General features: G+C 37.3%; 11 protein-coding genes, 1 long non-coding RNA gene and 1 pseudogene across 13 annotated transcripts in view; 4 read left to right on the top strand and 9 right to left on the bottom strand.

The window, feature by feature from the left end:
* LOC129755391 (antigen 5 like allergen Cul n 1-like) overlaps positions 1-391 on the bottom strand; it is a 1,321-nt gene extending 930 nt beyond the window's left edge. Inside the window, exons 1-2 of the mRNA XM_055751846.1 lie at positions 359-391; positions 33-291 (exon numbers count right to left, since the gene is read on the bottom strand). Of these exons, the coding sequence (XP_055607821.1) occupies positions 33-44 (12 nt within the window). The 5' untranslated portion in view covers positions 45-291; positions 359-391. The remainder of the gene's footprint in view (positions 1-32; positions 292-358) is intronic.
* Positions 392-3,951: 3,560 nt separating this feature from the next.
* On the top strand, positions 3,952-5,754 carry LOC129753084 (antigen 5 like allergen Cul n 1-like). Its single transcript, XM_055748886.1, has 5 exons — positions 3,952-3,989; positions 4,055-4,314; positions 4,378-4,527; positions 5,097-5,212; positions 5,476-5,754. The coding sequence occupies exons 1-5, from the start codon at positions 3,971-3,973 to the stop codon at positions 5,702-5,704; spliced, it is 774 nt and encodes a 257-aa protein (XP_055604861.1). The 5' UTR covers positions 3,952-3,970; the 3' UTR covers positions 5,705-5,754.
* A 45,468-nt stretch (positions 5,755-51,222) lies between these two features.
* On the bottom strand, positions 51,223-52,423 carry LOC129755390 (antigen 5 like allergen Cul n 1-like). Its single transcript, XM_055751845.1, has 4 exons — positions 52,329-52,423; positions 52,001-52,260; positions 51,693-51,934; positions 51,223-51,612 (listed from the first exon to the last, which is right to left on the bottom strand). Exons 1-4 carry the CDS (start codon positions 52,345-52,347, stop codon positions 51,369-51,371), a joined length of 765 nt encoding a protein of 254 aa, XP_055607820.1. The 5' UTR covers positions 52,348-52,423; the 3' UTR covers positions 51,223-51,368.
* A 2-nt stretch (positions 52,424-52,425) lies between these two features.
* On the top strand, positions 52,426-55,466 carry LOC129753083 (60S ribosomal protein L7a-like; annotated as a pseudogene).
* Positions 55,467-63,721: 8,255 nt separating this feature from the next.
* On the bottom strand, positions 63,722-64,818 carry LOC129750754 (antigen 5 like allergen Cul n 1-like). Its single transcript, XM_055745780.1, has 4 exons — positions 64,778-64,818; positions 64,458-64,717; positions 64,155-64,396; positions 63,722-64,086 (listed from the first exon to the last, which is right to left on the bottom strand). The coding sequence occupies exons 1-4, from the start codon at positions 64,794-64,796 to the stop codon at positions 63,843-63,845; spliced, it is 765 nt and encodes a 254-aa protein (XP_055601755.1). The 5' UTR covers positions 64,797-64,818; the 3' UTR covers positions 63,722-63,842.
* A 7,180-nt stretch (positions 64,819-71,998) lies between these two features.
* On the bottom strand, positions 71,999-82,332 carry LOC129753082 (antigen 5 like allergen Cul n 1-like). Its single transcript, XM_055748884.1, has 4 exons — positions 82,221-82,332; positions 72,616-72,875; positions 72,314-72,555; positions 71,999-72,245 (listed from the first exon to the last, which is right to left on the bottom strand). Exons 1-4 carry the CDS (start codon positions 82,330-82,332, stop codon positions 71,999-72,001), a joined length of 861 nt encoding a protein of 286 aa, XP_055604859.1.
* A 5,176-nt stretch (positions 82,333-87,508) lies between these two features.
* Positions 87,509-88,562, bottom strand: LOC129757610 (antigen 5 like allergen Cul n 1-like). The gene is made up of 4 exons (XM_055754884.1): positions 88,507-88,562; positions 88,182-88,441; positions 87,879-88,120; positions 87,509-87,807 (listed from the first exon to the last, which is right to left on the bottom strand). Exons 1-4 carry the CDS (start codon positions 88,523-88,525, stop codon positions 87,564-87,566), a joined length of 765 nt encoding a protein of 254 aa, XP_055610859.1. The 5' UTR covers positions 88,526-88,562; the 3' UTR covers positions 87,509-87,563.
* A 7,757-nt stretch (positions 88,563-96,319) lies between these two features.
* On the bottom strand, positions 96,320-97,440 carry LOC129757380 (venom allergen 3-like). Its single transcript, XM_055754584.1, has 4 exons — positions 97,323-97,440; positions 97,006-97,265; positions 96,707-96,948; positions 96,320-96,636 (listed from the first exon to the last, which is right to left on the bottom strand). Exons 1-4 carry the CDS (start codon positions 97,405-97,407, stop codon positions 96,390-96,392), a joined length of 834 nt encoding a protein of 277 aa, XP_055610559.1. The 5' UTR covers positions 97,408-97,440; the 3' UTR covers positions 96,320-96,389.
* Positions 97,441-102,225: 4,785 nt separating this feature from the next.
* On the bottom strand, positions 102,226-103,245 carry LOC129757180 (antigen 5 like allergen Cul n 1-like). The gene is made up of 4 exons (XM_055754313.1): positions 103,185-103,245; positions 102,878-103,128; positions 102,581-102,819; positions 102,226-102,510 (listed from the first exon to the last, which is right to left on the bottom strand). The coding sequence occupies exons 1-4, from the start codon at positions 103,201-103,203 to the stop codon at positions 102,261-102,263; spliced, it is 759 nt and encodes a 252-aa protein (XP_055610288.1). The 5' UTR covers positions 103,204-103,245; the 3' UTR covers positions 102,226-102,260.
* Positions 103,246-116,074: 12,829 nt separating this feature from the next.
* LOC129757863 (antigen 5 like allergen Cul n 1-like) lies at positions 116,075-117,116 on the bottom strand. The gene is made up of 4 exons (XM_055755216.1): positions 117,072-117,116; positions 116,746-117,005; positions 116,441-116,682; positions 116,075-116,380 (listed from the first exon to the last, which is right to left on the bottom strand). The coding sequence occupies exons 1-4, from the start codon at positions 117,088-117,090 to the stop codon at positions 116,122-116,124; spliced, it is 780 nt and encodes a 259-aa protein (XP_055611191.1). The 5' UTR covers positions 117,091-117,116; the 3' UTR covers positions 116,075-116,121.
* A 522-nt stretch (positions 117,117-117,638) lies between these two features.
* On the top strand, positions 117,639-122,059 carry LOC129753081 (tabinhibitin 3-like). The gene is made up of 5 exons (XM_055748883.1): positions 117,639-117,657; positions 117,720-117,976; positions 119,347-119,588; positions 119,652-119,906; positions 121,414-122,059. Exons 1-5 carry the CDS (start codon positions 117,639-117,641, stop codon positions 122,057-122,059), a joined length of 1,419 nt encoding a protein of 472 aa, XP_055604858.1.
* A 6,191-nt stretch (positions 122,060-128,250) lies between these two features.
* LOC129757865 (uncharacterized) lies at positions 128,251-129,434 on the top strand. 2 transcript variants are annotated; one of them, XR_008739835.1, is made up of 3 exons: positions 128,251-128,417; positions 128,663-128,740; positions 128,803-129,434. It is a non-coding gene; the product is annotated as an uncharacterized LOC129757865 (long non-coding RNA). The 2 variants fall into 2 exon arrangements; XR_008739834.1 differs by having other exon boundaries at positions 128,251-128,531.
* Positions 129,435-130,520: 1,086 nt separating this feature from the next.
* LOC129757864 (antigen 5 like allergen Cul n 1-like) lies at positions 130,521-131,639 on the bottom strand. The gene is made up of 4 exons (XM_055755217.1): positions 131,517-131,639; positions 131,191-131,450; positions 130,887-131,128; positions 130,521-130,827 (listed from the first exon to the last, which is right to left on the bottom strand). Exons 1-4 carry the CDS (start codon positions 131,533-131,535, stop codon positions 130,584-130,586), a joined length of 765 nt encoding a protein of 254 aa, XP_055611192.1. The 5' UTR covers positions 131,536-131,639; the 3' UTR covers positions 130,521-130,583.
* Between the last annotated feature and the right edge of the window lie 11,726 nt (positions 131,640-143,365).

The raw sequence follows: 143,365 nt of genomic DNA, 5'->3' as shown, positions 1-143,365 counted from the left end.
TGCAACCTTTAAGCTTTTACGTGTGTTTCTACCATAGTTCTCATTCTAGAAGCCTTGGGGAACAATATTCCAGCACCATTTTTCTCCGTTCCCAAAGCAATTTATTTCGATAGGTGTTGTGAAGGTTCAGAATCAGCGTTTGCTCGGTAGCATTCAGTATTACTAACTGTCCAGTTGGATTCCCGAAAGTCGTAGAGGCATTGCAGGCTACGTGCTTGCCCTCAGGACAATTTTCAATAGCACAATAGTCGGTAGCTTGCAGCGAAGTTTGAATTAACGCTAATAACGTTACTGAAATTTCAAAAAAAAAGTGAGCTTACATTCTTAGATGATGATATATTGATGAGTGGTTACTCACCTCCATACAACAGCTTCATGTTGGGTATGGATGCTTATTTCAATTTCAGTAACGAATGCTGGATTCCTCCATTTATACGAATGATATCTATTAAACATTGCTGTTTAATCAGGTGAAAATTAAACAATAAAATAATTGATGACTAAGTCATCGAAGGCTTGTAAATTTGAAGAGTCATTATGTCATTTCATTGATGTTAGGAGATGTAATCAAGTGATCATTTAAAACGGACTTTTCTTCAAAACAGGTGGAAAAGCATTATGGTTGAGCCCAGCTATCAAATCTTGAAATCTTTCATATGTTTGAGAACCACTTATGATAAAATATCTCAAAGGTCGTCTGCCTCAAAAATGCTTCGTAACCAAAAAGCAAAACAAAGATTCAATTGCAAATATATGTGACAGTGCAATGGCACGAGAGCTATCGCCGAGTGGAAGTTCTGGAGAGCCAAGTACTCAAAGTGCTAAAAAGTTGGTGACCCTAAGGTTCAATTACCTTGACGATGTAATGGAGTTTGCCACAAGTCATTCGAATGTCGTGATGTCGACAGACATAAAAAAAAACAAGTTAAGTGCTTCATATGCATGGGTGCAAGTGCAAATAATAATGTTAAGGGGCCGAAGCCGTCATCGTAGTCTTCGTCTACCGACGGAGAGTATCCGATTTATAATCTTCGCCGGCATTCATCTGTAGCGTTATTTAGGTCCAGGTTATGTTCTGTGATCCAAGATAAACAGTGTTTCACTATATTTTAGCGTGATTTTGATACAACCCTGGTCATTCCAGGGTTCTGTCAAAATCGGTGTGCGTTTTAATTAATGACGAAACCTATTGCAAGTTTGATTACAAAACGCTTCCGGGTGACCAGTATAGAGTATTTCCTGAGACAGATTGTGGAAGAGTAACTTTTTGTTTTTGTTTTGAAAAATGTAAGCACCAACTGGTCACCTTTTTGATCTTTGATGATAAGCACAGTTCAATGCTTTCTTTTAAAAATTTCTTTAATTAAAATCATTAACCTTCATGTCTAAGCTTGTTATGAATTTACAATTAGTTTAATAAAAAATAGTTTATATTCCCCTCACCAAGGCCATTGCCAATTTTTTTTCGTTACTATCTGGTCATTAAACATGCGTAATGTTGTTTTTATGTTTACCCTAAAACGATATGCCGAGAAAATGTAAACATGAGAAATCAGCTGCCTTATTACACTGTTAAGCCGAGTCCACACTACACTTTAATTCTCCGTGACTCAGATTTGAAGGAAAACAATTCAAAATGCGCCAAAACTGGGGAAACTCAAATTTGATTAGAGCGGCATAACTCAGAAATGAATTGTAGGGGTTTTCGCGAATTCTGAGTTGTTTTTGTTCATAAAAGTTTTAAGCTCGTCTGAACGATCTGAATCATAACAACTCAGAATTTTATCAAATTTTGATACGCTTTCGAAAGGAACTATGTATTTTTTTTAAGAAATATACTGTAATTTCGAATAAAAGTAAATCAAAACAAATGTCTGAAAATAAGTTTATTTAACATCGTTTTGTTTCACCGAAGTGGTGAGTGGAAATAATTTTTTTCGGTACTGTTATCACGACTGTACCGCTGAACCGTGTATCCTGACTTACCTTTCGGTAGTACCGATCCTGACTGTTCTTCCGATGGTTGCCGATTAGATTCCCTGATCACCGCCTTCTTCTCGACCACACCAACTTCTGTTGCCGCCACTCTCGTCGTAGGCGCCTCGGTCCATACTATTTCTGGGAAAATGTTTGTCACGACTTCAGCTTCCTCCACCTCGACTGCCTGCCCCGAGAGGCAAGAGAACCGAGTTGCCACTGCCACTTTTCTCCCTCTAGGTGAAATTTGTGTCCGGCCAAGAACGCAACGTAAACGTTTTGCCTTTCCTTCCATGGTTCATCAAAGCTGAAGTTTGAAGCTGAAGTGAAGCTGAAGTAGAGAAAAAGATTAATTGGTTAGTTTTATTTCTTTTTTCATTAGCATTCACACAATTATTATCTGAATAAATATAAATACTGTAAATTATCTATTACAGCATCTATAAAGTAATCAAAATTTGTTTTCACCATTTTATTTCATCACTTAATTGCACTTCGACCGTCGCATCCAAACAAACATTTTGTTTTTCGAATCTCTCTGAGTTGTTTTCATCTATTTTGCACGAAAAAGTGTGCGACTTTGCTAAGTCCCAGGATTTGGAACCCGCTAGATGAAAACAACTCAGAATTTTGAAGGATTTGAATTCAGTTGTTTTTATCTTCATACATGGTGCGATCCCTGAACCGAAATTATTCAGTCTCTGAATAATCTAAAATTACCGTGTAGGCAACATGAACTGCGATATTTGTTGTGAGACGAACTTTGTTGTCTGTTGTTGTTTGTTGGAAATCTGAGACGGTCTCAGTGTCTCCCGAAGAAAATGGGAGACGCTGAGACCGTCTCGAGACGAACCGTCTCCTAGTGTGGACTAGGCTTTAGACTCCGTTTCAGCTTCTTCTGCTTCTTATATATATTTAGACCCTATCTAACTATGGCAAGATGGACAGTGCTGAGAGGCGATTCCATTTTTTGGCGAGATTCCGAACTGAGGCAGTCTTATTACTGGCGTGAGCACGCATGATTTTCCAGTCCAAAGTTTTGTCCACTGGACCCGATTTCCGTAAATAAATTAATAAATAAAATATTGGGGATAGTACATAATTTGTGTACGATTTTTTTTTTGCGCATTTCCAGGCAATTGCTTCTCATTTTAACGAAAATTATGAAAACTGGAGTTCACTCTTCACAGTGTTTTTTTATGTTTAACTTTGAACAACATCACACTACGGAAATCAGCTGTTTTAGCGTCATCTGGAATGACCAGGGTTGTATCAAAATCACGCTAAAATATAGTGAAACACTGGACCTAAATAACGCTACGGATGAATGCCGGCGAAGATTATAAACATAGGAAACGGTGTTAATCGGATATTCTCCGTTAGTAGACGAAGACTATTATTTGCACTTGCACCAATGCATATGAAGCACTTAACTTGTTTTTTTTTTTATGTCTGACGACATCACGACATTCGAATGACTTGTGGCAAAGTCCATTACATCGTCAAGGTAATTGAACCTTAGGGTCACCAACTTTTTAGCACTTTGAGTATTTGGCTCCCCAGAATTTCCACTCGGCGATAGCGCTCGTGCCATTGCACTGTCACATATATTTGCAATTGAATCTTTGTTTTGCTTTTTGGTTACGAAGCATTTTTGAGGCAGACGACCTTGGCGATATTTTATGGTTCTGTTTATTATCAGTGGTTCTCAATATGAAACATTTCTAGATTCAAAAGCTGGGCTCAACCATAATGCTGTACCACCTGTTTTGAAGAAAAGTCCGATAAAAATGATCACTTGATTACATCTCCAAACATCAATAAAATGATAATGTAACCTTTCAAACTTACTAGCCTTCGGCTCTGTCATCAATTATCTCATTGTTTAACTTTCACCTGATTAAACAGCAATGTTTCGTTGAGATCATTCGTATAAATGGAAGAAACCAGCATTCGTTACTGAAATTGAAATAAGCACCCATACCCAACCAACATGAAGCTGTTATATGCAGGTTAGTAATCACTCGTCAAAATATAATTTAAGAATGTAAGCTGATTTTTTGTTTTGAATTTTCAGTAACGTTATTAGCGTTTGTTCAAACTTCGCTTCAAGCTACCGATTATTGTGCTATTGAACATTGTCCTAAGGGCAATCACGTAGGCTGCAATGCCTCTACGACTTTTGGGAATCCAACTGGACAGCTAGTAATACTGAAAGCTGCCGAGCAAACGCTGATTCTGAACCTTCACAACACCTATCGAAATAAAATTGCTTTGGGAACGGAGAAAAATGGTGCTGGAATATTGTTCCCCAAGGCTTCCAGAATGAGAACCATGGTAGAAACACACGCTGAAGCTTAAAGGTTGTAGTGACTATAAATTGTTAAACTTTCATTCTAGCGGTGGGACGATGAGCTGGCATATTTAGCTGGATTAAATGCTAGACGTTGTGAAATGCAACACGATCAATGTCGTAATACCGTAAATTTTACTTACCCAGGCCAAAATCTGGCAACTTCTTTGACCACCCAGCAAACATTTATGAAGGTATAACGCAGGAACAACAGAATTATTCAAACAAATATACCAGATGAAAAGATTGTATTAAACTTACCAAAATAGCATATAGCTACAAAAGTGGAGGCGATATATCTACAATGACAAGATTCCAACGATTCAATTTTCCCACAAAAAGCAATATAAAAGAAAAAAAAAAATTCCCGACCGAGACTTGAACTCCAGTCCTCCGAGTTCGCTGCCCGATATCCTACCACGATGCCAACTCATCAGTTGGTATGATACACGCTATAGCTCTATAGGTGAGATTTTCTTTTTACGAACCGGTCAAAGGAAGAGACAGGAGAGAGTGTCAATTGAAGAACCGCCCATTTATCGTAAATCAGTTCACTCAAATCGTTAATGTCGAATTAGCATTTTCTCAACTTTTTGGAGACATATTTACGAATTGACTAAACTGCTATCCGATTCAACTATTTTTGAGCAAAGCATGTCGTAAATGAATGATGGAAATTCACTCAATACCAACTTGTTTACGACGGTTATCGAAAATGTGTTACTAATCGATTTGGATTATCATTTCTATTACGATTTCATGTTAGCTGGGCACTGCAACCAGCTTCAATGTGACAGCAAAAATCGTATCAATGATCAACGCTTGGTATAAGGCATCGTTGAACGCCAATCCCAAGGACCTAGAATCTACGTCGGCACCAAAGTAAGTCCTTTGAAATTATTTGTTCAAAACTTTGTACTCATAAATTTATTTGGTATTTGTTATTAATAAGATTGTTTAACGGATGTTATAGCCAGATTCCAAAATGTAGCAAAAACAACAACAACAACCGTTAGACATCTCCCTTGAGAAATGCCAAACAAAATGATCGAAACTTAAGCCGAAAGTTGTTTGCTTGAAGTCCAAGACCGAAAAATAGCAAAACATATATATAACATATGCATATTTTACTTTATTTATTCCAGATTTTCTACCATACAATTCACTCAAATTGTAAGAGATACATCGAATGCCATTGGTTGCGCTACATCTACGTGGAAAGATAATGGCATGACTTATTTTTATTTGGTGTGCAATTATGCAGTAGGCAATTTGGTGGGAGAACAAGTCTATTCAACGGGATCAACCGCATCAGGATGCACAACTTCAAATAATTCTTTCCATACAGGCCTATGTAGTACGCTCGAGCCTTAACTAAATAGTTATATCAACCAAAATACATGGAACTTTAATAAATTGAATTATAATATCTTAGGTTTGTTTCAATGCATTGTTTGAATTGGTTTTTAAAATTTTAAAAATTACGATGAATAAAAAAGTACATATGTACATATGAATATTTTTTCATTTCTTCTCGTACGGATAAATTCTTTGGGAGGTCTCAGATATACTTCGAAATGTCAGTAAAGCTTCGCTTATTGCAATCTTTTTTAGCTATTTATTTTTTCGACAAAAAATCGAAAATCTTCCAGCCTTTTGATAAATTTTTAAAAAATTGAAAGATTAACAGAAGAATAATTTTTTTTTAAACTCAACCTCAAAAAACAACTTAAGTTTTTGCAAAATAACAGCCAGGACCCCGTTAGCGAAAGCGAAGCGAAGAGTGCCCTATGTGCGAGGTTTACTCTCTGCAGGGCAATCAAGGCGAGAAAAAAGGCACGTTTCAGGCAACTCTGCAAGTACGCCAACGACAACATTTGGGGAGAAGCTTACAGGATTGTCAAGGCCAAGACGCGGAATTTCATTTGTTGGATTTACACGGGGATTTTGCTGGGGTGTGTCGCAGGAAACGTGTCCGAACAAACTGCTTGAAATCGCCAACGAGCCACAGCACGAGAAAGCCACATGGCCGAGGGTTCCATATGACTTTTTTATTATTTGGTAACCACAGGTAGTAAATCCCGGTTTACGGATTGTATTCCAAGGCACGGCGAGCCACCGCGTCCCCCCCAGTTTGCTACTCTGGGTCCATGGGTACAATGGGAAAACTCATGATATACTCCGTGTATACCCCCTACTCCCTAAACTCCACCTGGGGCCGCAGACTTGGTTCCCACCTCGAACTGTTTAGTACACTATGCTTCAATAGTGGGAGATTTATTCGCGCTAATGCGCTCCAAGGCAATACTCATTAACGAGACCACTTTCAGCAAAACCTCTCATCCTTACGATTCGACGCCTGAACTCTCCTCTAACGACTTGAGAACCGACATCTCCTCGCAATGACTCGAGATTCCCACACAAACCTCTCCTCTTCGCGACTTTAGGCCTGATCTTTCCTCTAACAACTCGAGATCCGACCCCTCCTTGCATCAACTCGAGGTTTACCTCTCCTCTGCACGATTCAAGGCCCGCTCTCTCCTCTAACGACTTGAATTCTGATCTCTCCTCGTAATGATTCGAGGTGACCACTTGTATCCCTCCTCTTGTTGATAAGGGGCCAGATCCCTCCTCTTACGGCTCGAGACCCGACCCCTTGTCATAAAGACTCGAAGTTGACCACACAAACCTCTCCGCTTGAAGGGTTTGAGGCCTGACCTCTCCTCAAACGACTCGAGGCCCGACGTAAAGTCTTATCCCCGCAGTTTCCCCCTTAGGAAGCGGCACTACTCGGATATCCCCTGACATTGGGGTATCCTACACACGTTCGCGGCGCACCGCTGACCTCCGCTACTCAGAAGATGATGCTTTATCTTTGTAGCTTCGATCAAGGGATCGAACTCACACTACTCGGATGCTCCCCGTCGATGGAGTCATCCTACACCGTTCGCGGACTGCCGTTGATTCCAGCTCCTCTGCAAGGCAGTCATGATCCGGGTGAACCCATCGCTGACCGCATGTCAAGTGTTGGAATCCGCACACATCCTCTGTACAACGTTATCTGCTGTCGTTTCGGGCCCACAGCCGGCAAATATGGAAGTACGTACCGCCGCAAACCGTCTGTCCGAGGTGCGGAACACCACATGCTCGGGTGTTTCCTCTTCGTCACCACAATCTGGGCAATATGGCGAAGCCACATGTCCAAACTGGTAGTGGTACTTCATGAAGCATCCATGACCAGTCAGGAATTGCGTCATATAGAAGTCCATTTCACCGTGCCTTCTTCCGATCCAGCTCCTGATGTGCGGGATCTTTGTTGTCGTAGCAATAGACATCCTCCTCATGCAAAACCGAGATGGGCATGACACCCTCGACTACACAGGCGGCTTCGGACGACATGGTCCGGTACCCGCTGATAACCCGTAGGTTCATCAGCCACTGAACGCTGCTAAGTCGCTGCAGGTTACAGTTTCTTCTCAGGGCCTACCTCCAGGTACGGAGCAGCGGTACCGCAAGATCGATGTGGTCACACTTGCCAGGATCCTTCTTTTGCTACTTCGGATGGCCGAGGAATTCGGCATCATCCGTTTGAGTTCGGCCGTGGCCATTGCCGCTCTTTTGCACATGTAATCGACATGGCTCGTAAAGCTGAGCCTGTCATCTATCATCACCCCTAGGTACTTGATTGCGCGTTTGGACACGATATTGCACGGTCCAACGGCAATGGTACTTGTTTGGGGTGAGATCAGGTTGGTGATTAGCACCATCTCGGTTTTGTAGTGGGCTATACGCAGGCACTTGGAGTGCATCCAGTTTACCACTGCTTGGATAGCTACCGTGGCCAGTAGCTCTACCTCCGCTGTTGAGGAGCCTCTCGTCAAGAGGACTACATCATCCGCAAATCCTACAAGTTCAGCTCCCGATGGGAGGCTCGTTCGTAGGAGTTCGTCGTAAGTGATGTTCCACAGAACCGGGCCGAGTATTGACCCCTGTGGAACACCCGCCGAAACCTCTTGTGTTCGCAAACCCTCGCCGGTCATATACTGTAGTTGGCGATTGTGGAAGTAACTTTCCACAAGCCTATACAAATATGCCAGGATCCTCATTTGGATGAGCGTCGACGCAATCGCTGTCCAACTGACAGTGTTGAAGGCGTTCTTCAAATCCAGAGTGGTTAGCCTGGCTCTGTCTGCTACCTCGATGACCGAGCGGATGGCATCTACAGTGCTGCGACCTCGACGGAAACCGAACTGTTTCTTCGAGAGTCCACCCTCGCTTTCAGTGTATCTCTGAAGTCGGTTCTGAATCACTTTCTTCAGGACTTTACCCGCTGTATCCAGTAGACAGATCGGCCAATACGCCGATGGGTCTCCTGAACGATTACCCGGGTTTGGCAGAAGGACGAGTTTTTGGACGAGGGTCACGTACGACTGAGATACGCGTGAAGAGGAGCAGATTTCGCTGGAGGAGCTGCGGGACATTGCTAGCTTCGGGTCCGGATGGCATCCCTAACGTAGCAGTGAAGACCGCGCTCATGAAATATCCTGGAATGTTTCGGTCATCACTGCAACAGTATGTGGATGAGAGGTTCTTGCCAGACGTGTGGAAGCGGCAGCGATTGGTGCCCCTGTCAAAACCATGTGAGGCACCAGGTAACCCATCAGCTTATTGCCCGATATGTCTTCTGGATACTACTGATTTTAAAAATTGAAGTTTATACGCAGTAATCCACTTTCCCGAATACCGCAAGTTATTTTACTTTGAAGTTATAGATATTTAATTATTTTTTTATTTTTCCTCGCTCTATTAAAATGGAAGTCCAAAGAAATTTTATACCAAAATGAATTATAGATATTTTTTAAGCATAAGTAAAAACGCTTTGCAGTCTTCAAAAAAGAAGTAAAAAATAATAAAATGATAACAATGTTTGATTCATCATTAAACTGATTTTCTTTAAACGTCAGATCAGTAAAACTTTGATACGATAGACAAAATCCGACAAAAACTTTGAGTCCAGGGCGCCAAAATCTTCTAAAACAAGCTAGAAAACATTGCTAAAAGATTTGAATCCAATAGAATGTGAAATTAATAAGTTCAAGATTGGAGTGACGTCGAGCAAGCACTGAATTTCTATTTGAGTTTTTAACGGATATGTATAAATTTTATGTGGAAACAAAAAAATCAGGCAAAATCAGGCTTATTTCTAAAAATCAGGGATAAACGAGGCTTAACAGGTTATCAGGCAGGACCTTAAAAAATCAGGCAAATCCTGATCATCAGGCTCATTGGCATCTCTGGGCAAACAGCCCGTAATGTTGTTTAAATGAAGGCGTTATAAAATAAATATATGCAATTACAAACCTACACATCGAGTCAAAGTGCCACGACTAAACAATCGTTAAGTCTAGAAATTTCAAATTACCAAACGCAAAATGTGAAAACAGTTTTATGGTACCGGGCGAAATGCGGCCAGAAGAAATCCCGAATCGTCTCATTAGGCGCACTTTAGCTTCTTTCTTTCTTCTCTGTCAATCCGAGAAGATTGGCAAAACTAAAAGCCGGAGATATAAGGGTGGAACGACTTTGGTTAGCAAGAAGATCTTACCCAGAAGCGAGGCCACATTTTCCAATACGACCGCAAAAACCGGAAAGGTGTGTCTTTGGCTGTTGTTGTTCCGTCTGCGGTGGAAAATTGCCTCTAAGCCAACTCGTTACCAGTTGAAAGGGAGATATTTTCAGATCCTACCCAACAATACGGCACGAGAATTTAACGAGCCCGCGCTTTATGGGCGCATTGTTCCAGGCGAGTTTCGGAATCACTTAGCCATCATCCGGCAAAGGAAGAAGAGGCTTCCAAGCTCCAATCCCCCTTTATGAAAAAGAAACCACAATCGTTGAAAAATGGTGGAGCAAATGTACATGCCTATGTTGATTCCCAGCGTTATTGCTCGGAACGGCCGTTTCCGGTGTATGGGGGAGTGCTCAAAGATACATGTCGTTCACGCGCGAATTAGCCACTCACATTGTTTGGGAACCTTCGTTACCATGGCGCAGAATATATATGATTCCGGCGGAATCGGTAATGCGCCTCTGGGGGTACTTATTTTTCAGGTTCGCCGACGTGGATGGATATTGCATTCGATATTGAGATGTTTAATGTGGGTCACGAACGATGTGTTGGCTGGATTTTGAAAAAGTGGAAACATATTCTGTTATGCTCAGAATAAACAAAAGAACCTTAATTCAAATTTTCAAATTTTCTCTTCAAGACTGGTAGGCATATTTACGAGTTCATGGAATCAAATTCCAATACAATGAGACCTCAGATAGGTATAAGCAGATCCCGGCAACGTTATACAATCCGTGTGGAGCACATCTCTCAGATTAAAGCTTTTTTTGTCAGTTTTAAGCTTTTTTTCCTCAGATTTAGGCTTTCATCTCCTATGCTCTCAAGGCAAAAAAAAAACTTAAATCTGAGCAATAAAAGCTTAAAAACGAGATTCACCAGCACTTATTTAAAAGATGTTGGTCACACGATACATAGACAAATCCTGTATCGTTGCCGGGATCTGACATTCCCAAACCGTTCTATTCATAAAAACTTGTTATCAAATGAAACGTGAAATGATTTATCGAACGAAAACAGAATATACAGTACAGTTCTTCTTTCCAATAGAAGTGGTCATAAAACATGTGTGGATGTCTGTCTGAGCGATATTGCAAATCCCTTTATCCCTCACTCTTGCCAGTTCTTTCGATAGTTTGCTGACACACTCGACCCAACAGAGATCATCAAACTTTTATTGGAATATTCCAAGTTCGATTTATTTTTCAATTTCAAGAAAGAATTATAGGTCGGACCATATTCTACGCTCCCCCCATTTTTTTTCGGAGCGGAGAATCGGGTCAGAAAATTTTACCCACGAAAAATTGTTGAAATTTTTATAGTGAGTTCTCAAACATCATACTATCATGTATTGAATTTTTGTAAAGTTGTATCGGTTGGGTCAAACATTATGCGCGGTACAGTATTTCAGGCTCCGGTTGAACTTTCAACTGCAATGACAATATTTCTATCTAAACCTTACTCTTCAATCTGCTTAGTTGTGAATTGATTGAGATATCGAAAATATCCTGGCAAACGGTATACAATGTGCAACTCGAGACCCCATGCACACAACCTTCGGGTAATGGTCATATCACCTCTTGTCTCACCACTCCGACTTTCTACGAAGGCTCACAGAAATCACAGAAAAATCTATAATTTCACAGAATTTTGAGCAAATTTTCAACACAGATTCTGTGCCATAGAACACAGAATAATGAAAATATTACCAAATTCAACAGATTTTTTTAATTTTGCAAATATTTTCAAAATTTGATTTTAATGGCAACATAAATTTTGGATTTTTTTTTGCTTTGAGAAAAAATTATAAGATTTGTAATGTTCATTGATTTTTATCAAGGAAAAGACCCAATTTTTCAAGAATTTCAATGAAATTTATGCTATTTCCATCTTAGAAAACCATCACAAATTTTTTGAGTAAAATCTCGGAAATTCCAAATTTTTTTTTCGCAAAAACAGAGATTTTTTTGGCATCTTTGCTCTCTACCTCCTGCTGGTGTTAACTGTGGTGCCAGCATCCTTAGCGGAAATCGGGTACCCAACCCCGAAGGATGCTTTGGTCGCATGCAGACTGAGACAGGGGGCTCCGTACGTGTCTGTGCTCTATGTCAGAGGCGGCGTGATGAGTGCAACAACAACGTGGTGTTCGCGACCCAAAACAGCAACATCACGTCGGTCCTCCTGCGAGATAGTGGGGTTAGCTGCGGGCCTTCCGAGCCCGTGACTCACAAAAAAAAACAGCAACGAAGGAGAATGAACAAGAAATTTTGGATGGAAATCAGCAAACACCCACGCGACGGAAAGAGACTAGCGATTGAAATCTCAGAACATGAAACTGCCGATCTCTAAATTTCATGGGCAGTACCCATGTGCTCTCCAACGAATCGAAGAGACGCAAATTCGACATCGTAGCTTTTATAGTGATGGGGAAGATGATAAAGCGCGTTATCGCGTGGTGGCCGATCAACCCACGAATGTGCCGGTTGAGAATCAAGGGCCGATTCTTCAACATCAGCATTATCGACATGCACAGCCCTCACCTCGAAAGTACCGGTGACGACCAAGACGAGTTCTACGCGCAGCTTGAACGTGAATACGACCGCTGTTTAAAACTCGGCCTAAGACTCAGAATGGAAGGAGGGGGTAATATGCCCTATCTACAAGAAGAGGACAAATTGGACTGTAAGAACTATCATCTGTCATCAATGCGATCACTGTCCTCAATGCCGCCTATAAAATATTGTCCCGAATCCTACTCCGCCGCTTTACGCCACAATAAAACTGATTCGTGGAAAGTCATCAGGCCAGCTTCATGGAGGGACACTACGGCAAATCCTTCAAAAAATGCCGTCAATACCAAGTCATACGTACCATCAATTCATCGACTTCAAATCCGCATACGAAATGATCGACCGTGACAAGCTATGGGAAATCAGGGACAAGAATGGCTTTTGCGGGAAGCTAACCAGACTGATCAAGGCAACGGTGGATGGAACGCAGTGCTGTGTGCAGATTTCGGGTGAATTGTCGAGTTCATTCGAATCGCGCAGGATGCTTCAACAAAGCGATGGTCTATTCTGCATGATGTTCAACTTGGCAATAGAAGGTGTTGTTCGACAAGAGGTGGGCGAAATGCGGGGCACGAGTTTAAACTAAATAATGCCAACTTATCTGTTTTGCCGAGACAACATTGATATGGTCGGCAGATCATCCGCGGCGGTGAAGGAGATCTATCGCAAACTGAAACGCGAAGCAGGAAGGATAGGTTTAAAGAATAATACGTCCAAGACGAAGTATATGGTGACCTGTGGATCCGAGACCGACCGAGCCTGCTTTTCTAGTAATAACAAGGTCCCGATCGACGGCGACGAACTGGAGATAGTCGAAAACTCTGTCTATTTCGACACACTGGTGACCGGCCGTGAGATCCGGTGGCGAATTATCAGTGGAAGTCGTTGCCTATAATGGACTCCACAAGCAACTGCGGTCGAGAAGACTTAGCCCCCGCACAAAGTGTAACCTGTACACAACGCTCATTAGACCGGTTGTCCTCTACTGGCACGAGATGTGGATATTGCTCGAGGAGTATTCGTGCAACGAGTGTTAGGAACCATCTTTGGCGGCTTGTAGGAGAACGGAGTGTGGAGGCGAAGGATAAACCACGAGCTCGCGCAACTCTACGGCGAACCCAGCATCCAGAAGGTTGTGAAGGCTGGACGGATATGCTGGGCACAAAACTGATGTTCGCTGCTGTGGCATCCTGAATATTGACTAATAATAAAGATGAAAGTAAGTGAAGTACAATATGAGTGAAGCTATGGTTTGAATTGAACCATCATGAGACTTTTGGAAGATAAGCGTGCAACCCGATCAACAAGTTGGTATTCAATTGAACATTGCCTGAACCAGTCGAGGATTTTACATTGGTGATCCTTGCCAGGATTTTGGCAATCGGTTGAAAATTGATTCTGTATTTAGATTTACAGTGACAAAGTGGAGTGATGGAGCTTGCCAGGTGTTCAGCTTGTTATTCAGGGGCGGCGGCTGCTGTGAATGAGCGGGAGATGCTGTGGGTGATTGAGAAAAGGAAAAGAATTAAAATATGTAGAGAAAATCATTCGTTTAAGATTTGCTTGTTGTTTGGTAAGTGGGGGCAGCCTTCGTTTGCAATACCGCTGTCCCGTGGTATCATTTATAGCGTTACAGGTGAGTAATGAAAGTTCAATTTTAATCATGGCTGATAATTTGCCCCATCATCGATAGTCAATTATTCATTGACCATCCGCACTGCGCATAAACCGTTGGCATTGAATACACGGTAAGAAAATAAAACCTTAATTCGTTTCTTTTAATGCATTATAACATCTAACTGGGTAACGTATTACCCATGCATATTTCATTGCAATGATTGCGAATGACACTCATCGAATAATGATATTTGTTTTATTTGGCAGATAATAAAAAAAAAGGAAAAACAAAAAATAAATAAAACTAGAAAAAAAAATACATAGAAAAAAAAATAAAAATAAAATCAAATAAAAATAAAATAAAATTAAAATAAAAATAAAAATAAAATAAAAATAAAATAAAATAAAAATAAAATAAAAATAAAATAAAAATAAAATAAAAATAAAATAAAAATAACATAAAAATAAAATAAAAATAAAATAAAAATAAAATAAAAATAAAATAAAAATAAAATAAAAATAAAATAAAAATAAAATAAAAATAAAATAAAAATAAAATAAAAATAAAATAAAAATAAAATAAAAACAAAATAAAAATAAAATAAAAATAAAATAAAAATAACATAAAAATAAAATACAATAAAAATAAAATAAAAATAAAAATAAAATAAAAATAAAATAAAATAAAAATAAAAATAAAATAAAAATAATAAAAATAAAATAAAAATACTATAAAAATAAAATAAAATAAAATAAAAGTAAAATAAAAATAAAATAAAATAAAAATAAAATAAAATAAAATAAATTAAAATAAAATAAAAGAAAATAAAATTAAAATGAAATAAAATAAAAATAAAACACCAATAAAATAAAATAAAATAAAAATTAAATAAAAAAAAAATTTAAAAAAAAAAATAAAATAAAAGTTAAATTAAACTAAATTAAAAGAGAAATGAAAATAAAACAAAAATTAAATTGAAATAAATTAAAATGGAATTGCAATGGAAATGAGTAAGTAATATAGTAAAATAAATTGGAAATTAAGTAAAATATAATAAATCAAAATAAAGTTAAAATCAAGAATGACATTAAAGTAATAAAAAAAAATGTTACATGAAAATTAAAACAAATTTTTAACAAAAAAAAAGGTTGAAGATAAAATTAAAAAAAAAAATCTTGCTGTATTTTTTCATATTTAACAGGTTGACATAATGCAGTGATGTTTAGAACGGAAAAGACTGCTCATCACAAAAAAAGACATCAACACTTAAACTAAAAATTGAATATCTATTTAAAAAAACAAACAGCATATAAGCCGAGTTCAGCTCATGGCAATGCCGAAGATTAAAAAAAAATAATAATAAAGAAAAAAAAAGTTGGGTTTAGCCCATGACACACGCACATTAGCCGAGTTTTAGCTCATGGCAGTGCCGGAATGGAAATAATAGTCGGGTTTAGCCCATGACCTACGCACTTTAGCCGAGTATCAGCTCATGGCAGTGCCGGAATGGAAATATAAGTCGGGTTTAGCCCATGAATTACGCACATTAGCCGAGTTTCAGCTCATGGCAGTGCCGGAATGGAAATAATAGTCGGGTTTAGCCCATGACATACGCACTTTAGCCGAGTATCAGCTCATGGCAGTGCCGAAATGGAATTATTAGTTGTGTTTAGCTCATGACATACGCACTTTAGCCGAGTATCAGCTCATGGCAGTGCCGGATTGGAAATATTAGTTGTGTTTAGCCCATGGCATACGCACTTTAGCCGAGTTTCAGCTCATGGCGGTGCTGTTTAAAAAAAATCCATATCATTCAAATGAAGTCCATGACAAAAAGAAAGGAATTAATGTTTAAACACATTTTGTAATTATTAAACTAAAATTAATTGAATTTCAAGAGTTTATATTAAAAATGGTTAATATTTAGTTGAAAATTGAATTATAAGTGGTCTGGTCGAATGCCGACCAAGTAATTTAAAAGTAAATTTATTCAAATTCTTAACATTTGACAACAGTTCATTTCCCGATAATTATCTACACGAAAACATAAACGAGCATACTAGTCAACTCTCAACACTGAACAAAAAAATTGCGAAAAAAAAATTCTGCTCGAAAAATGTTGTATCTTATAAACATAAAAAGGATTAAAGAAAAGGTTAATGGGTATATATTTTGTAAAATTTTGCCTACATGAAAAATAAAAAAAAATCAAAATCAAGCAATCTATAAGATCGTCACACCACTAATCCAATTCTTTTTCTCTTCTAAGAAAGGGGAGAAAATGGGATCGTACTGTTGATTATGGATTAATTGTCGGCCAAAGAATCAAGACCATTTTGCGAAAGTAAATAACGGAAGAACGTCATCTGAAAACATTTCGTTGGAGTTTGTAATTAATTTTATAAATACGAGAATAATGAAATAATGAGATTATAATGAATTTGTTGAAAGGGAAATCATAGCTCATACCTACAGTTTTGCAAATATTCAGCAAGCGTTTAGAAAAAAAAAATTAAAATGAAATATTTTTGTAGTATATCACAAATACATAACCTGTATTGGGTGTTTTGGAATCTTGATTATGCAAGGGGAGGATGTGGCATCCTGAATATTGACTAATAATAAAGATGAAAGTAAGTGAAGTACAATATGAGTGAAGCTATGGTTTGAATTGAACCATCATGAGACTTTTGGAAGATAAGCGTGCAACCCGATCAACAAGTTGGTATTCAATTGAACATTGCCTGAACCAGTCGAGGATTTTACAGCTGCCAACCTGGTAGAAACGAGACGAGCTGAGGCGCAACGAGCGAGGTGGTTAGACTAAGTGGAGCGTGATCTGGCAATCTCGTGATGCTCTCAACGGGTACTTTAAGTTCATTTAAAGCTCGTATAATTGTGTTTGAACTTTCAACTCGTTTTGCTTCTCCACAGTTGCAAGCTATTCTGCCAACGCATTTGAAGTTAAATACATTTTTTGCATGTCTTCCTCTTGACTCGCTTGACTGTTCCTTTGAGTTAGCTTCGGTTAGATTTTTTTGTAAATAAAAAATAACCATTTTTCAAAGCTACATAACCCTGTTGTTTCTCAACGGAAATTATAAAGCAGCACATCAAAATGCATTGAAATTTTATCAGCTTTCCAAATAGAATAATTGAAAAAATTAAATAATGACCTTCAACATGAAAAGTTGTAAAAAATCTTTAAATGGCGTCTTAGAGTACCGTCTGCACCACCGAACATTTTGCAAAAATACCATTGTATAGCTCGATTCATGATGCAACTTTCATCTGAAGACACCAAAGTGGGTCATTAACACCTTGAAGAGTTATGAAAGAAATAATGACAATAAATCTCTTTTTTTTGCATCGAAAACAAACAATGGTGGAACAACTGCACTCACATATGGAGATAGCAAGCACTTCTAATAACATGAAAACAAAAGAACTTACCAAAGCAGGTAAAAAACGCTACTTTTTCGTGCTTTGTAGAGTGTTTGCAGCAAAACTGACTTTAAATTTTAATCAAAATTCTGAGTATCGTATTGTTTATGTGATATAACTAATAATGGGAATGTTGCTTTTACAACCTGGTCATCTATATATATAAAACAGGGAGAGAGACAGCCCATACAGAAATGTGCGAACACGCAAAACTCTTCACTGGATCATCCGATTTGCATGCAATTTTTTTTGTTGTGTTCGTCTTCACGCGAAGAATAACACAACGGAGAGATAATTTCGAAAATGTTTTTGTGGAATTTGAAAATTAATTTTTAGTTTTTATTCGTATCAAATAAAAGTCATGGCACCCGATTTCATTTTTTTTTCATTAGAATCACCCAGAGTAGGAAGGCGCCAAAAGCAATCAAGGCTTACTGATGTGCATCCATCTCTCTATAGGAAGTTTTGGCGCCAATTTTCATTGCAAGTGTACTTTTCACGTGGCACCAGTAAAATGGATACTTGGATGTAATTGTTCACCTTCCGTATGGGGTGAAAAAAAAGAACGCAATAAGCCGGCATGGAGTATACTTATTTTCGAAAATTGTCATTTTTTCTTCAACATCAAGGCAACTTTAACATGTTTTAAGCTAATTTACCCAAAGCTAGCCGGATTGCCCGGTTTTACCCGGACTTGACCGGGTAATTGATAAAACAAAATTTAAAGGGCCCGGTCAAGTCGTCCAGCCCGGTTGTCCGGATTTTGATAAAAAAAAAAACCCGAATTTTACGTATTTAGTCATTTCATTTGCCAAATAAAAAAATCTCTTATTAAGTTAATTTTTTTTTAAATTTTGCGTACTAAAACGAAATTTGTTGAGCAATTTTTAACATAATAATCATGCACGGTTTCTGGATGCTTTAAATACGATTCAAAATTGTCGGATTCTTCTAAGGCATCTTCCAAAATTTCTGATGCGTTTAGAAGAAAAAAATTTAGTAAAGTGCTTTTCGTTTTATTTTTATTTTTTGAGTAGTTTCTGAATTTAGCCCAAATTTGCCTGGTATTGCCCGGATTTTTGATTGACAATTTTGAAATCGAATGCCCGGATATTGTTAGGTTTTAAGATAGAATAAATTTGCCTGACCAGGATACGCGCGGGAAAAATTTTGATCTCTTTTATTTACTCCGTTATTTTGTTTTGTTTATTTTCCGGTAAAATGAAAGACTGTCATATTATTCAAGAAAAATAATATTCTACGTATGACTGTGGAAGTTTTGACACATCCAAAACAACTGAACAGATAACAATGAAATATTCCATTACAGAATCTTCTGTTCATATGTATGGTATGACATCAAGAGAACGTATATTTTTTAATTAATAGAATAAGACGACCATAAATTGATTTACTTGGTTTTTGTAAACGTCAAGAATGTAATGAGTTAGTTCGAGAATAGAATGATTTTAACTTTTTAATTCTATGTGAATTTCATCAGAATACCAAGGAAATGTTAGATACTATCCACTTCTTCCTTTCATACTAAGGTGCTAAAAAACTAAACAAAATTAAGGATATAAATAGGGTTGACTTTGTAAAAATAAAATTCATAATTTGATCTAACACTCAGTATCAGAAATCAAGAACAGATAATTGGTTCAATAACATCTTCAAATACAAGAAGCTTGAAAATTAAAATTTTAGTCTCGACGAAAATATGATTCAAGATCCAAAACAGAGATAATGAAATCTGAATTAGATTTGCAATGACTTTTTTGAATTTCATTTCTGATTTTGAATTCAAGATTTCAAAGTAAAAAAAGATTTCATAACCGTTTGATTTGAAATTGCTGTGAATAAAAATTCCATGTACATACACATATATTGAATGTTCTAATTTTCTTTGTTCAGTGCTTAAGCATCCATTTCTCGATAAATATGATAAAGTTAAAGTCGATATAAAAAAGATGATTTCAAAAATTAAGAGCAGATTATCTAATATTGAGAACATATCAAATGCATGAAAGATAACGAAAAACAGAATGGTATATGAAAATTTGTTGATATTTATATATTTGCAGCATAAAAAAAAAATCGCGAAATTTCATACCATGAAAAGTGTTGTGCCATTTCTACAAGTTTGGTACCTATACGATAAAGAAAATATCAAACATGGTTTTGGCGAAAAAGGAAAGACAGTTGATCAAAACTGCTTAAAATGACGACACATTTCAACAAAACACTTTTTGGCACTTATCTTAGGGTTAATAGAAATTGAACATATCGGTATCAAGGATCCTCTGTAAATGAAAAAAAAATGTAAAACGGAAGAAAATAGATTTTTAACTTTATGCCAGAAGATATTCGCTTTCCAGTTTTGTTGGAAGTCAATCTTCTTCGAAAATTTTTGCCCCTGGAGGTAGGCACAACCATAATATGACAAAAGTATTACGAAAATAGTCAAAAAACTGCGTCGATTCACTCCGTTTGAAGGTAACAATCCAGTTTCATGAGCGTAAATAATTATTTACCTATTTTCTGCTTATTTACATGTTCATTATTTTTGCGAAATTCAAAGGCTTAACGAAGTTTGCCGGGTCAGCTAGTATACTATATAACTTAATTTTTTAATCAAAGATCATTGTGAAGCATAATCAATGCCAATAGTAGAAGGTTCAGTCCCTGTGTTTGGGATCACAAAAATGTGATTAAAAATGAAATATAGACGTGCTTTACATAGTTTTTACATCGGGAGCTAAGCACTGGACACCAAAATCCTTTCCCATTGATCAAAAAAGTATGAGAAAGTGGCACAAATGTTGTAGAAATAACCAAAGACCTGGTGCAAAACTGGGTAAAAACGAATACGTTATTAGATTTTTGGATATAACATGAAGTCAGTTAAGCTGCAACAATCTACCGCCCCTTCTTTCATAACAGTCCCATATACAAAAATAAGCAAGTGAGACAATCAGCTTTTTCTGTTTTGGAATATATTTTTAAATTGTGTTCACCACTTTCAGCATAAACGAAAATCGTTTCTAGGTTTTCATAATAAATCGTTAGACCTGCAATTTTCCAAATTGGGTTATTGGTAAGGTCGAGAGCACCATTTTTATTCATTATGGGACTGTTAATCGACCATATTTGAAACCTTTTTCGAATCTACTAGCATAACAGTCCCATACAAAATATATTTTTCTCACCAAGCTACTTTCTAAGACTTAAATTTGATCATTTTTGAACTTCTAAATGCAATTGTCAGAAAAAAAAACATACTTTGGCAAAAAAATATCATGAACTCCACATTGTAAGTTGAATCTTTTTATGATTTTTGATTGCATCCGATAGTTTTTCGCTCAGGAAGTCATTCCTAAGAAAGTCAGACCTGCCTTCGAAAACTAGTGTGCATCATTCGACATCAAGTGAGTTAAAAAAATGTTTAAATGATTCAAAGCAATAAACCAAAGACTATTTCGCCGAAAGAAGCATTGCAAAGTAACTAAATCCGTGGTATTTCACATATGGGACTGTTATTCAGTTATATTTCATATAGGACAGCCACGAATTGGTTTTTTTTCGAAATTTCTAGAACAAAACCTCTTTTTTCAGTCTTTTATATTGAAGCCTTATGTTGACCTATAATGACGAAAATTCATATGGGACTGTTATGCGAGTAGGGGCAGTCTGAAAAGGACGAAAAAATAGTGTTTATACCTGCTTTGATAAGTTCTTTTGTTTTCATGTTATTAGAAGTGCTTGCTATCTCCATATGTGAGTGCAGTTGTTCGACCATTGTTTGTTTTCGATGCAAAAAAAGAGATTTATTGTCATTATTTCTTTCATAACTCTTCAAGGAGTTGATGGCCCACTTTGGTGTCTTCAGATGAAAGTTGCATCATGAATCGAGCTATACAATGGTATTTTTGCAAAATGTTCGGTGGTGCAGACGGTACTTTTAGACGCCATTTAAAGTTTATTTACAACTTTTCATGTTGAAGGTCATTATTTAATTTTTTGCAACTATTCTATTTGGAAAGCTGATAAAATTTCAATGCATTTTGATGTGCTATTTTATAATTTCCGTTGAGAAACAACAGAGTTATGTACCTTTGAAAAATGGTTATTTTTTATTTACAAAAAAAATCTAACCGAAGCTAACTCAAAAAAAAATGTTAGAAATCTGAAAAAATACATGTGTTTTTAAGTCGCAAAAATGAACCAAATTTTCAATTTTGGGGAAAATCTGAAGACTCCCGGCGCAAACCCGTCAGATAATAAAAAAAAAAATTCCAACAGTTTTTTTTAACTTTGTTTGAAAATGTCTTTCCAACTCTTTTGAGTTTCCATCCACTCCAAGGTGTCCGCTGAACTCGCCTAACAATGTGTTTATATTTCTCCAAATTGCCCTCACAAATCGTTCGAAGAATATTTTTTTGATTTCTTTGAAGCTGTCTTCAACCCACTTAAGTTTTCTTTCTCACCAATCTGTCCTGTGACCCATTTTTTGATGATTATTCCGCATTTGTTCAAGCAGTCCTCTCAACTCGATTTTTGCAATTTCAAACTGTCCACTCAACTCTCTTAAAATGCACACATGCATGGTTAAGTGATCCTCTCAACTCGCTCTTGCTCAAGCTGTCTCGAAAGAGCTTGTCATGAGCTCACAGGAGAAATACAAAAATCCCTGCAATACACAGGAGAAAACAGTTTCGACGCTACAGGTTAATTTGACAGATGTTTTCCTGAGATTGTCCTGTAATTTCAGCTGTTGAAAATACAGGACAAAATCGTCCCGACCACAGGAGAAAAGATTAAGTGTGTACGTAAATACCCGCACATTGGCCTTAACCCCGGCCATAAGAATCTGCACAACCTATGAATTAATCGTTTTTTGCATGTTAACCTATACATTCTTCAGTTCCTCGACTGTCTTCACTACCTTAGGTCGTTTAAGAAAGTGCTGCTTCATAATCACCCAACAGCACTGGAGTGTTGGGAAGGTTGAACATTTTCGGCATGAAATTGACCGCATACCACTTCAGCACGTCCTTGGAGTAGTGGCATGAGGTCAAATCCGGCCAGAAGATTGTTGGGACGTTGTGGGCCTTCAGGAGAGGAATCAGCCGCTTCTGGAGGCACTCTTTCATGTTCACCTATTGTGTCCTGGCCCAGGACTCCTGGGTCATGAAAGGTGCACTCCACTTCCTGCACGTGCAGATGGCTTGCCAAACCAGGGCTTTATTCGCAAATTTGGACATCTTCTGAGTGCGGACATGCTCCGAAACGCTGAACTTATCCTTGGCCGTGAAAAACAGGTTGCCGGGGATCTGGAATACTTTTCCTTCACTTCTGGGCTTCCAATCGGTGGTCAACCGTTTCTCGAATCGCTTAATCACTCGCGACACCGTGGAACTCGCGATTTCCAACGTTTTAGCGATAGAATGATGCGAGAGATCCTTGTTCTCGTGATGAATGCACAAGATTTTATCAAGCACGAATCGTTCTTTTGACTCCATTTCCGCGAGTTTCGATCACAGGACTTTAAAACTTGCAAGAAGTAAACAATGCACTATGGCAATTTCATCGTAGATACCCTTTATCATTAAAGTTCTGCGAAAAACAGACAACAGTTTTTTTTTTTGAGTGCGGCCCACCGAAAATAATTGAAATTTAGAATCGCATGTAGTGGTTTGAATGTGTTGTGGATCAGATTCAGAAACATTTTTTAAGTCAATTTCCACCTCATGTCAATGAAACAAATGCTAAAATATCTGATGATTTGCTATTTTAATTTTGTCATTGATAGTATTCACACTTGATTATTTTTAAGTCCCAAGCCCCAAGGAAATGAACAGTTTTTTTTATGCTCATGCTGACAGGAAAGGATTAAGTGGTATGCAAATCAGAAATCATAATTGACCGAGACTGGGAAAGTTCTGTGGAGCCTTGTTGGAAAACCCTGTCCAAGGTTGAAGGAAATTACAAAGAAAAACAAACCTTTCTGTCCCGCAAACCAAACCCATCCACCTACACACTTTCCAGTCGGTTATGTGGGACCCATGTGAGCCGGAAAGTCTAAGATGGTGATGACGGAGATAACAGATGATGATAAGTTCTTCATTTTTTTTTTGCCTCCACCCGCCCGCAGCCATTCCTTGAGCATGTGTGTGTGCTATGAGAAAGCTTTGCAACAACGCTCCTCTTCGTGCGCTTCTTCTTTCCATTCTTTGCATATTATTTTGTTGTCGGTGAGCTATTTCAACATGTGCCAAGTCTACGCCTGAAGGAAGATAAATACAAACTTTTTTCTTATTCTTCCCCCAGCAGCTGGCAGCTGTTTGCATGCCAACTTGTTATACGGATGTTGCTGCCAAAGTTTTTTTTCTCCAGTAGTAAGTTGTGTAATCCTCTGTGAAAATACGTGTAAATGTTGTTTTGCATGTTGCTGAGATGAAAAGTGGTTTTTGAGATTGGTTTTGTTTGTCACCGTATCTATAAAGTATCTATGAAAAACAAGCCGATGACAGTTGTCTCCCTGAACGGGAACAGCAACATTTGAACGTTCCAAATCAAATTTATTCAGCCATGTAATATTTAAACAGGTTCAAGAAAATGTTTTTTTTTAATTATTACAACCAAGTTATTTATTAAGATTTGTTTTCTCTACATGATGGAAATTTGACTTCAAACCAAAACAAGCGGGTTGCTGCCCTTTGGTGCACTAATACTTTTCACTCTTTATTGTTTTTCCCTATTTCTTATTTTTCAGTCTTTCTCCTTTATCCTTTTTCCTCTTCCTCAAGACCCCGAAATAGGTGGGGATTAGGTAACGTTCTAAGTAACCCCGTAGGATTTCTAGGTATGTATTGTTCAAAGCACCCATAACCCAAAAGAAACTGCGTCAGGTAGAAGTTGACCTCTCCATACTTCCGATTTACCCAGACTAAAAGTCACTGCATATTTGTCCAACCTGCGTTGTTCGATGCGTCCCTTTGCTCCTGCCACTTGAGCACTTGAAGCTGCTCGTTGAGCTTTACGCACTCCTACGACAGCTCTTGCTACGTAACACTCATCACCCTCACCGTAATTTGGATCTGTTGAGCTCTACCTCTATGGCATCCAGGCCGCTTCTCCGTATCGTATATAAGACATTGCTACGCTCGCAAGAAGGCGTCTTTTGCTACTCTTTGGACCATGGCAGTTTGGCATAATCCAGCCAATGAGTCGATGACATTAAATGCTCAGCTGCTGTTTCCGAAATGTTGTGTGTCCTCCAAAAGGGGGGCACGGCTCTTTTACTGATCACGAGCAGAACCTCGATTTTATGGTAGACTATCTGAAGATTGACTCCTTCCATCCAGACGCCAACCCTTTCTACAGACACCGTTGCAAGGTCTTCTACCTCCTCGATTGATTCGCCAGTGATCATGAGCACGACATCGTCTGCAAATCCGACTACTTGTGCGGCTGCTGGTAGTTTCAGCATTAACATCTTATTTAATATACAAGGCCTTCCAAAGCACAGGCCCGAGAACGAAACCCTGTGGAACACCCGCTGTTAGGTCAGTTAAGTCAAGGCTCAATTTTAAAAGAAGCTTCCTTTCAACCTTCAGAGGGTATTGGGAACACGTATCGTGTGGAGTGCTTTGGCATTAGTTAATTAGTTTCCCAGTTGGCATTCTTTAAGTCGATCGTTGAAATGGCGCAGTGACGAATACCTGTTCGTTTTTTAAGGGCGCGCTAAGCGTACTCTGTCACCATTCGGATGGTTTACACCATAGACCTTCCTTTCCGAAAACTAAACGGTCTGTCTGGCGGTCCACTTTTACCTCCTGTGTAGATAGTAAGTCTGGTAAATATAATCCTTTTCAATCTTTTACCAAGGCTATCCAGCAGACAAATGGGTCTGTAATATGCTGGATATTCACAGTTTTCCACAGGCTCGGGAAAGACCCTTTGCCGAGACACTTCTGCAGCACCATTCTGAAAGTATTCGGAATGGACAACAGCTTCTGCGACAGATGGCGGTAGAAGAGAAGCTAGACATAGCGTTAGTAGCAGACCCCAATTATAGAGCCCTGAATGGCACAAATTGGGTTACCGATAGTGCCAATCTGGCCGCAATAGGGGTGACAGGAAAGTTTCCCATACAAGAAGTTGTCACATCGAATGAGGAAGGCTTCGTGAGAGCCAAAGTCGATGGGATCTTATTCTGTAGCTGATACGCTCCACCAAGGTGGACCTTGGAGAAGTTTAGCACTACGATGGATAGGATAGTCGAGTTACTCACAGGCCGAAGCCACGTTATTATCGCGGGGGATTTCAATGCGTGGGCCCAGGAATGGAATAGTTCGCTTATTTATTTATTTTATTTATTTACATAGTATTCCGTCTCACGACAACATAATTCCTAAAATTCACTCGGTCCATGGCAACCGTTCTCCAATTTCTCGGGCACCCCACGTTCGCCAGATCACGCTCCACTTGGTCTAACCACCACGCTCGTTGCGCCCCCGCGTGTCTTGTTCCTACCGGATTCGTAGCGTACACCTGTTTTGCAGGACAGTCGTCCGGCATTCTCGCAACATGTCCCACCCAGCGTATCCGGCCAGCCTTCACCACCTTCTGGATACTGGGTTCGCCGTAGAGTCACGCGAGCTCGTGGTCCATCCTTCGCCTCCACACTCCGTTCTCCTGTACGCCGCCAAAGATGGTTCTTAACACTCGTCGCTCGAATACTCCGAGTGTACGCAGGTCCTCCTCGAGCAATATCCATGTCTCGTGCGCGTAGAGAACAACCGGTCTAATAAGCGTCATATACAGGTTACACTTCGTGCGAGGGCTAAGTCTTCTCGACCGCAGTTGCTTGTGGAGTCCATAGTAGGCACGACTTCCGCTGATAATTCGCCTCCGGATCTCACGGCTGGCGTCAAAGTCTTCGACTATCTCCAGCTCGTCGCCGTCGATCGTGACCTTGTTATTATTGGTCAAGCGGGTTCGGTCGGTCTCGGATCCGCAGGCCAGCATGTACTTCGTCTTGGGCGTATTAATCATCAACCCAATCCTTCCTGCTTCGCGTTTCAGTTTGCGATAGATCTCCTTCACCGCCGCAGATGATCTGCCGACTATATCAATGTTATCGGCAAAGCAGATAAGTTGACTGGATCTAGATATTATAGAGGATTATAGATATCACATTTTTAAGTCCCAGATGAACTAGTAATTGGAGGGTGAGCGAATACTACACTCATAGCGACCACTTTGCGATCCGTTATCGTGTGGGTAAAAGTGCAAAGTCAGTCAGAGGAGAGGTAACGACAGGCGAACGACGCTGGAGGACAAAACAATTTGACCGGAATGTCTTTGTCGAGGTTTTGAAGTAGGAGCAAAGCCTGTCTGTCTTGTCGGCGGAAAATCTGATGAAAGTACTCACACGTGCTTGTGACGCAGCAATGACGAGGAGAGCTAATCGTAGAAACTCACATGCACCAGTTTATTGGTGGACTGAGGAAATCGCGAATTCGCGCTAGGTGAAACATGCAGGGAGCACGAGCTCAAATGGAAAGAGACAAGCGTAGGCCGCTTTTCAAAATTGCGAAAAGAAACCTTTGCAATTAAAGAGAGTAAAAAGGCATGTTTAAGGCAACTTTGTCTTGATGCCAATGACCGACCATGGGGTGATGCCTACAGGATAGTCATAGCAAAAAACAAAAGCGGTAGCACACCACCTGAAATGTGCCCCAACAAACTGAGGGAAATAACGAGAGAGTCATCATAATATCAATAGCTGGCCGCAAGTCCCGTACGACTGGGATATGAGCGAGGTGGAGTTAATATCGTTGACAACAACGCCAAATCTCTTCAACTGAAAAAGGCTCCGGGTTCAGATGGTATCCCGAACATTGCAGTTAAGGCCGCGATTATGGAATTTCCCGAGATGTTCCGATCGTCACTGCAAATTTGTTTAGAGGAAAGGATGTTTCCAGATATTTGAAAACGGCTGCTGCCCAAACCAGGAAAGCCATTGGGGAACCCATCGACATACAGGCCAATATGCCTACTGGAGACGGTTGGAAAGATTCTGGAAAAGGTGATCTTGAATCGTATCCAGCGGTACACCGAGGGCGAAGGCGGATTGACCAACAATCAATTCGGCTTTCGGAAAGGGCGATGCACAGTCGACGCCATTCGAACTGTCATCGAAACGGCTGATAAAGCCAGACTCAAGAAGAGAAGAGGGGACCGTTTTTGTGCAGTAGTAACATTGGACGTGCGCAACGCCTTCAATAGTGTCATCTGGGCAGCGATTGCTTCTTTGCTTATAAAAATGAGGATACCGAAATATCTCTGCAAACAAGGCCGTGCGAACGGGGGGGGTTTTAGGGGTTTAACCCCCCCCCCCCATGGAGATTTTTGTCAAGTAAAATTTTAGCCGTAGTTTCGAAAAATTACCTTAAAAGGTGTTCAAAAATAAGTGATAACAAGCAAGTCAGAAATTTGGCTCGCCTCCGGCGGAATTTACTCTTAAATCTCAAGCCCAGACATTTCATTTTACGACACTATATGACGTTCACGAATTGAAACTTATTTTTAATCGTAAATTTTGATTTGCAATTCAATAAGCCTTTTGTATTGAAACTCTAAACTTGACTTATAAAAATCCTACCTCGTCTTTAGTGTAGAAGTGTAACTAAACTAACACAGAGCCATTTTAAATTTAAATCTAATTAATCGAATACTTATTTTATACATCGACAATTTGGATACCATGAAACAGGAATTTCAATTTTCAAAAAAAATCATAAATCTTATACCCTTTACCATATTACTAAAATTTTGGATTTAAATAAAACCATTTTTGTCATTAAAAATGTTATGCTGATATGAAATATTTTTCAAGAAACCAATTTCAGTCTAAATTTAATATTGTTCTTGTTTCTCTCAGTATCACATTCGAAAATTTTTTGATATTTACACATGGCCAAAAAATTTCATTTTTCCGAGGTGCAATGAATCTCACCTGATTTTGACTGAAAAGAGTGCCCTGAATCTAAATATGCAATTTTTCTATCAGCTAATCTTTTCAAAACAAGTTAAAACTATTTAAGGAAGCTTTGCTTTTTTTTGACAATCTTGAAAACAAAAATACAACATTTAAAAAAAAAAGTTTTAAATCAATTATCAACTTTTATGAAGTCTTTAAGTCACTTTGAGTTTTGCGAAAAAATAAAATAAATGTTTTTTATTTGTTTACATTCTCTCATTGAACGAATTTAAAAGAAGTTTTAAACTAAATGGAGTTGAGGATATTTTTTAAAGCATAAATCTAATAACCGTTTTGCAAGTTCCAACAAATTTGTGAATGAAATCGACTTTTTTTTAACTTTCTGCCAGTCAGGTCAAAAATACTTGCAATGATTTATTTCCTAATTTAAAAAAAACTGTAGAATTTTACTTTTTTAGAACATGTATCATCTTCATCATATAAATATCATTCTATATTTAAATGAATGAAATCAGAATCAGATTTTGTCTTAAATGTATGTTTGAAAGTTAATCAGTTATCAATGATTGATTTCACTAAAAACTGACATATTTTAAAACTCCATAGAATCAAAACTAAATGTAAATGTTCAAATTTGACTAAAGATCAGAGTTCAGGACGATAGAATCTACCTAATCAATCATTAAAACACAAGCACTAAAATGCTGTTGCCTTGAGTTTTCAATTAAATTCTAAAAGTAATAATAGCTAGACGTGTTTATTGAAAAAAAATCCTTCATTAATGTTTAAAAACTTATTTTGTTTGAATTTTCAATTGAGTTAACCGAATTTTCTAGTACAGTCTATTAAATTTTGAAATAAATTTACCGAATGTTTAAGACAAGCTATTTAAGTTTTAAGAAATATTTTTGATAAGTTTGGCTATGTTTTTTTATTCTAAAAACATAAATCTTTAAATTTTTTCCTAATCAAAAATTCACATTTCAAATCGCGATTAATTTTTTTTTCAAATTCAAAACACTACAGAGGATTTTTTGAATGGACGCTCCAGTTAAAAATGATGAAAAAAAAACAGTAAATTAATAATAATAGTAAATAACAATTATTATCAATTTCCTAACAATTTGTCATGGTTAATGTTTAACCTGATCAGACATTTATTATAGAATTCAGATTTTTTCAGAATCTGTGTTTTGGAAAAATGGAGTTCAAATTTAAAAACTAGACTGCTTAAAAATTATGTTGAAGCAAATTCCTAGTTCAGATCATTTTCAAAAAGTTATCAATGACTGACCGGAATAATCATTGATTTGAAACTTTCATTGTGATTTGTTTGGGAAATTTTGATTTTTTAATCAGTAAAATGTCTAATTTTTTGAGTGATATATCATCATCATGAGTAAGAAAATGGTGTTAGAAATGCATTTCCATGTTAATTGTGTTTTTTTTTGGTATTGTTAATATTTTTAGCTAAATTTGAATTTTGAAAACCCCCCCCATTGACGGGTCCTTCGCACGGGCCTGTCTGCAAATTACTGGAAAGCTATTTCCAGAACTGCAAGCTACTGTACATGACGAGTGAAGGATTTCAGGAAATGGATGTTACAGCTGGAGTACCGCAAGGGTCGATACTGGGCCCGGTTCTGTGGAATATCATGTATGATGAGGTACTGACATTGAGCCTGCCAAAGGGAGTAAAGTTGGTTGGTTTCGCGGACGACGTCGTGCTACTAGCGACGGGTAACTCAACAGAAATCGTCCAGCTAAGAACTTCAGAGGCTGTAGAAGCGATAGAGAGCTGGATGCACTTCAAAAGTTTGCAGTTGGCTCACCACAAAACGATGATTTCACCGCAAACAGGCAGGATTACAGTTGGATCATGTACTATCGAATAAAAGCGTGAGCTTAAATATTTGGATGTGATGATCGACGACCGGCTCAGCTTTAAAAACCACGTTGAGTATGTGTGCAAGAAGGCAGCAACAGCAACGGCCGCACTCACGAGGATAATGGCGAACAACTCGGGGATCCGAAGTAGTCAGCGAAGGATAATTTCGAGTGTAGTTTCGTCAATCCTTCAGTATGGAGGGGCGGCCTGGAAATCTGGTCTTAACATCCAGTGTAACCAGCAGAAGCTGAACAGTATACAGAGGCGAATGAATTTGCGGGTCATCAGTGCAACCGCACCGTTTCGTCGGAGGCTGCTTGCGTTGTAGCGGGAGTCATGCCCATCTCGGTTTTGTTGGTGGAGGACTCATATTGCTACGAAAATAGAGGCACGCAAAACGTGAGAACACGAGCCAGAGATAGCTCCATGGCCAACTGGCAGCAGCAAGCTTGGCGGAGTGGATTTCTACATGACGCAATTCCTGACTGGTCATCGATGCTTCATGAAGTATCACCACAGGTTCGGACATGTGGCCTCGCCGGTCTGCCTAACATGCGGTGACGTAGACGAGACACGTGAACACGTGGTATTCCATTGTCCAAGATTTGAAGAGGAACGTGCCAACATATTCGCCGCCTGCGGGCCAGAAACGAAAGCGGACAACATGTTGCAGAAGATGTGTGATGACATCAACACATGGCAGGCAGTCAGTGATGGGCTCTCCCGGATAATGACTGCTTTGCAAAGGAGTTGGAGACTGACGCAAATTGCGATTGACGTAGGATAACTTTACTAAGCTTAAAGATTCCGAAGCTATCAAATGAACTACGCAAAACAATCAGCGTGGCCGATGGGAGCACAACGTGAAGATAATCTTGGGCGGTCAGGATGATATTTAATTTAAATATGAACTTCTTGGCGGGTGTTGCATAAGTAGCGCGTATGCGTGAATGAGACACCCCCTGCCGAAGTATTGCCTTAGGGCACATACCGGTTTGCGAAATTGTCTGTGGCCTCAGGTGGAGTTAAGGGCTTATTTATATACGGATGAGTATATAACGAGTCGTTCCATTGATTCCACGTAGACACGGCACTCAACGTGCATTGGGACCAATTCGTAAAATTTTTTCTTCGAATTTTCCACCTGGGTAACCAAAAAAAAAAATTAATGAATTCAGTGAATTGGTTTCGTTCAACGTTCCGCAATGAATTCATTCAACAGCCCACTGATAAAACGTATTCCGGGCAATGTTCCGAAAATCAATCAAAATAAACACTCAGGATGCGTTTCCTGTTGGATACATTCTGATTGTATAATGGGATAGCGCCTCTCGCAACTGCTTCGCCCGACTGGTATGCAATCTCGATCAGCGCTCTACTCAGCAATGCCAACCGAGTCCCATCATTCAGAATCATCGGGTTTGCAAACATCGCATATCGGAGATGAGTGAGATACCAACTGATCCATTCTGAATGTCACTCACTCAGTATCCGCCTGGCTGATTAGAAATTGAAAAGACGGTGGAAGTGACCATCTTTCCATCACAAACACAACTACAGTTTGATTTTATTCTTACTGTAGTAAAAAAAGCTGTAAAATCAAATAAATTTACTAATTGGCTATGTTTAAAATCAAACAACATTTGCTAATGATCGGTTACATGTATCACTCGCTCACTGCCTGTACCATTCACTCCTGATCCAAGCCCAACATAATTCGCCGTATGCATCGCTCAATGGTGAGATTCCAATTTGATGATAGTGCTGCACTGTTTTGACAACAAACATCGTGCGAGGTGATCTGTATTTTAGCGATTAATAGAACGATCGATGATCGGATAAGTCCAGTAGCAATCAATAACAAAACCCGATCGCTGTACGTTCAGTTGCGAAGTGCAATCAGGAACATTCATTGAAAATGAGTGATTTTCGGAACACTGATTCCGGGTTGCCAAAGTAACTCAATAACTAAATATAATGAATAATTGCTCGCGAAATATGAAAGTAAATAGTTTTAAACATTTTTCTTGATATACTGTTTTCACCTATATCTACCACATGGGGCTCTTGTTTGCTTTCGGCACTAAATTTCAACTTTTTTCAATGTCTTGCCAACTGTAAGAACAATTGAACTTTTTGGCGGCATCCCATTGGCTCAGTGAATCCTTGTTGTTGAAGGCGTTGAAGGCACGGGCAAGAGAACGAAGTCCGTTTTGCGTCCATAATTTTCGATGGTCTGCCACTACCTTGCTTGCAATTAGCTGTTGGAAGCCGCCACATTTTCACTTTTAAAATGATGTACTGAGCACTCGCGAAACACTTCTTGTTTCCACGGCATTTCGAGCAGAACTGGGCAAACAAACAACTTGAGAGCCTACTTGGTTGAATAATTCTATTGAATTGAAGCAATCGAAAGATTCACTTTAATTTAACTACGTTGCCGTGGTTGAATGAACGAGAATCTTTAGATTGCTTTGATTATTTTTTGTTGAAAACCGCAGGTTTCAGTGGTGGAATAGAGTTATTTTTATACTTGTTTCGTCTGTGAGGTCAGTAGAATACAACTTTATTAATTAGCGATAGCTAATTGTCACTTTCCACTTCTTATATTCCCTAACTGGGAAAGTACTCATTTCTTAATGAGTACTTTGATATTCTTATCCAGAATATCTGGCAACACTGTTGTGTTACCACGAACCCAATTTGAGTAGTATCGCTTGACCGTGTGATGATGTAAACATTTGTACCGCGTTTATCATCATCACCTGTCATCATCAATCATCACCGCTATTGTTTCAATTGCGAATTGACTCAAAGCATGCGGAACCAAAACAAACTGTTTTGGTTTCGCCGACGGAGCGGCACCGAAAACCGTAAGTATCAACACCTCCCCTCAATTCGCAGATTGAGAATGCTGAACAGCTTCGCGTGCCTCGCCCTTGGTAACACCTTCGTGAACGCATCAGCTGGCTGATCCTCAGTGGAGATGTGTCGCAAAGATAGCTGACCGCTTCTTATGATGTCTCTGATGAAAGCATACTTCACATCCAGATGCTTCATCCGCTGATGAGTCCGCGCCTCTTCCAGAAGATGCAAGGGATGTTGTCCTCCATTAACGTGAAAGGAGTGCTTACCACACCCAATTCACCAAGAAAGTTTGTTAACCACAAACCTTCCTTGACCGCATGGCAAAGGGCTCCTATCTCAGCTTCGGTCGATGACAGACTGACCGTCTGCTGACGTTTCGTTGACCACGAAATAAGATTTCCGAAGATCATGTAAGCGTAGCCTGATACAGATCTTCGATCATCGGAGTCGTTGGCAAAATCTGCATCAGCATATCCGATGAGTGGTTCCGATTTCGCGTTTCTGCGGAATACCAACGCCGTATCGGTCGTACCTCGAAGGTATCGCAAAATACGCTTCAGGCCTTGCCAGTGCCTATCCGCGGGGCTGGCCTGGTACTTGCTCAGTGCGCTAACTACAGCACAGATATCTGGTCTCGAAGATGTCGCCAGATATTGTAGACAACCGATCAATTCTTTGAACGGTTGTTCGGTGATAACCTCACCATCGTTCAGCTTCGTCCAGCGAACGTTTGTGTCAAGAAACCTGTGACCTAGGGTAAGCCAACCTTCTCTCATGACGCTCACTTCTCCAAGGCTGCTATCCATTTTTCTCTCGCTCTCATCCAGGGCTGCATGATAGTTGCTTAGTACGCTAACCGCAGCACTAATTTTCAGCCTCGAAAACTGTAACCAACCGATCAAATCGTTGAACGGCTGTCTAGTGATAACCTCACTTCTTTTAGCCCGAATCTCGTTCTGTTTCATGGCTGCGGTGGTCTTCCGGAAAAAGCAATCCCTTCTTCTGTTCGCTGACTGCGTCTCTGGGCCGATTCGGGATTGACGGAATCTTGATCATCCTCGTCATCTTCGCCGTTGCTACCGTTGAAGTCGCTCTCGTTTCGCACCCTACGCTGACGGGCACCAGAATCGCGAATCTTGCATTGATTCTGGTGGCTGATAACCTCAGCGTGCGATCGTACAACATATCTTGAGTGTTGTGTTCTGGTAACCCCAGAAAAGCATCCTCTTGTGGCTCCGAGAACAAGCCAGACTCCGATCGGCAGCACTCGTCCTGAATGCCGCAAAAATCAAGAAGTGGTTGAAATCGCTGACAACTAACCGTCGCCTGAACCACCTCCTTCGCAGCACCCGGAACAGCTTCCAAACATCGAAGACAAGCTCGCACATGCTAACCACAGCGCAGCAAAAAAGCACGAGAACGATTTTCTCGACTTGCAGCTTCATAGATTCTCGTCCAGATGCGTCAACTCTTTGATCTTTCCTGGAAACCGGTGGGCAATTATCAGTAACATGAGTCCAATCTGGCTCTGGTAAGTTGCTGAAGTTGCTTGCAACTAACCGTCGCCAAAAATACCTTCTCCAAAGCAGCAGAAAAATCGTACTGCAGGCTTGGATCAGCTTTCGCGCACTGACTACAGCGAAGCTCCTCATCACAAGAGTAACCCTCTCGGCAAGCAGCTTTTTCCAATCTCCATTCTTGGCTAATACTCCATCTGGAGCATTCGGACCTGACCAATCCTGAGTACAGATCCCGAGAGTCCTCCTCCCGGCCGTCGAAAATGAAGTTACGCTGCTTATCGCAGCGCGGCTTGTGTCGGCATCGAGAGTAACCCTCTCGGAACCCGACTTCCCAGCTTCGAACTCCAGTGACACATTCTGGCTGACCTGGAGCATCTCGTGGCCTCTGAACAGACGATTCTCTGCGCTAGTGGTCCTCTGCGCATGGGTCAGCGCATAACTGCTGACCACAGCGCACAACCACAGCACGAGAGTAACCCTCTCGGCTATCAGCATCACCCCATATATCCGGGGTGGACCTCTTGACCATTGCGCTGCCCGGTTGTGGATCCAGGAGCTGCTCCCGGCCGTCGGACGTGAGCTCAAGCCTGCTAACCGCAGCGTGGCTCGTGACGGCATCGAGAGTAACCCTCTCGGTCCACGAACCTCTCCGGACTTGACCTCTGGTTGAAACACCGTGCTGGCCTGGGACATCTCGCTGGCTCGTGTCTGCGCTGGCGGACTTCCGACAGCTTGCTGGCCCTCTGCGATGGTCCTCTGGCTCCTGGCCGGCTCCTCGACCCCGGCTGGTCCTTCTGCGCTGGCTGCTGAAGCACTTTCTAACCGCAAGTCTGAAAAACTTGAGAGTATCCCTCTCACTAACTCGTTTTTCCATATTCCAGACGTATCTGGGCCCATAACCTGTTGAAAACCGCAGGTTTCAGTGGTGGAATAGAGTTATGTTTTGGTTTCGCCGACGGAGCGGCACCGAAAACCGTAAGTATCAACATTTTTTTTCCTTTTAAAACAATCCTTTGCGAGTTAGCTTGATCTGAATTGAAATTTTTAATTGATTATATGCACTTTTGTGATGTTCGTTCACATTTCATATTCATGAAATGGTGGGCATGTCTCAAAAAGGCTATTTGAGGAAAATTTTGTAACTTTCATGCTCGCATCCGAGAAAATTCGGTACCAATTCCTTTTGGAAACTTTGTTGAGCGAAATTCCAACTTTGGAGACACGCGTTTAAGTAGATATGGGACTTTTGATTGCTTGGGTTAGTTTGAATAGTAATTATAAATAGAGATTTTTTTCAATTGTTCCAACTATTCCATTTCACGAAAGTGATCAAACGACTTTAATTTGATAGAATTAGGATCGTCAAAATCAATACTGAAGCTTTTTACATTAAAGATGAAAATGCTACCCTGTGTCACTTAAAAACAAATATGTAAACTTTTAACAAAAATCTGAAATAAATATATATTTTCAAGTAAAAAAAAAGCGCGCGTGTTTCATTTGTTCGTTGGGCGTTGTCCCGTGCGGTCGATATAAGCGATGGTTTATGTTGTTTTGCAGAGGTTTTCTTTCTTCCATTTTCCTATCTTACTGTGTAAACGGTACAGTTTAAACATCGAATTTGATCAGAAGTCAAACTCGAATGCCAAAATAAGATAAAACAATTTGACAAGATATGACAAGATGGCTTGGCATGACAGTATGACAATTCGAAGAACGGACATAACGAAATCTCAATGGTGGCCTACATTAATTTAAATGACACAAAAAGCAATCCTCTTTTTTATTCCACGTTCACGGTAGTGTCCTATACAACCTCTTCAACTTTTTCCTTAACCAAACCATTTCATTACACCTATTTACAATGCATTGAAAGACCTTGTAAACATATATATTTATATGGTGGTATTATGACTTAAACCTCGTGAATAAATCTTAAATAAAACACTTATTGAAATTCAAGTGGAAGAAGAATAATTTAATGAACCATTAATAAACGAATCAAAATATATTCCAAACGGTCCTTTATGTTTACAGTCGATGCCCTTCGGGGTGCAAATTTGGCACGAAAACTTTTCCGGAAAATTAATCACCCTACGTTCGTTATCGGGACGGAACAAACGGGAGCATCATCATGATGGCCTCCGGTCATTGCTGGATGGCAAATTGAACTCCATCAAAATTATTGGGGACTAAATTCGTGATTAATGACTTTGATAAATGGCCTCACGAAGACAACGAACTGTATCTCTTGCTAATAGCAGTTTAATTTTGATTATGTATTTTTTTTATTCATCGTGAAAATCGTGATGATTTTGTTGGATTGTTCTATCAAATTAATTTAAATTAAAAATGAAAACGTGTGTTCGCAAATTAGTGGAACACAAACATCTGAATAACTTATTCGTTTAACAACGTTTAATAAATATGTTAACTGTACAAATAAAGTTATTGTATAAACCCAATGTTTTTTTTCTTTTTCAGGTGAGAAATCTGCTTTAATACCTAGCTTAAGTAAGTAGATTATGTTGTTTATAAAATATTTTTCGCGTATGCCCTTAACATGATCAGTATTTGGAATTCTGATTCCAAAATCCGAATCATCAATTTTGATTCTGAATTCTTATCCTCATATTTTATATTGAAGATTGATATGAAATTTTAATTCCTTGGTATGACTGAGGGATCTTATTAATCTGAACCATCTCCATGCATCAAACACTGCAGCGAACGTTCATATTCTAACATTCTGAGTTAAACTGGATTCGAAGAAATGTATTAATGATCTTCTCGGAATATTTTCCTAACGTTACTGATTCTAAATATAGTATTCTAAGAAATGATGAAACATTTTATCGTTTTTGATGTCAATCTAGGCGCTAAAATTTGCTCGGAATATGCCTGTTTCAACAAACCATCAGCAGCTTTTCTATTCCTTCAAACAAACCTTCTTCAAAGTTTTTCCTCATATGTGCAACAAACATCTCATCTGTCAGCCATCAGCAGCTCGGCGGCAGAAAAGCTGGACGACCCATAAAATTCGCAAAGCTCACATGTCGGTCCCGGTGCCTCATCAGAAGTTTCGCCTTGCCTTAATGGGAGCCAACATGGGTGGCCAAATACATACCTACTTCTTAAGCCCTCACCCACCTCCAAAACCACGTGTCATCCCTCCTACTCCCCCAAATAAAACGCGCACATGAGCACGTGGGTCGTTTATTCATGCATAAAATTACCATTTCCATTATGAGCCCCGCAAAAACCGAAAGCGCCAAACAAATTATACCCGCTACTACTTCAAATTCAAACTGTTGCAAACTCTGAGCAAGACATTTCTGCTTCACCCCTGTTCAAAACCCTCCCGGTAGGTGGAGTTGGTGGTAATCTGCGAAGGATGGCGTGAATTAAAATTCGCGAGAAATATCACAACTCAGTTAATCAGGGAAATGTAACACGATGAAACGCCTAATGCGTTTTTAACTTATGCTGAAGTTGACAACAGGAGGCTTCTTAATTTTATTTTTCGTCGTTTGGGGAATATTTCATTAAAAGTTTAAATTTTTTGAATTTGAATATTTTTATTGCTTTCAACAAACATAAAAAGAATTATCAAAGGCTGAAAACATCGGTCAATATCTCAAACACTGCAAGCTTCTCGATGTCCCTTTGGCTTTTAGGGCTATATTTTTGATATCTTATTAATGAGGTTTAAAAGTTGTGAAAATAATTTCTTGATGATTTATTAGAATGAGATAGATTAAAATTATAGTAGCCATAAGCAATATCTTTTTTTTCAATCCTCGATTTTCTATTAAAACAAAAACATAAGTCACAATATTCGCACTCTTTAACAAAGTAGTTAAAAAGATTAAATTTTATGTTAAACTTTGAAACGTCCTTTAGAAATTCTTCTATTAAATTTTTCATAAATAAAAAGCAATTTCTGTATGTTTGTTTGTTTGTTTGTTTGTTTGTTTGTTTGTTTGTTTGTTTGTTTGTTTGTTTGTTTGTTTGTCCTCTATAGACTCAGCCGTCTTAAAGGCTAGAGAGCTGAAATTTGGCATGGATGCTCATTAGGACCAGGAAGGATGAAAAATGTTTTTAGATTTTCGGATGACCCCTTCTGAAGGGGGTCGTCTATAGAACACAAATATTGTTTTCGCGATATTGACGTTACTTTTAGTCGGATTGTGTTGAAAATTTGCCCAGGAGTGTTTTAAAAGACGAGCAATCGATTTCAGGTGTCAAATTCGATTGGGGTGAAAATTTGCACAAAGGAGTTATAAGGGACCAACAACTGATTTCACTTATCCAAACTAAAATCAGGGGTCGGCCAAAGGGGTCGTCCATATAAACTATTCACTGTTGATGCGATATTGTCGTTATTATACATAGGATTCAGACGAAAATTTGTACACGAGAGTTTTGAGAGATAAGCAATGGATTTCAGGTATTAAATTCAGTTTAAGGGGCCGGCACAGGGGGTCGTCCATATCAACTTTTCAATATTTTTGCGATATTGTCGTTATTATACATCGGATTGGGATGAAAATTTGCACACGGTAGTTTTCAGGGATGGGCAATCGATTTCAGATGTCAAATGTTTTGCCAGGGGTCGACGAAAGGGGTCGTCCATATTAGTTAATTTTTTACTGTTTTTAGCAATATTGGAGTTGTTATGCACTGGATTGGTTTGAAATTTGCAAACGGGAGTATTGAAATTGTATAAGAGGCCACCGAAAGGGTTTTAACTTTTTGGCAATAATTGCGATGTTATACAACGATCGAATCGAAATTAATACACGGAGTTTTTTTTTTTCCAAGGTTCATTAAATCTTGATTTCAAATTTAGTAGCAGATGACAGAAAAAATGATCGTCCAATATTTTTGCAATTATTACTTAACAATGAATTCAGAAGTGCAGCTGTAAAATGCTTGGCAATTGACTCTCACACAAACTGTTCATGTCATATACCAAGTTGAATGCGAAACGGAGTTCGTATGGGATCAGCTAGTTTTTCATAAATTGTGGGGTTTCATTTTTATTGTATTTCATCGCTAAAACAGAAATATCTTGCCAAAATCTGATTTCTCGATTGATGGGATGGGGGACAGTGAACCAATTTAAAATCAGTTTTGGATTTGCATGAAGGTTTTTTAGTTCAACAGTTATAAATGAATGATTAAATCAAACCTGATTTTATTTAAAACTTCATAAAATCAATACTAGAGGTGATCGTTGTCGTTTTCACCATTTTCATGTTTCAGTAATTTTTTCGGCTAATAATTACAGAAAACCCAGATCAACATCATTTCTACATTTTTGAAGATATTCTTATAGAGCATTTGTCTGTTGTTGAATCGACAAATAAAATTTCAAAAATTTCAGCTTTTAAAACTGTAGTAAATATTTAGATCCTCAGATTTTGTTCCTCTGTTTTTAAACAATATCCAACAAACTTACGGTCCCAAAAACGTTGGTTCTTCAATTAAGAGAAGCAATCGCTTTAAAATGATCGTTGCAAATGGAGTTTAAAATTTAAATACAAATATGATTTTATATTATATTCTAAAACTATAAATGCATCATCTTCCTGAAGACGACATCGTTATCATCGGGGACTTCAACCTACCAGGACTTAAGGGGATTCCCTCGCAAGGAAATTTTTTGTTTCCTGATCCAACCAGATCTTCGTTTCCGGTGCCTTCCAACACGATTCTCAACTCTCTAAGCACGGCAACTCTCCGCCAGATCAACAGGACAGAGAATGAAAATGGCCGCATGTTCAATCTCTGCTTCATCAACGACGGGCCCCAATTGGCTACGATTCAATACGCTCCTACGCCCTTGGTCAAGGTAGTTCCTCATCACCCTGCTCTGCTGCTTTCACTTGATATTCCTGAAGCTGTTGCCCACATCGAAAAACCTGGTAAATTCTATCTTGACTTTTAGAACGCCGATTTTGTCGCTGTTTCACAAATGCTCGAAGCTATCGACTGGGAATCTGAACTGGAATCTTCAGATCCGAACGCTGCAGCTATAAAATTTTCCCATATCATCAATTACATCATCGATCGTCACGTACCGAAACGCTCATCAGTTTCTAACCTACGAGCTCCTTGGGTAATGAAAGAACTGCGACAAATGAAGACGCTAAAGAATAGAGCTCTCCATTATTACACTAGGCACAAAACTCTTCGCGCTAAAAATGAGTATTGCAAACTAAACTCAGTTTACAAAAAACTATGCTCACGTTGCTACCAGAGCTACTTAATTCGGATACAGCGAGGTTTCAAAAGAAAACCCAAATCATGTTGGCAGTACATCAAGGACCAGCGGAAAGAATCCGGCCTACCTCTCTCCATGTTTCTGGATGAAAATTTAGCGACCTCGGAACCTGAAATTTGTAATCTCTTCGCTGACAAATTCCGTAGTATATTTGACTCAAACTCAATATCATTGGACCAAGTTACCAGTGCGGCTTGTAACGTCCCTCATTTGAACCCATGGCTTAATCAAATTGTTGTAGACGATGATACTATTTTGAAAGCGACCGCTAAGCTGAAACACAGCCTTTCCGCAGGACCATATGGCATACCTGCTACCTTCTTGAAGCGATATATATCACATATGCTGATTCCTTTGAAAATAATCTTCCAAGTTTCACTCGATGAGTCTACGTTCCCATCCATATGGAAAGAGGCCTACATGTTTCCGGTGCACAAAAAAGGGGACAGACGAAATGTGAACAACTATCGTGGCATTTCTGCATTATGTGCGATAGCCATATTGTTCGAGCTGGTTGTTTTGGAACCCATTTTTACGTATTGCAAGCCTTATTTTTCAAATGAACAACATGGATTCATGCCTAAGCGCTCTACGACTACAAACCTGTTGACATTCACGTCTACTATGCAAGACAGTTTCGCCATGGGATCTCAAACCGACGTCATGTACACTGACCTGTCAGCTGCTTTCGACAAGTTGAACCATGACATAGCCATCGCCAAACTCGATCGTATTGGTATCTGCGGGTCTTTACTGGAATGGTTCCGCAGCTACCTGGTTGGACGAAAACTCATTGTTCGAATAGGTGAATTATTTTCCAGTAAATTCTCTGCAAATCCTGAATGCCTTAAGGAAGTCATCTAGGACCAATAATATTCCTGATATACTTCAACGACGTGCTGTTGCTCCTTGATGGTCTAAAACTAGCGTATGCTGATGACCTGAAACTGTATCGCCGCATCAACGGTCCCGAGGATGTAAACTTCTTACAGAGCCTGTTGAGATTGCCAATGGTTTTAAGAAAACAGTATTGTTTCTGGATTTTTGAATCGCTGTATTTAAAGTTGGATTAAAAATCTCCTGAAAAGATTTGTCGAAATGAGATATCGAAAAACAATGTGGAGATTTTTGTGACTTACATTTAGTTTACATCTTCATATTTTCTTGAGGCAATTCTCATCAATAATAGCGGGAATAAATATTTAAGCTGTATAATAACAATATTATTAGGTAAGTCTTAATTTCAGGCGCTAATTGCATTTTATGGAAACCTTACCGGCTCAAGACTCACTCTGGAGTTAACCTCAACTAGACCGGTACAACTTCTTATCCTAATCTTACCGTAACTATTCCGGATCAACTTTAATTAGAAGTTACAATTTCAGAAAACACGAGAACCATTAATCAAAAAGCATGTGAACTCTTGAAATAACGATAGAAGAATTGCCTAATCACTCTCAGATCTGTCTAAGCTGACATCTGTCATACGATCATCGATCGTCGATTTGCCTGATCATTCTCGATCAACCGAGGGGTTCGACTTGGCGCTGCTAACAGAGCCAGTTCAACCTCTTCGCCTCTTGGTGTGATGTCAATTGCCTTCCCCTGAATCGTAGTAAATGCGCAGTAATTTCGTTTTCTCGCGAGCGGATCCCGTTATCTCCCATTTATCATCTTGAAAACGAGGCTATCGTTCGCGTCGAACAAGTAAAAGATCTTGGCGTGATTCTTGACGCACGGTTGGATTTCAAGATTCACACAAACTACATCGTCGACAAAGCCTCTAGATGTCTAGGTCTTCTTTTCCGCATGACAAAAGACTTCAAGGATGTCTACTGCTTGAAGAATCTTCATTCTTCATTGTAGCTTGGTTCGATCGACCCTTGAATATGCCTCGGCTGTTTGGTGCCCATATTATCAAAACGGCTCAGAGCGTATTGAGGCCATCCAACGGCATTTTTTGCGATACGCTCTCCGACAACTCAACTGGCACGACCCGTTCCGACTTCCCAGCTACGAGAGCCGCTGTTGTCTAATCGACATCGACACGCTGCAAGTCCGCCGGACCGCCACACGAGCTTCGGTCGTTGCTGATTTGCTCTCATCGAGAATAGACTGGCCCGCATTGTTAGAGGAACTTCGACTCAACGTACGACCACGAGTTTTGAAGAATCGTGATCTTCAGAGATTTGTCCCTCTCCGGCTGAACAACTATGGGGCCAACACAGCTCTATTAGATGTTATAAAAACATTTAACCGCTACTCAGAGTACTTCGACTTTGACGTTTCGCGTGATGTATTCCGAAGAAAAATTGTTTTATGTCTAACCAAAGGACTGAAGCAACTGTCAAATCACATACAAACGGACCGTACCGACTTTTTGGAACCAGAACGTCAGTTCCCCTTTGATTTAAATGGCATTTTGGTACCAAAACGTCAGTGCGGTACTGAAATGTCAGTTCGGAAATTTCCTTCTCTTTCAGCCCCTTGTGTCTAACGTAGATTACCGCTTTATGTACATTGTCTTTAATTTTAGTTTTTCATTTGTATCAACATGTGATCTTGTGAATGTGAAATTTTTACTCTTTTTTTTTAAGTTTTGTGAGTTTTTAAATTATGCCAAAATATACGGATTCTCCATGTTTCAGGTGGTACACCAGTTAAACTGTCGGATGGATAAGATAAAAGTAGAAAGTTGTTGTAAGTTCGATTCTTATCGACGGCAATTTTTCTCTTTAAAAAACAATCAAGCTAGGCTATGCCAAAATGTACGGATTCTCCAACCCTTCTCTTTTCTTAGTGGGAACGGCTCACAAACTAGCACAAACTAACATTGGTAGAACCTATCTATTGCGCTCACGCGGGCTTCAAGTGAAAATCATCGTCATGTTCTCTCTGCAACCAGCGGAGCATCCAGATGGCTGAAAATCAGATGGAAAATAAGTAATATTGACCAATGAGAAAACTGGAAAATATTGTCGCTATCAACGATTTGAAGGTTTATAAGAGCAAAATCATGCGCTCTCTTACGTCCTTCCAATAAGTACGAATAAGGTGTTGGATAACGCCCAATTGGTGTAGTTTTCATTGCTTTGGAAAGAAATGAAATTTATGTATGTATGCTGCCTATGTAGTCGCTTTTTTTAAATCCTGCCTTCAAACGGCCTTTATTTATTTTTGTATTATTAATTTTATATCTAATCTAGGGGAATTTTTATCTAAAGAAAATTAATCTGGAATAATGTTAAGTTTGAAAACTAACTGTCAATAGCCATTTTAGATTTAAAACACATGGGCCAAGGATTCCAAGGTTCCGTTTAAGAGTGCTAATTTATTTTCTTTTTTCATTAGGTACAAATGTATAGCATGTATAGCATCAAAAGGCAACAATATTTCTCCAATTATTTTACCGCTTATGTAAATCATCGCCTTTTGAAAATGATTCAAATAGAAAATTGATAAGCTTTGGATTGAAGGGTTTCTTTTTTTTTTTTTTTTGATTACCTAAATCTAATTTTTAAACATCATGATACATTTTTAATTGCAATTGCAACTCTTAATCTCATATTTTTGTTAATAAAAGATAATCAAACTCTCTAGACAACTTCATTGAAGATCTATTTGAGAATTACATTTTACATTTAACCGGTCTAAATCTTCCACATTTTTTATATTAAGATCCTCCAAATGATAAAATACAGCTGTTGCAAAACAGAAATCTAACTCAAAATATTATGGATTTATGAAGCCCCGATGGAATGTTAATTTCATTGTGACTGTTATAAATTATGTGTTCATTCAGAATTTTCAGTATCAAGAAGAGATAGTTGCTATTACATGCTAACGCTGTTTTAATACCAAGAAGTAAGTGATTTGACGACAGACGATCAAATTCAGTCCTAAAATTCAAAATACTTACTCAAAATAATAATTTAAACTATCCCGTTATCATCCGACTATTTTTTCGGCAACGAGGCAAAAGCACTGATAATTTTAATTAAGAGTTTTAAACCAGTTTCAGGTTACACAAAAACGTTGATTATTACAATTGCAATTATAGAATAGTATCAACTACACATCGTTTTTAGAGGGTGATAAGGTCAATATTTGGTCAAGGGAAAACGCGTGTAACTCGGTGAAATCGTTTATTTAAAAAATCAATCTAAATTTCTTTTTCAAGTTTAATCAGTATAAAATTCAGGAAAAATATTCAGTTAGGCTTTCGGTTTTCCAAATCCGAATTGCCTGGCCTTACGCTTAACCCCTGCCATCAGATTTTGTACAGCCACCTTATCCACCTCCTTCGCCGCAGAAAGCCAGTTTGCCTTGAACTGCTGCTCGCCCTTAGCAGTTTTTTTTTTGGTCTTCTTTAGGTTCCGCTTGACAATAGCCCAGTATTCCTCAATTGGGCGGAGCTCTGGCGTATTGGAAAGGTTCTTGTCCTTGGGAACCACCTGCACGTTGTTGGCGGCGTACCACTCCATGGCCTTTTTACCGTAATGGCAAAGAGCCAAATCCGGCCAAAACAGTACGGAACAACCGTGTTTCTTCAGGAAAGGCAGCAGACGTTTATTCAAACACTCTTTCACGTAAATTTCTTGGTTGACTGTCCCGGAGGTTATGAAAATGCTGCTTTTCAAGCCACAGGTACAGATGGCTTTCCAAACCAGATATTTCTTCGCGAACTTTGACAGTTTCATGTGCTTGAAAATATCTGCTACCTTTCCCCTTCTTTTTGCCGTATAAAACTCCTATCCCGGAAGCTGCTTGTAGTCGGCTTTGACGTAGGTTTCATCGTCCATTACCACGCAGTCAAACTTCGTCAACTCTCTTTGTCGTCTCAGCGGCTTCCGGTTTTCGATTTCCCCCCGATCCAGACTTCCTGGCTGTCGAAAAACGGTCCCCAAACACTTTATTTACTTTAATTGGTGCCAGGTTTGCGTGCGAGTAGCTCGGATTTTTGCGATGCGCGAGCAAAATTTTGATACGCTGCTCTTCTTTCTTGGACGGCATTTTGACAACTGAAGAGTGAATTACAAAATCAAAATAGGGGCAACATTCTATACACACACCTTCAAAATGAGGGGTGTTCAGGTTTTTTAAATGCAAAATTGAAAAAAAAATACGTCAAGTTGATATTGACCAAATTTTGACCGTATCACCCTTTATATGAATCCGTTACACAAGTTGGTCAAAATCCTCTATAAATAAACAAAGCAGAATAGAAAATAGTAGGCGCTTTGATATGTAGTTATAGTAAGCGTAATATTGTACAGTGAGGTCATAATTATTTGAACTTCATTACGAATCTAAATAGAAAATATAAATATACTAGCTGACCCAGCGAGCTTTGGTATACCTTGCAAAATTAACTGAAATTTGTAGAAAAAATATAAATAGATTTTTGTTAACGGCATCAATTTGAATTTAATTTCAACATAAAAGTCATCACTTTTTAATGAAGGATGAAAATGGAATTTCAAATTTTTATTTTTAAATTCATTGAATTTTTAATTTTTTTTATCCAGATATAATCTTCTATTAAATTCAATTATTAACAACATTTCATCTGAGGACCTGTATAACTATAAGCTGTCCCAGAAATTTTAAGCACACCTAATGTAACGGTCATTTTGAATCGAATATTTTGTTTTCTAATTCTACTGGCTGCGTCCTTTTGTATACACATTTCTGTACGTGATAACATAAAAAAAAACATTTAGTTTGGGGTTACATTTCAAAATGCGAGGTCTTACTCCGGAGAAGAGAAAAAGTACAACAAACTCCAACAAATTTTCGCATTTTTTATATGGGTCATACTGAACACTGAATTATATTTATTCAAGTTCTCAAGTTGTGCAGAAAAAGTTGTATGGGAGTCCTTCTCTTTTCTAGAGTGTCAATTTCTTGACCATTTTTACGTTCCCGGTAATGGATAAATCTGAACATCCTCTTCCTGGGAGGACTGTAAAAAATATATATGTATGGAACTTGATTTTCTGCTTTCCATAAATAGGTAATCTACTGTACGAAAGGTCAAGGACAAGAAAAAGTCGCCATTGGGCCAAAGAGTCTACCTTGGGTGAAAAAAGGTTACGAATGGAACAAGCTGTTGATTAGTTTAAAAAGCTTATGTACAGCATATGTGACATTTTATCTACATTATCAGCAGCAGGTTTAGGTCTTTTTTTGGGTTCGGGAATTTTCGGGATTTTTCAATCGTTTCCCGGGATTCAAAAATACTCGAAAATTTTCGATTCCCGGAAGTTTCCGAGAATGGACACTCTACTCTTTTCCTATCTCCACTCAGGAACGATTGAGTGATATAGAATATCAAAAGAAACCTTTTTAGTACTCAAAAACTTCTTCATGCCAAATTTGGTTCCATTTGCTAGAATACATCTAGTGTTATGCGATATAAAAATTGTATGAGAGCCCCACTCCACTCTTCTTATCTTCCCAATTGAAGAAGGGAGGGCTCTAAAAACTCATAGAAATATTGCTTGTATTCACATAACCTCCCATGCCAAGTTTGTATCCGTTTGATTGATTTGTTCTTCTGTTCAACAAAAAATGTATGGAAGCCCCCTTTCTAATTGCTCTATTGGTCTCAAATAATCTAAAAAAAACATTTCTCGTATCCAAATACCCTCTCATGTAAAATTTGGTTCCATTTGCTCTATTAGTTTTCCAGTTAACCCTCATCCGTCCCTGAAATTTTTACCCGTAACAGTCCCTGGAGTGTCAATTTGATACTCCTGACTCAAACCAATATGGCTCTCTAGTTTCTCAACCGATTTTCATAAAGTTAATAGTTATAAAAACCTCGTAATGTAACTCAAAAGACACTTCAGTTTTTCGTTATTCAAAGTCTAAGAAAAAAAAGTCCGAAAAAAATATGCTTCGGAAAAAAGACTGTAGATCAGCTATGGAATGCTCAAAAAAAATTCACTTAGTGTCCAAAAAAGCTGAAGTTAGAAGCTAGGCGCTGCATATAAGAATATGTTTTTTTTTAAAGGTGTAAAATCCGTACTTTCAATCAATGAACCGTCAACATTGTTTAAGTCACACCAGATAAATTTTTGAAAAATTGATTGGAAAGTTGACATAATTTGGCACATTTTTATGTTGTTAAAATACGTAACGCAGAATTTTTGACGAATTTTTAAAATTAGCTATTTTTAGAACTTTTTGTAAACTTGCAAATTCTCAGATTTTCCTGCACTTAAATTCAACTTTGCACTGGATCTTCAGTACATTTTCACAAGATTTCAGCAATACATTTATATTCACCAGAAGCCAATTTCATACCAATTCTAGTGGAGTTTACATTACATGAACGCTGCGATATTTTTCAAACATATGAAATATAAAAAAGGGGAAAAATTGTCTAAATATTCGTAAGTTAAGTCTGAATATAAAAAATGCCAAAACGGTTCAATGATTGAAAAGTACAGTTTTCACGCCATTTTTTTACATTTTTGTGATCATGATTTAAAAAAATTAAAAAAAAAATATATCCTTATATACAACGTACATATATACTTCTAACTTCAGTTTTTTAGGACACTGAGTGAAATTGTTTTAAGCATTGCGTAGCTGACCTATATCCTTTTTTCCGAAACATGTTTTATTGGATTTTTTTTTCTCAGACTTTGAATAATGGAATGCTCAAGTGCTTGAATGATATCTGAAAAACATATTTAAGTATCATTTCGTGGTCTTAAAAACTATTTTTTTTTTTTTAAATTGGTTAAGAAACACAAGAGACTAGCGGTTTTAAGCGAGGAGTGTCAAATTGACACTCAAGGTCAAGAAAGTTTTAACAGGGATTTCAGGTTGCGCCCATTAAAAAATTAAAGATTTCTAGGATTCATTGAGGGTCCCGAAGAAATTGTTTTATTTGGATACACCCGAATAAAGTAACAAGGATTACAGATTACGGTTTACGGTCAAACAATTAATAGTCTTCCTATTTTCTATCGCTTTCAAATTGAACAAACAGTTTTATTACGAAAAAATTATTTCGATAACTTTTGCAGCATTCATAGAATTTTCCATTCTACGTAATGAAAGTTCGAGATATATACATTAAGGTGGCAGACAAATGGGTCATGGCCGTAGGAACGGGGGAGGGAGGGGGGTGTTTTGGGGGTTTTACACCCCCCCCCCATGACGGCCCAGAAAGGCAAGCGAAGTATTCTACTCTTTACTAAAAATTTGAAATTTTTAATCAAATTTTGATCATTCAGTAAGGTTATTCAAGAGTATCAATCTTGACTCATAGATAATGCCAAAAACTCATCACGGGCTCAGATTTCTGCTGCAGTTTTTGAAATTTTCTTCCTCGTTGATTTAAACTCGTTTCTGAACATTAAATTTTACATGAAATTAAACTCATTCCAGAGGTTTAGGTTCCGTATTATAAAATTTTTAATTGCATTTTTTTCTCATATTGCGAATTATGTATCAATTTTTGGTTATCGGTCCGAATCATCATTTTAAATCTTTTACATTTGATTTTGTATTACATTCAAAATATTTTCTAACATCGTTTTGGTGTATTGTTTAACATTGTTTATAGTCCAGTTTTTTCAAAAGCGAAACTTCAACATAAAATTTGGAATGATTTAGCAAGAATTAGATTTGAACCGTAAATTAAAATCTATTTTTTCAACTTTTGAAAGGTTGATTCATTGTGAAGGCTTTCTTAAAAAAGATTCCAAATCAATTGAGCTTAACTTATCTAATTTTTGAGTTAATTCGAATATTTCAAGTTTCCTGTTTTACTATTTCAAAGATTTAGAGACATATTTTCAAAATTTTCTATGTAATACATAAAGCTATTAAGGTGAAAGAACTTAAAAATAGTATAAAAACAATTCTTTTTATTTTGTATTATTTATGCATTGTTTTAGCAAAACTATCATAGAAAAAAATGGGTGGCCTAAAACCCCCCTCTATGAGGTCTACGACTCTGAAATGCGTCATATACATTTTGTAGAAGAGACTCAAGGAAAGCGGAAAAACCCAAAATTTATAAATTGATGCCAAATGACATAAAAATACATAAACTGATTTTATTTAAAAGAAAACATAGTCAAAATCGATTTAAAAATTTCGAAAAGCATCTAAAGGGGGACCAAAGGGAATTCGAAAATTCAATATATTAGTGCCAAATATCTGAGAACCGCATTAAACGTCGAAAACTGGTGTTATCTAGAAAAAAAATTTTGGTCAAAAATCGGCTTCTTAAACCGGCTGTTTTTTTTTTTCGAAAAACCGACTGAGTCGAAAGTCGAATTTTGGCCAAACATTTTTTTATATAACACCAAATCTCGTCGTTTCATGGAATTCTAAGTCTTTTGCCATCAAAATAAAAATCTCAATTATTCCGATTTCCGACCCCCTTTGAAGATAAAAAAAAAGAGACCGAAATTTTGAGCGCTTTGAGGCACCCGTAAATCAAGTCCAATTAAGTTTAGTAGCCAACTGTTTGAATAGCCAAAAAAAAATACAAACCTACTAAATGGTCTATTTTGTTAAATTGTTCAAAGTTAGTGATTTTCAAAGTTGTTTTAGTTGAGATATTTTTTTACAAATATTTAAAACAGTTAAACTTAAAATTAGAGCTAATTATAAACATAAAAAAAACTCTGAGCATTATCTGATTCATCTCAGAAATCCATTTGACTTTTAACTTTCGCAATTCCAGAATTTTGATGCAAATGGAGAATTCGGTTTGAATAAGCTTGATAGTTCAATTGTATTAAAGATTTAAACATTTTTTAGTGTTCCAAATTTTAAACTCAGAGGTTTTTAAACATGAACACTATATTTTAAAATAAAATTTTGTTGATGAAAGTATCAAATATTCCCCTTCTTTAAAACAATTTTTACTTTCACTGAAATTGAAGTAAAAAATAAATTAATGTTATTGCTACCAGCGGTTGGATGTATTGAGACCAGAAAGTTAATCAATATGAGTAATTTGATTGTTCGTTGGTATGAAAATTCCCTATTCAAAGTTTAAAGTTTAAATGAAAACAAAAGTTCAATTTCGTCATTATATTTTTGATTTCGAATAGAAAAGGGACAAATACTTTTGATCTTAACTTATTATCACTTTGTATACTTTAAAACTGTCAATTTTTCTTTGTTTTTCGTTGATTAAAAAATAAGGTTAAATAGAACTGAACACTATCTACAGTGCATAGTCAACTGGTTCCTCTTCACTGCACAAGCCCGGATAGTCACTATTGGTGCCCGTAGTGCATTCCGAGGCAACGTCTCCTGCAACGTAAATGGCTTTTTCGATGACGTTGGTCCTAGCGTAGTTGCACACCAAATAGAACTTAACCCAGGGCTTCTCAGTCCACTGAACCATAGCGCATCCAATCCGGTCAGCACGATCCGCAATGATTTGGGTGAAATGTCCGATAGCAGGTCTGAAATAGAAGAAGAACGATACACGGTACCGTTAGATTGTTGCTTCTACAATATTCGTTTTCGCCGGCGAAAAACTTACCCTTCATAGTCCTTGGGATACTCTGCGGTGTATTCGGGATTAGCGTCCTTATACTCGCCGTACCATTTGTTGATCAGCTTGGTGATCACAGCACTGACGTCAGCTTTGGCACTCGATTGACCGGAATAGGCAATGTTCTGACCGGATGCAGGGTAACGGACCGAGTTGCGACACTGATCATGCTCGAACTCACACTTCCTAGCGTTGGCAGCAGCCACGAATGCCAAGTCATCGTCCCATTGCTAAACGAGGGAAAAAAGAAGAAAATTCCTAAAAATTTTGTTTTCAAAATGGCTGAAATTTCTTACCATGGTGGTCATTCTGGCCGCCTCCGGATAGAATCCTCCCGGGTATTCCTGCTTCCCGGTGGCAACTTTGTTACGAAATTCGTTGTGCAGCTTGACGATCAAAGATTGTTCGGCACTTTCGACCGGGATCACTTTACAGGATGATTTTTCGAGTTCAGAACCGGCATCACACGCTACGTGAGTTTCATCATCGTCACAGAGCGAAGGTTCGCAGTAGTTTGTAGCCTCGAATAAGGACGGCATCGTTGCCACAAAGCAAACTGTTGGAGGAAAAAAAAAGTTACATTTATGGAAGGTCATAAAAAAACTTACATTGGGTATAACTCACTTGCTAGGAACAGCTTCATCTTTAAATAAAACTTCTTATCAGAAGATTTGGAGTTTCTTATCCTGGTTTTGAAACGTCTATCTCGTAGCTTATTCGGATGGATACTAAACTATTCCCAGAGGTACACAATTTGATCTATTCATTTCGATCTTTTGACCTGGAAGTAGAAACAATAGTTTCTGCTAGTATCGAAACGGTAAGAAAACTTTTCAAAGAAGCTTAGAAAAACGTTGCCATTTTATACTAACTAAAAGACTGGTTCAATAAAAGTAAATTCCTTTTTTATTTGGTATGAAAAGTTACTTTGATAAATGATTTGTACTATCAGCTTAAGTTAATCTATTTAAAATTGAAAAAAACTACTGTTTCTTAGTAAATTTTCAGACGTACCAACGAGTTTTGCTTTCAATATGTTTCTTCTTTCATTACATTTTCTGTCGCAAATTTAGAAAAGCATCCTCTTTCCCGTGACTAATCCAAAAACTTACCAAGAGTTTTAAATTGCGCCTGCAAGTAGACTTGTATTTCGAAATTTCTATGTTTTTGTCAAAAACTTTTTGCTTCACACTGAAGGAATTATCGACTCATTTTTTAAAAAGGGTTCAACCGCAGACACCAGATACCCAGACTGATCAGTGGCGGTTGAGCCCATACAACTACAAATCGCCCAAAACCATACGCCATCTATCGGGGCATCGTGAAACCATTGTGCATCATCAAGAAAAAAAAATGCACTTGATAATTAACAAGCCAAATGAAAACTGGTTTCATTGAATCACATATTAGTGTTTGAAGATCGTTCTGAAATATTTTTTTTGGTTTTTGTCTTTAATGTTGAATTCTTTTTTTTTAATTTACTGTATCATGATTAAAAATGAATGTTGTTTAAACAATGACCGTTGATCGATTTAGATGAAAAAGAAAGACAAACATTACGTCTTTAGTTGAGAGCCAATTATTTTGGGATTAGGTTTTGATTTCTAAATTTATCCGGCTGAGTGACAGTTTGAAATTTATAATGTCCGCATGAAATAATTCATTGAGTTCTGAATTGTTCGTCTTAATCTGGTTGATTTATAGTTTACTACGACAAAAAAAAAGGAAAACTACATAATATGTAATATAATATCCATGAAAAAATTGAATTCCAATTTAATTTTTGGCTCATACCTAGATAGGTTTGAGGAGTGAAATAAGTTATTGACATTATCGTTGGATTGATTAGAACTTTTTTAGACAATTTGAAAATTGAAGTAGAATAAAAAAATGTGACGAATGTATTGGCCAGCTCTTTAATCCTATCTGCTGCGGGTAGTGTTCGTGATATAATGCTGGTTGTTTCACGTCAGTGTTACGTCGTATGAAACTTCTTAAGAATTCACAGAAAACTGCCGCAAAACTTATCAAAACAACTTGAAAATTTGTATCTCACATATATGATATGTTGTCCAGGCTATAATGATTCTAAATGGAAAGAAATTGCGACTAGTTAATGTCAGCTTTTGTAATTTTCGTAATAAAACTGTTTGTTTACATTTTGTTTCATACGACGTAATGGAAGCTCACGCGAGAAATATAACCTCAGACACCTTTTAAGCATAATTCTGGACAAGGGGAAAATTAACCTAAAAAGCCTAATTTTTTAGACTATTTTGTCCATCTTTATCCGTTCAACTTTTTTCTAAAAGAAATTTTTGAAAAACGAGGGAAAATATCCACTGCATTTGAGACATTTAAAAATGTCTGTTTCAAATCTATTTCTCTTTGTTTCCAAAAATATTTCACCTTTGACATTTAGCAAAATTCTTCGATTTAAAGTTTTGTTTAAACCATAGTCCGAAAGTAATTAGTATACAAAATGAATCCATTCTTCTAAAAATTATAATTTTGAATGAGGTTCATTTCAATAAATAAGCAATAATTTCACTGTATTATTTTTCGAATTCAATACTTTTCCACACAGCCATAATTAATTTTGAATAATAAAAGAACATTGCTATCTTGATGCAAACGAAGGTCATTTTTATTTTCTTGTCGTTGCATGAAATGTCAAATAGCGTATGCCTGTGTGAGTGAATTCGTTCTATGTTTTGATTTTGATGTGGCGAGTTCACGTTCGTTTTTTTATACCCATTGATAAAATCAATTACACGTGCGATATTCAATAAATGAGTCAAAATTTGACCAAGAAAAATTATGAAAACGTGTACAACACTTTGTCAGTGTTGTTTATCGTCGACGTTTTCAGGTGATATAATCACCATCACCATCAGTTCTCGCAGGCTCTGGACAAACACACGGCCCAACTGCTGTTCGGTCTATTGGAGAAGTACCGCCCGGCAAACCCGATCGCCAAGATCCAACGATTGAAAGCTAAGGCTGAGGCCAAGGCCGTTGGCAAGGAGGAACCTCCGGCAGGGCGCCAACACCATCGTCAAACTAGTCGAACAGAAGAAGGCTTAGCTGGTTGTGATCGCTCACGATGTTGACCACATTGAGCTGGTCATCTACCTGCCGGCTCTGTACCGTAAGATGGGTATCCCGTACTGCATCATCAAGGGCAAGTCCCGATTGGGAACATTGGTGTTCCGTAATACCTGCACCTGTGTTGCTCTGACCCAGGTGGACAACTCCGGCCGCGCCAATCTATCCTAGCTGGCTGAAAACATCAAGACCAACTTCAACGATCGCTACCAGGAGATTCGCAAGTGCTGGGGAGGTGGTCTGCTCGAACCGAAGATTATGGCCCGCATCGCAAAGAAGGCTAAGGCTCGGGAACTTACCCAGAAGACGGTGTAAGTCGTAGATTTACAATGATATACAATGATTATTGTAAAACGAATATCTTTTGACATGCTGGGAAATTTTGTTTCTTGAAAATGATTATTATGAAAACTTTTTTTTTTTCAATTCTAAGAAAGTGTTTTCAAATTTTATCAAACTGAGTATACCTGATATGTTTATATATGAATTCAAAACGTTCAAAACTTTTTTTTCCTTTTTTTTCAGGAAAACGTTCGATGAAAAGTTGGTCAAACTAATGGAAAAAAAAACTTTTATAGGACATAATTTGTTAAATTGATCATTTTTTTTCGTTGTGAAAAATGTCACCGGAAAGTGGATGGTATCTTTAGCGCAACTGGTAGTTAATTCTGGATCCGGCTCTTCCGGCATATGTGATGCTTCTTTTTCTTTACATATATGATGTAATTTTACAACAAAAAAAATTGGTAGTGTGTATAAATAAAACAATAATTTTGTTTGGTTTCGGTATTGTATTACAATACAATTTTTATATGACAATACAATTACAATTCTTTTTTAAAAACTTAGCTTTTTTCCCGGTTGCCTTTTAATGACCTGCAATTAGGATTGGTCGATCTTGGATCGATCTTTGCGAGATCGATCTTTTGAACTCAAATTTCCGATTTTTTGGATCGATTCTTTATCCTTGGAAAAATCGATTAAATCGGTATATTTTCGATCCGATCTTTCGATCTTTTGAAGTTTTTTTTCTATATATTTCGGAGATTTTGAGATTCAGTTTCGTGCAAAATGTTGATTCCTGCACCATAACTGCTTTTAATAATTGGTGCTTCCATGCCAAAAAAAAATTTGATGGGCCGCTTTATATGGGAAAAAAATGAGACCGACGCAATAGGTAGCGTTTTTTTATTCCTATACCATTAAGAAAACCAGAACTTTTGTTAAAAGCTCTAGTAATCGAATGCTCAAGGTTCAACTTCTTGACGAAATCTTCGAGCCTTATCAAGGGTTCCGAAATCACTGAATAATGTGTAATTCCTCAAATTAATATTTTCATATTTTCTTTACTCTTTAAAAAAAATATACATCAAAAATTTGGATTCTTGAAGAATTGAAGCCTTCCAGATGATAGCTGAGCACGTTACCTTTGTGTCATGACCTAAGATTCTGAATTCATGTTATTTTCTGTTTTTGATATGTCATTTATACTCAACCAAAGTCATGAAAAGTTAAACATTCTGATGTTGAATTAGAAAACATATTTTTTATTGCTCATACATTTTATTTTCAAATGTATGATCTTTCCTATCATTTTTCACTATTCATTTCAGCATAGAGCAGCCCTTAGGCAATACACTTCTTCAACACCAGTTTAAAAGATCGATCTCTCAGAGATCGATCCTTTTGCCTCGATTTTTTAGGTGGATCGATCCTGGAACCATTCAGCTGAATCGATCTTGGGAATCGATATTTTCCAGGAGATCGAACAATCCTACCTGCAATATTGTTTCACCGTGAAAACGCTTTTTATTGACTTTTGCTGCTTCTAGATCTGATTTTTTGGGATGGTCCGAACGGGTGCCTTTTTATTTTTTTCTTGATTTTACATGATGTCAAGCAAATACTCATCCTGAAATCGTTGAAAAATCATTGTTTTAGTCGTAAATTATGGCAAAAAAAAAAACTAGAAATGCCAAAAGTTTACCAATGAACTCAAACATTAAACCGTCGTGCAATATTGCAAGAGGATTAATTGAATTTATTTTTATTGATCAAAATTGTGATATAAGTTTCTTCACACATCGTTTAAAGTGTGTTTCCTAATGTCAAACATACCATCAATGTAACATAAATTACGAATATAATTCTAACGTTTTGTTAAGATCTTAAACGATTCTGCCGAAGTCGATTTTTTTATAAGCTTTATGGTTGAATTCTAACCAAATTTGGTTAATGCGCTCTAATTCAAAAATGGTTTTTTTTTGTTGTAGATGATGACTTAATGGGCTTAATAGCATTACAAATTTTGTAAATATTACCTCTACATTTGTTCTATTCAGTTTTTGTAAACCTCTATAAATGCGGCAATTCGGCTAGGTGAAGGATTTTGAGAAACTCTAACTGAAACAGATTGTTCAACAAAATTTTTAAAGAATCTCGTCCATTCAACTGATTTAACAGTTCTAAACAGTACGATGTCATTTGTCGTTTTCTCACTAAGTCCTAGATCGTTTTATAACTATTTACAAATAATTGGGTTGTCACAATATTTTTCTACTCGGGAAACTTGAACTTACCCTTGACGGTGGTTTCGGGGTTAACGAAATCTTGCAGTTGAAAGTGATCTTCACAAATGAAGCCAAAGATGTCATAAAATGGTTATTTTTCAACCACAACGCAATAAGGAAGTGGAGCAGATAATCTCAAGTTTTCATTCAATTTTCATTTCTGTCGAAGTCGATGTATTTTTTATAAGCTTTATGGTTGAATTCTAACCACATTTGGTTAATGCGCTCCAATTCAAAAACGGTTCTTTAGTGGTTCTCGAAATATATCGTGTTATTTTTTTCTATCAAAAGCAGGTAATCAAAAACGAGCGTGTTCATCGCTAGATGTAAAAAAACAAATAGCGCAATGCAAATGTGTGTGTGATATATCGAGATTTTTCCTTTTGTGTATATGGCCGTTAGTTTCACGATAACCCGTAGATAGCGCTGCGGAACAAGCGCCAAAATCAGCCTTCAGTGGTCAGTCTGGGTATCTGGTGTCTGCGGTTCAACCGTTTTTAGTAGAGACACTTCAATGTACTTCAATGATGTAATTTCCTGCAACAGTTTAGAAAATGTTCAAGAGTATTTTCGAAAAAAAACTCATTACCTTCATTATAACTCATAAAGAAAGAAGTTGATGGTTTGTTAAGTTAAGGTCAACTTCGAAAGAGAAAAAAATATCAGAATAATGAAATTTTTGTTTTGCTGCATTTAGAAATTAGGCATTCAACATATTTGTTGCGTATAAGTCTTCAATTGGATAACCGATTTACTTGGAAGATTTATTTAAAGAAATGTTAAATTTATCATCAACCCCGACGATTGATTGATGTGATTTTTTTTTGGGAAATTTAGAATTGCTAGACGTTATTTTAGCTCTCAACGATTCCTATAAAAACCAGACCACTGGAATTATAGTTTTTAATATGTTGCTCAAATATTTGTATCAAAATGTCAAACGGGGCATGCAACAGCAGGGTTAGATGCAACATTCATATACCTCAACACTCATTTAATGATAACAAAATGATGATGACATAGGTTCTTACATCGTAAGATAGTTTTTTTTATGTTTTTGATTTACATAGAAAATTTAAAAAATCTAGCAATGATTTACAATTTTTAACAGAAATAAGTACAAACCTTAATTGTATTTCAGAAAAGTTATCAATGTTATTCAATTTTTTTTTCAAAATTATTTTTTAAATTTTGCGTTTTTAATTGCCTATTTGAAAACTGTGCAACCGCAGGAAGAGAATAAAGAATCTCAAAAAACTGCTTTGCATAGCCAGAGAATTTATTGATTTATATAATCTTTGCAAAAATATTTCTTTGATTTATTTAAAGCTCTAGCAAGCAAAGTCTGCTATTTTAAAAATGCTTTTCATAAGATTCAGATTTTTTTCTATTTTGAAATGGTTATAACTTTTTTCATGAAATTCGAAAAATGTCATGTAAGCAAAAATTGTGCTTATGAAAAGTCAAAACCATAAATCAAATACCAACTTCATTTTAAGTTTATTTGAATTTTATGAATGATTTAATGTGCAAAAAAAATTACTTCCATACAAATTTCCTCACAAAATTGAAACGCTTTGCGTCAATTCAGGAATCAACCAAATCATCTCTTATTTTACACGCATGCCTGGTGACCAAAAAAGGCATCAAAGATTATATATGTGAGCAATAAGCTTTTAGTTTTTTGCAGCGGTCTAATGCAGCATAATGATGCTTTTTCTTAAAAAACATTTTTGGCAGAAAAATGTAAAATTACTACGAACAAAACCAAAACTTACAGGAATAGGTGCTTTATGCGTAACAAATATATCATAAACTATAAATATTCGAACGTTTTAATTTGTTTTTTTTTTTTTTTCATTTAAAACAAAATTTGTTGCAACTTACCTCTTCTTCTTTGTGGGATGAAAATCGCATGTTTTTGTAAATTTAAAAATAACGGGTGAAACCAATAGTTTTCTTTCTACGACAATTTGATGTCCCATCAACCTTAAAGCTTTTGATGTGCAAGCGTTATGATTATCTGAGGGAATTAATTTTTTTGAAGCCATTAAAGTTGAAAAGTCTTGCATTTTATGGTTCAAATTTTGGGTGGAATGCTCGACGAAATAAAAAACTAGAGAAAATAATTTTTTTTATGGAAAACTAAAGAAAGGTGGATAGACAGCCATCAGTGAAGGCAAATTCCTAGAAACTTGTGCTGATATCAACTTTTAAAATTCTCTGGCAAAGGTGGGAGCGATGGAAGGCAAAGGTGGGAGCGATGAAATCGCCTTCAACGAATTTTACTTTTTAGTTCGAAGAAACTCTCTTGTCAACTGGCAGTGCAAATGAGACGAGGATGAGATGGGTCGGTGGCTCCACTCGATTATCCCAAAGGTAAGCCTTAAACCATGGTTTGATAGATTGAACCTGAGTCGGAATTTTATTCGTATATTTTCCCGTCTCATGTCCAATCATTGTTCCGTAGACGCGGTACTCTATCGTTTTGATTTTGCTGGCAGCAATTTGTGTAGTTGCGGCCAAGGTTACCACGACATCGAGCATATTGTTTGGTCGTGCGAGGTCCATCTTGTCGCCAGATCGAACTTTATAGACTCCCTTGGGGCCCGAGGAAAACCACCCTATGTTCCAGTGAGTGATGTTCCAGTGAAATGCCAGCCAGTGAGAGATGTGCTGGCTGTGATAGACTTGGACTACATGTTCGAAATATATCTTTTCCTAAAAGCTGTTGATCTTCGTCTATAATTCTTTTAATTTTCATATTTCCCTAACTATTTCCTTTTCTCTTAAAAAAAAAGTGAAGTGAACTAGAAGTAAGCAAACTATTGTAAAAAAAACAAAACGAGTTTGGCTCCTTAAAGCCTAAAGGTATGAGCCGTTTCAAATAAAGAATTTGTAAAAAAAAGCTTTTAAAATTCTACTTTTGAAGCCAATATGATTGATACTATTTTCGATAGAAAAGATATGAAGAAATGCTAAATTTTAAATTAACAAGAAATCTTATACATACACTGCCGGCCAAAAGTGTGGGATCACCTCCTCAAAATCATGAAAATGTTGATCGACTATATCTTATTAATCTTATGACATATTGCAATACTTTTGATCTCATTCGAAAGATCGTCAGCAATATCTTTCTTGTATGTTTTTGACAAAATGTTTATAATGTGTTGATATGACTTAAACCTAGCTAAAAGTTGGGACATTTTACAAAAACTGCACTTAAAATTTAAACCCGATTCTCTCAGGGTGGAGTGAACCAAATTTCAAAATTCGAGTTGGATTCGAACTCTTTTTTCAAACTCATCAATCACTTTTGTTCAACTTTGTGTTAAAAAATTGTCAATGTACTTAAAATTATTGAAATAGCTACTTAGGTTATCTTCCAAAAGTTTTGGATAACCCCGCAGTATGGTGTAACGACCAAAAGTTAGGGTTCAGTCTTCTAAAACATGCTTTTTATATCACGCGTATTTTTTTTTATTAACGTATTGTTTATTTGGTAAGCTGATTTAGAAGCTGATGAGTTTTATTTTTAAATCAACACAATCATGTAGGACCTCACAGTTTCACATGTTTCTTTGAAGAGATCTAAATTCTACTTGGAGTTGAACTTTCTATGGATATTTTGTTGGAATATTTCTGAAGATTAACTTTATTAAACCTCTAGCTAAAGTTCGATCCTTCTTTGATAATTTTAACCAAAAACTTCAACCGTTAAAAAAACATGCAATTTTGTTTTGACTCATTTAGGACCTCTCCTTTTCATACTGTTCGTTAACGACATTTCCTTTATTCTAAAACGGATTGAATACCTAATATATGCCGATGATATTAAACTATTTCTGAGAATAAAAACAACCGAAGATGTTGAAACATTTCAAAACGAAATCAATGTTTTCTTTGAATGGTGCAACAAAAGTTTACTTCAATTGAATGTTAAAAATGCAACTCTATATCATTTAGCAGAAAACAAAGTCACCCTATCATTGAAACAAAATTAGGCAATCAACCAGTACAAAAATGCAAAATTGTAAGGGATCTCGGCGTCATACTGGATTCAAAACTCACGTTTGTAGAACATCAGAACAATATCATCAATAAAGCAAATTGCATGCTAGGATTTGTAAAACGTTTCAGCAAACACTTTCAAGATCCGTACACCATAAAATCACTTTATATATCCTATGTTCGTTCGACAGTGAAGTATTGTAGCATCATATGGAATCCTTATTCACGAGCAACGTCTCGAATCAGTTCAAAAACAATTTTCGTTAAATGCGCTACGTAAAATCAATTGGACCACTTTTCCTCTCCCATCGTATGAATTCCGTTGTAAGCTTATTGATATAGAACCTCTCAGTAAACGCAGAGAATTTTCCCAAATTGCGTTTGTAAATGATGTTGTTACACAAACAATGGACAGTCGTGAATTACTTTCAAAACTAAATTTTTACGCACCCTCACGTCCATTAAGAAATAAACATTTGTTCTACATTAAACTTTACGACAAAGACTTTGCAAAACATCAACCTATTAATCAAATCAAAGTGAAATTATAGACGTAGCGATGAACAAAACACAATTGAGGGGGGGAGTAGGGTCTAACACTTTCAAAAAATCGATTTTTTTTTATTTTCTAATTGTAAAACATTTCAAGAATGTTGTGTCAAATTTTCAAGTCAATCGAAGCAAAACTGTAGAAATTATAGGCCTTTATCTCCTCTTATCGGATACTGCATCATTTCTAGAGCAGAAACTTCAAACGCGTTTTTCTCGAAAGCACATTTTTAAAGTCAGTGGACATCGTCATTTGAAAACTACATCACCGATTCTTTTCAAATTTGGATCATATTTTCTACATATAAAATACAAAACCCCAAAGTTTTTCTTTTTTTTTACTCTTGGGAGATTTTACAGATAAAAAATGGCGGATTTTTTCGTGAAAAATCGTAGTTTTTACTTCATAAAGCCACAAAAATTTCATAAAAATTTTTGTAAGTTAAATAAAATCGTTGGGGTCCAGAAAAACATCTATTAAACATATTTTGCTCTGATTTTTTGACTTCAGATGATTCTGTGCTGAGATACAGTGTCCACCGCAAATCCTGTTTTCTAAAAGGCATCCTCGAAAGTGCTCCGTTACCGGCTCATTTTTCAATATTTTTCTACGAAAAAATTACTAAATGTTCTTTTAACAATGCTTTGTATAATGCAAAAAATTTGAATACAATAGTTTGAACGATAGCTCGAAAAGAAATTCGTGAAAATGGTGTTTTTTTTACCCGTTAGACCCTACTCCCCCTTTAAAGAAGGCATTCAAAAACAACTTCATAGAACAACAAAACAATAGCTTACATTAGTTTTAAGTAGTTTTAAGTATTGTAGCAAACATATTATAATCAACATTGGTAACTCTGAGCATGCTTCAAATATTTCTGCAAGGACATATATATCAGCACCACCTCCTGGAGAAAGTTCTTACTAGAAGGAAATTACAAGCATTGAGGTACTGAGGAAACTCTGAACATCCTTTCCATCAACCGTGGGTTCGCGTCTTAATTATAAAAGTTCGTATTTGAACTTGCATTTCTATGACCACGCAGAAAATTTTGTTTATGTTTTATTCTCAACATAGGAATTTCAGCAAATATATTAAGAAATTTTCATCTAAATAACCCAAAGCAAGAGGGCACCAGAATCAATCAAGGCTTACTGATGCTCATACTTCTGTATTTTGGAAGCTTTGGTGACAGTTTTCATAGCCAATTAATTTTTAACGTGGTCCTGGAAAAATGACATGGAATGGAACTAACCAGTACCTTGCAAATTGACTAAGTTAGTTTTTTTTGCTAAATAATCTTGACAAGACTAACATTTTTTAGAAGATTGGTCACCATTAATTGTTTTTTTTTAATATTTTTACGGTCATATCAGTAAATGTCATATTCTCTAAAAAAAAACTCACAGAAAATATGGCAGAAATTTTTCGAACAAACTCTAAAAAAAACAAACATTCGATGATTTTGAAATGTTCAGTTACTAAAGGTTTTTAAATATTGTTATAAGAGGACCTTAAATGATTTCCGTTGAGTTTTAAGAAAACGATAAGATTTATTCAGTTAATTGAAGAATAGAATTATTGATCAATTTTGGAATCATAGAATGGAATAACTTTTATAGGAACAGATAGAAGATAAAAAAACAATACAAAATCCACCAAATTTGGCGAATTTTCCTGTGCTTACCTTTTCATGCACTCAAAAAATTTAAATCAAAACAAACCTCATAGCTATAAGTTTTTCAATGATATGAAAATCATAAACCCAGTAAATAACCACAATCGAAAGTATTAAAAAATAAACAAAATTTACAAAACTTTCATATTTTATGTGAACCTGAGCAAGACCTCTAAAAATCAGTTAGTGTATTCCAAAGCTTGAACTCAACCTAAAACCTAAAACCCATATTCAACCGATTCGTCAGTGCTGCACAAACCTGGATAGTTTTTGTTTGTGCCAGTGGTACATTGAGAAGCAACCTTTCCTGGAGTGTATACAGGTTCGCCAATAAGGTTGGTTCTAGCATAGTTGCACACCAAGTAAATCTTGGTCCAAGGTTTTTCCGTCCATTGAACCACAGCACATCCAACGCGATCCGAACGATCTCCCACAACTTGGGTGAAGTGTCCGATGACGGGTCTGTAAATAAAATGAAATTTATACAATTTTGGATGTTAAAACAATGGCAATTCTGAGGATAATCTCACCCTTGATAACCACTTGGATACTCTTTGATGTATTCGGATTTACAATCATTATATTCGGCGTACCATTTTTCGATCAAAAATGGAAGCACGGTTTCCATTTTTGCACTGCCACCAGAGTATCCGTAATAGGCAATGTTCTGACCCGATATCGGGTACTTGACAGTGTTGCGGCACTCATCATGGGCGAAGACACACTTTCTTGCGTTGGCAGCAGCTATGAAGGCCAGATCATCGTCCCATTGCTATAACAATCAATTTAAATTTAAAAAATTAAATATGTACTTCATTTTAGGAAGATCTTACAATGGTGGTCATTCGAGCGGCCTCTGGATAGAAACCTCCTGGGTAATCCTGCTTTCCGGTAGCAATCTTGTTACGAAGTTCATTGTGCGTCTTGATGATCAACGATCGCTTGGCACTGTCGAGGGCGATAGTTTTGCCCGATGGTTTTCCAAATCCGGGATTAGCTTTGCATGCAACGTGGGTTTCTCCTTCCCCGCAAAGTGCAGGATCGCAGTAAATAGAGGCCTCGGTTGAGGAACGCACCACTGCCAGCAAGCTAACTGAAAAAGATTTATTTCAATTTTCTTGAAGATTAATTAATTCATGTAGCGGTCACCTACTTGCTACGATAAGCTTCATTGTTAAGTTAAGAAACAAATCAATAAAGGGTCGAACTTATATTATGGTTTCCAAACGCAATTTTTTGTCAACACTCGAAAATTGCATTATATTTGAACAGTTGCAAAATGGATTTAAAACATTAGAGAATAAATGAAAACAGCGAACGAAAACATTCAAAGGCAAAAATGTTTATGATGTGCCGGTAACAAACTTTGTTTATTCGAAGATCTTGTTTTGAGCTGCCGACAAATTGTATACAAATCTTTAGAATAAATAACATTTACATCTGTTGCACAAACAGTTATATCTTATTTTTATGAAGAGATTAACCACCGTAATTTTTGTTTGTTACTTTGATTTATCGGCCTAGCGGTGAAAAGTGATGTCCTTTTTAGTAGGGACATCTAAAGATTATGAAATTTTTTTTTTTTTATATAGATGGATAGAAGGTTAGAAGAAATGAAAGATGGTGAAAATGAGCGGGTAGAATTTGTCTAGAAGCATTACCATCACATACCAAATTTTTGTTCCTCACGAGCCTACTACTATGAAGTGGTAGATACAGATAGAGTTGCATCTACCACCACACATTAGTAGGCTTAGCGTGGTCCGCCCCACAAGCGAGAACTTGTAGTTCGTCCGCACTACAAGTTCTCGCTTGTGGGGCGGACCACGCTAAGCCTACTAATGTGTGGTGGTAGATGCAACTCTATCTGTATCTACCACTTCATAGTAGTAGGCTCGTGAGGAACAAAAATTTGGTATGTGATGGTAATGCTTCTAGACAAATTCTACCCGCTCATTTTCACCATCTTTCATTTCTTCTAACCTTCTATCCATCTATATAAAAAAAAAAAATTTCATAATCTTTAGATGTCCCTACTAAAAAGGACATCACTTTTCACCGCTAGGCCGATAAATCAAAGTTATATCTTATTTTTATTTACACAAGGTTTACTTTATATTCCAATACGATTCGGTTCGTTCGGTTGTTATTTTTTTTACCCTTAGATGAGGTTTCCTATTTTTTTCCTTGTTGGGTTCCTACCACTGCGACCAGATGTTAGATCTTTTGTGGTTTTAGAGGTTTCTTAAATCCAATGTCTATTCTAATGCAAATCTCTGTGCCGATAATGTACTGAAAAGTGTAATGTGCTTAAAAATGGTATGATTGGGAAAGCACTACTGGCATAAAGACTCGAGCTCCCTAGCAAAATTATGCATTCAAGCGAAACAAGATAAACATTTTAAGGGATTTTCATCCTATTGGAAAATTTATTCCCCAAAAAAATATATAGATAAACATATACAGGTATATACATGTATATACATAGTGAGAATCGAACTCACTGCAATCCACCATGGGGCAGTTCCATGCAATGAGGCGGCAAAAAGTATGATTAGGTGTTTTGGACTATTTTGTAATTTTAGTAAATTTTGTATGAAAATTACTGTTTTAACTAACTTAAAATAAATTCATACAAACATTTTGTATAAACAACTTTTAAAGTAGGATGCTTGGTGTTATTTTTGAACCTTCTTTTTATTTCTTTTGAAAACCAGGTTTGGGACTAATTGATCATTAAATGAAAAATAACATCAAGACATTTCATGAAACTCAAAAGAAAAATGTGTGAAATGATTGATCAATCGTGAGAAACACTTTTTTTGACAAACCAACATCAACTTTGTTGAATTTATACTCAAAAATGGGTAAAAATTACCTATTTGCATGATATTATCAGCTTTATTCGACTATAACTCAAAAAACGGTGCTTAAAGGTACCTGAAATCTCTTTCATTGTATTTTTATGGCTTTAAACTAGATCTTGATATTGAAAAGAGTATAGGGAAATGCGAAGGTTGTTTTTGGAAAGGCTATAAAGTTTTTGACTTTTGAAGAAAAAAATTATTTACTCATTTTAATCATAGATCAATTAAGTGTGTAAAAATTTGGAATAGTTCAAATAAAAGCTTTTAATATAAGCGTTCAAATGGTGTACTTTAAATTGAAGAAAAAAATGTTTTCCATTAAAATATATCTGATTTAAAGTTTTTTCTTCATCAAATGAACTTTTCAATTTTTCAAAGTCTGATGTCTGTGGTGCGTTTAGTATTCAAGATATTAAGTTGAAAAACTGGGAAAATTTTAGTCAAATATTAAGTTATTAACTAGTTAAAAATAAAGAAAAACGATCCGATAAGGTTTTTGACTTTTAGCTGCCTCAAACCCCATAGTGCAATCTGACAAAACATCTCACACATTAGTGTGTGAAATTTCACACATTTTGGAAATAAGTAGACCAACGCATTAAATGTGTGCAGGTACTGCTGCACATTAATGTAAAACACCCGTTAAGGAAAAGAAATGTGGGCGTTTCACACATTATGCAAAAAGCGTTTGAAACGGGAAAATGTGTGAAATCATAAAGCACTAGGAAAGGAAAATGTGTAAAATCAAGAAATATGGAAAAGGGTACGACTGGAACCCAATTGAATGCGGATGGTTTTCTGAAGTACTTTTAATCATTAAAATGAAGATTTTAAACACTTTTCGGTTGTTTTGGAAACTCCTCCTTTTTTTGCCGAATAATTCCTGCATTGTCACCGCCAGCAATCAGCTGGCTGAATCCGAAATATCCAATTTGTTACGACGATTCAACCGTAAAAAAATACTTCGAAGTAGTTTGTATATGGCTGAAACCAAATTGATAGAGAAAAGCAACAAGAGTGATTTCACACACTTTTTTCTTGTCCAGACTGATTCGAATAATGTGTAAATTTCGAATCTGCATGGTGTGTAAAAATCACAAACCGTTTTGACAGCTCCATATATTTGCTGATAATGTGTGAAACTATTTTGTAAAATGTGTGAAACGATTTAACAGTGTATGGGGTTGGGCGCACTGGATTCTGACAGCTGAACAGAGTGAAGAAAAATGTAAACAAATAATGCATGGAAACAACACTTTTTAAAGTAAAATTTTGAAACAACTGCTGAATTTTCACAAAAATGGGTGTAAGGGAAAGTTCGGAAAACTATTCAGGATTCTTTTTTTGCTTTTTTTGTTTTTCTTTATGTATTCTCAAGGTGAGTATTATGTGATTGAAGTTAGTGCTTTCAAATGGTATTAAAAAAAACAAGCTTTTTAAAAAAGTAAATTAATCAATGAAAAAATATCAGTTTTCATTTTTTTCGACTTTATATTCATAAAAAATAGTTGAATAATCACAGATACGCGAGTTTTGGCTGTGTTAAGCCGTCAACTTTTTTTTGGTTTTCTTTGTTATTTTTGGATTGATTCAGTTGAAAATATGCACAAAATTATGTGAATTAATACAAAAATCAGCATTCATTGTACAAAATTTATTATTACTTCAATATTAAACTATACTTCACTAAAAAAAGTACTTTTCATGTCTAAATTATTAATTAATTTTCAAACCATAATATCAATAAATCTTAGACATGCTAGTTATTTATACTTGATGACAAATTAAAAAAGAATCTCATTTTAAAAGTAATTTAATATTGAACCGATAGATAGCCGAACATATTTTGAGGCCTTATTAAATTGATTATCAGATGTGATAATCTTAAATAATTGAATGTTTAATTGCTGAACTTTTTTTCCATTCATTCCTAATAACAATTTCATCTTTTTCTTAACATATTAAGCGTTCGGAAATAAGATCATTTTTAACATTTTTAAAATAACTTAATTGTAATCGAATTAACTTAGTCAATAGACAACACAAACTAACGCCTTCCATTCGCTGTGACTACATTATTCGCTTACTTAAACTGCATGCATCTTTGAGCTTTAAAACACTTTATTTGAAATTTTTGGCTGCTACAAAACTGTAAATGTAAATAAATTAGAGCACACTCTAGGTCGTTTGACCTTTATTTACATTCCAGAACGATTAACTTTTAATGAAAAAAAACCGGGGAGGGTTAAATAAAAAATTCATCTTAAAATAATTTTTTTTGTGGGGTTTCATAAAGCGATGAAATAAATATGCATTTTATTTTGATCAACTGTAACTAGATCGTTGTATAAATTTTTACAAACTATACGGAATTTGAATCTACTTACTTTAAACAACAAACTTGTAGATGAAACGGATCAAAAAAACGTTATTAAACTAATCAAATAACTGTCTGAAAAACCTCATAAATATGCTCACTTTGTTTACACTTGAGCTCACTCTGTTCGTAAATTTCACAGCTGGCAGCAGTGCACCTGGACTGATAAATCGCTAAAAAAAGGGGGGGGGGGGGGGCAATAGTAAGCTAAAATTTGTATAAAATGCAAGTTTATTGATTCCATGAAGGGAGAGGAATGTGAGAGGTTTATTTAAGCTCAATCCGAAAATATAAATAGAGGGAATGTTAAAAAATCATTTTTTCTGACTGGTTCATCTAGCTGTTTTATGAATAGGCCTGACTTCATTTTTACAAGGTTATAAATCTGCCCACCGATAAAATAAACAAATTAGGATGGTCAAATCGTGCGCAAAATGTATGGATGAGAAGATTTTGTTAAAAAAAAATCCGTCATGGACAGCAAAACGAACTCTATAGCAGTCACCTGGCAGGTTTCCAACCAGAATTTGGTCGTGAACTAGACTCGCCTGTATTTTCTGAAGATAAACAAGAAGACAAAATTGAAAAATTGAATGTGCAGTACATGAGGAGGCTAACGATTTGTGGAAATTGAAAATAACTTTTATTACGATTGGCATGACGAATGGCTAGAAATACAAAAAAGACTGCCTCCAAATGTACACTGAACCCAAAATCACACTTAAAATACACTAGAAGATTCACTTAAAAGTGAAAACTCAGTGAATTTCTTCATTTCAAGTGGCTCATGTACATTTCACTTGCCTTTCACTTAAGTTTTGAGTGACCAAATAAATATTCACTTATTCATCACTTGAGTTTTAAGTGACCGGCGCTGAATGTCTTCTATGCTCACTTAAAATTCACCTGACCGGTCACTTAAGCCAAAATTCACTTGCCCATCACTTAAAATGCAAGTGATTTTTTGAATAGCGATTGTCAACAATGTGAGTATTGATTGTTTTATTGTTGTTTGGAAAAGAAACAGTAGAGGTTTGTTTGAGTCAGTAGGTGCAGAATTAGAGTAATATATATGTTTTTAAACAATTATATTTTACCAAACGTCGACAGAAACATCGTGTGAATCGGTCAACACGTTTAATTTTTGTTTATTATTTTTTCAGAAAAGATCAACCAGAATGTCTCGTTAGGAAGTGAATGATTTTTTCAAACCGAAACTTCTATTTGAACCCAAATAAGAAAAATAGTAAGGGGTTTTACGTCGTATTTTTTAAATAAATAATTTTTTCAAAGAAACAAAGTTGATTCATGTTTGATATTCCGAAATTTCACCTAAAAACCACTACAACTGAAAGATATTAATGACCTGAGCAAACATTTGAAATTGACTTTGCCACTCAATTGAAATTCACTTGATCGGTCACTTTAAGTGGTTTCACTTGACGGTCACTTAAAATTCACATGGATTTACGTATGGCGAAAATTCACTCCAGATGTCACTTACCTTTAAAGGGAAAATTATTTTCAGTGTAACCGTTTTCTTTGCCAAGCACCTTAACAGGTCCCACAAAGTTCAAACTCTGTTTGTTGGATCTGGAATCTTGTCATTACGCAAAAACGGTGGTGGAGTGACGAAAAGTCAAAAATGTTGGTTTAGTGTCGAAGGAGGACAATCTGCTAATTTTTTTATAACTTCGAACAAATTCAAAATTTTATGGTATTTTGAAGGTCAAGCTTCAGGAAACAGCAAACCAAATTAAAAATAGTCTTAATTTGAAAAAAGGTGGATCATAGTATGCATTATAGATGACACGCATGTTGCTTAAAAATTAAAGTCGAATATTTTCTTCATTCGACTCTATCTCAAAAACTACATGACAAGACATAACACATAAACATAACACACAAACATTTGCATACGTAAACATTACATTACCATGTAACTTCGCTGACAGTTTCATCAATTTACATCCATGCATTCAAAAGTTATTTGCAAAACAAAATGTTGCATCTTTTTTTTTTTTTGAATACACTCCTTAGTAACAAAGTATTGGATACTCGATTTTAGATGTTTCTGCTAATTATGATTATAATCTTGAATACTAAACACCTGCCACATGACTATCAGCTTGTTGCTGTGTTATATAAGTATCAGATGAATGAATTTCAAACATTTTAAAGTTGGTTTTAAAATTCTGAACTTGTTAAGTTACTCTTTTTAAAGTACCTACAGCCTAAAACCCAGTTGGAATTTATGAGAGTTAAGATTTGAGTTTCAATTTGAAAGGTTTGTTGAATTGTAATTCGAAATTTTCAGTTAACATTAAGTTTTAATTTGTGAACCCCATATTATGTCCAAAATGAAATATCTTAAGCCTAAGGTGATATAGGATTTAATTCCTGACAAAATTTTTGTTTTCTAAACTATTAAATTAATGATATAGTTTTCCGTTACTGTGTAAAATTCATTTCATGAACTGAAAATTTAACTTGAAATAACTCTACTTGAATTTACTTGAAAAAATTTAGGGGCTAAACCCCTAAAATCTATTTGCATTGCAAGAAACCGAATCAAAAAGGTGATAATCACAAAATAAATTAATTCAATGATATGAAATCAAGAGTGAATGTCAATTCAATCTTGGAAAAAAGTCAATTATAATTTTTGGTAGAGATCTGAGAAGATCTGTGAATAGTGAAAGTTGTGCCAAAACTATAAGATCCACGAATGACATGATTGTCGTCATTCAAGTTTGAGGAAGATGTTTTCAATTTATTTATTTATTTTCTGCGTTAAGTCACAGTTTACTATATAAACATTTTAATCAAAGTGTTGCTGACTTCAAAATTGAGTAAATTGTTATGTTCAATGATGAAGTAAACATTGAAAAGGAAAGGTTGATGGAGATCGATTTAAACCTAAGAAATACATAGATATAATTGATGAGAAGCTTTAGGAAATCATTCGTTGATTATGAGAAAAAGGTAGGGTACCATCCATTCTGATTAAAGTTATGTCACTTATTTTAAAGCGTCTATTCTGAATACTTAGATCAGAGCATAACATATTAAAATACAAAAAAATCCATTTTAAAGATCTGTATTATCCTTTGTTTGAACAGAAAACTTTCTAAAAGCCATATTCGACCGACTCTTCGGTGCTGCACAAACCTGGATAGTTTTTGTTGGTGCCAGTGGTACATTGAGATGCAACCTTTCCAGGAGTGTACACGGGTACGCCAATAAGGTTGCCCCTGGCATAGTTGCACACCAAGTAGATAAAGGTCCTCCTAGCTTTTTCCGTCCATTGAACCACAGCACAACCGACACGATCTGAACGATCTCCCACAATTTGGGTGAAGTGTCCGATGACAGGACTAAGATTAAATCAAAGTTTTGCACAAATGTGAATATGAACCTATAGTAATTCTAAGGATTATCTCACCCTTTATAACCATCAGGATATTCTTTAGTGTATGCGGGCTTACAATCCTTATACTCGGCGTACCATTTTTCGATCAAAGATGGAAGTACGGTTTCCATTTTTGCACTGCCATCAGAGTATCTGTAAAAGGCAATGTTTTGACCAGCCAACGGGTAGCTGGCAGTGTTGTGGCACGTATCATGGTTGAAAACACACTTCCTAGCGTTGGCAGCAGCTATGAAGGCTAGATCATCGTCCCATTGCTAGAAAAATTAATTTCAGTTTAAAAAATAAATATCTATTTTATTTTAGGAAGATCTTACAATGGTGGTCATTCGAGCGGCCTCTGGATAAAAACCTCCTGTGTAATTCTGCTTTCCGGTAGCAATCTTGTTACGAAGTTCATTGTGCGTCTTGACGATCAGCAATTGCTTGGCACTGTCGAGAGGGATAGTTTTGCCCGATGGTTTTCCAAATCCGGGATTGGCTTTGCATGCCACGTGAGTTTCTCCATCCGCACAAAGTGCAGGATCACAGAAATTTGGGTCCTGGAGTGAGGAGCGCACCACTGCCAGCAGGCAAACTGGTGGAAAATGTTTAGCAAATTTCGTTATAATACTCAATAAAATTTTAGGGAACTTAGGGTCAAGTGGGGTAATTATGAACACGGGGTAATTCCGAACAAGTGCCATACGCGCTGGTGCGGGGGATGAATGAACACAAAAAGTTCTGAAAGTGGTAGTTTTACTTTCGATTGATAGCTTTAAGCTGTATCCGACCTGTTTTCAAATCCTAATGATGTCATTTCAGATGTTTTAAAAAACCATTTCCCCGTGAAACGGAAATAGTTTTCGACAATGTTCAATGTTTTGAATATCTGATCGTAGGAAATCCAGCTGGGATGTTGTTATCACCTGTTGTACATCCAGTTTTTAATGCTTTGTCTGGATTTTGAAGAAATTTTGAAAAATTTTATTCCTACTGATTAGCAGATGATTGTTCATATTTACCCCATAGTTTTCGTCCTATGGGGTAATTATGAACACACATTTCCTGACATTTCTTTGGCTTTTTGATGGTCGAATGTTTTATTCATCAACTTAGGGGGCCATTCATTTATTACCCAAGCATTTCCAGACCCCCTTCTCCCTCATCCCCTTGTAAGAAATTTCTCACAAAACTACCCCCCCCCTCCCCTCCTTCTGTAAGATCTTAACACAGGACCGTGAAGAAATCTTAGCCAGGAAACATCAACACTTGGCATTCTATATCCCAGGATCTTACTGGGCCAAATTTATAAAATTTCATAATTAAATTAGCTCCGCAATGTGTTAAGTTTTAAATTTTTGAAACATTGATTTTTTTTTCTTCTAAAAATGAGATTCGGATTTAGAAAAAAAGCAATGCCAGTTCTTTTCAGTCTTTAAAAAAAGTTTTTAACACAATTTTACCGAAACTGAATAAAAATTCAAGAATGAAAAGAGTTTATAAAACAGAAATTTTGAAAAAAAGCTAAATCCGCATTTAAATGAGTCTTAATTTTGTTTAAAAAAATAGTGATAAGAACTTGCTTTTTGTTGATAGAAAAAATGCAGTCAAATGTTTTCTCAGGTTTAGTGAGTGGTGCGTACGGAGAGCTTTACCGGTAATACCGAAACCGAAAACCTGTATCCCAGAAATAGTTTTCTTACACCGAATAAAGGTTTTACGTCCTTCCAAAACCCGTTTTTTGTTATTGATAAATAACAAGGTTGTAAACTAGACTTGAAGTGATTTTTTATTTTACTAAAAATAAAATTCACCATTTTTTAACAAAAGGTTTGCTGATCGAGCTTTTATTCATAACTGTGTGATATTTAACATTATTATGAACCTTAACTCTCTATGGTCAACAGTAAAATATATGAAAAACTTTGATAAATTTAATTGGTGAAAAAGTCCACAAAGCAATGATCAATTTTCCTGTATGTTCGGAAAACGTGCTGCTATTCAGAGCATTAGAATTGTTTATGTGTTACATCCGGATATCAAAATCTAAAATCTATTTTCTTGCAGTCTTATTTTTTACTTCGATACTTTTTCCAATTTTAATTTGTTCGAATATTATTTTTTAGTTTGATGCAAAATAAACATCTTTTGGTTGAAGATTTTCTCTTTCCGTTTGTTGTGGAAAACTACGGTAGTACTTAAATTTTTTATTTGAATGAATACAGCTACTTATGTGAAATTTCATACAGGTGATAAAAAAAATTATAAGTGTAAATATTTTTCAAATCTGTCGATCATATAGAACTGACAAGAATTGAACAAAATGACTGTTCACTGATCCAAGAAGTTTATAATGAGTGTTTTTGTGAAACAACTCTTGTAGAATATTTTCGAATTTCCTGTATATGTATAGGTTTCAATTTCATCCTTCTATTAATCTGAAAATTTTATGTAACGTTGTTCAGGTATGATTTGAAATCTAATCTCCTTTAGGTTGGTATACGTCGTTATTATGCGTCAAAATGGTATTCCTTTTTTAATAATAATAAACGAAGAATAGTTTTTTTTAATCAAAGGTAAAATATTACATCTTTCATTAGCATCATTTGTTTAGAATCAATTAATTAAAAATCATGCCACCATGGACTTTGAATGTTCAAACGTTCAAAAAGTTGATTATTATGAGCACCTGTTAAATGCTGAGAAATATGACAGATACAGAAAGCATTAAACTTGTGTTGTATTTTTTTTTTGTTCTGCTTAGTAGGAAACTGAATACCTATAGTTTTTGTGTAAGTAAACTTACGCAGTTTATAATTTGATAGGGTTTTTTTTTTGAATATCTAATGATTGCATATCTAATGATTCTTCTTATTTTATTCTTGAAAGTACAATTAACCATTTTTTTTTTTTTTTTTTGATACACAGTTCGATACATTTAGAGCTAGATTTATTGTAAAAATTTCTAAACTATTTATATGCATGGTATGATTACTAAACAATGCCAACTTATTTAAATATTTTAATCATGTACAGAAGTACTATTTCTATGAAAATTTATAGTTTTTGCCTCATAGTTAGTGTTAGAAGTTTCAGTAGGAAACATTAGGAGCATAGGAGGTGTAGGACAAACATATAACTCGTAATGCTGGCCTAGCATCTCCCAGAGTTAAACCTTCCCAAATTTACTAACAATGCTCCAAAACCTCCTCACGTTTATGGATGGGTCGTAGAGATCTCTGCATCTATCTATAAAGTAAACGTTGACTAACATACCTTTCCCTTTTCCCAACACAGTCCGCAGGGTTCGGCCAGGGCACCTTCAACATTCTGTGGGGGCTGGTTTTCCATTTTAAGAGATTTTATAATCTGAGGCAACGAAATGGGTGACCTAGCTTCTATTGGAACTATAAGTCAGAAAATGTACCAAAATCTCGAAATAGATAATGTTGCAATTCCGAACGACTGTAGTTTCATAAAACGGAGAGTTGATGCGTAGCGCCAACCGAAGTTTTAGGTGACTGTTCCTGCGAATGCGAATGCGAATGCGAATGTATAGGTTTCAATTTCATGATACCTCGCACGTACGTGAAAAGCCTAGCAAACGGTATTTTGGTGAAAACTTGATGTTTGCTGCGCAGGATATTTTAAACGGATGTAAAAACTATCGAGTAGCCTAACTCGTCTAAAATTTCACACGTGTGGAGAGGTCCTATAAAATAAAATGTTCTGTAAAGACATAAAGAATCGGGAAAAAGAAACCAACCAAAATCTTAAAGATGCAACAAAGAAATTACACTCTCGAAAAAAAAGATAGAAAAATATCAATAAAAAAGAACACTAAATAGCTATTTTCTATTGTTTTACATCTTTATTATGATTACATTTGTTTATTTTATACATGAATTAGATTGAGTTTTTATAAAACAACCTATTTTCTTGTTATTTCTAAAAATTCTCATTATTTGGTGATGAATTGAGATTTTCTGACACCATTCAAATGATATTGGACAAGTCTCGGGGTAAATATGAACATAGTCCGGGGTAATTATGAACAGAGTTTGGGGTAATTATGAACATAATATTTTAAGTAAAAAATCACCATACACTGCTTACTATGGATAAATGTAACGTATAACTACTGTTACTTTTCAAAAATTTTATACCAAGTTCGTAATCCGTGTTCATAATTACCCCCTAGAGAGTGGGGTAAATATGAACAGACGGGGTAATTATGAACAGACGTCCCAAGGACAGAGGTTGCGACCAAAAAACAAAAGTTTTTCTACAGAATGATGAAGAGCACGGAAACATTCATTGATGGCAGCTTTTCAGAGTTTGTGATTAGAAATTAACATATGGTGGCTGTAAGTGTGCCAAATGAAGAAATTTTGTTCATAATTACCCCACCTAGCCCTACTTGCTACGAAAAGCTTCATCTTTAAAATGTGAAAAAAGTTTCGGCAGGAGTATTATTTGATAGCAGATGCGTTACATTTTTTTTGTTAGAGCGACAACGTTAGAATTTTGCATGGTATTTGAACAGATGAACAAATGAAAATGATTTTTTTGCGATATGTGAGTACAGATGTAAACTGCAAAAAAAAATTAGTGGCAAAATTGTTTTCAAAATGACAAAAAATGTGTTGCATCCATATTTGTTTATACCAAAATCCCGTATTGATTTAACTGCCGTCAAAGTGTATATAAAGTCTTTGAAACAAAAAGCATATCTACATGAATGTGTTTCACAAACAGAAATTTCTTTTTTATCCATTTTTTATTCCTTTAAAAAATTAAAATATTTTTTTTAAACACATCTTAGTTCAAATGAGTTTACATACACAGTGGAAAGGTGAAAGTGATACACTTTGTTGATTTCATAAAACTCAAAACAGTTTTTATAACTCCTCGGAATCGATTTCAACATCATCTATAAAGGACGAACACGAAAATATTGCAACACCGAAAATGTCATGCAAATTTTCTTATAATGTTTAGAATCAAACCAAAATTTTAAGGTTGTGTTATACAAATATTTACTTGAAAAATCAAAAGAAAAGCTAATCGATGGAGCCTTGAGTGTAAAATTGAGCGCATTTTCGCTTGATGCCCTCCATCAAAGTCTTTACAGTTTATCAGTTTCTTTTTCCTATTTCTTAACATGTCCTTCTCGTTTTTGACTGTTTCCTTGCTCTTCCGAAGTTCCCGCTTCATTACTGCCCAGTATTGCTCCCCTGTGCGCAGCTCCAGACAGTTTAGCAGATTCATGTTCTTTGGAACAAATTGGACAGAGTTTTCCTCATACCACTCCAAGACACTTTTAGAACAGTGGCATGTTGCCAAATCTGACCAAAATAGCGGCACTCTGATTAGAGGATCTTTCCATTTACTGTGCCCTTTGTCACGAAAAGCTCACTCCTCAGTCTGCAAAAGTAGACGGCGAACTTCGACATTTTTTTCTTCTTAAATTTTTCGTCCACATCGAACTTGCTCTTACCGGTGAAAAACTTCAAACCCGGAAATTGCTTACGATCAGCTTTTATATACGTTTCGTCGTCCATCACACAACAGCCTTTTTGTCAGCATCTTCTCGTAGAGCTCACGTGCCCTAGTTTCAGCGGTCGATTGGTTTTTTACTTACAAATGGTTTTATTGAGGCATTTTACTTGTAAAATTTTTATGTAACGAGAGTTATGTATAAATGTAGTCCCGCTCTTTTCTTTGCATTCTGGACGTAGATCTGCGACATGCCGTTCTTTTTAGCCAAATCAAGGCTTCAGACGTTGGGATTTGCTTTAACTATCCGCATCACCTTCCCTCCCGTCTTTTTGCTCTGCGGTCCTGGGTTTCTTCCAGCTTCTTTGCCGTAGTCCAACGTCAACCGCTTCTGGAACCGCTTAAACACTCTGGAGACGGTTGAATGGAAAATGTTCAACATTTTTCCCAACTGCCGGTGCGACAGGTAAGGAAATTCCAGGTGTTTGGAAGGAATTTGTTCTCTAGACTCGCGTTTGTTCACCCCATTTTCGTTGAATCGAAAAACACGACTACAAGCTTGACAGCATGTAAACAATACACATTAGAGTGCCCCAAATTTGTATGAGAAATTTAAAACTGGTGGAATGTTATGCGCTGCAAGCTAATATTGATCCTAGGCCTAGTACAAGATTCCATGCCAAATTTGGGCCAGATTGGACCACGGGAAGGGGTCGCTCATCGAGCCGGAAGTTTGTATGGGATTTTGAGACATTTTGTTCGGGAGGAACATGAAAAATCCTTTTTTTATTAATAACTCTGGTTCGCTTCGGCCGATTTCTTTTGAAAACGGGTTTTCTTAAAGCCTAAATTATGAATTCATCCGAGAACTGCATTTCGATTAAAGTTAACATAAAAAAGTTATTAGCCTTCTAAAATGGGCTGACACTATTAAGGATGACATTCACCAATGTTAATGAGGCGTAAAAATGTTCGACCACCCCGACCGAAACACTCAATTTGAAATGCAAGCCATTTCGTTAAGCCATGACCGATTTAGATTGTGTTTGTTCCGTAAGATTGTAAAATCTCGGGTTTTTCAAATATCTGGTTGTGGTTGTGGATAATATTCACGTGATAGCACAGATGAAGTGATAGTTCAGGGAGAAGTCCAGGCGAAACTTTAGGGGAGAATTAAATTACTTGATGCCCATTTCTAGTTTTCATCATATTTTCAAGTGAAACCCCAGAACCCCGTTTTCTCTGAAAAATGCGCATAAGCTAAGTGTGATGATTATAAACAACTTTTGGTAAGCGAAAAACTTCATCATTGAGGACAAATTTTTGAACGGTGTTTCCAAAATTGCATAACCACAGGGGCAAAGGAACATGACTTTCAGTACTTTTTCGGATGTTTAAAAAGAATTATAAAGAAATGTAGCCTTGAGTCAGTGTAAATTGTTTTTTCAAATTAAGGAAAAAATGGTTGAAGTGTGACATGCATTACAACCGGAAAAGTCATGTACCTTAGCCCCTGTGGTTATGCAATTTAAGAAAAAAACGGTCAAAAATTTATCCTCAATAATTAAATCTTCCGTTTAGCAACATTTTTTATAATCATCACACTCAGCTTATGCGCATTTTTCAGCGAAAACGGGGTTCTGGGGTGTTATTTTCACTTGAAAATATGATGAAAACAAGAAATGGGCATCAAGTAATTTAATTCTCCCCTAAAGTTTCGCCTGGACTACTCCTCGAATCGTCACGTGAATATTATCCACAACCACAACCAGATATTTGAAAAACTTGAGATTTTACAATCTTACGCAACAAACACAATCTAAATCGGTCATGATTTGACGGAATGCATACATTTCAAATTGAGTGTTCCGGTCGGGGTGATCGAACCTTTTTACGCCTCATTAATAGTGGTGAATATCATCCTTAAAAATATCAGCCCATTTTTGAAGGCTAATAACTTTTTCATGTTAACTTTAATCGAAATGCAGTTTTCGGATGAATTATTTGTCATAATTTAGGCTTTCAGAAAACTTGTTTTCAAAAGAAATCGGCCGAAGCGGACCAGAGTTATTAATAAAAAACTGGTTTTTCATGTTCCTCCCGAGCAAAATGTCTCAAAATCCCATACAAACTTCCGGCTCGATGAGCGACCCCTTCCCATGATCCGATCTGGCCCAAATTTGGCATGGAATCTTGTACTTGGCCTAGGATCAATATTAGCCTGCAGCGCATAACTTTTTCAAAAGTCGGGTCATTTGGGGCAGTCTAATACACATGCATGAGAAAGTGTTCAAAATTTGGTTGATTTTTACCCAATAGTAAAAATGGTTACTTACTTACTTACTGACTTACTTACTTACTTACTTACTTACTTACTGACTTACTTACTTACTTACTTACTTACTTACTCACTTACTTATTTACTTTTGATAACACCGGCGATGTTATTTGAGATCCAGTTGCCAAGCCATCGAGCGCGGATGATATTTCGCAGGGTATTGATTCATAAATAGGTACTTGCAATTTTCGCGTCGTCACCGCATATTTGCACCCGGATAATAAAACGGATTTGACATTTGTGATAAAAATTTGGATTTTTGTGCTTGAAGATATCTGGCGTGACCACTCTGTCAGGCATTTTCCGAGTACCAAGATACTGAAAGCACTACACAACTTGTTCTCTAGCATTAAACATATCATGTTTTCTTATGGCGAGCAAAACCACCCAGACAACCAGAAGTCGTATTTTATTTTACAGATTATATCGTATAGAATGTTATTTAAACTCATTTTCGTAGATCTGCACCTACAAAATTTCGAGAAAGTCCGGTCCGGCCCGGTTGCCCGGATATCGTGAAAAAAGTCCGGATATTGCCCGGATTTTTTCACAATTTTCACAAAGAAACCAATAAAAATCAAAGTTTTTGAGTAAGTTTCAGCAAAATCGATTAACGGTATGGAAATTTTCAACGGTTGTTTCAAATAATTTTGCTGATTCACTTTTATAAACCTTTGAATATTTAAGTGTGACAAACAGTTTTTGGAAGTCTACAATTACATTAATAAAAAATTTCATTTTTTTGCATTTTTTCTTTGCCTTTATATATAATAACACCTAAGTTTTGCCCGGTTTTTGGATTTGAAAAATTGAAATCCATGCCCGGATTTTGCCTGGTTTTTTTGAAAAAATGCCCGGAATTGCTAGGCCCGGATGGGAGTGGAAAAAAATCTGGCAACCTTAGTATATACTGGTTTTGTTGCATTATATACGATATGTTTACACGTATATTTACACGTATATTTGTGTTGCAAATTCGAAATACCCACCAAATGGTTGTCTGGGACGATGATCAGCCATGATTGACAGATTTTGTCGTCATATGCATAAAACTATTCGAAATTAAGATTTTTTTTAACATCGTATATAACTGCATTGATTCGTAATAATGTGCATGCAATCGTATACCTATGCAAATTAATTCACATGTCTGATTTTCGTAAAACGTATTTGCTGGCAATCGTAAAAGAATACAAATAAGTTCAATTAAATCGTTTATGATAATACGACATCGATGATTAGACTCGTATTTAAGGAGACTTCAAAATGCTGATCTATTTTTAGATCATCGATAACGTGTTCTACGATTTAAAAGATTTTAGTTATAGAAATATACGATTTGCTTTTGGTTTAATGCCTTTGAAGCAAATCCTCTTGAATTTATATATTCCAGATAGCGTCGAGGAACCATCATGAGCTGCAGATCGTATCGTCAGGGGATCAAGTCCAGGTACTAACAATAACTTCATGAACGTTGAAAAAAATCAGCAATCAGGCAAATAATAAATTTGTACGATATAAACTTGAATTTGACAGCAAAAAACGCATTTCTTTGAAATAATCTTATTTTTCTTATTTTTGGGGATGAATTTGAACCAATTGGTTTAAAGTACAAAACAAAAAACATAATCTTATTTTTATTCAACTGACGGAAAATGAGAGCCCTGCACTCAAGTCGCAAAGGACGACCAAATAAGTCGTCAAACTTTCCATATTGTTACGAAGAAAGTCGTTTATTACAATCTCAATCATCTATATGAAGATGTAAATTGTCATAGTATATTCCAAAAAGAATCAGGGTAGTCGTAAATGATGCGCATGACAAGTCGTGCAAATCGTAGTTTAATACAATCCAAATCAAGAATATGTTTGCTAATGTACCTATATGGCCTCCAAAATGATACGTATTAACTGGTTTTGCTACATTATATACGATATGTTTACACGTATATTTGCACGTATATTTGCGTTTCAAATTCGAAATACCCATCAAATGGTTGTCTGGCTGGGCATATCGAAAGTCAGATCTAGGTCGTTTCCATTCAATCGATCCAGTCTAGTTCTAATCCATTGCGATGAGAAAAAGCAGCGGTGATAAGATACATCCTTGCGTCACTTCAGCAATTACCGGGATTGGATCAGATAAGGCACGGTCGTGCAGAACCTTGAACGAAAATACCTCGTACTGTGCTTCGATGAGATGGACTGTTTTCATGGTTCACGAGCAGAAGAGAGTCCCGGGACTCGTTGATTTGTTTCAATACTTGAAGTGGTTTGACAAGGTCCACACATGATGCCCCGGAACCAGAGGCCATTGGGGGGCTCGGGGCAATTTTTCTCATGGGGCCGCTTTGATTCACTTTTTTTCAAATGCTATCCAGAGAAATACATAACATTTTAAACGTGTAAACGAACTATAGATGAGTTCAGTATACTGTTTAAAAATAGCCATGTTGTCTGCGTAGAGAATAGTGTCTGGTATTTTCAAATAAAAATTGTTAATTAATCACGTGCAAAAATTGGGGAAGCATTAAGAAATTACTCAAAAATGAAAGCTCTGATTTGAGCTGCGAAATACACAATCTAAATTTCATTTTTTTCATTACCCTTCTCATCAACTAAAGTTTGTTGATTCAGAAAAATGACCGGATAGATATTTTAAAAGTTTTTCATTTCATCATTGATCGTCTGGTTTGTGCTTCATCGGAAATTTTTTCCAAATCACAATTGGGAATAATCATGAAGATTGAAAACATAGAAGAAAAAATTTAAAAAAAAAACAAAATAATTCTATTTCAATCATAATTTCAAATCAATTTTAAAGAAAAAAAAATCAATTCAATTAAAAAAAAAGAGAAATTCAAAGTTACAATCGGAGCCAAAGCAGAAATTGCACCAAATGTGTATTTCAAATTATATCTCTCGAACACAAACAAAAACATTTTCATGAGATGATTACGTATATGATTCTTATCTAGGCTTACCAGACGTCCTACTTTCGTAGGACATGTCCTACTTTTTCGACCCTTGTCCTTTCGTCCTACTTTGGACCCAAAATGTCCTACTATTTTACAGCTAGGACCATTATCTTGTTTACCGATTTTTTTACTTATTAAAAAAATATTTTTCCAATCAAATCAATTACCGGATCATCAATCCGAGCTGCAGATGATTTCTGAATATTTCTTCGCAATTTCGGCTCACAACGCCAATGTATAGAGGATTTTTTCCATCAATAATACCCAAGGAACGCGGAAAACTCCCTATTGACGCAGTGAGAGCGATTATCTTACTGCAAAACAACAACAGGCAAATTTCTTGTACAGAGTTCCATTTCTTTTTGTTGAAAAATGAAGATGAGTTGCTAGAAAAAACCGAACAAGAACAAGAATAACTTCCTTTTTTTATAAAAATAAATACTAACGATAAAATATTGAATTTGAAAAACCGAATTCCATGAAAATGTGAAAAAACCGTTTTTGATCTTTATTTGTTGTGATATCATCTTTTTTTTCAAAAATTTATGTAAAACTTTTTTTAAAATAAAAATCACAAAATAAAGCATCCTACTTTTCGTCCTACTTCAGATTGAAAAACGTCCTACATTTTAATAGTATTTTGAGCAAAATGTCCTACTTCCCGAAATATTTTTCTGGTAAGCCTATTCTCATCAGAAAAAAAAAAGAATTGTTATCCAATTGTTATTCAAAAAAAAGGCCGTGAGATCCGGAGGCGAAGTCGTGCCTACTATGAACTCCACAAGCAACTGCGGTCGAGAAAACTTAGCCCTCGCACGAAGTGTAACCTATATATGACGCTCATTAGACCGGTTGTTCTCTACGGGCACGAGACATGGATATTGTTCGAGGAGGACCTGCACACACTCGGAGTATTCGAGCGACGAGTGTTAAGAACCATCTTTGGCGGCGTACAGGAGAACGGAGTGTGGAGGCGAAGGATGAACCACGAGCTCGCGCGACTCTACGGCGAACCCAGTATCCAGAAGGTGGTTAAGGCTGGCCGGATACGCTGGGCGGGACATGTTGTGAGAATGCCGGACGACTGTTCTGCAAAACAGGTGTTCGCTACGAATCCGGTAGGAACAAGACGAGTGGGGGCGTAACGAGCGAGATGGTTAGACCAAGTGGAGCGTGATCTGGCGAACGTGGGGTGCCCGAGAAATTGGAGAACGGTTGCCATGGACCGAGTGAATTTTAGGAATTATGTTCGTCAAGTTATGTCGTGAGACGAAATACTGTGTAAATAAAATAAATATTTGTTGTTCAAAATGAGACAAATGTATCATTCGATGCCCTCAAAGCCCAAGGGAAATGATTAATAGAAAAAAAAAATCAGAAAAGGGATTAAATATTTAAAACACAGAATCAGTTATCATTGAAAAAGTGAGATAAGGAATCTTAATATTCAGAAAAACCATGATACTGATCTTCAGTAACTGAATAATAAACATAATGCTTGAGAATTTTAATGGCTTAAATCTGAAGATTAAAGACATAGAAATATTCATGTTAAGAGAATCACTCAATGATAGTAGCAACTAAACTATGAGACTGTTTTTTATAATAATTTGAAAATTATTATTTGGAAAATGATATTCTGAGTTCAGGATATTCACGTTTGTTAAATCAGTTGAAAATGTTTCAATACGAATTTCAAATTTAAGATAAAAATTTGGATGGAAATTCATAAAGAAACTCTGTACTATCGATTGGTCCAACTACATTTTTTAAAGATTTTATTTTCAAAAATAAGTAAGGAAAAGGGTTTAGAATTCATAAACCAGCAGAAATTTCAATAGTAATAATTGAACAGTGAAAAGTTTGTCTCTTAACTTTTTAACGTTTGTATGTAATGAAAATGTGGAGGTGATTTTTTTTTTATTTTACCTGTTCTGTAAAGAATATCCTGACTGATAGTTTCTATGAAAATAGAAATGAAAATTTGTGATGATTTGCGATTTTTTTTCAGAATTCAGTTTACTTTATTGGGCTTGTGATATAGCTCAGTTGGCAAGTCTGTTGTCTCCTGAGCCGATGTCCGTGTGTTTGAGCCCGAGAGTAAACATCGAACACAGTTGTACCGGATAAGTTTTTCAATAACGATCCGCCAACTGCAACGTTGATAAAGTCGCGAATGCCATAAAGATGGTAAATCGACTATACCATACAGTGCGTTGCTCCACTAGTTCTACTAAATATTTATTTACCACACTCTGTTAGATCTCCATTCTTATGATCCTTTACATGGATACCCTGGTCATTTGAGAATGTTTATCTTAGTCAGCAATGGTCCTCTATCTACCGTCATCAATGCAAAATACTCTTGCCGTTTCTTGCTATGTACCTACTGTTGGTCATCGCTGTTTGAAACTTGGAAGAGTTATAGTCGAAGAGCTTAGTTCAATGTTTGAACTGACTGTTTTTTCAGCCAATAATTGGCTACCTTGGTCTTTTAGCATTCATCTTAGCACCATTGGAAGGTCAAGAAAATTAAACTGAGTCTTGGAGCTTCGGGATTAAAACTGTTCAAGCTCATGTGAAATACTTAAATTTCTTTTTTCTCACTGAGCTCTTGGCCTTTAAAATTTTAAACTTACATAGAGTGGGACCATGTAAGAAACTTCACTACTTCATTTTTCTCATGGTAATGCTTCGGGTTTCTGGGTTTCTCATTTCTTGTAACCTGGGCCTAAAACAACAAATAAATAAAAAAGACGACCTTTCACCTTGACCAAAATTTATTCAATGTATTGAACATTTGAATAATCCACATTTTACAATGAATAATCAACCTTCTCCTTGGTGCTGCACAAGCCTGGATAGTTTGTGTTGGCGCCAGTGGTGCATTGAGATGCAGCCTGTCCTGCAGTGTACACGGGAGTGCCAATGACGTTGGTCCTAGCATAGTTGCACACCAAATAAACCTTGGTGAAGGGCTTCTCGGTCCATTGAACAATAGCGCATCCAATACGATCCGAACGATCTGCCACAACCTGGCCACAACGATGGCCCGTTAAGAGCTTCATCACTTCCCAGTGTGAGCTCAATCCAGCTCCATTTACAGTCCCGAATCTCGAAGTCCGGTGCCTTTTGATAACACCGGCGATGTAGTTTGAGATCCAGTAGCCAATCCATCGAGCACGGATAATATTTCGCAGGGCAAGGATTCATAAATAGGGGTACCTACACGAAATTTTCGCGTCGTCACCGCATATTTGCACCCGGACAACAAAGCTGATTTGACATTTGAGTTTAAAATTAGGATTTTCGTGCTAGAAGGTATCTGGCGTGACCACTCTATCAGGCGTTTTCTGACTACAAAGATACTTAAAGCACTCCATAATTTGTTGTCTAGCTACCATGAAAAATATCCGGTTTCTTATGGCGAGCAAAACAATCTAGAAAGCCAGGTCGAGGTCGTTCAGTTGCATCATTATTGTTGAAAGATTCCACGCAATCCTCGGTTCGGTCTACAGACAATCGATCTAGTCAAGATCTCATCCAGTACGATGAGAAAAATTAGCGGTGATAAGATACATCCTTGCGTCACTCCAGCAGTTATCGGTATTGGGTCAGACAAGACACCGTCATGCAGAATCTTGCACGAAAATGCACGATGAGATGGACTAGTTTCTCCGGCATACCACTTTGTCTTAGAGCCACCCAAATGTTTTCATAGTTCAGTCGGTTGCATGTTTTTACAAATTTCACGAACACCAGCAGAAGAGAGTCCCGGATAGCATTATGACAAGATACGCACATGATGCCCCGGCATTAAGCTGGTTGTCGTGGAAGAGTATGTAGTTTCAAGTTTCTCCTGTTCACTTCACACAGTCCGTTGTTCATATCATTAGTGTTATGTCATGCCAGTTTCCACACTCTTTTTGTTCTTCGGGTCCTTCACATGGAAACCCTGGTCATTCGGAAAAGTATATCTCTGCCAGCAATGGTGCCATATCTACGGTTATTAATACAAAGTACTCTTGCCGTTTTTTGCTCAAACTACTGCTGGCCATTGCTGTTTGAAACTTGGAAGAGTTATAGTCGAAGAGCTTGGTCCAATGTTTGAACTTACTGTTCTTTCAGCCAATAATTGGCTACCTTGGTCTTCTTGCATCAATCATAGCACCATTGGAAGGTCAAAAAATTAAACTGTGTCTTGAAGCTTCGGGATTAAAACTAATCAAGCTCATGTGAAATACTCAAATTTCATTTTCCTCACTGAACTCTTGGCCTTTAAAACTTTATACATAGAGTTGGGCCACGTAAGAAACTTCACAACTTCATTTTTCTCATGGTAATGCTTTGGGTTTTTGGGTTTCTCCTTTTTAGAAACCAGGACTTAAAGCTACAGGTAAATAAAAAATCGACTTTTCACCTCGACCAACATTTATTCAATGTATTGAACATTTGAACAATCCACATTTTACAATGAATAGTCAACCTTCTCCTTGGTGCTGCACAAGCCTGGATAGTTTGTGTTGGCGCCAGTGGTACATTGAGATGCCGCCTGCCCTGCAGTGTACACGGGAGTGCCAATGACGTTGGTCCTGGCATAGTTGCACACCAAGTAAACCTTGGTGAAGGGCTTCTCGGTCCATTGAACAATAGCGCATCCAATACGATCCGAACGATCTGCAACAACCTGGGTAAAGTGTCCGATAGCGGGTCTGGAATTAAAGGATGGATTCGTTGTACTTCTCAATTGAAGTCTTCAAGTGCAATACTTTGACAAACTTACCCTTCATAACCATTAGGATACTCTGCGGTGTACTGAGGATTAGCGTCCTTGTACTCGCCGTACCATTTGTTCACCAGTCTTGTAATAATGTCTTCGGTTTTGAAGCTGCCACCAGAATATCCGAAATAGGCAATATTCTGACCAGATGCAGGATATTTGGGGGTGTTACGGCATTGGTCATGAGCAAAGACACACTTCCTAGCGTTGGCTGCAGCCACGAAAGCCAAATCGGCGTCCCATTGCTAGAAGACAAAATGTTTATAGCTTTCTTATTCGACCATTTAAATTTTCTCCGAAACTTACAATGGTGGGCATGTGAGCGGCCTCTGGATAGAAACCTCCTGGGTAATCCTGCTTTCCGGTAGCAATCTTGTTACGCAGTTCATTGTGTAGTTTGACGATCAGCGATTGCTTGGCCTTGTCGAGCGCTAGAGTTTTTCCGGATGGTTTGCCAAATCCGGGGTTAGCTTTGCACGCTACGTGAGTTTCTCCTTCGTCGCAAAGCGATGGATTGCAATAGTTTGTGACCTGGAACGAGGAGCGTACCAGAGCCAGGAGGCAAACTGAAATAAGCATCAAAAAGATAATTGAAAAGTGCTAAGAGTTTGTTAGTGTACTGATCACTCACTTGCTAGGAAAAACTTCATCTTCGGACCGGTCTGCGAATGTGAAGATTTCTCGGAAATGCAGGTCGTTTTATACAGATTGAGAGTTCAAAGTCCGGATTTTTAAACAGGTGGATTGTTGGCAACAAAATGGATTTTTTTTTCAAATTTGAATACAAATATAAAATTTCGCCTCATATTTGCACAAGTGAACACAGGAGAGAAATAAATTTTTCATTATTTGACACATATGGAAGTTGGAAACAAAGAACTTTAAATATTGAACTATTTATAAAAGAATATCTCGTCATCTTGAAATATTGGAAACAAACGGTATCTTTTGCTATGATTTTCCTTGTAAAATAGCTTTAAAAGTTTGAAATAACACAAGATACTGTACAGAAAAAGCCATCAATTGATTATCTGAAATTCAAGATTATGGCAAAGATTATATTGATTACTGAGTAAAATTTCATTTGAAAATTCTATCTGAGCTAAATATAACGTAGTTAGGAATTCATTGCATTAAACATATGTACATCATACATCGAGTTTTGACCCTTCACTGAAAAGGGGAAGGGTATCTTTGAAATAATACTTAAATGTTTGCAATACTCAAAGGCACCAAATTTGACATGAAAGGGTAATTAGGAAAAAGAATTGTTTCTATGATTTCTAAAGACTCTCCCTTTCGTTCAGAGGGGCGATAAGAAGGGAGAAGGGGGCATCCGTAGTTTTTTTTCTGACAACTCGGAAACTAATCGATCAAGTGGAACCAGATTCGGCACGGAAGGTTATTTGAATATGAGAATTGTTTCTTGTTCCCTCTCTCCATTCAGTGGGAGAATGGAAAGGAATAAAAGATGTGTATACGTTTTTCTCTTGCGTAGCTCGATAATGAGTAATGAAACCAAATTTGACACGGTAGGGTATTTGAAAACGAGAAAAAAAATTTAATGTGCTCCCTCTCCCTGCTCGAAGGTAGGAATGGGGTTTTAACCCGCAAAGGAAATCAAATTTGGCATGGGAAGGCGTTCGAGTAATCAAGCAAATGGAACAGAAAGTTTCTGTAATTATTTCATACTCTTGTATTTTTCCAGAAATTATGCACACCCACAAATCAGACTCTACTCCAATAATGAACTTCCTCGGAGGTGGAATTATCGGTATAAGATTCTATTCCGGACTGGCATTAACAAGCTTTCAATAACTGACATTGTCCTCCCAGCGCAACCGCATTGCATATGTCTGAAAGAAACCAAATAGAGCATATCCCATATTCTATCACAAGACAAAGCATGATGGAAACAATCAGAAGGCAATGATATTGTCGAATGATGTACCGAGCGCTGTGTTCGTATGTCTTTGTTTCCAATATGAGCTGTGCGTGTGTATGTAAACCGGCCGGCAATAAAACAAAGTTTCTAGTTTCCCATTACCACCCCATTTCCCTTCCATTCTCATCCCTTTCCCATCAAAGACAGAGCATGAAAAAATACACTGGGCAGTGACAGAAAGGCTTTGACGATAAACCTTCGTTTGCTAACCGACTCAGATGGTGCGCTGGGTAAGATATCGGACTGGCAAGCCGAGATGAGATGTTGCAGTGAGTTCGATCCTGACTATATTTTTTTTTGGATAAATTTTCCAGAAGGTTGAATATCCCATAAAATGATTTTTTTGTTTCGCTATTGTGTAGTGGTCATGCATCATTTTGCTCGGGAGCTTTAGTCTTTATGCCAGAAATGTCTTACCAATCATATCATCTTTGGTACAGTACGGATTTTCGGCACAGAGATTTGCTAAACATGCATTGGATTTTTGCAACCTCTTCTATCGAGAAATATTAATATAGTTTATTGGTAAGGGAGAAATGGGTATCTTGGGCCACTTTTAACTTTTCTTCATAACTTCTTTATTATATAAGATAAAAGGTAAAAAGATAAATTTTATGGTTTTCTACGTTTTAACGTATCATTTGGCAAAAACTTTTTTTTTCTCCGAGTTCTGACTTTTTTAGAAAAAGTTACCTTTTTGGAATTGTGAAAAAAATTGGGGAAAATTTTGGCCCATCAAGCCCAAATAAGAACAAATAAAATGCATGCAAAAATGATCTACTGAATCGATACTTATGTAAGTATTGATTCAATTAAATAATATTTTTTATTGAAAGACTCTTTCCATTTGAATGAATGCAATACTACATCTTCAAAACGTTTAAACATACAAATCATCAACAAAAACCATTTCTTGGTGTTATTCTTGAGGTTCGGTCACTTTTTGATTTAGCGGAAGATTCTCTGTACTGAAAGGCTTCTTCCATTTTCAAAATGGAATAATTTTTTTTATTAAATTTAATTAGATTATATTTTAGCGTGTACGTCGTATGAAACAAAATTTTAAAAAACAGTTTGATTACGAGAAAAATACAAAAGCTTTAATAAGCTAGTCAAAACTTCTTTGCATTAAGAATATTTGTAGGCTGGACAAAATATTCTTTGTGTGAAATACCAATTTTAAAGTTGTTTTGATAATTTTTGCAGCAGTGATTTCTTAAGATGTTTCATACGACGTAATGAAAGCTCACTCGAGATATATTGAATTGGAGATCCCTTCTTTTACAAAGTGCAACACAAAAATTGGAAACAAATTTAAACAAAAAGTAGCTTTTTGATTCTTGGGATGCGTTTTCACAAAAATATAAAAAATTGATATTGGTTAAAAAACCAAAAACTTTTATTAATAATGATGGGAGTAACTGGTATCAATATACTGTCAAATGGTTCATAACATCCTCCGTAAATGATATCAATACAGTGTCTGAGTAGTTATTTATGATTCTGATTCTGATTTTGAAGACCGTGGATAAAGTTTTTTTTTCCAATCAGTTTATTCTACGTTATTTTATCTATAGCTTTACTAAAGAAATTAAAAAAAAATCCCAAGCCTTTACGTTCTATGAACCATATAAAAAATATTTTATTACATTTTATAATAAACATCAGAAATTTTCAGGTTTTTGTGTAAAGCAAGCGAGGAAACAACTAGCTACTTTTTGATTAAATCGAAAAAAAAATCTCTGGAGGTATAACTAGTTTTCATGTCGACTTATCAACTAGTGTAAAAGTATTTTTTTTCCATCGAATAACCTCAAAAAATTCCAGCAGTGTTACTAATAAAAATTGTCTTCTTAAACCTTTTAACCTTCGAGTTACATTGAAAATTAAGACATAAAAACAGATGCTCAGCTTTAACGTAAAGTTGTTCGCTTCTGAATATTGTTGTAATTAAAATTTAAAAGACAGTTTTCTTTTTAATCATCATGATTTGAACAAATTTATTCAAATCGGAATGGGTAGCTAATCACACCGGGTGAGCTAGTGTTTCAGTTAATAAAGCAAGAGTACCCTTATGATTCTTACCAAAAATTTGTCAAACTGTGAGTCACTGATAACCACCCAGAATGGCTTCGAGAATGGTGTGAAATTCATGGAAGTTTGTTCAAAGTGACTCATACGACGCAGGTCAATGTGCAAATTGTTGTACGTTCTGTCAAGTGATTATTGAGATGGCATCCTATAAAGAAGTTGTTCATTTTTTTATGTAACGGTTGGAATGAGAACATAAATGCAACGCCTGCTACATAGGATTTACAATCGTCAAATTAAAACAACGTCACAACATAAAACACAAACCAACAAGCTGAAACGATAATGGGAAAAAGGATACACAAACGAGGAATAAGCCAACAAACAGTATTAATAGAACATGAAGCAGATATGCATCATCTGTTCGATATAGAAAAAGTGAAAATTATCGACAGAGGTGACAATCAAGATAAACAAATATGATAGAAAGTTGTCACATAAAAACTACAAATTCGTCTATTAATATTAAAGAAGGCACAGACATCATACACATTTCATACAACAAAACTTTTCAGTGTCTCGAAAAAATACGAAAAAAGAAACCAAAACAAAAAAACACAAACCAACAATCAGACTTCATAAGAGCAAACGCACCAATAAGTGAGTATACGCGGCCCGGTTTTACTCATTTCAGCGGACCGGTTTTGGGATACACACTCTTTCGCGCACCGGGCGGAAGCATTGATTATTTTTAAACTTAGCATTGCACTGAGAAAACTTTTGCAGAAAACCTTGATAAAAAATTAAAACGGACCGAGTAAATTTTCAGAGCCGTGAGTTTTTCAATTTCGCATGCGGCGATTTGCTAGCTGGTCAGGTTATTCTTCTCTATCTTGCGATTACTGGCGGCGGATCGACTGTTGGAATATTTTTAATTTAAATAATGGATGAGTTTGTGAGTTAAAATTTTACATATCAGAACAGCAAAAGATCGTTAAATTAAGTGTTTTTATTTTAATTATATAAATTGAGTAAAGTTTTGGAAATATTGAGGTTAAAGAAAAATGGCTCAAAAAAGGAAAATTCTAGTATTTGTTCTTTGGCTCTATTTTCCTTTGCCTTTGCGTCTAAAGTTTGGCTTATTGAGGGACTGGGTTCCGCTGGGGTTAGCTACTATCCGTGACCTTATAGTTGACATCCTGTAAAAACATGCCGCGTACAGCATCACCACGGCCAAGCAGCTTCAATCGACAAACAAAAGGGTCCGGTGGCGGGTGCAGTCGGATCTGCCCCGGATAAAATGCGAAACTCCAAGTACCGGATTGAAATCTTCACCACCGAGCCACGGTAGCTGCCGCGAAGATTTCGATCCATGAAGCGGAATTATGCGGAAATCGCGATGGGTATCGGAGGCTTCGGTTGATCAGAATCAATCAACTATGTGTCAGTAGCGGCGGGGAATCATCTTCCAGTGGCTTTTACACACCGGAGGTATTTCACGAGAGGCTACCGTTACGGAGAAGATCGACAATATGGAAAAATATTACGCCGGAAATTTCTGTACTGGCGGAAGAGTGTGGAATAATGTTGCTGCTGTACATCGTTCTGCTGACCAAGGGTCTGGAGAGCGTTTAAAGCGAAGTTACTGATACATGTACGTTTCAATTTCTTTTTTCGTTTTGTAGTCGAAGTTCTTGTCGAAAGTTAACTGATCCGAATAAATAATGGAACAACCATAACAAATCTACCTATATAACCATGTAATTTCACTTCTATGTTCACGCTATCTTTCAATATTTTAACACTTGCCAATCAATCATACAGTTAAGTAAGATGTTTAAGGATCATCATAATGGAAATCTAGCAGTGTTTACGAAATCCAACTTGCTTAAAAGCTGCAGTAGAAAATGAGTGTATCCTTCATCAGAGTTGAGGAATTTCAGTGATGAAACTTAATTGATTTTTAGAAGGAGGTTGTTTTTATTTAAATTATTAAGTCTGACCTACCTTATCTGATTTTTTTCTTCGAAGAATCGTATATGAGCCACCGCACGCATCACGTTTTTGCTTTTGCAGCGCCGAAATCCTTGGGCCTTCTCTCACCGACTGAATTTTAACCTCTTCCGGCCGTGCACCTCACAGATTTCGCAAACCTTTAAGACGATTCGAACGCGTACCATTTTGCAAATTTCTCTGGCAATGAAATGTAAACAAATTCTACACGCTTAAAGTCGTTTGTTTAACTCAGCATTAAATGGTAGAATTTTTTCAGTGCATGTTTTCTCACGCCCCTTTCTAGTGAGCAAATTTGGTGATTTTGTCGGTCCCGACGGCAACGGCCCTATTTTTCTCACCCTCATACTAACCCCCGGTGCGGTATGAAAGTGATCAAACTCGTGAGCATTTTCACTTTGCTCGCGATTGCTGCGGATGCCCTAAGTACACCACAAACGCCATCATAAATTAAAAAAACAACATAAAATAGTCTACACAGTTTAAGTATTTCGTTCATAAAAAAAGTTGCAAAAATCAACAATAGCCCAGAAAAAGAATTTTCAACTGTAAGTCACACATCAAATTATAAAGGGTGATACGGTCAAAATTTGGTTAATATCAACTTGACGCATTTCTTTCAATTTTGCATTCAAAAACATGAACACCCCTCATTTTGAAGGTGTGTGTGTATGTAGAATGTTGCTTCTATTTTGATTTTGGAATTGACTCTTCAGTTGTCAAAATGCCGTCCAAGGAAGAAGAGTAGCGTATCAAAATTTTGCTCGCGCATCGCAAAAACCCGAGCTGCTCGCACGCGAAGCTGGCAAAATCGCTAAAAGTTGCCAAATCAACCGTTACAAATGTAATTAAAGTGTTTGGGGAACGTTTGTCGAAGCCACGAAGTCTGGATCGGGGGGAAATCGAAAACCGGAAGCCGCTGAGTCGACAAAGAGAGTTGCCGGTTTCAAGCGAAACCAAGAACTTTACGTGAAAGAGTGTCTGAATAAACGTTTGCTGCCTTTCCTGAAGAAACACGGTTGTTCCTTATTGTTTTGGCCGGATTTAGCATCTTGCCATTACGGTAAAAAGGCCATGGAGTGGTACGCCGCCAACAACGTGCAGGTGGTTCCCAAGGACAAGAACCCTCCCAACACGCCAGAGCTCCTCCCAATTGAGAAATACTGGGCTATTGTCAAGCGGATCCTACACAAGACCAAAAAACTGCTTAGGACGAGCAGCAGTTCAAGGCAAACTGGCTTTCTGCGGCGAAGAAGGTGGACAAGGTGGCTGTACAAAATCTGATGGCAGAGGTTAAGCGTAAGGCCCGGCAATTTGGATTTGGAAAAGCGGAGACCTAACTGAATATTTTTCCTGAATTTTATACCAATTAAACTTGAAAAAGAAATTTAATTTGATTTTTTATAGAACTTGAATAAAATTAAATATCAAGAAATGAATTACTATCCATAAGTGGGAAAATTCTGAAAATCTATAGCTGAAATTTCAACCTGGTACCTACTAGTTTTCGAGGTTTTGACATCAGTTTTGATTTGAGTTATGATTTTTACTATCGACTAACTTTACTCCATCATCAAAATTTAAATTTAAAATTTTGAGTGTTGAGTAGAATCTCTCCTGCTTTTGATGGATCCATATAAGGGGGAGGGGGGTTTACCCCCAAAAAGCCCTTCCTGGTTCCTACGGCCATGACGTATATTATGAATCACCTTTTTTCAAAATTAAGGTTATTTTTCATAACGTTTTCTATTTCTTGAAGCTTTACTTTAAGAATAACTCAAAAATTTTACTGTGGTCGAAGTTATGTCAAATTCAGCCGATTTTGTTTAATGGCTTGATTCCAGATTCAACCAAAACAGAGTATTAACTTTGTCGGATTGAAGCGCTATGGAGGGATAACGGTTGCATTTAGAGTCAGCATTACTTATAAATTTAGCCATTCATCGTGTCAATCGTTTTGAAACATTGGCTGGTTTGCGGCTTCCACAGATCGTCCGCCTCTTCGAATACTAGACATGATATTTTTCAATGTTTCTCCTTGTCTTAAATACTCCGGAAAATACAGGCGGGACTTGCTAACGAAAAGTTTCTGTCTGGAAACTAGACAGGTGCACACTAAAGAGTTCGTTTTGCTGTCCATTATTGACCACCGTATTTTTTTACATTGTTCGGTGGGCAGCTTTTCTACCTTCTAGAATTAAAATTAGGCCTGTTTATTAGTTAGCTAGTTGAACTAGTGTTGCATTTTTATCGAATTCACTCCTTAGTCAAAGCGTTTGTAAGGTAGACAAGTAAGGTGGCTTTCTATTCCAACTGTCAGTAGTGCAAACCATCATGTAAGAAGGCATAACTGGTAATAAAATAAAACAACTAGGTTTGCCGGTTCGAATCTACAATCAGTACTTACTAAAAGGACTATTCTTAATGTAGGATGCAGCTAAGAACATGTTTTTTCAAGTACAAACAATTTTACCACTTGTCTTTATTTTTTCTACAGACAAATGAAGAGGTCCAAAAGTATTTTTCTACAGTGAATAATCCTGAACAACTTCCTTAGTGCTGCACAGACCAGGGTAGTCGCTGTTGGTACCAGTAGTACAAGAGGATGCAACGTTTCCTGGGGTGTACACGGGTTGGCCGATAACATTGGTCCTGGCGTAGTTGCACACCAGGTACAGCTTGGTCCATGGGTCCTCGGTCCATTGCACCAGAGAACATCCAACACGGTCGGAAAGATCCTGAACGATTTGGGTGAAGTGTCCGATGGCAGGTCTGTTTGAAGGGAAGAGAACAGTGTAAAATTGAACTAACAGTTCCGCTTGGAACAACCAGGAAAACTTACCCAGAGTAACCACTGGGGTATTGCTTAGTGTATTCGGGATTGGCATCCTTGTATTCTCCGTACCACATGTTAACCAATTTGGTGATAGTTTCATCGACGTTGAGATCGCCACCGGAGAATCCCCAATAAGCAATGTTTTGACCGGATGCCGGGAACTTGGGAGTGTTGCGGCACTTGTCATGACCGAACACGCACTTCCTGGCATTGGCGGCAGCAACGAAAGCTAGATCATCATCCCATTGCTAAAAATAAATTGGAAATCTAAAAATACTATAATATAAATTTCCTTAATCTCTTACAATGGTGGTCATGCGAGCTGCCGTTGGATAGAAACCATCAGCGTAATCCTGCTTTCCAGTAGCAATCTTGTTACGCATCTCATTGTGCAACTTGACGATCAGCGATTGCTTGGCACTATCCAGGGTGATGCTTTGACCAGTTGGATTACCGAATCCAGGGTCGGCATTACAGGCCACGTGAGGTCTTCCAGGGCGGCAAAGCAAGGCATCACAATAATCCGTGGCCTGGAATGACGGAAGCGCCACTGCCAGAAGGCAAACTGAAAAAAAAGCGATTGTTATAAAGTGTTTCACGGACACAAAACTCGCTCCCTTACTTGTTAGGAAAAGCTTCATCTTTGAATGGAACTTCAGGACTGATCGTCTTGAGCAAAACTCGATCGCTTTTAAGCAAAATTCCATTCAAAATAATTTTTAATCAGCTGGCCTCCGTCATAGAGGCGAAATATTCGCAACCAGAAAATAAATAATTACACTCTTTGAACAGGTGATTTCAATTTTTAATGAATTTCATTGCGGATGTCAGTCGAAAACAATTTGCTTTGTTTAAAAAAAATCATATTAAATTGAAATTGAAAATGATTTTTTGTACCGATATTCTGTGGCTGAGAAAGGTATTTTAGTTGTTGATTTCGAAATTCGAAACATACTGTACATATTTACAATATGGAAAATTAAAAAGAAAGTGACGTGTGTTACTCATTAAACATCCTGGTATGATGATGAATAAACTATTAACAAACGTTGTGGTTTCGCGAAGAAACTAAAAATTACTATTTTAAGAGGAGAAATCACCGTGAATTTGTTTTATGAAATGAATTTGCGGCTTTATCGGTGAGGGTTAAAGAGTTGAAATGAAAGACGGATAGAAGAACAGAAGAAAATTCTAAGGTGGTGAAAAGAGCGAAGAGCATTTGAAATAGAAGCTTGACCACATGCTAAATTCTTTGTCCCGCATCAATTAACTGTATTGAAGAAGTAGTACCCAATAGAGAAGGCACTACATTTTTCGATACAGTTAATTATGGATGGTTCGACCGCCATGTGAGTGTGCACATGTGCCGAACGGACAAAAATTTTTTCAATTAATTATGAAAAAAGTAAGTTCAGACTTGAAAATTTCGAACTAGTGAGACAAGTGCGATTTAAATTTAAAATTGTCTCTAGAAATCGAATTAAGGGTGATACAGTCAAAATTTGGTCAATATCATCTTGACGTATTTCTTTGAATTTTGCATTTAAGAAACCTGAACACCACTCATTTTGAAGGTGTGTGTGTGTGTGTGTGTGTGTGTGTGTGTGTGTGTGTGTGTGTGTGTGTGTGTGTGTGTGTGTGTGTGTAGAATGTTGCTCCTTTTTTGATTTTGGAATTCACTCTTCAGTTGTCAAAATGCCGTCCAAGGAAGAAGAGCAGCATATCAAAATTTTGCTCGCGCATCGCGAACATCCGAGCTACACGCACGCAAAATCGCTACAAGTTGCCAAATCTACCGTTTCAAATGTAATTAAAGTGTTTGGAGAACGTTTGTCGACAGCCAGGAAGTCTGGATCGGAGGGAAATCGAAAACCGCTGAGACGACAAAGAGAGTTGCCGGTAATTTCAAGCGAAACCCCAACCTCTCTCTCCGAGATGCCGCAAATAAGCTGGATGTATCGTCTACAACCGTGCATCGAGCCAAAAATCGAGCCGGACTATCGACTTACAAGAAGATAGTGACTCCAAATCGCGATGATAAACAAAATACGACGGCCAAAACGCGATCCTGGAGGCTGTACACGACGATGCTGACGAAGTTTGACTGCGTGGTAATGGACGACGAAACCTACGTCAAAGCCGACTACAAGCAGCTTCCGGGACAGGAGTTTTATACGGCAAAAGGAAGAGGAAAGGTAGCAGATATTTTCAAGCACATGAAACTGTCAGAGTTCGCGAAGAAATATTTGGTTTGGCAAGCCATCTGTACCTGTGGCTTGAAAAGCAGCATTTTCATAGCTTCCGGGACTGTCAACCAAGAAATTTACGTGAAATTTCCTGAAGAAACACGGTTGTTCCGTACTGTTTTGGCCGGATTTGGCATCTTGCCATCACGGTAAAAAGGCCATGAAGTGGTACGCCGCCAACAACGTGCAGGTGGTTTCTAAGGACAAGAACCGTCCCAACATGCCAGAGCTCAGCCCAATTGAGAAATACTGGGCTATTGTCAAGCGGAACATAAAGAAGACCAAAAAAACTGCTAAGGACGAGCAGTAGTTCAAGGCAAACTGGCATTCTGTGGCGAAGAAGGTGGACAAGGTGGCTGTACAAAATCTGATGGCAGGGGTTAAGCGTAAGGCCCGGCAATTCGGATTTGGAAAAGCGGAAGCCTAACAGAATATTTTTCCTGAATTTTATACTAATTAAACTTGAAAAAGAAATTTAATTTGATTTTTTGAATAAACGATTTCACCGATTTACACGCGTTTTCCCTTGACCAAATTTTGACCGTATCACCCTTTAAAGGCTATTTGAGCCTCTTTACCTCTTAAATACTCCCTTACATTTTCAAAAAGCTCAGAAAAATCATGTTTGGACTATAAAATTTTAAACCAAATGAGACTTATCTTGGGATACTTTTTCTTAGAATTCGAATAAAGGCAATTCCCCTACATAAATTCAGAAAAAAACATGTTCGGACTTGAGCATTTTGAACCGAAAGAGACCTATGTGGTGTGATTTTTTTGGAGGAATCGAAAAAGGCTATTTGAGCCACCGCACGCTTCGGAAGATGGCGTTATTGCTGTTTTTACCTTCAATTCCTCTACATTTTTCAAAAAGTAAAGCCATTACTCCATTTTCCGAAGCATGTGATGGTTCGAATATCCCTCATTTGATTCCTCAGAGTTAACCACATAATATAAGTCTCATTTAGTTTAAAATTTTCAAGTTCGAACATGTTTTTATCTGAACTATTTGAAAAATGTAGGGGAATTGATGATAAAATAAGGTTTCCAGAATTTTTCCAACTCATAGCCAGGCCGGGAAAATCCCGGCAACTTTATGTAAAAACCTGGCAAAATTTGGCCATATTTGTTCAAAATAGGCGACCAACAAACCGGGCAATATCCGGCCACATTTTATCAAAACTAAAAAATTACTTAACAAAAATCCTAGAAAAAAAAATTGATCAATATCAAAGTTTCAAAAAAAAACCTTCTATGATTATTTTTGTAAAACTTACTAAAAAAAATCGTTTTTAACGCATAAATTGACAATTTCTACAACACAATTTGTATTTGATTATTTTGTTTGATTAGCTGAATTAGCTAAATAAAGTCGATAAATCCGGGAAGAATCCGGGCTTTTTTTTTTCAATGAAATCCAAGCACCCGGGCCGTGTCGGACTGTTCCCAAATTTTGGATTAAATATCCGGGCAAACCCGGATAAAACCGGGCAATCTCAAATAGCCTTTATTCGATTCTTCAAAAAAATCACACTAAATAAGTTTCTTTTTTGTTAAAAATGTTCAAATTTGAACAAGTTTTTTTTCTGAATAAATTTATGAATTTAGGGGAATTTTGGGTCAAAAAAGCTAGAACTCCATTTTCCGATGCGTGCGGCGGCGCAAACAGCCTTAGTTTAATTACTCGGAAAAAAATCACACAAAATAGGTCTCAGTTGGTTCAATATTTTCAAGTGCAAACTTACTTTTTTCATAATAAATTAAAAAATAGGGGAATCGAGGGAAAAATCCGCCATATTTTCATTTTCAGAAACGTGCCAATTTTTTTTTTTTCCTTAATTGTTCATAAATATAGGGAAATTAGGTGTGAAAAAATCACTATATCTCTATTTCTAAGCTCGTGCGGCATCGTAAACTATTTCCAATCGATTTTCCGGACATTTTTTCCATAGGAAAGTATACTTTCATAGATTGGATTCATGCAAGAGGGAAGACATCAACATATTTTTCTCATCTTCGGGTGGTTGAAATGAAGCAGTTTTTCATACTCGAGTGTCTTTTGGTTCTCTAACTTCAGAGAAATAAGCTCCGGGGCCGTTCAGATACCACATGGACAGAAAAATGAGATTTTTTTTACCCCCTTCTCCCTCTCCGTGCATATATGCAAGTGGACATTTGGTAAACTCCTACCCCTCTCCCCGGATGAATTTTTTTTTATTCAGAAGTACTGCATGAAAAGTAGTCATGCAATACCTCGCTAGGCAATACCTCGCATGCAATACCTCGCCTGCAGTGATGTCAATTGAATTTATGGTTTATCAATGCGAAAAGACATGCCCCTATTAAACTGCTAATAACTTTTTTGCCCAATAAGATACGAAGTTATGATCTTCCACAAAGTTGTTAAGCGGAGAATTTTTCTTAAGAATTTTATAAATTGGCACAAAAACATTTAGCTGGCTCGGTTCCACAAAAGAAACAAAAACGAAATTTATTTTTCAGTACAAAATATTCAATTTTCCCATACAAACCTTAAAGTTCAAATTTACTCATGTAAACGTTACTTGAAAATTCTGCAAAAAATCATAGATGAGTTATACGAAGCTTTTAAGACCCCAGGGTTTGAGAAATTCAAAAATGACCCCAAATCGACTCAGTCTAATGCACACAGTCTTTCAGAAAATCCCAAGCGTTGCACTTGATTTGGTAAATCAAACAAAGAAAATAAACTAATTGTGTTGTATTTTTTTTATTTATTCCTTCAAAACAAAATTTGTTGAGCAAGTTTTATAAAAATAATTACGAAAGGTTTTTTGAAAGCCTAAAATTCGATTTAAAAACTGTCGATGAGTTTTGATGAAAAAAAATAATACATTTTTTTCTTGTTTTTTAGTAGTTTCTGGATTTGACCAAATTCGTCCGGATATTGCCCGGATGTTTTTTCGTAAATTTTGAAATTAAATCCACGGATTTTGCCAGGTTTCTACCACAATTGCCCGAATTTATTCGGCCCGGATACGTGCTTAAAAAAACTGGCAATCTTACGCTAGACGATTCTACATTAGAAAACTATACTAATTGCATATTTAGATTCAGTTTAAGAGCGCTAAGTATCCCATATAATCTTGAATCTTGCTTTTGGCTGAAACTGTATTAAACAGTTAGGATATCGGATTTAGCTTCTTCGTCAATATTTATTCGAAACATCAGATGAGTTCTGGTAGTGCACCGCATAGATTCGCTCGATATTTTCACGGTATTGAATAATAAAATATTAAACAAATTTAAACGCCACCGTTTATTTATCGGTTAGTTTAATTATAAACTTTATAAGAGATAACCTCATCAGGGCTGCACAGCCCAGGGAACTCACTATTGGTGCCTGTTGTACATTGTGATCCAACATCTCCCGGAGTGTAAACTGGTTGTCCCACTACATTGACCCGGGCATAGTTGCACACCAAATAAAGCTTGTTATAAGGTTTATCGGTCCAATGAGTCACAGCACATCCAATCCGATCCGCGCGATCCTGAACCACTTGGGTGAAATGTCCGATAACGGGTCTATTGGAATGATAAATTTAATTGTGTAAGATAATGTTCTTGGCTTCGCGTTCTTCGAAATCTAACTTACCCCTTATAACCTTTCGGGTATTTCTTGGTGATCTCAGGGTTAGCATGCTTATATTCGGCATACCACATATTGAATAGTTTGGTGATCAGTACGTCGGGGTCGCGAGTTCCACCGTATCCAAAGATTCCAATGTTCTGACCAGATATCGGATACTTGACAGTGTTGCGACACTGGTCATGTTTAAATACACACTTCCTAGCATTGGCCGCTGCAATAAAAGCTAGCTCGTCGTCCCATTGCTGTAAAAATCCGAAATATCAAAGTTCATTTTTTTTTCAAAAGCCACCAAGATCTTACCATCGTAGTCATACGAGCTGCCGTTGGATAGAATCCTTTGGTGTAGTTCTGCTTTCCGAGAGCAATCTTGTTACGCATTTCATTGTGCAGCTGGACGATCATCGCTTGTTTGTCGCTGTCGAAGGGAATAGTATAGGCATCGGGTTTGCCGTATCCAGGGTTGGCATTGCAGGCAACGTGTGAACTTCCTTTGCGGCAAAGCGAGGGTTCACAATAATCTGTGGCCTGGACCGATACCACCAGAAGGCAAACTGGAAAGGAAACGTTGGTTAGAAGGGGTTGTGAGACACAAATCTCACTCACTCACTTGCTAGAACGAACTTCATCTTGGAGAGGACCTTCGAAACTAATGATCACGCTTGACGTTTTTAAGTTTATAAACAAAAATCCAGTGGAGGTGGATTTTTTTTAAACAGGTGGCATGTACTCAAGTTAAATATGCGTTGTTTTAAAACAAACATTCAGCACCGTGTGTACAGGTGAATCAAATTTTGATTTTATTGCAGACAACAACGAAAATTCCGGTCATCACAGAATAGATTTATTATTCAATTTTTGGAAGCGAATAATTTTAACCTTGAATGAAGTTCAAATCAGATATTCAGTAGGGGAAAGTAGGGTATCATGGGAAATCTTTTTTTCTTAACTTCATAAATTATCTACACTCAGGCAAATTCTTATTAAAATTTTCATAAGATGCGTCTTATGAACCGCTTTCTAGAGCGCAAAATTGTGTTTCATAAGAGTCTTATGAAATACTTTCAGTTTTCATAAGAACATCTTATGAAAAATAGAAGAAACGGCATTGTGAAAAAATAATGAACACATTAATTCATTCCATCAGTTTTCCATCATCTTACGGTACGAAGCATTCGCTAGTTGTTAGTTATTATTTTTCCTAAACAGTGAAAAATAATTGTGATCTTCTGAGTGGTAAGTTTGAGTTGATGGTTTTGATGTGAACGATTAATGTATTTGTAAACCAAAATATTTTTTTGTTTGCTTTTCAATACGCGGACCGGAAAAACACAAGGTCAAAGAATCGGATGCGACAAAAAAAAATTGTTGGAACCGGGTGTTGAGGTGTTGCTGATGGTGGCCATGAACAACTAAATTTCAAACAAATCCGGAAAACAATAAAGTGAATGTTTTCAACATAAAATTTCTCAAATTATTCTTATTAGAAGTGACTTCCTGTTTCCATAAGAGCCTCTTATGAAAACCATCAAACCCCCATTACATTAGGTGTTCATCTTCAGAATTCATTCGCGTCATAAGACAATCTTATGAATTTCAATGATTTCTCTTATGGCGCCACTTTATAAGAGAATCTTATGGCATACATAATAGTATTTTTCTGAGTGTATATATATAAAAAGCAATTTCTGTATGTTTGTTTGTTTGTTTGTTTGTCCTCTATAGACTCAGCCGTCTTAAGAGCTAGAGAGCTGAAATTTGGCATGGATGCTCATTAGGACCAGGAAGGATGAAAAATGTTTTAAGATTTTCGGACGACCCCTTCTGAAGGGGGTCGTCCATAGAAGACAAATATTGTTTTCGCGATATTGACGTTACTTTTTGTCGGATCGTGTTGAAAATTTGCACATGAGTGTTTTGAAAGACGAGCAATCGATTTCAGGTGTCAAATTTTGTGTGAGGGGTCAGCCAAAGGGGTCGTCCATATTAACTGTTCGCTATTTTTGCGATATTGTCGTTATTATACATCGCATTCAGATGAAAATTGGTACACTGTGGTTTTGAGTGACGTGCAATTGATTTGAGGTTTCAAATTCAGTGTAAGGGATCGGCAAAAGGGGTCGTCCATATTAAATTTCCAGTATCTTAGTGATATTGACGTTTTTATACATTGGATTGGGATGAAAATTTGCACATAGGAGTTATTAAGGACAAACAACTGATTTCACTTATTCAAACTAAAATCAGGGGTCGGTCAAAGGGGTCGTCCATGTTAACTATTCACTGTTGATGCGATATTGTCGCTATTATGCATCGGATTCAGACGAAATTTGGTACACAAGAGTTATGAGAGATGAGCAACGGATTTCAGGTATTAAATTCAGTTTAAGGGGCCGGCAAAGGGGGTCGTCCATATAAACCTTTCAATATTTTTGCAATACCGTCGTTATTATACATCGGATTGGGATGAAAATTTGCACACGATAGTTTTCAGGGATGGGCAATCGATTTCAGATGTCAAATGTTTTGCCAGGGGTCGACGAAAGGGGTCGTCCATATAGAATAATTTTTCACTGTTTTTAGAAATATTGACGTTATGATATAATGGATTGCTTTGAAAGTTTGCGCACGGGAGTTTTTAGGGAAGGGCAATCGATTTTAGATATCAAAGATTGTAAAAGAGGCCACCAAAATGGGTTTAATTTTTTTGCAATAATTGCGTTGTTGAGCAATGATTTAGTCGAAATTTATACACGTGGTTTTTTGGCACGGTCAATTGATTTCTGATTTCAAATTTAGTAGCAGACGACAGTCGAAGTGATCGTCCAATATTTTTGCAATTATTACTTAACAATGAATTCAAAAGAGCATCTGGAAAATGCTTGGCAATTGACTTTGAAAGCGAGACGGAGTTCGTATGGGATCAGCTAGTTTATCATAAAAGATAAAATGAAAAAAAATAATGGAAAGATTTTATTATTTTTCAAATACATCCATTTCCCTAGTTTTGACTGTTTTTGAAAAAGATTTTTTTTTATTTTGAAAAACTGTGGGGTAACGTGGGCCACCAAATCTTAATTGACAAGGTAACGTGCAAAGTTTGTGAGTTGACTCAAAACTGAAATTTCAAAATTCATTTAGTTATTTTAAAGTGATTTCAGATGAGGAAATAAAAAAGAGAGTTGTGTATGACCGAATAGTTGCTTATTCCTGGCTCGTGAACGTTTCGGCAAAATTTCATATGTTCGTCTCAATCGCATAGGAAAAAAATGGACCAAATATTTTTCACAACTCTTTATTTGGCATAAGAAAACTTTGCAGGTAGGAAAAACGTTTTTTTAAGTTCTAAATGTGTATAGAAACACCAAAATATAGGAGGACCAAGATATCTCGCAAAATATGGCCCACGATTCCCCACAAGCAATGATTTGCAAATTGGTTGCGTTTGTGTGACTTATTGATGTTTCATCATAAATTCCTTTTCTACTTGGAAGAACATGACAAAACTAAGATCATAAGCGTATGAGAATATTTTTGTTATGTACTTTAGGTCTCCCACGGATGTATTTTTTCGGGTGCTGGTTTAATTATGTAAGTACATTTTTCTAGGCAAGTTAAATAAAAGAAGCATACGATACTTACAAAAGTCAACAACATATAGAAAAACATGCTAACGCAAAGCGACGACGATGACAGTTGGATTGAGATTTTTATCTCAACACACAGTTGAGATATTTAGAGTGGCTCACGTTACCCCACTCTCCCCTCATTTTTTGTGCACTTATCAAAATCACTGTTTAACCCCTTTGAGGATCGTTTATTAGATCAAATGTTGAAATGCTGAAGAACACTGCTAGAAAGGCACATACCGCCAAACGAGGCATCATGCAATAGGGGGGTTACATGAAACAATTCAATACAATAGGCACTCTTCACAAATAAAAACAATTTTCGTTTGTTTGTTTGTATGTTAGTCTTCAATAGGCTCAGCCGTCTTAAGACTAAGAAAGAGCTAAAATTTGGCATGGATGCTAATTAAGACACAGATGAACAGATGTACAAGCTAAGCCCTGCAATGTATGTAAAGTTCCAATGATCATTTTGGATAAATTTTGTGCCTTTTGTTTGAGTCACCAGATGTATCTTAAGATGTAGGAGATAACTGTCGAAAAAAAATTCAGTGTAAGCAAAAACAAATTCTGAAATTTAGTCAGTTTTGAAAGGGCTAATTGTTTTAGAAATGTTTTTTGACGTAGAATTACGTCTTACGGCAAACACTATAGGGGTACAAATTGAAACTCGCAAACAGGTGTCGCGTCACGAAAAAAGCCTCTTTAACGGGCATCTCTTCCAAATATTATTTCGAGATGATTCTGTGTGTTAGTACACCAATACCATTAAAGCACAAGTGAGAATTGGTGCAAGAGAATTTATAAATATACCTGCCGCGAAGATCAGTAAGTTACCGAAATTGCTTGAGCGATTGAGGCCGCGCGCCCAGCCAAGAGCAAGAGCTCAAACGCTCTCACGGAGATAAGGAACCTCGTGATGGCAGCCAACACGACAAGACGTTGTAGAAGCGCAACGACGAATATTCGGCCGAATATTCGGTTGAATATTCTATTGAGTTTTTAATGATTTTTAAAATGTCACCAACAACTGAAAAGATATCAGATGGCTCGTCATTTCTAGGGCGTTTATCACCAAAGAGATTGCGTTCCTGTGAAATCTGGGACAAAACATTTCGAAACAGGTGCCAAGCTATTTGAAATTTCTTTTTTGATGTTGAATTAGATAAATAGTTTTTGAAAAAGAAGATGATCTTTAACCTAAGGCATAACATACTTTCAACCACACGTATTCATACGGTCAGGCATTCTTAACGATTTTTGAAAAAAAAAATTAAAAAAGGACAAAATTTAAGTTTATTTTGAATTTTTTGAAAAATTGTTACTGAACACAAAATATAAAAATTTTTAAAGAGAAATTTGAGTTTTTTTTATTAGATTTAGCAAATGATTTCAATAAACTCGAGCAAAATTCGGGAAGCTTTAAACAATATCTTGACATCCTGGCCAGATTTGCCTTATCTGGAATCATTACTGGATTTATGGGCAAGCATGAATATATCCGAAAAAATCTGGAATAAACTATAATCAAAGTATAAAACGATACTTGTCGGCATTCTCCTGTACAATCTACTGTGAAAGATACTCGGATACACCTTAGATGTTTTACTGAAACCATAAGTTTTTAATGATTGTGTAGCATTACTATTTTATAAATTATTTAAATTTTGATATTTTATAAATGATCAAAAACCATTTGAAAAATTTTGCAAGTCTGTAGTAGATATTCGGCCTATTCGGCCGAATACTTAGCTCAACTATTTGGTGAGCCGAATATTCGGCTTAACGGTTTTTTGGCAGTATTCGGCGCCGAATATTCGGCCGACCGAATATTCGGTACATCTCTACCTGAGACGGGTAAATGTCTGTTATTTTTTTCGGAAGACACTGAGGTTGTTTCAAGTTTCCAACAATAACAGACAACAAAGTTTGTTTCACAACAAAAATTGCAGTTTCAGTTGCCTAGTGTATATTACGCGTTAAGGTGTTAAGGCTGACTAGAAACGCCACTTGCGTTAACAAGAAAACATAACATGATCTAGAATTAGAAGAACTAATGAATTATTCATTGTGAATTGTTTGAATTCTCATTGATATAAACTTGCAAAAAACTGTATATTAAAGTCAAAATAATTAAAAAACGACAAACTCGTAATAAAAAAAATTAAGTTTTCGTGGAAAGGTATGAAAAAGCAGTAAATCTACGTAATTCTTGTGGTTGTGTCTTATATACAACCTCTTTTGCTTTTTTTACTGAGAAACTTGAAGAGTTTTTTAAAATAACCAATGAAGTTTCGAAAAACATGATTGAACAAATGATAAATAATAGGCTAAAACATTCGCTTTTTCTTTCGAACTTGCTTGAAGTAAGTACTATGTTAATGTTGTACAATAAGAAAAACAAAAGTCACACATAAAAGTTCACGATGCGTAGAATAAGAGACTTTGTTAAAACGACTGTATTTTGTTAGTTTAATAAATAGCCAATCAGTCTATCTAATCCGAACATGAAGATTTTATTCAACCGAAGTTTCGGTGCTTGTTGGCACCATCCTCAGGGAAACTGGGATTTAAATATAAATTTGTTAGAACTTGGTGTTATAGTTAATAGTGTCTAGTGTGAAATAAGCGGCAAGGTCCTACTTACAATAATGAATCTGTTCTTTGTTGTGGTTCTTGAGGTAAGCGTATTGTCGATTAGTTGGTTGTTTGTGATTTTTTTACATGCAAGGTAAATTTCGTCCAGTTATCTATGGCGGTTACTGAGCTTAACTATAAGTTTCTGGTGTTGGTAATGAGCTCATTTCTGTTGGGTATTTACTCTGAGAGATTTTTGATGGTCGGTTTCTGTGTTGGTTGAATCTATCGAGAATGGATGCATATGCTCTGTTAAGGTTGTCAACGTCTGTTCGTTTGTTGACAGTTTTCTTGGATGTGTATATGTGACACATCTCTACACCCAAAATTATTTTCACTTAAAAAATAAGTGACATCTGTAGTAAATTCTCGCCATATGTAATTTCATTTGAATTTTAAGTGATGGATCAAGTGAATTCACTTAAGTGACCGGTCAAGTGAATTACACTATGACGTTCGAGTGAAGTTTATCTGAGTTTCTAAGTAAGTTTCTAGTTAATTATCTCTCGCGTTTTTAAATAAAAGAACATTTATTGAACAGCACTACGATTTCAAATACTTACATTACGCTTTCGCCATAAATTTATGGCGAAAGAAAAATTCCATCGTAATCCCAAGGCAGATCGGTTACTGCGGATAGTGCGACTTCTAAATCTTCCCTGCTGCATACCAGAAAATCTGTCCCGTTCAACCCACAAGCTGAAACATGATAACACCCTTAAATAACTTTTTCTTACATCACGTTTAACACAAACTACCGCCCAAATCGCCTATTAAAGAGTTGGGAAAATCCAAATTCAGCATAAGCTTTAAACGCTGCTCTTTAGAATTTGCCATTTTGAACTCTGAAAATAAACACAATTACAACCTGACATTCACTTGAAATTCAAGTGATGGGGAAGTGAATATTTTTTCTCACTTTAAATTCAAGTGACGACTGAAGTGAATGTGGATGAATTCACTTGAAATTTAAGTGACTGCCAAGTGAAATGTATATGTCGCACTTGAATGAAAGAAAATCTCTGGATCCTTGTTTTTAAGTGAAAAATCATGTGTATTTTAAGAGTGAATTTGGGTTCAGTGTAGAAATTCTAGGTTGCGGTCAGGATAGCTAGATTCATAGGTATACATACAACTCCATTGCTTGCATATGTCTTAGTACACTGAACCCAAATCCACTCTTAAAATACACATGATTTTTCACTTAAAAACAAGGATCCAGTGATTTTCTTCCATTCAAGTGCGACATATACATTTCACTTGGCAGTCACTTAAATTTCAAGTGAATTCATCCACATTCACTTCACTCGTCACTTGAATTTGAAGTGAGAAAAAATATTCACTTCCCCATCACTTGAATTTCAAGTGAATGTCGGGTCGGTTGTGTTTATTTTCAGAGTTCAAAATGGCAAATTTTAAAGAGCAGCGTTTAAAGCATATGCTGGATTTGGATTTTCCCAATTCTTTACTAGGCGATTTTGGCGGTAGTTTGTGTTAAACGTGATGTAAGAAAAAGTTATTTAAAGGTGTTATCATGTTTCAGCTTGTGGGTTGAACGGGACAGATTTTCTGGTTTGCAGCAGGGAAGATTTAGAAGTCGCACTATCCGCAGTAACCGATCTGCCTTGGGATTACGATGGAATTTTCCTTTCGCCATAAATTTATGGCGAAAGCGTATATGTAAGTATTTGAAATCGTAGTGCTGTTCTATAAATGTTCTTTTATTTAAAAACGCGAGAGATAATTAACTAGAAACTTACTTAGAAACTCAGATAAATTTCATTCGAACGTCATAGTGTAATTCACTTGACCGGTCACTTAAGTGAATTCACTTGACCCATCACTTAAAATTCAAATGAAATTACGTATGGCGAGAATTTACTACAGATGTCACTTATTTTTTAAGTGAAAATTATTTTGGGTGTAGGCCAACCAAAAAATTGTTATAGAGATTCCATGGAAATGTTTGGAAATTTTTTAGAACATTAGTTTTCTAGTTAAACTACTGATTTTAATTTTCAGCAAAAAATATAAAAATGTTCACTAAAAAATTCACAATGTATTAAGCTCTTGTGCGTATGGAATACGTATTTTTACGTAGATTTTTTGTTGAGTTTATAAAATTGCTTTTTGATAAATTCCTCATAACTGATTTTTTTTTTACATTTTGTATTATCTATATATATAAAAATGAATTTCTGTCTGTCTGTCTGTCTGTCTGTCTGTTCCCTATAGACTCGGAAACTACTGAACCGATTTGCGTGAATCTTGCCAGGTGGGGATGTTAGAGGCAGGGGAAGGTTCCTATTATGGTTTGGGACCCCTCCCTCTCTCATGAAGGAGGGCCCCCAAATAAAAGACATTTTTTTGCATAACTCGAGCACCCATCAAGCAAATGGTATCAAAATTGGCATGGGATGGTATTTGGGTACGAGGAATATTTTTATGAATATTAGGTACCCCTCCCTCCTCTCAGTGGGGCGATAGGAAGGGGGGAGGGGGGCTACCTTACAATTTTTCAAATAACTCGAAAACTAATCAAGAAATTGGAACCAAATTTGGCACGGGAAGGTATTTGAATACTAAAAATATTTCAATGATTATTTGAGACCCCTCCCTCTTTCCAGTAGAAAAGGGGAGGGGGCCTCTTTCATATTTTATACAAAACATATATTTTTATACATAACTCAAAAACTAATAAAGCAAATGGAACCAAATTTGGCATGGGAGGGCATTTGGATACGAAAAATATTTCTATGATTATCTGGGACCCCTCCCTCTTTCCAGTAGGGAGATATAAAGGGGAGACTCTTTAATAATTTTTTCATAATTCAATAACTAATTAAGCAAATGGAACCAAATTTGGCATGGACGGATATTAGGGAACGTGACATATTCTTATGATTGTTTGAGACCCCTTCCTTTTTTCCAGCGGGGAGAAAAGAAAGAGGGAAGTTTCATACAGTTATTACTGCATATCTCAAGAACTACAACAGAAAATGGAACCAAATTTTTGGCATGGAACGATATTTGGGTACGAGAAATGCTTCTATGAATATTTGGCATCCCTCACTCCTTCAAAGAGGTGGATGAAAAGGGGGAGTAGAGGTCTCCCTTACAATTTTTAGTATAACTGGAGAGTTGATCGATCAAATTGAACCATATTTGGCATGTGAGGGTATTTGGATACGAAAAATGTTTCTATTATAAATTTAGGCCCCATCTTTTTAAGCGGAAAGATATAAATGGGGGGGCTTCCATACATTTTTTTTTTGCATAACTCGAGAATTAATCGAGCAAATGCATCCAAATTTGGCATCAAAAAGCATTCGAGTACGAAAAATAATTTTTCTATGTGAAACAATTCCTTTCTTGCAGTAGGATGATAGAATTGGGAATATAGGAAGGGAAGAAGAGGCTTACATTCAACTTTATTTTTTACAAAATCCGAGAAATGGACAAATTATAAACGTGGAAAATCATTTTGGTATGATTCTATGATTATCTGACACACCATCGTAAGTACATAGGAGGAGGGAGGTGAGTCCAATACAATTTTTTAGCATAAGTTCTCAATTTATGCTAACGAAGCCAAGAAATGGAAACAAATATGGCATGGAAAGGTACTTGGCTACGAGATATGTTTCTACGTTTGTTATAGACCCTTACGCTTTACAGTATAGAGAGGGGAAGAAAGGAGGAGGCTCCATATACATTTTGTTGTAAAGCTTAAAAACTTATCAACCAATGGAACAATATTTGATATAGGAGGATTTTTGGGAATGAAATGGTGATGATTATTAAAGATCACGACCTCCATTCAGCAGGGGGTGAAGGAAAGGACAGAGGAGGCGGCTCTCTTACCAGCTTTTTAGCTTAAAACCAGAACATATCAAGCAAAAACAACCGTACTTTATAAGTTAGATTGTATGCGTACGATTAATTTGAGACCCTCCAGACAGATTAAATTTATCTTTGTGTTACAATTCGAAACTCCAGCTGCAGCTCTTTTTTTAGCGATAGCTTATGAATTATGTTATAATTTGATTAAAAATAATGCCAAGAAATCAATAAAAATCTGCAAAATTTTTTAAAGTATCATTTGATTTTGAAAGGTGTAGCAAAGCACACCGGGTCAGCTAGTCTAAAATAAAGAAGCATTCATTACAAGTAGTAGCAAGTCATTTTTATAGCATATTTTTACAACTATGTATATTAGTAAAAAGCTTTCCGAAATTGGAATGTTTTGCTGAAATAATGCTAAGTTGCCAAAGAAAAACTGACTCGTAGTCAGAATATTGAAAGTTTTTGAACATAAATTTTACAAATTGCTGCACAAGTTATTCCAAAGAATGCGACTGATCACTTATTTGAACAATAAGACCCCTCAATTTTCAATAAATTGTAATTTTGTTTCAAATCCCATACATGTCGTTCGAAATTTTCATAACTTATTTTGACCCTGCGTTTACACGGTTCTGTCGATTTAGGTTAATCGCTATGTTATACCTATAGATCTACCTATCTTGGGTTGCGGTGGCGTAGTGTGTTGTCAATGGTTCTGGTGTTAGGGAGATCGAACCTGTGTTTACTATCAATACAGTGTTCTATCAGGGCTGATTTCTGTTTAAGTTTGTCTAGCAAAGGGATTGTGTTTGAGTCTATGTGAGGTAAGGTGTCTAACTGGTTCATGAGCGTTTAATGTCCGGAGAGTCTATCGCATAGTCTTTGGCGTGTGAGACTGATATTTTGGTTATCGCAGTTTAGGCAGGGTATCGAGTAGATTAGTTTGGAGCGATCATCTTTTTGGATGGGACCTTTCATGCTACTGTATAGGTTACCTATCGAGTTTGTTTGTTTACTCGCCATTCTGATGGTTGAATAGTCATATTTCAGCATTTTCCCTAATTTTTCGGTCAAATAAGGGACAATCGGGATGGAGAAATACCTGGATGGTGCAGAGATCGATGGAGTGCAGTTCTCATCTTTTCGCAGCGTGTGCCCAATCCATATCCACTTACGTTCCCGAGTCTCGATTTCTAGCGCCTTTTGATGACATCGGCGATGTAGTTCCTCATTTTAGATCCAGTTGCCAGGCCACCAAGCGCAGATGATATTCCGCTGGCAGCGGTATACAAATACTTGCAGTCTCTCTCTCCAGCAGTTACTGGGATTGGATAGGACAAGACACCGTCGTGCAAGACCTTGCACGAAAATGCCTCGTACTGTGCTTCGATGAGATGGACTAGTTTCTCTGGAACACCTCGTCGTCTAAGAGCAGCCCAGATGTTTTTGTGGTTCAGCCGGTCAAATGCTTTTTGGAAATCAACGAATACCAGCAGAACAGAGTCCTGGAATTCGTTGATTTGTTCCAGTATTATCCGTAGCGTTGTGATGTGGTCCTCGCATGATCGTCTGGAAATCCAGCTTGATGTCGTGGGAGTGTAGCGTCGATTTTCTCCTGGATCCTGTTCAGGATCACTTTGCAGAGTGTAAGGGTCAACGTTATGCTTCGCCTCTAACCGCACTCTATCAGGTCTTCTTTCTTCGGGATCTTTACGAGGATACCCTGCATCCGGTCGGCCAGAAATTTTGCAGTATCCCAGATGTCAGCGAAAAGACGGTGCAACATTTGTGCTGACAGGGCAGGGTCGGCTTTCAGCATTTCAGTAGGGAAGCAATCGATCCCAGGTGCTTTGTTGAATTTCATGTTTTTGATTGCCGCTTCTATTTCAGCCAGCGAGGGCGCTGCCGAGTTGACGCCATTAATGCGACTTACTGTTGGCGCTTCGAGCTGCGGATTCTGTAGGCCATCTCTATTCGTGACTCGAAAGAGTGGTTGAAAGTGCTTAGTCCATCGTTTGAGCTGATCTGTTCGATCGGTCATTGACAGCGGCATTCTGGCATTAGTCCTTGCACCACTAAGGCGGCGAAAAATGTCATAAAGTAATCGGATATCTCCAATGGCGGTGGCTCTTTCTCCCTCTTCGGCTAGGGAGTTTGTCCAGGCTCTCTTGTCTCGTCTACAAGCTCGTTTAACTGCCTTTTCCAGCTCCGCATGGCGTAAGCGGGCAGCTGCTTTGGCTGACCTGGTACATGCCTGCTCAATTCCGACTTTCGCCTTTCTCTGATCATCGACCATCCTCCAAGTTTCATCCGAAATTCATTCACTTCTTCTTCTTCTGGCTCGTCGAAATAAAGGCATTCTTGATTCCACACCACTGTTCTTTGACTGTTCCGTCTGTCGGCAATTCCGAGGCTCGGGATTCAAGCTGTTCAACATATGCCCTTTTCACCTCTGGATCCTCCAACCAGCGGACGTCGTATCGACACCCAACCATCGCCTCGCGCCGTTGGACACGCGCAACTCTCAGTTGTATCTCGCCAAGGACGAGGTGATGATCAGATGCAATGTCTGCGCTTCTTTTGTTGTGAACATCAAGAAGGCTCCTTCTCCAATTTCGGCTGATGCAGATGTGGTCCATTTGACTTTTTGTTCGGCCATCTCGGGGTACCCAAGTGACCTTATTTGTTGGTCAATGGGGGAAGAGCGATCCACCGATCACCATGTTGTTGTTGCCACAAAATTCTAAACTCAAGTAAGAGAGCGTCACACGCTTTTTGATGTGACGGGGCCCCCCAGGAAATACACCCGTCACCCGAATATGGGTGCCGTGGCGACGAACGTGTTAAACTGCTCTTTCTCCTGCAAATCGGCAACGTCAGTTGGTGCATAACACTGGACCATTGTAAAGTTTGTAACCCGTGTTCTAAATCTGGCTACGATTATTCTTTAGTTTATCGGTTCCCATCTAAAGAGGGCCGCATGGGCCAGCGGGCCAGGAAACCAAACTCTCGTTCCCGAGTAGCGTGTTCTTCTCGTATGCCAGAGTGAAGCAGTACGGAATCAGCTAGTTTAAAATAAAGTTTACAAGCTAAAATCTAATAGCTTATTTGTTTATCAGCACTAGCAACCAAATTTGCCACAAGTTTTGACTAAAGGCTGTCTTCGTATTTGTTAATCCATTTAGTAGACCACTAAACGTTGGCGAACCGTAGAAGTCTGTGCACAGACTTCGAATGTGTCGATACAGGCTAACGCAAGTATGGGTTTCAATCCGACAAAATGATTATGAGCAGGCCCTAAACGGACTATATAAAATTTGGGGAATCATTTAAATTGTCATTTAATATTCAAAAGCTACTATCAATTTGTGATTTTATTTATTTTGCTTAACTCATGAAAGTGACCATTGGGTTCCATGAACTGAAAAAAAGCAATCATTCATCATTTGCGGCAGCTGAGTAGTCCACCAGTTCTTTAGGGCTGCATAGCGCCGGATATTCACTGTTGGTACCGGTTGTGCACTGGGATGCTACGGCCCCGGTAATGTAGGCAGGCTGGCCAATAATGTTTGTCCGAGCATAGTTACATGCCAAATAGATCACTGTCTTGGGCTTCTCTAACCACTGAACCAAGGTACATCCAATCCTATCGTTACGATCCTGCACAAACTCGGTAAAGTGGCCAATCTTTGGTATGTGAAATATGAGTAACGTTAGGAATAATAACAACCTTTGATGTTATGAGTAAAATTACCCTTGATAATTTTCAGGATACTTATGAATGTGTCCAACATTGGCATCCTTATACTCGCTATACCACCGGTTAACCAATATATCGATTACTTTATCTATATCTGGACTACCCTTGATATATTTATAATAGGCGAGGTTCTGACCCGATGCAGGGTACTTGGAAGTTTCGCGACACTTATCATGACCAGTGATACACCTTCTTGCATTGAAACCAGCTATATAAGCTAGTTCTTCATCCCATTGCTAAAAATAAGCATTTCAAATACATAGTTCGGATTGATTTCTATTTAGGAGCAGAATATTTACCATCGTTGTCATGCGAGCAGCCGTTGGATAGAAACCTCCCGGGTAGTCCTGCTTTCCGGAGGCAATTTTATTACGCAGCTGATTGTGTAGCTGGAGGATCCTCGCTTTCCTGGTATCGTTGAGAGGGATAGTTATTCCCGTCGGATTGGCGAACTCAAGCTTGGCATTGCAGGCTATATGGGTGCTTCCGGGGTCACACAGAGAAGGATCACAATAATCGCTTGGTTGGTATGATGAAGCTACCGCTACCAGAAGAGAAACTAAAAAAAGACATTTTATATATGTAAGTAGAGAAGGTTACCGAATTACTGAAAAAAATAATTCACTTGTCAATAATAGCTTCATCTTCGAAAGACACTTCAAACATGATAACGATTGCATGAGTTAAGAAAGCTTTTAAGCAGATTTGTGAAAATAAATTAAATTTTAATCAGCTGGCTCAACGAACTTTATCAACAAGATATTTTCCTCACCTTAACAAACATACAATAATATTTTATCAAATGGTATAATACAGATTTGTTTATCAATTCATTTTTGAAAACAGAAAACAGCATCAGATTTACAACCCGTTAAGAATGTTTTGAACTAGTGTAGCAAACAAGGTTGAACTGGGAATTTAAAGATTTGAAAAACTACCAGCAATACACATAGTATTTTTTTCTAGCACCTTCTAGCATGTTTTTCTGAAAATCTGAAAAAACGAGGGTCAATTGGGTACAAAGAAACCATATGATAAAATATTGTGCAATATTTGTAAAGGTGTGACAAATACGTATCATACTATATTTTCATCAGCCACCTGACCTGGCCACCCATTTTTTTCTGTTATCAAACCTATAAAGCGAACTTTTTGTATACATTTATCATCATATTTGAAAATCCTTCCAAAGATGAAGCCCTTGTTTGTCGGTGAGTATTTTACTGGTTCGAGATATTTCTTTAACTTTTCAGAAACGTTTGTTTTCCTTCAGTGTCACTTCTGGTGGCGTTTGTTTCCTCATTCCAACCAAGTGACTATTGCGATCCTTCGCTGTGTCGCTTCGGAAGCACCCATGTTGCTTGCAATGCAAAACTTGAGTTCGCCAATCCAACGGGAATCACCATTTCGCTCAACGATACCAGAAAAGCGAGAATCGTCCAGCTACACAACCAGCTGCGTAATAAAATTGCTTCTGGAAAGCAGGATTATCCTGGAGGTTTCTATCCATCGGCTGCTCGCATGACTAAAGTCTGCTTCATTTAATATTGGAACACAAACAATTGCGTGTAGTTCAGTCATTTATTAACGAATTCATAATTTGTTTTTCATACAAATGTAGCATTTTCTTTACTCTTTCATAAAAAAAAATTAAAAAAATTATTCATTGCTGTTTCGAAGAAATTCTCGTACTTTTCCCGTAATACGGCACATTAGGCGGCGCACACCCTTTTCGTCCACCGTTTTGGCGATTTGATTCCACCAGTTCTTCATTTGAGTCATGTTCCTTACAAGTTTTCCCTTTGCCTTAAGCCTCCGCTTCGTGATTGCCCAGTATTTCTCTATCGGCCGGAACTGGGGGCAGTTTGGGGGGTTGAGGTCCTTCGGTATTACGCTGACCCCGTTCGTTGCGTACCATTCCATAACCGTTTTGCTGTAATGGCAGCTTGCGAGGTCCGGCCAAAACATTACTGGACGGTCGTGGGCACGAATAAACGGCAGAATCCGTTTCTGTAGGCACTCTTTTTTGTAGACTTCTGATGTCATTGTCTTGTCAGTGAGAAAGACTTTGGTTTTCTGTCCTCAACTGCATATCCTCTGCCAAATCATGTACTTGCGGGCGAATTTATCCGCAAACACGAACTTAAATTTTGCAGGTACATCCCCCCGAGCCGTCGCCAAATAAAATTTTTGACCTGGGATTTGCCCAAAGTCCGCCTTCACGTAGGTCTCATCGTCCATCAGAATACATCCGTCGAACTTGGTCAGCACTTGGTCGTACAGCTTTCGAGCACGGATTCTGGCCACATTGTTCTGCTTCAGCGTCCGATTTGGCTGTTTGCTGGCTCGGAATGACCTTATTCCTTCCCGGAGACGAATTCGTCGCACCGTACTGTGAGCGGCCTGGAACTTATTGGCCAAATCGCGGTCTGAAAGATTGGGATTCCTCTTGACGGCCTTGATGACTTTCCCACGCAGTTTCCGGTCGACAGTTCCACTCCGACGCTTCGAATGCGGCTTCCGAGCCGTCGTCTATGTTTCCTTGTACTGCTTGATAACACGCCATACGGTATTTCTTGGCATTTTAAGCTGTTTAGCTAGCTTCGATGCCGACAACAATGGATTTTCAAGAAAACTGTGCACAATTTGATCTCTCCGTTCGGCTTCCATGGTGGTTGTTTACAAAATGCTATCGTTTGGTGTTATGACATAAATACATGGTGAAAGGTAATGAATTTCCCGACACGTGGGTGAAAAAAGTTTCCAAATCCGTCCACTAGGAGCGCCACAATGAGCAAAAGAATTTGTTCCTATATTAAATGAAGCAGACTTTACGATGGTAAATTGTTTCAAAACTAAAAGTTCATTTCAACATCTACATGAAATAATTCTGTTTTCAGCAATGGGATGACGAATTAGCATACATAGCTGGTTTCAATGCAAGAAGATGTCAGCTTGGTCATGATAAGTGTCGGGCCACTCCAAAATATCCTGCCTCTGGGCAAAACCTCGCTTATTACAAATATATCAAGGGAAAACCGGACATGGATAAAGTTATCGATACATTGGTGAACCGTTGGTATGCAGAGTATAAGGATGCTAATGTTGGACATATTCAGAAATATCCTGAAGGTTATCAAGGGTTAGTCATTAAATCATATGTATCGAAGGATGAAAATATGCTAACGGTGACCTTTTTCCTCAGACCACAGATTGGTCATTTCACAGAGTTCGTACAGGATCGTAACGATCGCGTTGGATGTGCACTGGTTCAGTGGTTTGACAGCCCCAAGACAGTGATTAACTTGGCATGCAACTATGCTCGAACTAACATTTTTGGCCAAACCGTGTACATTGCAGGAGATGTGGCATCGCAGTGTACATCTGGGACCAACCCCGACTATCCGGCATTGTGCAGATCCAATGAACTGGTAGACTATACACATGCCGCAAATGATGAGTGATTGCCATATGACCTGATTTACATGTTGAGTTAATAAATCGGCCTCTTCTTAAACCCGCTTATGATTTCTTTCTCAGCAAGCTGTCTTCTTCACACGCACGAGTTCGATTTTCAATTTTCTTCAAAATGTTTTTTTCAAACTTTATATCAAGCTGTCCTCTCGAACTTGCTTGAATACTTTCGTCTCATTAAGCTGTCTTCTCAACTCACTTGAAATCTGGTTAATGTGCTCCGGTGGTCCTCTCAACTCACCTTCCAATCTCAAGCTGTCCTCTCAACTCACTTGAAATTGTAATCCAAACGCTAGCAAGAAATAGAAGCAAATTTGTCGCTCAACCGAATAAGTGAATTCTGGTGTCATAATTCAGCGGTGTTTCAGCTCGCTCAGTAATGAACTTTTGAGCATAGCATTTCGAAGATGATTGAAAACTAGAATGTCCATTCTCAAAAAAAAAAAAAAAAAAAAAAACAGTCGGGTACATCTACACCATAAAGCCATAAATACGAAATGTTACGGCACAAATGTTACGGCATAAAATATTTCCGTTCCATTTATAGGCCTGAACAAGAACAAAACTGCCACATGTCTCATTATTATATATTGGAAACAATTCCAGCTGAATTCACTGTAGCGATGAGAAAAGTTAGAATAAACAATAATGATCCGACCAAAAAGCCAACCTCTTTATTTACGTAGAATTTTGCCTACTATTTCACATACTGCTGTAAAGGTAGTAGATACACGTTTTGAAATGCAGAAACCAATCGAGCCTCGAGTTGCGAGTAAAGGCCGGACCTCGAGTCGTCAGAGGAGAGGTCCTTAGTCTTGGATCGTAACAAGACGCAGGGTATATATGCTGGAGTTTTGACTCGAACTGGAGCTAGCCGATGAATGCTTAAGCTCGGACTTGGTCTCCCATCTCGGATACATCCTTCGATGCAGGTCCGGATGGGAACTATGACCAGAGGTCCCAGGTGGACTGTATGGCGTAGGGGTACTTGGTATCATGAATCATCCAATTGCACCCATGGACCCTGAGTAGCATACTGGGGGGACTCGGTCGCTCGCCGTGCCTTGGAATGCATTCCGTAAAAAGGATTTACCACCTGGGTGATCAACTAATAAAAAAAATACTGCTGAGGTAAGGTCAGCGTCTGCGTGCAGACGGATGGCGATAAGGAGTTTGCTGGAAAAGCAACAGAAAGGGAGGGTCTCCAGGAAAGACGAGACCAGGAGCCCTGAAAAACACTTGTCCGGGATCCTAAGGTACGGCAGGATCCGGGCGAAAAAGAGGTCGAAGAAAAGGCCAAGTTCCCAAAGCGCTAACTGGATGGCAGACAGTTGAGCGCAAATGGAAAAAGACCACTAAGGCCAAACCCAAACCCAAGCCCAAGCCCAATCGGGTCAAGGACAAAGAGGACGCACTGGTGGTGAAGGAACCGGAAGGTATCTATGCCGATGTACTCCGCCAGATGAGAACAAGCGATAGGCTGGTGGGCCTAGGAGGGGATATCAGGAGAATCTGCCGAACACGTTCCGGCGAGATAATCCTCGAACTCCGACGGGGCTCAACGGTGAAAATCGCGGAGTACAGTTTACCCAGGAGATAGTTGGCGAAGCTGCGAAAATCCGAGCCCTAAGCACCACGGTTACCGTCAGGGTTAAAAACCTCGACGAGATAGCCACGAATGCTGAGGTCAAGGATGCGATGCAGGATCTGTGTATCGAAACGGACCAGATTTCGATCAGGATGCTGGAAAGGCCTCCGAAATTCGGAACACAGGTGGCTTTCGTGAAACTTCTGGTTGCGGTAGCAAACGCAGCCCTCAAGTGTGGGCGGCTAAAGGTGGGCTGGTCTATCTGCCAGATAGCCATCCCCCAGCATCCGGAAAGGTGTTTCCGGTGTGTGGAGTATGGGCATAAATCATTCGCCTGCAAGGGTACTGATAGGAGTGGCTTTGCAGTAAAGCCAGCCATCAGTCAGCTAGTTGCACCAAAGATGCAAAGTGTCTCCACTGCGGTGAAGGACACAGGACAGGCAATCCTAGGTTCCCGCCCTTCAAAAGGCGACGTCTGCCACTCAGCAGACCAGCTGTTGCAGCAGACTCGTGTCGCGGACCTCGGATGGCAGAAATTGGGTATTCGATAAAGCCAAACTGGCCGCAATATGGTTTACAGGAAGATACCGCATACAAGAGGTGGTGTCTGCTGGAGAGGAAAGCTTCGTGATAGCCAAGGTCAACGAGATCTTTGTCTGTAGCTGCTACATGCTCCGAGGTGGTCTTTGGAGAGGTTCGGCGTGATGATGGACAAAATCGTTGTAGGTCTCTCGGGCAGGAGCCCCGTTGTCTCAAGCGGAGACTTCAACGCGTGGGCCGTAGAATGGGATAGTCACCTTACAAACCCCAGCGGCCAGATTCTACTGGAAGTCCTGGCAAGGCTGATCGTAGACTTGGGGAATGTACACGATACAAGGACCTATCACTGGAATGGGAGCAAGTCCATTATTGGCGTCAGTTTCAGTAGTCCGTGCTGGACGAGCGACTGAAGAGGAGAAACAATAAAAGCACCCCTCTGGAAGACAACACAATTCGACCGAAACGACTTTGTCGAAGTGTTAAACTGGGAGTGGAGCTTGGAAAAACTGTCCACCGAAAAACTGACGAGGGTACTCGCACGCGCATGTGACGCTGCGATGACCAAGCGGACCAGCGTACTAGCTGCCTATGGGCTAGGCGACATATGCAGATTGCCAGCGAGAGCGGAGCGAAGAGTGCCCTACGCAATTGCGAGGTCTGCCCTCTGCAGGGCAATCAAAGCAAACAAAAAGACACGATTCAAGCAACTCTGCGTGTCAATGACTACCCCTGGGGCGACGCTTACAGGATTGTCACGGCCAAGACGCGGAGCGGAGGTGCGCCACAGGAATCGTGTCCGAATAAACTGCATGAGATCGTAAACAAGCTGTTCACACAGCACGGTTAAGTTACTTGACCGAAGGTCCCATACGGCTGGGATACGAGTGAAGAGGAGCAGATTTGGCTAGAGGAACCTCCAGTTGAACAAAGCTCCTGGTCCGGATGGCATTCCTAATATAGCAGTTAAAGCCGTGCTCATGGAAGATCCTGAAATGTTCCGATCATCACTGCAACAGTACTTGGAGAAGGTGGTTCAGAGCAGGATACAGCTCTACACCGGAGGTGAGAACGGGTTGCCTGATAAACAGCCTGGTTTTCGGAAAAGCCGCAGCACGATGGATGCCATTCGACTAGTCATCGAAGGGGCAGAAAAAGCCAGGCTGAAAATGTGCAGAGGAGACCGGTTTTGTGCAGTGGTCACCCTTGACGTAAAGAACGCCTTCAACAGCGTCCGTGGACCGTGCGCATTTGAATCCAAGCTTGCGATCAAGTTCTTGGGGGTGATGATCGACGATAGGCTATACTTCATGGGTCATGTCGATTACGCATGAAAAAGAGCGGCAATGGCGACTGCAGTCCTCTCGCGAGCCATGTCAAACAACTCAGCGATCCCTTGCAGCAGAAAGAGAGTTCTGGCGTGCGTGACCTCGTTCATTTTGCAGTACGTAATGGCAGCCTTGAGCAAGCAGTGGATTCTACAGAAGCTCTTTAGCGTGCAGCGACTGGTGAATCTGCGGGTTTTCAGCGCATACCAAACAGTGTCCTTGGTAGTTGATCAGGGGTAATGCCCATCTCGATCTTGTTGTATTCGCGTCGCAAAATACTCTCGGGTAGACTGGTTTCCCGTCTCTGTCGGATGAGCCACTCGAGACGGGTAGGATGACTTCACCGTCGGGATTCATCTGAGTCGCAAGCGTAAATGGCCCGTACGTGTGCTGTGACAGGCAAGAGTCTAGGATAAGCTGCTCTCTATTCGGCACACGGCGAGCGAAAAGCTTAGGGTTGCCAGCCAAAGGAAAGAAGAAGGCCGGACCAGGCCGGTCGGTGCAGTAAAGCATATCCTAGCAGTAAAACATTCAAAGATAAGACTTGACTTTCTGCGTATGCCGTCATGCTAGGTACGTCATGAACGATGTGTAGGAGACCTCCTCTGCCGCGGAGTATCCGAGTAGAACGCGCTCCCTAGGACGGATGCTGCGGGGATAAGAATTGACCTTATTCGTCGTCGAACTCGTAAGAAAAAGAGTATTCAATCAGCGGAATACTCTCGGATAGGGTGACTTAACGGCTTGAGAGTCACTCGAGTCGATGTTGAATGATGTCATTGTCGTGAATCATCCTTGTATTTTTGTAAATTCCCGTACGTGTGCTGTGACAGGCACGAGTGTAAGAAAAACTGCTATCGATCGGCACACGGACGGGCAACGAGGAGATGGCCTCTAGCCAAACCAAGCGAAGCCATGAATTTAGAGAAGCCATTGGTCCTAGCAGTAGTCTCGAACAGAGGCGGAGCACACGATAGTCGTGGTAGCCAAGCGAGCTTCAAGCTACGAGTAAAGGATGGAGAGTAGAGGTCCTTAGTCTTGAGTTGTAACAAGAGACAGGGAATAAATGCCGGAATTTCGACTTGAAACCGAGTAAGCCTACACAGAAAAAAATATGGACAATTACGTGTCATTGAAAATGGTTATCTTTAAAATAATTCAACCTGTAATTTCGAAATCACGTAATTTTCAATTGATTGGTTGAAAAGTAAATGATAAATCATTTGATATTACAGCAAATGTCCTGTAACAAAAAGGAGCAGGACATGTACTGTAGCTTTACAGGTGGAAGCATTATTTTCAAGTGAGAACATTATTCACAGGCTGGTTTGAATTTTAGGACTGTAAAATTCGAGTAATTGTGGCTAGTGTTTGTGAATGCAGTTTACATTACTTCCCGTTAGCATCTTTTCGCAGACACCAGATCGCGTGAATTCCAGTAAAAAGCGGCAAACTTTTTAGACTGCAGGTTTTTTGTTTTTCTTCGAAAAAAAAAAGAAGGTTATACTTGGTAAGCTCTTTTAAATTAAATCGCTAAAAAAACAATTTCATGACGTTGTTATTTAGGATCGTGTTTTTAATTATTGCTGACTCAAGCGTTACTTCATTATCTACAGCGCCGAAGTATAAATTATAGTTTTGAATATTCGGTAAAGTAAGGTAAAAAACCAAATTGTTGGTAGAACATTATTGGAATGTTAAATTCTCTTTATCCCACAGAGACAGTTTGGAAACAGATTAGATAGTCACCGAGGAAGAAAGATAGAAGTTCAAGAGCGACATCAAGCGTATGAGCTAATTATGGTTCTGAGCGATTCGAGAAACATCTTTTCTTCCTGCTCGAGGAACAGTAAGTGATACGAATCAAATATTGTTGAATATGATTTTGAAATTGTGTTAATAAGAATTTGTTAGACCACGTAATCATTCACATACTTTGAAATGAATGTCAATCAAACCATGGCGATCGTTCATGAGTATTGGATGTGCTAATTTTGCTTAATAATTTGACTTAAATGAACACTTCTTACATTTTAACTATTCATTCTATTCTATCTGAAATGAAAAGCTTGAAATATTAAACAGTATTTTGAAGAAAAAAAAATTTCCTTATATTTTCGCTGAAACTTTTTGGAAAAGCAAAAACTATTCTGTTTCGATTGAATTTTTCTAGCCTCGTTGAATCTAAATCCAACAATAATTATATTCATGAAAGAAAGAAGGAATTTGTCCTGATGGACCTACACAAAATACTTCGATCTTTATTCACACTAAGTAGTTCAATAGTTGCTTAGTTTGAAACTGTAAAAAAAGCTATAGAAATTTCTTCATTTCAATTCTCGGTTTTGGAAGCCTTTGATGGTTTGAATATTTCGGAGGTTTTCTCGAAAGACGAATGCTACTTACGGATTATATGATAAAGATTATGCTGTTGAGCGATCCTTACCATCGATTCCTCAGGCAGTTTCCAGACACGACAGTCTTTCATCCTGGTTCCCTTCCACAATATTCAGAACTACATCCTAGGCGCAAAATCGCTGAAATCTTCAATTTCTCACAAGTCTGTCAACTGCTGTATTCAAACAAAGAATTCTGGGAAATAATGACAGCATCAAAATTAAACAACTATATTTATCAAAACGGTGAGTGCTATATTTTAACCTTTGAACAATTTATTTCAATGTATTTGAATTTTTTTATTGAGGAAATAAAATTTGGTCTAATAACTGACCATATTTATAAATGCAATAAAATAGTTGTGTAAGAGATAAATTTACTGAGCAAACTTTCCGACAATTTCGTCCCGTTGAAATATTGTCGCTGAATCCCAAACCGGAGTTATCGTCAATGAGTGCTGGCGACATTTACTGGCGACACTCACTGGCGATAAGTTTTTATCAGGACGTGTACAACTTCGGGTGTGTTCTTATACCAAAGATTTTTTATTTCAAAGGAAAGTGCCGCAAAAACAAAGGATTTTTTCCTTTGGTTTTGGTATAAATAAAAAATCCTTTGGTTCAAATGCATTTTCCTCTGTTTCAAAGATTTTTTCTTTTGAAAAATCTTAGATTCAAAATATTAATGCTTTGATACAAAAACCAGTTTCATTCGATTTAAAGTTATTATCTTTGCTCAAAGGTAATTTAGATATAGATTTAAAAGCATTTATTCATTGAACCATTTCCATTTATTCCAATTGGAAGATTTTTACCCTGTTGTTTCGAAGTTCCTATTAGGAGTTTGAATAATAAAAAGATACAATTTTAGTTCTTAAATTCTTTTTTATTCACAAACACATAAAACACTGGTTCACTATAACCGAGTAGGGTCCTTGATATCGTTGACAAAGTTTCGCATTCTCCGTGGGCCGGTCAATAAACTTCCGAAAGCCACTCCAGCTGCTGGCTGGTCCGACTGGTGATTGCCGTTGAAGATTGGGCCGAAAAAATACGACCGCGGGATTTGGGGAGGTGTTACTTTGCGCAGCTTTTTCCATGTTCGAGAGACTTGGAAATCTATCCGTCGGCCGTGGTCCTGTAACTATACAAGCGTTTTAGAAAATCTTGAATTCACTTAAATATTCAGTATTTATTAACTTACACCACAGAAAACTTGCACTTACCATTTTGCATCCTGAATCCTCCTTATTTATAGCTTACTCCGATTCACTGGTTTGATTTTTAAAACGAGCGGCCGAATTTTATTCGATTTTTCGGTTTTCTGTTCTTCTTGCAAGTCAATGCAAAATATCTTCTAAGTTTGAAGTTTTTGTTTCAAAAAATTATTCTTTTCAGTTTAAAACATTTTTCTTCGGTTGAAAGAAAATTTACTTTGTTTCTAAAGAAATATGCAATTGAACAAATTTCTTTTGAATCAAAGAATTTGTTTGAAATCAAAGTCCAAAGTTATTCAATTTAAAAAAAAATTATTCTTTCTTTCAAAAATTATTCTTTTCAATCAAAACTATAATTCATTGATTCAAAGAAAACAGGAGCTGGATTCAAAAAAATGAATGTTTTGAATCAAAGTCAGATTTAATTCGTTCCAAAATTCAAGTTTACTCTGCGTGAATACACGGAATCGTCCATCTTGTGACAGGCAATCGTAATCGTAGGCATGGTAGGCGAACAATTCGCTGTCAAAAAGCGCTCCGTCTCCACCCCCCACCAATGAGAAACTTTTGGTACTCCTTGCCTACTGTTGCTCAATATGCAACCACCCGTAGCTGTATAGGCACGCTGGTTATTACTTTACAAAAGCGTTGCCAGTAATGATATTTCACAACGTCGCTAGTTGGCAAGGTTGCCGATCACCAGCGCGAAAACTTCGGATTTCAACTTCAATGACAATATATAGTGTTATTTCTCAAAAGCTCACCTGTTTTATGTATGTATTTATCTTGACTAAAGAAACTATATAGTAATCTTGATCATATAGAAACTGTATTATGTTTTCAAATAGTCGTATTATGAATTATCAAATAATTAATGCTTAATAAAGTAACGTTATTTTCAATTTCATCTGTTTTTTTTTTTTTTCATTGTAATTAAAACATACAAAGTCAAAAAATATGTTTTAGTTAAAAATACATAACTCTTTTTGAATAATTGTTCTTTGTACGTATCTTAACTTTATACATACAAATTATCAAATATTTTCAAATGGTCGTATTCTCGATTTTCAAATAATAAACATTTATTTCAGTAACTTCAATTTTATTCTCATTTGTTTTTTCATTGCAATTAAAAAATATAAAATCAATATGTTTTAATTTAAAAAAAGTCACATAACCCTTTTTGAACTATAATCATCAGTAACTTAACTGGGAATCGCCCTTTTGATAAATATAGTTGTTTACACATCAGTATTATGATATTGAAAGTATTAAAACTGCAGAGGAAAGGAACTAGAATTAACATATAAAATCCAGTAAATAAGTGTCCAAAATACTGCTGAACTGAATGAGGAAGTAAATAAAAAAGAGCGACTTCCCGCCTGGAAACAACCTCTTGATTTGGACATCGACTTCCGGGATCACTTAACAGTAAGTTTCTTGCATTCGCATCAACGTTTGGACCAGCAGTTTAATTTGGGAAAATAACTTCGGAATATAATTTGAGCATTAACAGAAGATTTCGTCTTTCTATTTTTATTGAAGGTATGTACCTAGCTGTTCTGTTCTCTGCACTAACTTAGAATTATTTGTGGACTATTCTCGAAATTCACATAGTCTAAACTCAAAATTAAAAATCATGAATTGTAAATTTATAATTGTATTTTATTTCCTAGATGCAAAACAAACTGTTGACGATTTACTGGCTAGAAAACTGACCGATGAATCACAACACACCAGTGACGATATTGCCGGTAGGATAACAATTTTTTCAACGAAATCCTCGTGTTTGCTAATATTTTTTTCTCACTTTTAGACCTCTTCAAAATCGAACTTGGGTACTCAGCTCCACTTTACAAGGACGATCGAGCTTGAAGAAGGTACGGATTTGACAGCTAAGAAAAGTGAAAATCTTTCAGCCAACCTTGGATGATATTTTCGGGAGGCAATCGTGGTTTTGAAAAAGTGTGAACAAGAATAAATATATCAAGTGCGTTAAGGAAATTTGGCTTAAGGAACTTCAGTGCTACTGGCTGTTTTGGATTTCTGCGAGACGAAGAAGTTGTTTCCGGCTGCCCCGAACGCTGCTGACTGTATTGGACGAATAACAGGCAATTAAATTTGGCCGGAAGTTTGATTGCGTTCCCATCTCGATGTTGAAGAGCTCGATGATAGCGGAAGTGATACCAACATCGAGCTGGCTTAGGATGACTGGAATTTCTGGTCATGCAGGCTTTTCCGTAGCGGCGCCGTCGGGTCACTTGACTGCACCCAGCCGGGACAACTACGCGCTGTCGCATTTTGCTCGCTCACCCATTTGCACCCAGTCGCTGACCGACTGGCTCGCGTACACACTTGTGACAAAAATATGGTCCGTGACAGTGTATGTTGCGATTATGTTAAATCGATTAAGTTTCGCATGTTTTTTGCTTTCGTTGGTGCATGTTATGAACAATAAAAGTTTTTAAATCAACAATTGTTAGTGTTTTCCATTCAACACAAAAAATCTAATGCATACAGACATTTATCAAATGATGGTGTACATGTAAAACTACTATAAACAATAATATTGTATATAATAGTGTATACGAATACAATTATATTTCACTATATTATAATGAATCAAAACAATAAAATTACGTACAAATTATTTTACAGGTCGCTGAAATTACAGGTCGGTTGTAATTACAGTTTGCTTGCAATTACAGGTCGCCTACAATTACAGGCCTGTAATTTTAAACTTGCCTGTGAATTGCATGTCCTCGACCTGTAAAATTACGGTAAATGTCCTGCTCCTTTTTGTTACAGGACATTTACTGTAATTTTACAGAAATAATTTTTTCTGTGTATGATCCAGCTTCCGTTGCATTTCCGGATAGGAATATTGGCTAGAGGCCCCAGGTGGACGTTATGGTGTATGAGTACAATGTATCTAAAGTCGACCAATGGACATAGAGGAGCAAACTGGGGAGACGCGGTGGCTCGCCGTGCCTTGGAATGCAATCAGTTTAAAAGATTTACCAGCTGGGTGGTCAACTAATAATAAAAATAAAATACTGGAGAGGGTATCATGTAGTAGCGGGGGTCATGCTACGAGCATAGGCACATACCCGACGTGTGGGAACATTCAAGCGATACGGCGATACCTCGATGACCAAATGGCAACAGCTGTGGGACAGCACGGAAAGCAGCCGTTGAACCCATCGCTTGATCCCTACGGTCGGATTTTGGACGGATCGGAAACAAGGTGAACCGAATTTTTGCATGATGTACTTAGTTCTTAACTGGTCACGGATGCTTAATACTGTACCACCTCCGGTTTCTTTCTTTGATATCTCATGTTTCTCTAATACTTCCCATAACTTTTGAAAATGTGATGAATACACAAAGATGTACCAAGGCGAACTCCAAACATTAGAAATTCACTCATCAACCGATATGTCCTGCCTTATATGGATTTTTAAATCCGTAGCACTACAGGTTATAACTGAACAAAAAATGCCCATTATTTCAGAAACAAATAGATAGCTTTATTGTTCCAAAACTCTACTCTAGTCTTTTAATCAGAAGATACATCAACAAACCAATTCAAAAGATTCACAGGGAATAGTCTACAGTCTCACTGGGGCTGCACAGCGCTGGATAGTCAGGGTTGGTACCAGTTGTACACTGCGACGCAACATCTCCTGCAACGTACACGGTCTGGCCTATAACATTGGTCCTGGCGTAGTTGCACACCAGATAAATCTTTGTCTTGGGCTTGTCAACCCACTGAACCAGTGCGCATCCAACTCTGTCGCTACGATCCTGGACAAAAGCCGTAAAGTGACCGATGGCAGGTCTGCGAAAAAAAAGTTTTAAAATAATACGAACGGTACCGTGTTTAATTTTCAAACTTACCCTCGGTAACCTTGAGGATACTCTTGAATGTAGTCAGGGTTGGCATCCTTATACTCTTTGTACCAAAGATTCACCAGTGTATCGATTATTTTGTCGTAGTTTGGCTTGCCACGTGTGAATCCCCATAGGCCCAGATTCTGACCAGAGGCCGGATATTTCGGGGTATTGCGGCACTTATCGTGAGCAAAAACACACTTTCTTGCATTGGCAGCAGCCACATATGCCAGTTCGTCGTCCCATTGCTGAAATCAAAATAGTTTAGAAACTTTGGAACTGATATCGCATTTTTTTTTCAAATATTTACCATGGTTGTCATGCGAGCGGCCGCTGGATAGAAACCTCCCGGATAATCCTGCTTTCCGGAGGCAATTTTGTCACGCAGCAGGTTGTGCAGTTTGACGATTGTCGCTTTCCTGGCACTATCGAGTGGGATAGTTTTTCCGGTAGGATTGGCGAAATCCGGATCGGCATCGCAGGCTACATGGGTAATACCGGAGCGACACAGCGAAGAATCGCAATAGTCGGTCGTCTGGTATGAAGCTGGGACCGCTGCCAGGAGGCAAACTGTAAAACATAATCATCAATTAGTATATAACGTGATCTGGAACAAATAAAAAATTAGCTACTAACTTGCTAAAAAGAGCTTCATCCTCGAAGAGAACTTCAAATATGGTGGGTATTGTTGATAGAAAAATCGCTTTTAAGCAGATTTCACATCGGAATATTTTTTGTAAACAGGTGCTTGACGAAAATGTTCAAATATTGTTATCGCAATTTATTAAATTATGAGAAATATTTATTCAAATGACATCCAAATAAAAATCTGGAAGTTGATACATATTGCACAAAGAATACCACGATGCATGTTTCAGAAATGAAGACGAATGATGTTCTTCTGAACGGGACAATTGGTTTGAACGTTTGAACCAGAAATTTCTTGTCTGTTTATTCAGCTTCCACTCAGCTCTGGTTCTCTGGTTTCTCGAACTTACAAAACATTTTAAGTGTTCCTGGAAGCTTCAATTTTTTTCACGAGTGACACAATAAAAGCCATAAACATTGGTTCATTGAACGGCAAACCTTACGCTGTCATGGCCCCTGATCGTTCCAACTATTGTTCCGAAAATAATCCTAAAGCTTATGTAACCGGTCTGGTTCCAACCCCATTTTTTTGAGCTGGTCGCTAAATCTTTGTATCGTACATCGATCATTAAGAACGACATAAGTTTTCATGTCGTCCGGAGGAGAAAAACCGGAAAGCGAGAACAATTTAACAGTAGACAGCATCAACAAAAATAACAACAAGCGCAATAAAGACCATTTCAACCTAGCTGGGCTATCAACTTTTTGACCCATTTTCCGACCAACCATTTTTGTCGTCGTCGTTGTTAGAGCATTTTTCGGAGGAAAGGGTCGTCGGGGGAGGTCATAAATTTTAGCGGCATCCAGAAAGGTCAAGACATTGCACGGTACATAAACCAGCACAGGGCAAAAACCGAAACACTCAAATTCTATAGCCCCTTGAATGGCGACGAGTGGGAGCGAAGTTATGAAAGGTTTTTTCTTGTTGCGAAACAAAATGCTAGAAAAAGGTAAAAATTTTGATAAAAATTTCGCGAACCAGATTATTTTAAAGGTATTTATACAAGAAAGTCTAAAGCTTAAAACAACTTCCATGAATATAGGTACTGATAATGCTGATAAAATGTTTGATTAAATTTTCTGCATAAAATAAATTACCGTCAGAAGGATCAGTCTGCGCGGATGAATAAAGGGTGTCCACGATGGAATTGCCACACTATGAAATTGCTCAAACTTTTTAACGGTTGGTTAAAATTTAATGAAATTTTTGGTGGATTTAGTTCATAGTGCATTGTTTACATCCTGCAAGTTTTAAAGTCCTGTGATCAAAACTAGCGCAAAATCTTGCGCATTCTTCACGAGAACAAGCATCTCTCGCATCGTTCCATCGCTAAAACGTTTGAAATCGCGAATTCCACGGTGTCGCGAGTAATTTAGCGGTTCGAGGAACGATTAACCACCGATCAGAAGACCAGAAGTAAAGGAAAAAGTATTCCGTACAACACCAAAAACCTCAACTGCGTAGTTGGGGCCTTCGAACGAAACCCTAACACCTCCGTACGGGATGTGGCTAACAAGCTGCACCTAAGCACGAAGTTTTGTCCAGAAGACAAAAACTAAGGCTGGGTTTTGAACGTTCAAGGTACAAAATGCCCCTTATCACGACGAGAAGCAGAACAAGTCCGCCGAAACCCGTGCCAGGAAATACCGTGCAGGAAGTACCTCAACATGCTAACGAAAGTTGAATGCTGCATCATGGACGACGAAACATATGTGAAGGCCGACTTCAAACAGATCTCCAGCAACCTGTTTTTCACGGCTAAGTTCAGCGTTCTGGAGCATATCCGTACTCAGAAGATGTCTAAATTTGCAAAAAAAAAATCCTGGTTTGGCAAGCTATCTGCACGTCCGGGAAGCGAAGTGCATCTTTCGTGACCCAGGACACGATGATCGGACAGACACATGCCAGACACAGGTACATGAAAGAGTGCCTCCAGAAGCAGCTGTTTTTTCTTCTGAAGGCCCACTACATCCCAACAATCTCCTGCAATTGAACTGCTACATTACTTCAACAGTAATTATTTCGAACAGAAACGTAGCGCTGTGGTTGCCTTGTTCCTAGCTGACAAACGGCAGAAGGACATAGTTCGTGAGCTGTCCGATATTAGTGTGTGCAGAAGTTTTGTATACCGTACAGTTTAAAGACACCTGGAGACCGGAAGTGCCAAAAACGGTATGGTGGGGGACGCCGACCTACTATGGTGACATCTGCCATGGCGAAGATCGTCAAAAAGCGCCTTAGGAGAAATCCTCGTCGTAGTGCCACTAACTTGGCAGAGGATCTCAACATATCGGATCGAAGTCTCCGTTGGATCCTAAAAGATAAACTTCAGACCAAGCTCTGCGGTGAAGCAAAAAGAGGTGAAGGTAAAAAGAGCGAAGGCGCTGCTGAAGAAAGCCGCGGAAGGAAGGTTGAAGAATATCGTGTTTACCGACGAGAAACTCTTCACCGTACAGCAGTTTGTGAGTAAGCAGAACGACAGAGTTTCGTTGCCAGACAGATCACGAAGCCATGCTGACTTGCAGACGGCCACCCGACGATAGAAACCAGCATCGGTGACGGTTTGTGCCGGAATCACCCGTGATGGCCGGACTCCGCTGGTTTTTGTCCCTGAAGGAGTGAAGATCAACCAAAATACATATCGGGAAATAGTTCTACAGAATGTCGTCAAACCGTGGGCACGTCGACATTTTGGTTCCAGGGATTAGGTTTTCCAACAGGGCTCGGCGCCGGCTCACAAAGCGAAGGAAACCCAACTTTGGATTGCGCAACATTTTCCAGGGTTCATTTCGAGCTCCGAATGGCCGGCGAGTTCGGAAAGACCTGAACTCTATGGACTTCGCTGTTTGGAGTATGTTGGAGGCCGAAGTCTGCTCTAAGAAACATAAAGGTGTGGAGGTCCTGAAGCGACCAACGCAATGTTTCAAAATCAAAGGAGGTATGCTTTCAGGACTAGAACCTTTCGTTACGACAACTGCAGACAACGTTGCGAAGTAGTTTCTATCAGTGTCAATACTTACCGAATAGTAGACGCTTTGAAAAAAGTCAGCAAACATGTTCGTTGATTCAGATCAGGTTAGGTGTAGTGACACCGTTAAAATTCACATACACCAGAATAGTGACGTTTCGTTTCTTGTTGATAAAATGTGCCCAAAACGATGGTGGATCATTTTTCAGATTGAGATGCAAACCACAATGGATTTTCCAAACAACTGTGCACAATGTTTCCCTTCTTTTAGATTCCATGTTGATTGTTTACTAAGAATAGTCGATTTGCGGAATGTCAAAAATACATACGTGAAGCTGACAAAACTCCCGACACGTAGGCGCCAGGAACTTCCAAATCCGTCCACCAGGAGCGCCACTATCTGAGCAAAAGTTTGTTCCAATTCTTAATGAAGCAAGCGTAAAGTGCTTACTGAATACAATTATTCAGCAATTTGACGAAGTCGTTTGGCTACCTATCATACTTGTCAAGAGTCTAACTTCATACTCTAGTCGTTTATAAATAAAATCTCAAGTGTTTTGTAATAAATTATCCGTAACCACGCGTAAGCTTAGGATACTCATCTTGTACTTATTTCCCTACATCTTGAAATATTTTCCTTTATACTAACTTCCACATAATTTATGTCAAAAAAACGAACCTCAAACTAATAATTACTATTTTTTTCTCGTTTTAGGAGGTAAGCAACTAAAATTGGATCTTGCGCATCTCTTCTGTAATGTAAGCTATGTTTAAAAAACTTAAACCTTGATTATTTCGAAAACGATAACCAAATTAAAAGTTAAATTTTGTAGGACTCAAAAGTGCATATATGTACATAAAGCTGTATTGGAATCAGAACTTGAGAATGACACTAGTTTAAAAAATCAAAAAAAAAAATCGTGAACATCATTGACCGACCTAAATTTTCAATGCAAAATCGGGCGCTGTATCTGTAAACGAACTTCAAAAAAAAAAAATCTCAGTGAGACAGTTTTGAGTAATGCCCCAAATATGAAATTTTGCAAAAATTAAAACAGTACATTTAGATTAAATGTCGTAGACTGCATAACTTGATGCATAACTTTCTTTTTTTTTTGCATATTGAAAGTGAATAATTTTGCTATCGACCATCTGAACTTCACTTTTGCGCATGATCAACAGTGTTGTTGATATAAGTGAATTAATTATAGAAAAAATTACTAAAAAAACTCATTTGTTTAGACGTTTTAGACTCGATGGTAACATTTGAAAAATCTGATTTGAACCTTAATGATGGGCCTTAAATCTCAACTCAAAACAAAGATTTCAAATGGTTGTTCATCAAATTCGGTTGAAAATAAGAGAAGTTATGGCAAACTTTCTAAAGCAATAATGTTTGTATTTCTGAATAATTCAACGAACTGCAGTGTACTAAGTCTTAGTATAGGAAGAATTAAACATGATAAATCTGAACTCCTAGCCAAAATTTATTAAAAGCTTACCAGAAGGTCACATGCCAAATATCAATAAGATCTTTTCCAAAATTTTATGTTTGGAGCATAACTCAAAAACTGTTCTAGTTTTCCTTTTTTGAAAAGCATTTTCGGATTATTGTTTGATTCTGATTGGTTTGGGAGTGCATAGATATCCTGCTTTTATACATAGTAGCATAAAAAGAATAGGGATAGGGAATAAATTTGATCTTCATTTTCAGAAGCACAGTGAACAATGCATGTTATCTGAACGATACATATATTTTAAGAAACAACAAAAACCAGACAGATTTATTACCGGCGAAAGGGGAAGCAATATTTTTGTGAACCTACCCTTCATCCTGCATGTTGATAATTACGTTTTAGATTTATACAAAACCTAGGTTGTGTATATTTGAATCATAAAATTAATCGAGAAACTTGACTATTCACGAGCATAACGCGTTGAAAAAAGCTCAAATGTAAGCCTCATGTTTAGTCTGTTTACTGGGTCATTTGGGGGTAAAATGTTAACACAACATCATCTGTAAAGAGCCATTAGCATTTCAAAGCTTTCTACGCGACGTTCCAAAGATTAGGACCTGCAATAAATATTATATCAAATAAAAGCTCCCGCTCGTTAAGAAATACCTTCAAAGACATTTACGGCGGAGGACGGAGCAATGTTGAACTCCGCTTGAAAGAAACAGTTCATGCAGCAAAAACTACCAACTCAACAACATACGACGACGAAGACCCCTTTGCTATTTTATTTGGCATCAGGAAAAATGGCAATGCTAATAAAACACCATTAGCTAAACCTACGCGCATATCCAACAAATTTGTTTTGGGAATTGTAATCAACATTCTCGACTGATGTTTGATGTTCAAATGTTTGGCGCTCTAGAAATTTTCACCATTCGCAACGGACGCAAACGTCCGCTCCTAGCTTAGACGCATCGTTGAAAATGGTTGACGCTCCAAGTCCCGGTTGGATATGATATTTATTCGTACATCTATGTACATAGGTATGAACGAATGTACGAAACATACATTCCGCTGTTGGTTTCCGAAAACCACCGGGAAGGATAATAAAACAATTTACGAATGGCCGCAGCACCATTAATATCAATGTGTGGAAACTTTGTGCGGTGACGGAGCTTAGAGGTTGGCGTTGCAAAACTTCAAAGCTTGTACCCACTAGTTGGTTGGACCAGCCAGTGGAACGAACGTTATATGAGACTGTAGTAAACCTTTCAGTTGTCTGCCAGCCACGCGGACGCAATATCCCATAGTTATCACTTCGTGTTGCGGTTTGACGTTATTGCGAGGATTACCGTCAGTGACGCTTCAGAATTTTCCGGATCTGATGAGTCAATTTGGACACTGGAAAAAGATTACAATGTCATAGTTGTCAGGGTATTCTTTGTGTGGATCACATCGGCAGTTACGAAATGTGCATAAGTTTGATCAGTTTTCTGAGGTTTTCAATAATGAATGTTGTAGAACTTGAAGGGTGGTTGAAATAGTTGATTTGACAGTTCATATGCAGAGCCCACCCAAGTAACACAGATTCAGTCAACTAAATAGCATCAGAAAGTCTGGTTATGATTTGATTATAGCATTAGGGGAGAGTGAGGATACTTGATCCCCTTTTCTTATTTTTACCATATCTTTTTGTAAAAAATTAGCAACTCGCCGTCTTTGACATTTTCTGACAGCTTGTAACTTCAAGTTTCTATGCTCCAAAAATTAGAACGATACTTGAACCCGTTGATGAACTAGAAGCATTTTCGTGGGAGTAAAAAAATTGCGATTTTTCTGAAGTTAGGGGAGACTTGATCCCCTATTAAAGGAGACTTGATACTTTATTCAAGAAGCCCTAATCCTTGTATAAAAATCAAACAAAACGCCAAGATAGAATGTTAATTGACTATTTTGGTCATGTTTGTGTCCATTTCACAATTTATAGCAGACATGAGAAAAAAATTCTATAACTTTGTCTCAACGCTAATAACATTGCATACTTAAAGGCGCTATTTTTTATAAGTAAGAGAAAATTAATTATTTTTGCTCTTTTCTTCAGACAATTGTTTGATAAATATTAGTTTTTGGATAAATATTAGTAATTTCGTAATCAGTAATCATAACGATCAATTCAGAAGAAGAATATGCCGTTTGGAAGGGGGATCAATTGTACCCAACTCTAGGGGATCAATTGTACCCATAATCAACATTTTAGAAAACTTTTTCTGAAAAAAGTTGAGAGTTTTCCATTGCTTTGAAAATATGGCATTGTGAAGTTCATTTTACGCTCGAACGATTGATACATTGGAACAAATATTTTTTTCATAATTTTCCCATGTAAGGAACATTTTAAAGTGATGAGAAAAGATCTTTAAGTTACATTTTGTGAAATTTTTCAAACAAAGTTCAATTACTCAAACAATTATTTTGTTAAAAAATTTTAAACTACAAGCATTGTTATTTTGCTCATTTTGGCACATTTTTCTAGAACATTTGATCTTTGCAAGACATTCCAGTTTCGAGATATAGCTAAGGAATCAAGTATCCCCAGGGATCAAGTATCCTCATTCTCCCCTATACATGCTGCTAGTTTTATGACTGTTTAATTATGGTCATGCGAAATGCTCAGCTTTTTGATTCGAACATTTGTTTTCAGGTAGTTCTGAAAACACCAAAAAAGCTTTTACTAAATATACTGTTCAAGGTCTTTAGGAAGAGTTCTGAATGCTCTATTAAAACTTCCAATAAACTAAGAAATTTGCTCTAAGCTCTAAGCTGTTTTGCATGTTTAATAAGCACTCGGTGCTTGATTTTAAAACCATAATTAAAATAGAAGGCAGTTCTCAATAAAGATTACAAAACAGGATGCGTTCAAGTTAGATTGCACATAATTGGGATTTTCAATTTTACACATTTTGAATAACTCATGTGTGTTATTTTTGAGTTAAATTAAAAATATATATCAAATTCAGTGAAATACTTCAAATCACCGGAAGTAGTATGGTTATCTATACAATATGAGTATTGAGTGAAAGAGCACAACTAGTAGGAGAAAAATAATGTTGCTTGACGCCGTAATTTATTCGAGATGGCAGCTTTCGGATTTTTCAAAGCTGCAAATTAGGTCGGAACAAATTTCAAATCTTTCTTTTGTCACTCGGAGTTGGAAGATCGCCAGGGGGGGGATGTGGAATTATAAAAAAAATGTATGGTGTATGTTGGTAATCCACCATGGGTGCACGGATTCACCGCTGTTTCTGCCTAAGTATGTGCTCACATGCATTCTTAGATTATTAGGTTCGACAAATCTCCAATGCAACGCGTACACCATACCCGGACCCCATGGCTTCGTATGAACTGTTATGGAGTGAATGTATTGCGTGTAATGGTGAAGGTGTATTTTGGAAGAGTGGGCTAGTTTACTTACAGGTATTCCAGCATCCGTGTATATACCTGGCCAGCTGGTAACTGATTGAACATTCTTATTAGGGTAGAAGCACTTGTTATTGAACAGGTACAAGATATTGAACACTAGTAAAACATTTACCGATTAAAACAATAATATACAGTACAAAAATGAATCAAAATTCGTTGTGCCACTGTTGAAGCATTTTCTACCTATGTTCAAATTTTTATCAAGAATCTCGGACTCTTAAAGCTACAATCCCCGAAACTTGAATATGTGTTCAAATTTTGGCTTGGTTTTTCGACTGGATGAAGAAAACAGCCTATTTTTGATTGGGGGAAAAATTGGATAAAAGACAAATAAACGTCTAAGATAATGATATAAGTTTTTTCAACTAAGTCTTTTTGAATGATTTCTGGAAGAGTGGCAGCCTTTATTATCCTTGTTTTCTTAAAATTTAACAAATTAAAATGTTCAATCATAGGATCATAGAAAACGCCAATGTTTCAATTATTGAACGTTCAATCCTGCAGTACTCGTTTTGTAAAGAAATGCATGTACCAATAATTGAACAAACATCGGTTGGTGTTTGGAAATGTAAACAAAGTGTTTTGTTGCTAGCTCAACCAAAATCGCCCCTGCAAGGCATAATATCAAGCGAAATACCCCTGAATATATTCAATGATATGACAAAAGAAAATTTGACATTTGTTCCAGCGTTACTGAAAATTCCATGAAACTTCCACAATATGGGTATTGGGTGGAATCGCTAAACAAGTAGAAGTCGAATCTACAATTTGTCGGCATCTTGAAGTCCAAGATGGTGGCTTCCGCTTAAATTTAAAATGCTCTAAATCATTGAAAATCGAATGAAACCCTCAAAATATTCATATTGGGTGAAAGAGCTATACAAGAAAAAGTCAAATTTCGCTATCTTACGATATCTTGAAGTCCAAGATGGCGCTTTTCTTCTTAAACCTGTATATTATTGAAAATCACTTGAAATGCTCATAATATGGGTATAAGTTGACAGGGCTAGAAGTCAAATTTCGCAATCTGATGCTATCTTGAAATTCAAAATGGCGGCTTCTGCTGAACTGTAAATGCTGTAAATGGCAAAAAATCGCATGAAACCCTCATGATGTGGGTTTTGGGTGAGAAGACTAAACGGTTAGAAATCGAATTTCGCTATCTGACGCCAACTTGAACTTCAAGTTGGCGGCTTACGCTGAACTTTAAAATGCTGATAATCACTGAAAAAAGCATGAGGCAACTACAGTGTATGGTGAAAGGGTCCAACAGCTCTAAATAGCTTAAAAAAAATAAAACTTAATAGAACAAGATAAAAAAATAACAAAAAAGCGATCACTAGATCAAACTTGATAAGGACCAAGATGAAGCAGCTTCAATACATTGCAAACTTAAACAAGATTAAGCATGACAAAACTAGATGATAGAAAATAAAACTGGACAGAACAAGAGCAAACAAGAAAATGTGTAGACATAATACGATAATAATTTTTTCTCATTATCTTTTATTTGCTTTATCTGATTTTGTTTTGTTTTCTCTGGTTTAGTTTAATGTTTCTTGTTGTTTTCTTTTTGTTAGTGTTTTTAAATTAATTTTTATTTACATATATCTTGTTTGACCTCAATCACTTTTTTTGCTTTGGTCAATCTGATTTTGTGATGTTTTATTTTGTGTCTTTTAAATTTGATCTTATTTTACCTTATCTTATTTTGGTACGTCTAGTTTTGAAATTTTTATCTTTTTTTTCAATACTAATGTTATGCATTCGTCTTGGTACAGGTGATGGAAAGTAGTAGAGAAACATAAGGTATCAAAGAAAGAAATAGCATAAGCCGTAAATACCATGAATTTTTCAAAAAGATACAACGGCACGTTCACTGTGGCGGAATTTTGTTCTTTCTTTCTTTGATACCTTATGTTTCTCTTCCCATCACCTTCGAAAATTAGGCTTTTTTTCCTATTATTTGATATTGACTTATGTTGTTTAGTTTGGATTTATCATGATGCATCTTATTTAATTCAGTTTCAGTAAAACGCATCTCAATCTTATTAGTTTTTTCTTTTCTTGTCTTTTATTTTTTTTTTTAGTTCTAGCTCGATGATATTTTTTAACTAGTTGTTCCTCGTTTTTATCGATTTTATTTAATTTGTTGTTTATTCAATTTTTTTCTTGATATTCATTTTTTCGAAAAGTTTTTTTTAATTTAATGAGGTTTTCAGTTACAGAATTTCATTTTAATGAGGTTTGGTTTTTAGAATTTTAAAAATCAGCGAAAGTCATCATCTTGGGTTGCGTAAGGTAGTAAAGTTTGACATCTACTCGTTAAGCTCTTTCACACTATACTCATAATTTGGAAGTTTCATGGGATTTTTAGTCCTTTAAAACATTTTAAAGTTAAGCGGAAGGTTATCTTGGATTTCAAGATGGCGCGCGACGGAGACGTTGGTATCATTCCACCGGATATTCACAAGTAATAATATATTTATTTCATTTAAAAAGTTTATCCTCTATTCTGTACTAATGATTAACAATTCGGAAATGATGAACTCATTTTACGCGTGTAATTGGGTGGCTTGCGAGAGAAACGTCAAAATTTTAGCTATTTATATGGCTCTCATAAAGCCGTTATAAAACTAAATAGCCCTTTCATGTCCATAATAATGCTATTAAGTATTGAATTGATTAATGCCATGTTGGTTGCAAAATCAAAAGGCACAAAATGACGCTATGTTGATGGATTGACAAAGCCAAGTATTTGGAAATATTCTTTCAATCAATTCCATCAGGTTTGCGATGTCATTTCGTCATGCATTCAGGGTTGTCCAACACCTCGCAAACCGAGCAGAGCAGAGTACTTTTATCAGTAAGGTTTACAGGGGCACTGCGCTGCCGATCACCATTCATCACAGTATGACCGAGTGCGCCTGATTGAGGTTGCTCTGTCGGGCGAGTGGAAGCAGGGGGGACAAGAGAGCGGAATTTCTATAGAATAGTCTCTGGCAAGGTTCGTTTCTCAAAATTTCTAACAATTTGCCGAACTTTGCTAACAATTCCGTTAACCGGGCCGACATTTTTTGTTGTTTCACTCATTCCACTCGGAAATATGCTACTGTTAAAAGTGATGTCAATCTTCAACCATTTCCTCAAACCTCCATACTTTTTTAAACGCTAGTTAGATTTTAGCCTGTTTTTTTCAGATATTTTATGTTGGACATATGGTCAGAGACAGGGCCGTAGGAAGAACCGACTCATGGGGGGGGGGGTTTTGGTGACTGATTTTTATCCTTTTGCCTAACAATGTACGAAACAAAAAAAAATTAAAATAAATATGTTTGTAACAATATGGTTATTAATTTTTGAGTACTTAAAAGTTTTTGTATTAATTGTAACTTTAGAAAATTGGTCCTAAACCTTAAAGGTGGGCTACATTTGCTTTCATCGATGGTTAAAATCTATGAATTTGTTTAACAGTCTGGTAGATCAAACTTAGTTGATTTCAGCATAAAATAAGCTTTTTTAGGAGAGTTTTTCATTTCTGAAAAAAAAACTTATTCTATACTCAAATCAAACAAGCCCAATTTTCCAAACTATTTTTCAAATTCAAAGATTTTAACCTTTGATGAAAATAAATCAAATTAAAAAAAAAGTAAGCGGAAAAAATCATCAGATTTTCGGATCAAACTTGCTTGATTTTAGTATGAAATTTGGCTTAAAAAAACCGCAAGACATTGCAGACCAAATACGGGATATTTTGATTTTTGGCTTGCCACTAGTATGCTTATATAATTCAAATATTATGAATTTAATAACGAAACCTCATTCTACAAAATGTAACACAACACAGTATTTTGTTCATTGGTTTCTGAAACATAAAATGACAAATTTTGGTATCCTTAATGTGTTAATAATGTTGAACAATACACTGGGAAAT

This window comes from Uranotaenia lowii, chromosome 3 (genome assembly GCF_029784155.1).
Source record: "Uranotaenia lowii strain MFRU-FL chromosome 3, ASM2978415v1, whole genome shotgun sequence".
NCBI lineage: Eukaryota > Metazoa > Arthropoda > Insecta > Diptera > Culicidae > Uranotaenia > Uranotaenia lowii.
This window is presented reverse-complemented; position numbering and strand designations above follow the sequence as displayed.

Excerpts from the sequence above, each read along its gene's own strand:
- LOC129753084 (XM_055748886.1), top strand. Across the intron at positions 4,528-5,096 it reads AGCAAACATTTATGAAGGTA|CTGGGCACTGCAACCAGCTT; the intron begins TAACGCAGGAAC and ends ATTTCATGTTAG. Across the intron at positions 5,213-5,475 it reads GAATCTACGTCGGCACCAAA|ATTTTCTACCATACAATTCA; the intron begins GTAAGTCCTTTG and ends TATTTATTCCAG.
- LOC129755390 (XM_055751845.1), bottom strand. Across the intron at positions 51,935-52,000 it reads CGGCCAGAATGACCACCATG|CAATGGGACGATGACTTGGC; the intron begins GTAAGAAATTTC and ends TCCCTCGTTTAG. Across the intron at positions 51,613-51,692 it reads TATCCCAAGGACTATGAAGG|ACCTGCTATCGGACATTTCA; the intron begins GTAAGTTTTTCG and ends CTTCTATTTCAG.
- LOC129750754 (XM_055745780.1), bottom strand. Across the intron at positions 64,397-64,457 it reads CCGCTCGAATGACCACCATT|CAATGGGACGATGATCTGGC; the intron begins GTAAGATCTTCC and ends TGATTGTTATAG. Across the intron at positions 64,087-64,154 it reads TATCCAAGTGGTTATCAAGG|ACCCGTCATCGGACACTTCA; the intron begins GTGAGATTATCC and ends TTTTATTTACAG.
- LOC129753082 (XM_055748884.1), bottom strand. The coding sequence starts at position 82,332 with ATGAAAACAGTCCATCTCATCGAAGCACAGTACGAGGTATTTTCGTTC. Across the intron at positions 72,876-82,220 it reads TGCTGAAGTGACGCAAGGAT|TTTGCCTGCTGGCAGTGGTG; the intron begins GTATCTTATCAC and ends ATTTTCCACCAG. Across the intron at positions 72,556-72,615 it reads CCGCTCGAATGACCACCATT|CAATGGGACGATGATCTAGC; the intron begins GTAAGATCTTCC and ends TAATTTTTCTAG.
- LOC129757610 (XM_055754884.1), bottom strand. Across the intron at positions 88,121-88,181 it reads CCGCTCACATGCCCACCATT|CAATGGGACGCCGATTTGGC; the intron begins GTAAGTTTCGGA and ends TTTGTCTTCTAG. Across the intron at positions 87,808-87,878 it reads TATCCTAATGGTTATGAAGG|ACCCGCTATCGGACACTTTA; the intron begins GTAAGTTTGTCA and ends CTTTAATTCCAG.
- LOC129757380 (XM_055754584.1), bottom strand. The coding sequence starts at position 97,407 with ATGGAATTTTGCTTAAAAGCGATCGAGTTTTGCTCAAGACGATCAGTC. Across the intron at positions 97,266-97,322 it reads GATGAAGCTTTTCCTAACAA|TTTGCCTTCTGGCAGTGGCG; the intron begins GTAAGGGAGCGA and ends CTTTTTTTTCAG. Across the intron at positions 96,949-97,005 it reads CAGCTCGCATGACCACCATT|CAATGGGATGATGATCTAGC; the intron begins GTAAGAGATTAA and ends ATTTATTTTTAG.
- LOC129757180 (XM_055754313.1), bottom strand. Across the intron at positions 102,820-102,877 it reads CAGCTCGTATGACTACGATG|CAATGGGACGACGAGCTAGC; the intron begins GTAAGATCTTGG and ends GGATTTTTACAG. Across the intron at positions 102,511-102,580 it reads TACCCGAAAGGTTATAAGGG|ACCCGTTATCGGACATTTCA; the intron begins GTAAGTTAGATT and ends TCATTCCAATAG.
- LOC129757863 (XM_055755216.1), bottom strand. Across the intron at positions 116,683-116,745 it reads CTGCTCGCATGACAACGATG|CAATGGGATGAAGAACTAGC; the intron begins GTAAATATTCTG and ends GCTTATTTTTAG. Across the intron at positions 116,381-116,440 it reads TATCCTGAAAATTATCAAGG|ACCAAAGATTGGCCACTTTA; the intron begins GTAATTTTACTC and ends CATATTTCACAT.
- LOC129753081 (XM_055748883.1), top strand. Across the intron at positions 119,589-119,651 it reads TATCCTGAAGGTTATCAAGG|ACCACAGATTGGTCATTTCA; the intron begins GTTAGTCATTAA and ends CTTTTTCCTCAG. Across the intron at positions 119,907-121,413 it reads ACACATGCCGCAAATGATGA|GAGGGGATATCAGGAGAATC; the intron begins GTGATTGCCATA and ends TGGTGGGCCTAG.
- LOC129757864 (XM_055755217.1), bottom strand. Across the intron at positions 131,129-131,190 it reads CCGCTCGCATGACAACCATG|CAATGGGACGACGAACTGGC; the intron begins GTAAATATTTGA and ends TTTTGATTTCAG. Across the intron at positions 130,828-130,886 it reads TATCCTCAAGGTTACCGAGG|ACCTGCCATCGGTCACTTTA; the intron begins GTAAGTTTGAAA and ends TTTTTTTCGCAG.